Source organism: Neofelis nebulosa, chromosome 1 (assembly GCF_028018385.1).
Source record: "Neofelis nebulosa isolate mNeoNeb1 chromosome 1, mNeoNeb1.pri, whole genome shotgun sequence".
In the NCBI taxonomy this organism is placed as follows: Eukaryota; Metazoa; Chordata; class Mammalia; order Carnivora; family Felidae; genus Neofelis; species Neofelis nebulosa.
The window spans coordinates 33,481,160-33,619,959 of record NC_080782.1 but is presented as its reverse complement, the minus strand read 5'-3'; the positions used below and the strand labels follow the sequence as shown (position 1 = coordinate 33,619,959).

The following is a 138,800-nucleotide window of genomic DNA, read 5'->3' as shown; positions in this document are numbered from 1 at the left end:
TAATAAACAGATGCATCAAAAAACAAATTAGTTCTTCCTCTGAGGTTTAGGTTTTCAGCTGGGGGTGATTTGCTTCCAGAGAACATTTGGAAATGTGTGGAGGAGGTTTTTGATTGTCATAATGACTGGGACAGCCCCAGGCATTTAGTGAGTACAAGGCCAGAGATGCCAAATAACCCTCAATGCATACAAGACATTCTGACTCAATGAAGAACTCTCACATCATAATGCCAACAGCACCCCTGATGGTGTCCCTATTGTTAATAGGTTTGACATATGGAAAATATTAGAAACTGGACTGGATAATCTTTTTCTTCTTCTTCTTCTTCTTCTTCTTCTTCTTCTTCTTCTTCTTCTTCTTTTGTGTGTGTGTGTGTGTGTGTGTGTGTGTGCCAATATAGACTCAGGCCAATGAAATGGACTAATTAGTAAACAGAAATTTCTTTTTCCTAAAATTGTAGCTAACACCCACTGTAAGCAATTAGTAATTTAGATTCTCAATGTTTGTGCCAAGGGGTTTGATGGTTTTATGTAAGGTGGTAACATACTGGAAACAGTTTAAATTTTACTGTAGCAAAATAGTGCTAGTATCTCAGAAAGCAAAAGATTTCTTGTAATTTCAAGTGCTCAAAATTGGGACAGCTGGAGATTTAATAGCTTTGGACTTGAAAATAGGATTTAAAACTAAAGTTGAACCTGTTAACAGCCTAGACATCATTGTTTACACTGATGATGGAATAAACATAAGAAACTCTGGAAATCTATATAAATACCAAGGAACAGGATAAAATAAGCTAGGTATTTAGTTCAGCCTTGGACAATTAAACCTTTTTATCCTTTGTTTTTTTCCATCAAGAAGAGCTATGGTGGGATTCACATCTTTTTTTAAAATTTCATCAAATGTTTAACTTAATTTTTAAGTTGAGTAAGTTAATTTTTTCAAGTCCATTAGAGCAATATCCCCTAAAGGCAACACCAACTTATTACATTCTTTTTTTCAAGTTTTTAGGATGTAATTTCTCAGCTGTGATAATGACCCAGAGTCCAGTTCTTTATTACAGAACTAAAACCCATGAACATCTTGGTTAATCTCCTCGTATATGTGTAGATGTGGTTACTTTCATGCAACAAGTCTCTAGCTTTAAAACCTGTTTAATATGAAAAGATCCCTTGTGAGCTTTCCAAAAATTTTTATAATCTTCTGTGATATGGCTGGGTTTTAGTTGTGTATTTCTGTTTTCAACTTTTTGAGTTATTGCTGGAAATCAAAGTAGATAATAGTTTTTAAAAATTACAGTTTACCCTTGAACAACATGGAGTTAGATGCCAAACCCCCATGCAGTCAAAAATCTGTATATAACTTTTGATTCCCCAAAAACTTAACGACTCGTGGCCTACTGTTGACCTTTGACTGGAAGCCCTACTAATAACATCAATAGTCAATTAACATGTATGTTGCATGTTATATATATTATATGTTATATTCTTGCAACAAAGTAAACTAGAGAAAAGAAAATTATATTAAGAAAATTGTAAGAGAAAAATCTCCAAAAAACTTGACAATATATTTATTGAAAAAAATGTGTGTATAAGTGGCCCATGCAGTTCAAACCCATGTTGTTCAAGGTCAACTGCATTTGAGTTTTGACTAACTTCAGGCTATTACATTACAATTGGTTGAACTGCACTTTAGTTCTGTTAGGAAACTCTTTGACATTATCTTAAATAATTTTCACAAAAACCATCTAGGCTCAGTGCTATTATTCCCAAACTACAGCAACAGCCATTTAAATAATTGGGCCCCAAGGTCTAACGTTTGGAAAAGAGCCTTGTAGTCTGAAGCTCTTCCTGTGATAGTATATAAGCTTGCTATTTTCATTTAAATGTGACTGCCTCATATTTTAGCTAATAAACACATTAAATAAAACCATGAAACTACTGGGGCACCTGGGTGGGTCAATTGATTGAGCATCCAGCTTGGGCTCAGGTCATGATCTTGAGTTCAAGCCCCATGACAAGACTGTGCTGACAACTTGAAGCCTGGAGCCTGCTTCAGATTCTGTGTCTTCCCCTCTCTCTGTACCTTTCTCTCTCTCTCTCTCTCTCTCTCTCTGTCTCTGTCAAAAATAAATAAACATAAAAAAAACCTAAAAGACAAATAAACAAAAAATCACGAAAGTACTACAATGCCGAAATTTGAATCTAAAAAAAAAATTTGAATAAGGGTTAGAATCCTTTCTCATTCCATATAGAATAAATAAATTTATAAAATTTGACTTTATGGTTCTCCTTTGGGTCCTGAGGCTCTGCAAGACAATGTAAAAATGATCGTTTTCAAATTTGTTTTCTTTCTTTTCATCCTTCTTTCATTTCTTTTCATAATACATTAATAAGAATTTAAATCAAGATTTGAATGATACTATAAATATGTTATAAAGTGATCAGGAGAATTAAAGTAATTTAATTTTTTGCTTGTGAGAATCATCCCTGGTGTTGTTCTTCACTTTTTAGAAGTCATATCAAGTTTTGTGATTTGGTAGAAACACAGTGATTTACAGAAAAATATGTTAACATCTATGGTAAAATATTTTCAGTTTTAAATCTGGTTAAAAAGTTTCTAGACTTTTTTTAGACACAGTTTTTGTGCTTGTTTATTTTTTTTAAGTCATTGTATCTGTCAAAAACCAGAAAAGATTAAATGATAAAAAAAAAAAAAAAGAAAAACTGGCATAAAAATAGGGGACTTTCAGTTTTGCTGAAAAAATAAGCAGAGTAATGCAGGGTAGTTGGAGGTTGAAATGAGGGTAATTGTTTTATTTTGGTTTGTTTTTGAAATTGGAGAAATGGGAGCATGGATATATGTCTATGGGAACCATTAACAAAGAGAAGGGAGATCTGTCAGAGGAAAATTCCTGATTCAGTCAGGAGCAGACAGGATCTGGGACACTTAATTCCACTATAGAGTTCGAAGAGACAATATGGAACACATCTCAGACTTATTCCATCTGAGGAGAGAGAACGTGTGAAAGTGTGAGCATCTTTCTACCAAATCCCCAACTGTCCAAGGCTGAGGGCTACTCCAGCAGCATTAACTCCCTGGCATTTCTGGCTTGACTTTTGCATAGGCTGAAACTTCCCAGGGTCATTAACGAGCCTCAGGTGGGGAGTAGCAGAGATTTCATTAAGCAGGCTTCAGTGTGTAGGGGTGAGCTAAGGGGATATGGCAGGTCACCCATTGCTATTGCTACCCTCACACTCCAGACATCAGACACACTAAATACTAACAGTCATGTCTAGTTCAGTAACCAGTTGCATTGTTCCCAGAAGAGCTTTATAAATCAGGAACTTAAAATACATCAGCCAGATTCAAGACCTTCTATTTTAAAAGCCTAATGCGTTATTATGAAGCCCTCTACAAGCTTACAAAGGCCAAGAACAAAAAATTTCTTTAACATAAGTGAATAGTTATTTGTAATATCTGTAATGTCACAAACTAAGAGAAAAACAAGGCACCAGTAAATCATAAGATGGGAGTGTCAACATGAAAATTATTCAATCCATTTATTTTTTCAAATGACACTAAGTTTGGTTAATTGTTTGCCTGAAGACTGACCCATTTCCTGCTCCATTACTCTTTGATACATTATAGTCAAAGATCCATCCTTATGTTGGTGAAATAAGTTGCACTTGAAACAAGCCCAGTTGTGGCCTTAACACTTTCTTTATCTGTTGTCCTTAATAAAACCAGGCTCTCTTTTAATCTTTCACCAGTGGTAGCTGCTGCTTACCAAGTGTACCAGAAGGTCAAGAAATAGAAGTTGGTGTTCTTTCCTGCACTCCCACCCCATCTCTTCTTCTAGACGGTAAGTCTTGCCTTTCTTCTAAAATTCTATCTTCTTCTGTGGATTAGTTCAACCTCCAATCCCACCATTTAGTTTTTAGACCACTCTCTTTCTCACCTCCCAAGGGAAACCTTCCTGATTCCAGACTCTGCCCCTGCACTGCCAACCTGTATCTTGCCTTCATTACACTGTTAATATTTGTGATTATAATAAAATTACAAATTTATCTATACATACTTACTATTAGTACTTTAGATGGCCCTCTAAATTCTAATAATTTACATTAAGTTTTTAAATTTGATTCTTGTGATGACTACATTTATTCCACGTTTACAAATGAAGACAGTGAGTCTTGGTAAGGTTAAGAAATTTGTCAATATCACACAGTTAGAAGGCTGTGAGCCCATCCATGGTCCACTCAAGCTGACCAACTTCAGAACTTGCTCTTCTACCCACACTGCTTCACTGCCTCCATAGTATTTTAACTTGTTTTTTCATTATTGTTTATTGTTTATCTTCTTAAAAGACTCTAAGCTTTTGAAAGAAGGGGTCATATGTACATTGCCACCTACCTAGGTCCTAGACTCATGCCTAACACAAAACAAGTGTCTGATTCACATTTGCCAAATAAATGAATAAATAAACCAGTTACTACCCAATCCTGCATTGCTAAATAACTAAAGGGATGGTTGATAGGTGGTGATGGGTCAGTGGTTTTATTTTTCTATGATAAAATCAAGTATATTGACTAAAACAGACTCACAAAAAATAAACTACTTCATACTAATTCATAGCACATACATGTAGATTATGTTTAAAAATTGCCATAGGCAAGTAAACATCTCGGTTTAGATGGATTGGAAAAAGGCTAGTTTCAATTAATGAAGTATCCTTAAAGGAATGGAATTTTATTCCCCAAATGTATATTGCAATAAACCAAGGAAATAAGATTTGCTTAATGGATATAAATAAATAAATGGCTTTTCAAAAAAAAAAATTTAAGTATCAACACACAAGCCCAATATTATGCTAAGTGTTATGAAGAATATACAAGGAGAAGATCTAAACTGTTCTTAAGTACTTTACAATCTGGTTTGATACATGAGACATAATGAGCAGACCAAGAAAATGTCTAATCAATGGCATTTTCTGTGATGCAGATTATAGCCTTATAGATACTCTAATCTGGAACTTGGCCTAGGGGCTGGAGAGGTGAGGAAAGTTTAGAGTACGAAATGGGATTTGGCTGAGAGCATATAGGTTTTTCATGAGTGGGTTGAAGAGATTTTAGGACAAGGGCAGGGGAGGATAGAGAAATGAGCAGACAAGTGGAAAGTTGACGAGTATAACAGAAAGGCAAGTTGCTTGCCGTGAGAACAGTTTGTGGTAGGAAAGAATTACAACACTCTGTTAAAAACCAGCTGGCTGATGGAAAAGGGTGATTATCAAGCTGAGCATTTAGACTCAACATAAGAGAGTTATTGTGGATTAAGAGCAAGAGTGTGGATATGATAAACAGAGGGTACTAGGAAACAACGCCAACATAACTTTTAGAAGGGGCTGAAAGTAGAGAGATCAGCTAGGAGACTATCATAGTTACTTAAACATGAGGCGGAAGGAGCCTGGATTCTAGATAAGACAGGAGGAATCAGAAGGAATAAAGAGATATAAGAAAGCCCATGAAGGCAGAGTTGAAAGGGCCTGTTGACTGGGCATATAGGTCTGGGGAAAGGAAGAAATAAATGGTGACCTCAAGGCTGTAAATCAGGAGAACTGAAAGCTCAGATTTAGAAACACTGCTCTGGGAATGCCTGAAACCATAAACATGAGATTTCTGAAGGCTTTTGTAAACACGAGAAAGAAACTTAATGTAAAAACCTTAGCTAGAAATGTATTTGGGAGTGAAACACAATTTACAAGTTATTTTAAGAAATAGATTATGGAAAGATTTTTAAGATTATAGAGAGGTTTTTGAAAATTTTCTTAAAATAAGAAACGGTCTCCTTACAAGGGTGTACTGACTATAGTGGAATTCGTATTTTTACCTGCTAGAACTCAGATGTACCTCAAAAATGTAACTTTGTTTTCTGTGAGTTTTTCTTGCCTTCCTGACCCTAACTCAATGACTGAAGAAAAATATTTTGAACTTTCAAATTAATATTATTATTCAAGGTAAATATTCAGTCAGCTCAAAATTTAAATTCCTATCAGTTTTATCTTTTGGTCTGTCATAGGGTTTCTTTTCTACCTTCTCTGTTTTCAGATTCATCCAAACACTCATAGAGGTGGTGGGATGGGGCCTCGAATCCACAGACTGTCATTTCACACCACGTTGGCTGCCACGGTAATGGGCTTTGTCCTAATGACTTGCTCAGCATCTACAACTGGCATTCATTTTGAACGAGTCTTTCTATTTGGTCTTTAGAGGCTTTACGCTGACACCCACCATGAAACATGTGTTCCTTGCCATAGCATCTAATCAAGGCCTTTCCTGTTCTATCAGAGTTTTCTCAATAGGCACACAAGAGCTGAGGATATGACAAATAGGCTTCCCACAATTAGGAAAATTATCCCTGGTCCATTTCCTTCCTGCAATATTCCTGCTTTCTTGTTGGCCTGCCATATTGTTTGTGACACCATTCTGAATTCAGGGCTTCTCTGAAAGCTTTATAATCGTTTCCATCTATGTCCAAGGTATCATAGTTCAAAGTCCAATATTTATTTGGACTCACAATTTGTTTGGATATATTTTGCTGCACCTTAGGTTTCAACTCTGGGAGACAGAGTGTGTTACCAAGATGTAATGGTATACTAGAGCCAACTTATATATACCAGCTCATGAAAGTTTAGGAATGCTGCCAGCTAGTTGTTAAAACCAGACTTTATTTTAAATTAAATTATATGAATTTAGGTTTAAATTAATTAAAAACAAAAGCAATAAATACTCCAAATCATCACATCCTTATCATCTTAATACACTTTTACTAACTTTATCAGCATTTTAGTAGTAAAATAGACTTTAATAATACCTATGCCCTTGAGGTTATTTATGTATATTTTCTCTTTCTACCTCTGTACTCAATAATATCCGGTTGGTAGCTTGAAATTGTCCATAACGTGAGTATTTACACCACAGAAATTGGAAGATGCTACAATTATTAAACATTTACCAGCACACCACTCATGAGTGTAGCTCATGACTCATCTCTTGCCCATTATTTCCTTAAATTTTTCATCTCCTCTTCTTCTTTTCAGTGGTCTACAGGCTTTATTACTATGTTTTCATGTGTGACAAAGCTTGCCTTTGCATCCTCCTCTTTTACTAGGTCAAAAAATGCAACAATGGCATTTATTATTTATTAATAAAGAAGGGCAGCAGAGAGCCTGGACTTTAAAAAATATATATTGTCCTTATTGCTTGACTACTAACTTGCTTTCCAAATGTCTTTCTAATAAATAAAAGGACAGATCTCAGCCAAGGCTCCAAATCATCCCAAACTCCTAATTAATAGGGTTCCATTAGTGAGGATTTATTATAGCAACAAGTAGTAATAAATTGTCTGTCTTGAGTTCTGAATAATTCACAGTTGCAAATGTACTTCCATATTTTACTACCTTGACATTTCTCATAACTTTCTTAGTTTCTGATGGTAGTAAAGCTGATTTAACTAGTAATTAATGAACAGGAGTAATTGTGTGCCCTTGGCATCTTTAACAAATGGAGTCACCTTAGCATGGCAGTGTAAAGGCAGAGGATTTTCTGTGCTTCTGTTTCCACAAATGGTACAGAGGAGGTAGAGGATTGCTTCATTAGTCACCAATAATCATTTATAAAATTGGAGAAACCACAGACTAATGAATGTTTCAGCTTCTTCTAGCTCCTACATTCAGCTAGAAGAAGGAGCTAGAAGAAGCTGAAACATTCATTAGTTGCTAGCCCAATTAAGCTATAGATTAAATCTCTATTTTTCTCACTCTGTTGATTAAATGGCCACTTTGCCAGGTAGAATTTAAACGAACAAGCATTTGGGAAGTATATTTATTTCTAAATTCTCTGATGAAGTGATTCTAGTTCCCGAGTAATGCAACATTTTCCAAACAAAAGAAACTTAGAATAACAAAGTTTCACTTATTGGGAGAATGCTAGAATTTTCCCTGCACATTAAGGGAAAGTGGCATTTCTATTATTGAGACAAGGAATCTATGTACTCTGGGGGTGTTTCTATATTGATGCCTTGCAATTATATAGTGCTTTTTACTTTTATCCTTCAAAAGAAATAATGCAAAGTTCATCTGGGAAGATCATTCTTGAGATAGAGCATTACGTAGGTAGTACTGTTCACCTCGTTTTGCAAATTCTGAGTTCTAAAGCCTTCACTCAAATGGTTAGTAGGGTCTACCCATCCAGGTATCACATATAGCAATACTTGAAGGTGTTAATTTAATCTCAAGAATTTATCAAGAAAGCAAATATTTGTGGAAATGATTGAAGCAATATTCAGTAGTGATAATGTTGCCATATGTATATTATACCAAAAAGAGAAAAACAAATAAATTTAATGAAAGAATTAACTAACCTGGAAAAACATACATTGATAAGATTCTCATAAGGCCTGCTGATAACCCAGGATAGTTAGAAAAAATGATATCATGTCATCTGGGTTTGTCTCATGGTGATTTTCTTTCCAATCTTCTAAGATGGGAGAGATTGTTTTCTTCTCATCCCTTATTAATAACTGCAATTATTTCTTTTTGCTCATGCACTTACTTAGAAGCAACTGAGTGTTTATTACATTTCTGCAGATGTTTGCCACCCGCTAAAGTGCTCTACAAAAAGCTAATTGCCTACTTTTCTGTAATGGAAATAGCTGCATCTTGTTTTAGCTCTATGTTGTTTTCTTACCTAATTGCTCTATGATACTTATCCCTCTGCCATGATGTAAACATTCTATGTGTGAAGAGCTTCTCCATTTATGTGGTCAATAGAAGTGTTACATCTTCCCTAGAGATATGAGGTAAACATGGCTCTTTCATATCACTTATGGTCCCAATGGTCTTTTTGTAGACAATCCATCAAGCAACAATGGTAGCAACAGTTTAATGCATCCTTGTTTAACTATTTCATGTTCTGTATCTTTTATGCCACAATTTCCTTGCATAACAGTGGGGCTCATTTACTTTTGACAATTCTCCAAATGAGTAGTTAAGGCAATTATCATTTCCTTATTTTACAGATGAGGAAACTGAGCCCTATAAATATTAACTGATATGTCCAAGGTCAAATAGTTGGTGACTGAGCTAGTATTAGAAGACAGTCTTCCTATGGAGAAATGTATATGATATGTCATCAAACGAATTTTTAAAATACAGAAAATGGGAAAATACACATAGAGATTACATGCAGAATAGAATATTAATTGAAAACATACGCATATATGCACACAGAAAGGAAATACTGCTCAAAAAGCATATTTCATACATATCAAATAGTCCATAATAGATAATATGTTTACAGAGAGAAGTAGATGTGGTCCTTGCAGCACTAGAACTAATAATCTAGTGAAAGAGACAAGTGCCAATCAAATAAATACAGAAATAAATCTATACTAACACATTGTGAAAAGTGTAAACAACAACAACAACAACAAATACAAGGTGCTATGAATAGCATCTAATTTAATATAAATATAAATTTAATATAAATGGTTAATATAAATGGGTTTAATATAACTGAAAAAGTTAAATGAGGTAGAAAACAGAAAGATGACTAGGAATTAGCCAGGGGAAGATGGTGGAAGATTTTTTAATTTTTTTTTTTTTTTTACTTTTCTGACTTTCCAAATTTCTACAAAACAGAGGTATTACTTTACCAATCAGAAACTATGCATATGTGAGTTTTGATTCTCTCTCTCTGGCAGAGTATTTCCTATCAAAACAAACCTCCTAGAAAAGCAACTCTAAATGTTGAAATTAAAAAGAGAATAGGGGCACCTGGGTGGCTCAGTCTGTCAAGCGTCAGACTCTTGACTTTGGCTCAGGTCAAGATCTCATGGTTCATGAGTTTGAGCCCCACATCAGGCTCTACGTTGGCAGAGGGAAGTCTGCTTGGGATTCTGTATCCCTCTCTCTCTGCCCCTCCCTCGATTGTTCTCTCTCTGTCAAAACTAAGCAAAACTTAATTTTAAAAGAAAAAAAAAGAATAATCAGGGCAAGAAATACTTTAGCAACGAAGAAACCTGAGAAAAGGAAAATCCGCTGCAGTAAGAGAAATTCTCTACTACTTTTCCTTCTAAGGAATTTTCTGATATATAAGTGCTGCAGGCCAGAGTCCTAATGAAAAGCAGCAGATCAGAGCTTTTTTCTACTTCACAGTGCTCGGGAGACAAAAGTTAGTAGGATGTTGAAGAGAGCCAGAACTCAAGAGATGGGTAAAGGTGTTGGGAGGTTTTAAAGCACTTCTCAATAGTAACCGATAGAACAGGCAACTCAGTAAAGATATCGAAGATTTAAAGGTTGCTTTTAATAAATTTGATCTAATTAAAATAGATAAAAGATTACAAAACTTCTTTATACACACTTTTCAAGTACATGTGAAACATTTACCATATACTGGTAAATGATCATATGTTGAGTCATAATGCAAGTCTCAATGGTTTAAAGGGATGGAGATATATGAATATAATCCCAAACAGTAGTGGAATTTAGCTATGCATATGTATTCTGAAATATTTGGAAGCAGTGTGCCTGGGTGGCTCAATTGGTTAGGTGAGTGACTCTTGATTTTGGCTGTGGTTGTGAACCTAGGGTCGTGGGATCAAGGTCTGCCTCTCTCTCCCACTCCCCCACCTTCTTTTTCTCTAAAATTAAAACATACATATATTTTTTAAACTATATATATATCTATATCTATATATATATATCTATATATATATCTATATCTATATATATATCTATATCACAGTTACATAGTATGTATAACTATACACACACACACACACACACACGTATCTCACAGTAAAATCTTGGATTGCAAGTAATTTGTTCTGCGAGTATTCCACAAGACAAGCGAACATTTCTAATAAATGTTAATAAACAAGTGATGTCTTGCAATACGAGTAGCATGTGATGCCAAATGTCACATGATCACACCTGAGCCAATGGTTCTTCTCTCTCTCTCTCTCTCCCTGAGGGATTGTGGGTGACTGTCTCCTATGCTCAGATGCTGGGCCTCAGGCCGTGGTGTTTGACAGAAATCAGTGATATTTCAGAACGTTGGAAGGTGCCCACAACTGGCATTAGTGTATTTTTTGTCACTTGAAAGCACCTATGAACAGTCCTTTGCTTTTCCATACAAGAGTAAGCTTAGGAATGCTTTGCTTCATTCTAGGTCAAGCTGCCTGCAGACACAGACCCTTTCCTCTGCTGCTTTATTGCCAGGTACATTAAATACACTATATAGCAAGATTTTATTAATTCTGCACTGTAGTCAACATGCATGCGAGCATATACAATAGCCGCCATGCAGGAAAATATTGAAAAAGAAAGGTGGTAAGAAGGAGATGATTACTGTGGAAGTTAAGAAAGAAATCATCGATAAGTACGAACAAGGTATGTGAGTGGCCAAAATTGCAAGATTTTATAAGAAGTCTATGTCTTCATCTCATCTGCAGAGGAGGAGGAGAAAAAGGCAGGGGAATACCTCACTTCAAATGAGATTAGGGAGATATGTAATATGGGAAACGGTGCAAAATGTTGTAGAAAAGCACCATCCAAATAAGGCTATAATAATGCAAGCGATGAATCTGGTAAATAATAATGCAATGTCTCATTTCCATGACATCCTCAAAAGGAGGCAAAAGTAAGTGTCAGTGGATAGGTTTCTTGTTTAAAGTTGCACAAAAAGAAAAAGATTCTATTGAACCGATAGCAGTGATTCCATTAGTGAAGTCGTCCTACCAAATGACCCTCCTCTCTCTTGTCTCCCCCACACTGGTCGTGAAGGGTTTCAAACATAAGTGCAGGTTAATTTGTTTATTTTTCTCTATATTTTGTATTTTTTTATGATTTTGTATTATATTAGAGTATTGTAAATCATTTTTATATGAATATTTTTGGGTTGTGAAACGACTCATCTGAGTTTTCCATTATTTCTTATGGGGAAATTTACTTTGATATACAAGTGCTTTGGATTACAAGCATGTTTCTGGAACAAATTATGATGGCAAACCAAGGTTTTATTGTATATATATTTGGAAGCAGAGGGCATGCATAGGCAATGGTTGGGGAGGAGCAAGAACTTGGCAGCAAGCTGGGAGACTAGGAGCCAGGGACCTGGGAACCCCTGGGGCACCTGATGTGAGCACCATGGGGAGAAACCTGGCACCAGGGTTTCCAAGAACTTGAGCCCTAACTGCAAGCTCAGCATGTACTTAGGCAAGTGGGACTTTGCAGACCACCCTGGACAAAGTGATGATGTGGTGCTTATGGACCCTGACTACTTGAAGGACCAAAAAATGTTTGTGACCCTCACCGATGCCTTCTGCTATGACTGTGAGGACCTGGATATAATACCCCAGAATCTGCCCTGCTTTGTCACACTGTAGCCAGACCCAGAGGACACAAGGAAGGCTTGTGGGGAAGACTTTGAGATTCGAGCCTCTGTGCTAAGTCACTAGAAAAGGAAAAGCCACAGAAGGAACTTTGTGTGTCTGGTGATCCAAAAGATGCAATTTCCACCAAAGAAACCAGGCACTCAGATTTCAGTAGAAACCACACTTCACTTTATGTCTGACCTATCCTTGCGCCTGAGGCTTCCCTGGACGAAGAGCTATACAACCAAGGGGAGCCCCTCAACATCAACGTCCCTGTCACCAACTCCACCAAGACCGTCAAGAAGACCAAAGTCTCTGTGAAACAGCACGCCAACATCTGCCTCTCAGCACTGCCCAGTACAAGTGTCCTGTGGCTCAGATTGAGCAAGATGACCAGGTGTCACCCGGTTCCACCTTCGGAAGGTGTATATCACACTACTGCTCAGCAACAACTGGAAGAAGCGCGGTCTTGGCCTGGATGGGAAGCTCAAGCACAAGGACACCAAACTGGATTCCAGCACCATCGTGAAGGAGGGTGCCAAAGAGGAGGTGCTGGGAATCCTGGGGTTCTACAGGGTCAGGGTGAAGCTAGTGGTGTCTCGTGGTGGGGATGTCTCCATTGATGTGCCTTTTGTTCTTATGCACCCTAAGCCCCATGAGCACATCACCCTCCCTGGGCCCCAGACAGCCGCGCCTGAAGCTGATGCCCCTGTGGACACCAACCTCATTGAATTTGAAACCAACTATGCCACAGACGATGACATCGTGTTTGAGGACTTTGCCCAGCAGCCACGGAAGGGGATGAAAGACGAGGACCAGTTCTGCTAGAAGGGAGCTGCAAGGAGGAGGCAGCTGGTGCAGGGAGAAGGAGGGTCCCAGGCTCTCTGCCCTCCCTCCACTCAGCAGCTTCCTCAGCTATCCTTCTCCCCACCTCCCTCCCTTACCGGTTTCAGCCAGACACTCTCTGAACCCATTTTTTTGTTGAGAATGTGTATTACTTTTTTGACTCTGGCTATGTTTCCCCAACCCCACCATGGGTGGCAAGTCATGTTCAAATCTATATTTTTTTGGAGGGGGATGCTGAAAAGGGGAGTGACCGTAGGCAAAGTGGGGAGAAAGAACTCTCACATTCAACACCCCCCAACACCCCTGCCATCACTCTTCCTCCCTTTTCCTTCAACAGGAAAGGCTGAGGTGGGATGTGGGGGGAGAGGGTGAGGTCAGTTCTTTGTTTCTAAGCATAAAGAAGAAAATAAACCCTTTAATAGGAAAAAAATTATAAAATATTTGGAACAAGTAATACACTTCTAGATTACCTATGGTTCAAAGACATAATATTAATGGAAGTTAGAAAAGGGGAGAAGCCAAGATGGCGGAAGAGCATGGAAGCTTTTTGTGTGTCTAGTGTCCATGAAGTACAGCCAGACCAACACTAAACCATCCTACACACCTAGAAAACTTATTGGAAGATTAACACAACAGTCTGCACAACCTGAACCACAGAATTCAGCAGGTACACAACACTAAGAGCTGAACTTGGGGAGCAAGAAGCCCTGAAAGGTAGGGAACTGCCTTTGCGGGTGGAGAGAGGATGGAGACTGGGGACGGGAGGAGCATATGGGAAAAGCACCCTTGCCCAAAAGCAGCTGGAGAGAAAGTGGAAAATTCTAAACAGCTGCAGGGACTAAACTAAAAAGGGAGAAAGCAGAAAGAAGAGGGTTTAAATTCCATTAAGACTGTAAACAAGGGGAGCGCAAAGGCTGCAACTCCGCAGCTCCATACCTGGCGGTGCTCTGGTGGGAAAGGTGAATCCCCAGGAACAGAGTGGGGTCCAGGAGGTTCTCAGGCCACACAGGTAAAAGCGCTTCCACTGCTGGAAGGACATTTGGTAGAGACTGTTGAAGCCACCTGGTCCCAGCAGACCCCGGAAGGCAGCCACATTCGCTGGTGCTGGGGCAAGGTTGTTGAGGGTGAAGCCTGGTGCCAGATGTGTGTTGCGATTTTCCATGGTCCCTGAAATGCTGAGGCTACACTGTCGCGCGATTTTTTGGGGGGTGGGCTGGCATCTGGCCGCCATCTCAGGGCACTGGCAACAGCAGGGTCCAGCGGGCGTCCTGGGTGCAGCTGACATTCGGCCATTGCTCATTCGGCCATTGTTCGGTGAGACCCTCCTGCAGAGGGGCAGAGTGGGTCAAAGCCGCAGTCCTTCGGAAGTAAGGGGCTGGGGAAAACAGCTGCATCTGAGACAAAGCTCGGGAGAGAGGTACTGCCTGGGGTCTGGTCACGGAGAGTGAAAAAGCAGAGAGTGGAAGAGAGCTGAAGATGGAGGATCAGTGTGCAATTGCTGATCTGGAAGAACAGACTGGGTGGCTGAGTGGTGCCATTTTTCACCGCTCCCGCATATGTGCATGTGCACCGATGAGCACCACAGCAATCCACCCCAGTAGGCTACCAGCGCCATCTAGTGGAGAGCAGAGCTGTTACACCGAGCCCCGCCCAACTGGGCCAACTTCACTCTTCAAGAACACAAACCTCACCGCAGGCTTAATCTATGACTATAAACAGCTACATGGACTGACCTCTAGGGGAAAACGAAGCGATTTCAGTCCGACATCAATCTGTTAGCAGGTTCATCTATTCCATTTTTTTCTCTCTCTCTTTTTCCTTTTTCTCTTTTATAATTATTTTCTTTTTCTTGAATACAGAAAGAGAAAAAACTCATTTTTATTTTCAATTTTTATTAAAAATATCTGTCTTTAATTTTTATTACTATATTTTTTACGTTGTGTAAATTTTTTCAAATTCTACTTTATTTGAAAAAATACTTTATTTGATCTATTTCCATCATTTTATTTTAGTCTACTTCAGTGTACTCACTTTTTCAAATTTTCAAACAATTTCCTTTTTTCTTTCTTTTTCTTTTTTTTCTCTTTTTCATTTCTTTTCTTTTTCTTGAATGCAGAAAGAGAAAAACTTCATTTTTACTTTTTCTTTTAAAAATATTTTTATTGAATTTTTATTACTATATTTTTTGCTTTTATGTAAATTTTTTCAAATTCTATCTTACTCCCATCATTTTATTTCAGTCTACTACAGTGTATTCACTTTTTCAAATTTTCAAACGATTTCCTTTTTTTGTCTTTTCTTTATTCTTTTTTTATCTTTTTTCTCTTTTTCATTTCTTTTCTTTTTTTCTTAAATACAGAAAACAAAAAAAATCATATTTCTTTTTAATTTTTATTAAAAATATTTTTCTATAATTTTTTCTACTATGTTCTCTACTTTTGTGTATTTTAGTCTACTTTAGTGTATTCATTTTTTCAAAATCTCAAGCGATTTCCTTTTTTTTTCTCTCCCCTCCCTTTTTTTCTGTTCATTTGTTTCTCTAATCTGTCAAACCACTTTCTACACCCAGAGCAAAACACACCTAGGATCTAGCATCATCGATTCGATTTTTCTGTGTGTGTGTTTTTAATTTTTAGTTTTCCTGTTTTTAATTTTAATTTTTTTAATTTCAATTTTTCTAACTCATTAATTCCTTTTCTCCCTTCAAAATGACAGAAGATATTCACACCAAAAGAAAGAGGACGAAGAAACGACAGCCAGGGATTTAACCAACTCACAGACACAAGCAAGATGTCTGAACCAGAATTTAGAATCACGATAATAAGAATACTAGCTGGAGTCGAAAATAGATTAGAATCCCTTTCTGCAGAGATGAAAGAAGTAAAAAATAGCGAGAATGAAATTAAAAATGCTACAACTGAGCTACAATCACAGATGGATGCAGTGGCGGCAAGGATGGACCAGGCAGAACAGAGAATCAGCGACATAGAGGACACACTTATAGAGAATAATGAAGCAGAAAAAAAGAGGGAGATTAAGGCAAAAGAGCATGATTTAAGAATTAGAGAAATCAGTGACTCATTAAAAAGGAACAACATCAGAATCATAGGGGTCCCAGAGGAGGAAGAGAGAAATAGGGCTAGAAGGGTTATGTGAGCAAATCATAGGGGAAAACTTTCCTAACCTGGGGAAAGAGACAGACATCAAAATCCAGGAAGCACGAAGGACTCCCATTAGATTCAACAAAAACCGACCATCAACAAGGCATATCATAGTCAAATTGACAGATACTCAAGCAAGGAGAAAATCATGAAAGCAGCAAGGGAAAAAAAGTCCCTAACCTACAAGGGAAGAAAGATAAGGTTTGCAGCAGACCTATCCACAGAAACTTGGTTGGCCAGAAAGGAGTGGCGGGATCTATTCAATGTGCTGAATCAGAAAAATATTCAGCCAAGAATTCTTTATCCAGCAAGGCTGCCATTCAAAATAGAAGGAGAGATAAAAAGTTTCCCAGACAAACAAAAATTAAAGGAGTTTGTGACCACTAAAGAAATTTTAAGGGGAGAAAAAACTCTCTGAGGGGAGAAAAGAGGAAAATATATATACATATATATATATATATATATATATATATATATTTGTATGTGTATGTATATATGTGTATATATATGTATATATTTGTATATGTTTGTATATATGTGTATATATGTATATATTTGTATATGTATGTATATATGTATATATGTGTATATATATGTATATATATGTATCAAAAGCAACAAAATATTAGAAAGGACCAGAGAACACCACCAGAAACTCCACCTCTACAAGCATCAGAATGGCAATAAATTCATATCTTTCAGTACTCACTCTAAACATCAATGGACTCAATGCTCCAATCAAAAGACATAGGGTAACAGAATGGGTAAGAAAACAAGACCCATCTATATGCTGTTTACAAGAGGCCCACTTTAGACCTAAAGACACCTACAGATTGAAAATAAGGGGATAGAGAACCAGCTATCACGCTAATGGTCAACAAAAGAAAGCCAGAGTAGCCATACTTATATCAGACAATCCAGACTTTAAAATAAAGACTGTATCAAGAGATGCAGAAGGGCATTATATCATAATCAAGGGGTCTATAGACCAAGAAGACCTAACAACTGCAAACATTTATGCGCCAAATGTGGCGGTACCCAAATATATAAATCGGTTAATCACAAACATAAAGAAATCATCGATAGTAATACGATAATAGCAGGAGATTTCAACACCCCACTTACAGCAATGGACAGATCATATAATCAAAAAATCAATAAGGAAACAATGGCTTTGAATGACACACTGGACTAGATGGACTTAACAAATACATTCAGAACATTTCATCCTAAAGCAGCAGAATATACATTCTTCTCCAGTGCACATGGAACATTCTCTAGAATAGACCATATACTGGGACACAAATCAGCCCTAAGTAAATACAAAAAGATCGACATCATACTGTGCATATTTTCAGACCACAACGCTATGAAACTCAAAATCAACCACAAGAAAAAATTTGGAAAGGTAACAAACACTTGGAGACTGAAGAACATCCTACTAAAGAATGAATGGGCTAACCAAGCAGTTAAAGAAGAAATTAAAAAGTATATGGAAGTCAATGAAAATGATAACACCACAACCCAAAACCTCTGGGATACAGCAAAGCCGGTCATAAGAGGAAAGTATATAGAAATCCAGGCCTTCCTAAAGAAGGAAGAAAGATCCCAGATACACAACCTAACCTTACACCTTAAGGAGCTGGAAAAAGAACAGCAAATAAAACCCAAAACCAGCAGAAGACAGGAAATAATAAAGATTAGAGCAGAAATTAATGCTATAAAAACCAAAAAAACAGTGGAACAGATCAATGCAACCAGAAGCTTGTTATTTGAAAGAATCAACAAAATTGATAAACCACTAGCCAGTTTGATCAAAAAGAAAAAGGAAAGGACCCAAATAAGTAAAATCAAGAATGAAAGAGGAGAAATCACAACCAACACAACAGAAATAAGAATAATAACAAGAGAATATTATGAGCAATTATATGCCAATTAAATGAGCAATCTGGAAGAAATGGACAAATCCCTAGAAACACATACACTACCAAAACTGAAACAGGAAGAAATAGAAAATTTGAACAGACCCAGAACCAGTAAGGATATCAAATTAGTAATAAAAAATCTGCCGAAAAACCAAAAAGCCAGGGCTAGATGGCTTTCCAGGGGAATTCTACCAAACATTTAAGGAAGAGTTAACACCTATTCTCTTGAAGCTGTTCCAAAAAATATAAATGGAAGGAAAACTTCCAAACTCTTTCTATGAAGCCAGCATTACCCTGATTCCAAAACCAGACAGAGACCCCACTAAAAAGGAGAACTATAAACCAATTTCCCTGATGAATATGAATGCAAAAATCCTCAACAAGATATTAGCCAACCGGATCCAACAATACATTAAAAAAATTATTCACCACGACCAAGTGGGATTTATTCCTGGGATGCAGGGCTGGTTCAATATACGAATAACAATTAACATGATTCATCACATCAATAAAAGAAAGGACAAGAACCATACAATCCTCTCAATAGATGCAGAGAAAGCATTTGACAAAACAGCATCTTTTCTTGTAAAAAACCCTCAAGAAAGTAGGGATAGAAGGATCATACCTCAAGATGATAGAAGCCATATATGAGTGACCCAACGCTAATATCATCCTCAATGGGGAAAAACTGAGAGCTTTCCCCCTAAGGTCAGGAACAAGACAGGGATGTCCACTCTTGCCACTGTTATTTAACTTAGTATTGGAAGTCTTAGCCTCTGCAATCAGACAACACAAAGAAATAAAAGGCAACCGAATCGGCCAGGAGGAGGTCAAACTTTCACTCTTCGCAGATGACATGATACTCTATATGGAAAACCCAAAAGATTCCACCAAAAAACTGCTAGAATTGATCCATGAATTCAGCAAAGTTGCAGGATATAAAATCAATGCACAGAAATCAGTTGCATTCCTATACACCAACAATGAAGTGACAGAAAGAGAAATCAAGGAATCGATCCCATTTACAGTTGCACAAAAAACCGTAAAATACCTAGGAATAAATCTAACCAAAGAGGTGAAAAATCTATGCACTGAAAACTATAGAAAGCTTATGAAAGAAATGGAAAAAACACAAAGAAATGGAAAAAGAATCCATGCTCCTGGATAGGAAGAACAAATATTGTTAAAATGTTGATACTACCCAAAGCAAACTACATATTCAATGCAATCCCTATCAAAGTAACACCAGCATTCTTCACAGAGCTAGAACAAATAATCCTAAAATTTGTATGGAACCAGTTAAGACCCTGAATAGTCAAAGCAATCTTGAAAAAGAAAACCAAAGTAGGAGGCATCACAACCCCAGACTTCAAGCTATACTACAAAGCTGTAATCATCAAGACAGTATGGTACTGACACAAGAACAGACACTCAGATAAATGGAACAGAATAGAGAACCCAGAAATGGACCCACAAACGTATGGCCAACTCATCTTTGCAAAGCAGGAACGAATATTCAATGGAATAAAGACAGTCTCTTCAGCAAGTGGTGCTGGGAAAACTGGACAGCAACATGCAGAAGAATGAACCTGGACCACTTTCTTACACCATACATAAAAATAAACTCAAAACGATGAAAGACCTCAATGTAAGACAGGAAGCCATCAAAATCCTCGAGGTTAAAGCAGGCAAAAACCTCTTTGCCACAGCAACTTCTTACTTTGATCTTGGCCACAGCAACTTCTTACTTAACACATCTCTGGATGCAAGGGAAACAAAAGCAAAAATGAACTACTGGGAACTCATCAAAATAAAAAGCTTCTGCACAGCGAAGGAAACAGTTAGCAAAACTAAAAGGCAACTGACAGAATGGGAGAAGATATTTGCAAATGACGTGTCAGCTAAAGGGTTAGTATCCAAAATCTATAAAGAGCTTATCAAACTCAACACCCAAAAACCAAATAATCCAGTGAAGAAACAGGCAAAAGACATGAATAGACATTTCTCCAAGGAAGATATCCAGATTGGCCAACTGACACATGAAAAATGCTCATCATCACTCATGATCAGGGAAATACAAATGAAAACCACAATGAGATACCACCTTACACCTGTCAGAATGGCTAACATTAACAACTCAGGCAACAACAGATGTTGGCGAGGATGCAGAGAAAGAGGATCTCTTTTGCATTGTTGGTGGTCGTGCAAGCTGGTGCAGCCACTCTGGAAAACAGTATGGAGGTTTCTCAAAAAACTAAAAATAGAACTATCCTACAGACCCAGCAATTGCACTATTAGGCATTTATCCAAAGGATACAGGTGTGCTGTTTTGAAGGAACACATGCACCCCCATGTTTATAGCAGCACTATCAACAATAGCCGAACTATGGAAAGAGCCCAAATGTCCATCAATGGATCAATGGATAAAGAAAATGTGGTATATGTATACAATGGAGTATTACTTGGCAATCAAAAAGAATGAAATCTTGCCATTTGCAACTGCATGGATGGAACTGGAGGGTATGATGCTAAGTGAAATTAGTCAGAGAAAGACAAAAATCATATGACTTCATTCATATGAGGACTTTAAGCAACAAAACAGATGAACATAAGGGAAGGGAAACAAAAATAATGTAAAAACAGGGAGGGGAACAAAACAAAAGAGTCTCATAAATATGGAGAACAAACTTACGGTTGCTGGAGGGGTTGTGGGAGGGGGCATGGGCTAAATGGGTAAGGGGCATTAAGGAATCTACTGAAATTATTGCTTCACTATATAGTAACCAATTTGGATGTAAATTTTGAAAAATAAAAAATAAAGTTAAAAAAAGGAATTAGAAAATATTTAATTTGAAAATGAAATGCAACACACAAATCTTATAGAATAAAGTGAATTCAGTTTTCAAAGGGAAATTTAAAAACCTTAAAATGTGTGTTAAGAGGGAAAAGGCTGAAGACAAATGATATGTTTACTAAATATTTAAAAAACTAAACCTACATGAAAAGAAAGTGATAAAGTTAGGAGTAGAAATTAATAAAACAGAAAACAAACATGACTAAAGAGAAAATCAATAGACCAAAAATTAGATCTTTGAAAAGACTAATAAAATTGAGAAACCTTAAGACACAGAGAGAATAATTATTAGTAATAACAATTTTAATATGAAGAATAATAAAAAAGACATCACTAAAGAGGCTACAGAATCTAAAAATACCTTAGAAGCATACTTTGAGAAACTTTATGCCCAAAAAAAAGAAGAAAAAAAAGAAATGGACAAATTCCTAGAGAAAGAAGCTTAGCAAAAATGACATAATTAAAGACATAGATAACCTATAAGTCTTATTTCTGTTAGATTAATTGTACATGGTATTAAATCCTTTACTCCTCAAACACTCAGATCCATATTGGACTTACCGGTAAATATTTTAAAATCATATCAATCTTAAACAAACTCTTCCACAATATAGGAAAAGAGCTAACAACTTGTTTAATCTGGCCAACCCAATCTTAACACTAAACTTTGACAAATATGTTTCAAGAATATTAGTACAGGCTAATATTTCTCATGAAAATAGAGACAAAAACCCTAAATATATACTAGCCAATCAAATCCAGGTATTCCCCAAATGCACCAATTCTCAAAATGCAATGGTGACTTGAGATTCAAAAATCAATTGATGTTATCTCCAGATGTGATCCTGTCAGACAAACCCCAAATGATGAATATTCTAAAAGTAGGTGGTCTTTATTCTTCAAAATTGTCAATGCCACTAATGACAATGAAAATTTAGCAATCTGTTCTTGTATAAAGAGAGACAGTTGAGGGTGCCTGGTTGGCTCAGTTGGCTAAGCATCTGACTCTTGGTTTCAGCTCACATCATGATCTCTCAGTTTGTGGGATCAAGCCCTGTGTCTGGCTCCATGCTGACAGTGTGGAGCGTTCCCAGGATTCTCTGTCACTCCCTCTTTCTCTGTCCCTCCCCCACTCGCTCTCTCTCTCAAAATAAGCTTAAAAAAAAACAGAGAGAAAGAGAGACAATGATGGCTAAAGGAAACATGTGATCCTGGGCTGGACTCTGTAATAGAGAGGAAAATAAAAAAATCATGCTTCAAAACTTGGTTTAAAGAAAGAGCAGATTGGATAAACTGTGAAATTCTTCTACTGGGATTTATCTTTGTTTTCTTTCGTATATCTAAGCCTGAAACAACACTGTTTTTATTCAAATAGACTGCTTTACACTCTCCTATTAGAAACGATAGGGCCAATGCAATCACTCAGGAAGTCAATTAGGCATATTCCATGGTGTCAGTAAAAGGTATTTCGAGATCTCTTTTCCTATGATACCTATCATTTTCCTATGATACCTATAAAGGTATCATGTCCACAGCATTTTGAGGGTCTTGCTTAGTGATCTAGCCCTGGGATTGCTCACCCACCAGCCTATTTTGTAATTGTTGCCCCCCACCGATTTCCTCTATTATTGCTGGAAAGCAGAGCAGAAACAGTACTTTTATTCAAGCACAGTTTCATTCAACCATCTAGCCCTTGTAGAATAATGAAATCATCACAGTTTTGTAACTAATTCTCTGCTCCTCTCTTTGTTTTCCTGCCTCCTCTGACATATATCTCCCCAGTGCCCAGTTGGGTAACAACACCTATTCATCCCTAAATGTCAGCTATAGGAGAAACCATAAAACCAAAGCATTTGTGTATTATAATAGTACCCGAGGTAATTTCAGCTTCAGGCTGAATACAAATCTTTTCCTCACATCCTCTTGAATTGTATTCTTTATATCTGTGATCAAAACAGATTGGGAAGCTTAATTGACAGTAGAAATTCAAATGGATTGATGGATGTTAAAAAATTTTACGATGGGGGAGGAGGATAGGGAAAGTGTTTGATTAAATGAATATGGCTAAAAGATTATATTTATTCCCATCTAGGAAACTCCAAGAATTTCTATTGAACATAGCAATTGGCCATATAAACTTATTTCATCAATCTCCTGTTATGACAGGAAAGAAATAAAATGTTGTAAATCCAAAAGGACAAGAAGAACAGAGGAGATGTCAGTAGATGTAATATTTCAATAATTTTTGGAAACAAAGCAAATGGAAGAATGGTAGCTGACTCAGAATGGAGCAAGCTTACGTGCTAAAAGGCACACAGAGTGAGTACCAAAGAGGAGTCCCTTTTTAACCTGCAGAACCCTGTGGAGGCAAAGGACTTGGAGGCATCAGGTTACCTCGCTCAAGACAAGCAAGTACCTCCCCATCTTCTTCCAGCAGAAGACACTACGCTTGGAAAATCAAACCTTACACAAAGATCAAGGATAAGAAATGATAAAATTGTCGATGTACATAAACAAGCAATTATTTTCCTTGTAATTTATTTACAATACATGTTGGTTTAAATCAGTTTCACCACTTTTTTTTTCATTATCATTCCCTAAGAAACTTCTTCCACTTCTTTTTCCCTAATTGCTCATCCCCCAATGAGATTTTGACACCCATGATATATTGTATACCTGCTTATATATTGTATGCATATATGCACTTTAAACATAAAAACAAAAAATACAAAGTTTACTTTTTGCTCAATGCAGATTTTAGAATGACTACTTTTAAAAGTTAAAAGCTGAAATATTAAAAAGCTATTGTCATGTAACAGCTTCATGATTATTGCTCAGTAAATTTTAATGTAACTTATTTAGTTCTAAAATTGTAATCTATAAAATGAATATGCAAATTGGCAACATAATACACAGTTATAAGAGATTTTTAAACTATTCTTGTGTTTTTTTTTAGGTAATTTACAATTGACCCTTGAACAATGCAAGGGTTAAGAGTGTCGATTCCCTGCACTGTAAAAAATTGACATGTAACTTTTGATTCCCTTAAAATTAACTAATAGCCCACCATTGACCAGAAACTCTACCAACAACATAAACATTTGATTAACAGATATTTTGTATATGTATCATATGCTATATTCTTACAGTAAAGTAAGCTAGAGAAAGGAAAATGTTATTAAGATCATAAGGAAGAGAAAATACATGTATAGTATTGTACTATACTTGTCAAAAGAAAATTTGCGTGTAAGTGGACTCATGTAGTTCAAACCTATGTTGTTCAAGAGTTAGCTGTAATTTAAAAATTAAATTGCTTAAGGGGCGCTTGGGTAGCTCAGTTGGTTGAGTGTCTGACTTCGGTTCAGGTCATGATCGTACAGTTTGTGAGCTCGAGCCCCACCTCAAGCTCACTGCTGTCAGCGCAGAGCCCGCTTTGAATCCTCTGTCACCCCTCCCCTCTTGTGCTCTCTCAAAAATAAACATTTTTTAAATTAAATTACTTAAAAATTATATTAGTGGACTAAACTCTTAATTTTTGCTTGATATGGGTAAATAACTCTTAAATAGCTGCCAGATATTCATTTGGATATTGTCAACATTTTCTTTCTTTTCAGCACTTGATGTGACATTGAATAACTTGTAGAATTCAATATTAAAATATAAATTATTTTTATTTCATTCTCAAAGCTTAATTCACACATAAAAACGCTGAGGTCAAACATAAATAACATCTAATAAATATGCCTCCTCTTGCAATATGCATCAAGACAGACGAAGCAATCGAAGAAAAGAAGTCATCTGCTCATCATGGATTTAGCACTAATCTTGTAAACATTCTGTGTATCTTCCATAAACTTAATGTCAGTGGTGCTTGCAAGATACCCAAGAAACCCAATAAAAGAAGTTAAATTCTAAGGAATAATGTTCTATTGGTAAGGCTAACTTTTACAAGGCCACAGACAATTATAATATCTAAGAATTTTTCACCACCCCCCAACAATCAATTTTCATCCTCTTGAGGGCAATGTTACCCCTCTTGTGAATGCATAGTTTACAGCACAAACTATAACAGCAGTGTATTATGGAGTTTACATGAAAGCCATAGCAAAGAGATCTGGAAGGGGGATAAATGGAGTTATATGGGTACCAGTAGTAAGAAATACAAAGATAAAAAACAAAGCACACAAAACAAAAAAGAGAAGAAAGAAAAGAAAAACAATCCAGCTCTAATTTGAAAGTGACTGGTCCTGGAGAGAAGATGAGAAAGTAGGAAAGGGTAAAGTAGTGATGATGTTTTGTTGCCTTAAAACTTTGAGTTCTGTTTTTTTAAACAATATAAATAGATGTCCTTAATAAAATAAAGGAAATACTTTAATTAAATGTTAAATTAAACTGCCAAGATTATTTATTAGATCCTTGCTCTTGCTTTTAGATCTAGTTTATAAAAAGGTTTTTCTGATTACATTCAAAATATTACAAGTCTATTAAAGGAAAATAAGCATAACAGAATGGTTTGGGGGTGGATATGGGAATGCTAATAGCTAATCGCTAATGTACCCAGAGACTGAGATTCTTCTTATTAATAATAGTCTGCCTGCATTAAAAATGAGGGCTGTACAGATCAGACACATGAAAATGTGCTCAGCATCACCCATCATCAGGGAAATGCAAATCAAAACCACAATGAGATATCAACTCACACCTGTCAGAATGGCTAAAATCAACAACACAAGAAACAAAGGTGCTGGTGAGGAGGTGGAGAAAGGGGAACACTCTTGCACTGTCAGTGGGAATGCAAACTGGTGCAGCCGCTCTGGAAAACAGTATGGAGGCTCTTCAAAAAATTGAAAAGGGAAATACCCTATGATCCAGCAATTCCACTACTGGTTATAAATCTAAAGGAAGCAAAAACAGAATCGTGAAGAGACATTTCCCCCACGTTCTTTGCAGCATCATTCACAATAACCAACCTATGGAAACAACTGGTGTCCATCAACAGATAAGTGGATAAAGAAGTGGTGTGTGTGTGTGTGTGTGTGTGTGTGTGTGTGTGTGTGTAATGAAATATTAGCCACTAGAGAAAAGGAAATCCTGTCATTTGTGATAATGTGGATGAGACTTGCTGGCATTATGCTAAATGAAATAAGCCAAATAAAGACAAATATGGCATAATATCACTTATATGTGGAGTAGGAAAAAAAAATCAACCCCTTAGAGAGTAGAAAAATGCTTGCCAGGTGTTATTGAAAGGGAACAGGTGTACCTTATGGAATGCAAGGGCAGAAAGTATAGCTGAGCCTCATGACGGACAACATTTATACTCTGTAGGCATATTTCTTCAACTCCCCACTTCATTCTTCTTTGTCTCTGCAGAGAGGTATTTTCTGCCTCTCTTTGCATATGGCTTAAATAAGGTTCCAATTCCTGGAGTTCCAATTCCTAACCTTGGCACATAAAATCCCATTGACTCATGCCTCATGCTGGCCCATCAACCCTGCCCAAGAGGCAGACTCATGAGACCTACAGCAGGATTAGATTTTCCTGCTGACAAGGAAAATCTTTCCTGAGGCAAGGCTGGACAGATTTTCTCTAATAAAGCATAGGGACAAGAGAAAATAGAGGCAGAGAGAATGACCCACAATATTTTTTAGAAGAAATGGTATTTTACAAATATTAAAGAAATGCTGCTAAAAAGCTATATAATTTGCTCATTTGGTTTGTTTTCTCTCTCTTATGCCCAGTAGATGATAAACTCTATGAAAGCAGGACTTTTTTTCCTTGTCTTAGTCACTGTCCAATGCCTAGAACAGTGCCTTACGGTAAATTTTTGGTGAATGAGTGAACAAAAGGCTTTAAATAATGATAACAGTGATGATTATAATAAATGTGAACTGAAGAAAAGAGTGCATGCACAAGAGAGGCTATAATTTCTGAGATAAATTTCTTATAATTTTCAGTATTTTCCAGAATTCATTTTTTCCAGCCAACTATTTGTATCTTTTAACTAAAGTTCTTGAAATTAACAAACATTCATTTTTTGCTCTTTAAGTCTCAACATAATGTCTGGTGTATAACAGGTGCTCAGTGAATATGTATTGATCAGAATGGGTGAGTAGATACTGTTGCTCTTATGGCACTAAGAAAAGTGCTTTGCAAGCCATGAGATGCCACCCAAATATCAAATTGTTATTGTCAGCAGAGTGGACCTTTAGACTGAATGTTTACATGACCCTGAATTCATATTTGAAACCTAATCCCCAACGTGATGCTATTTGGAGGTGGGGATTTGGGTGGTGATGAGGTTGTAAGAGTGGAGCCCAATGAATGGGATGAGTGCCTTAAAAAGATAAAAAAGATTCTAGACAGTTCTTTTGCACCTTCTACCATATGAAACTGTAACATGAAACAGCCAGGAAGTGGGTCCTCACCAGATACCAAATCTGCCGGCACCTTGACCTTGGACTTCCAAGCCTCCATAACTGTGAGGAATAAATCTCTGTTGTTGATAAGCCACTCACTCCATGGCATTTTGTTTCAGCAGCCAGAACGGATTAAGACAAGAAAACTTGGTAATAGTGTTCAAGATGCATGGTATAGCTGTATGTCATGGAACCAACTAGGAAACTAATTCAAGAGTTTGGACAAGACCTATTTGACCTCAGTCAAATCTTGAGAAAAATATGTAAATATCTATCGTAAGATGTCCCAGAAGCCAACAGTAAATTGAAAGACGGTCATTCAGTTTGACAATAGTTCTTGTAGGCCCATTGTATTTGTAACCCATGTTGCAAAGAGTGACATTAATGAAGAATAGCACTTAAGTAATTAAATATAGTCCTTTTAGACTACCCCGGAAATAATTTTAGTAGGAAAGGAAAAGAAAAGAGCATGGTAGCCTGAGGTGCAAGGCACACTTCTACTTCCTCCACTTGAAAGTTTTGATCTTTGATTCTCCGGGTGAAATAATTCAATTTGTAATTTTACTTTCCTCACACACTGACTGACAAAGTACACTCTGAAGGGCCTGTGAAATAGATGGGGTCATTAGCCTTAACTCTAATAAGAAATTATAGTATTTTTCCTGTAATGATAAGTTGGCATGTGAATGCTTAGCATATGAAAAAGCCTTCAGATAGTCAGCAGCCTCCACTGTTCATTATCTTATGTGTGGGGTTATTTTCTTGGCAGAAAACACCATTTGGCTGTGAATCCGTCATCATTAAGAGAGGAATAAAGATTTTTAAAAGAATACATATTCTCCTTCTGGAAAAATTATAATTGCTCCATTTTAACATTCCACGTCCTGGCTCTAATTTCCTTCAACACCCTTCTGTTCCTTTACAAGTAAAGGCTTTCTCTCCTGGTCAGTCTACACATTTAAGCTCACCAGCAACTTTCTGCATTATACAGATACAGAGCATTTTATTGAAAAATGTATTCCATGTCACCAGCCAACACTTTAGAAGGCCTGCAGTTGCTGAAACAGTTCGGCTGGCGGATTTCACAGCATGCTTTGTTTCTCAGCAGCATGTGTCCAGATACTGTTTAGAGAGCACTCATATTCATGCCAGAGGCGTACCTGAGCGTAATTGCACACATTCAATTCCTAGCTCTGGAACAATCACCTGATCGTCTTACATAGAAGACTATTTCTACTTCTACTTCTCAAAGCCAACTGGACACTGTGGTTCTATTGATCAGACCAGAAATCTCTCCCTCTGGGTTTCAGGGTTCAGAACACTTTTTCTGTAAAGGGACAGACTCATTTCTCTGCCCTTCTCGTAGCCCATATTACTTAACAACCCTACTTCGGCTGGTCCTTTTGGCTTCTGACTTTCTAGGTTGTGACTGCTAGCATTTGCCGTTTGCTCCAAATACCATGACCATGGGAAAAACATATTTCATTTTAGGGCCTCATAGAACCAACTAGAGAAAGAAGTGTACATAAATGGTGTATTATTACCATATATTTTTTTCTCCTATTTATCTTATCAGATACTCAAGGGTGAAACTCCTACCACCCCCAAAGTGACTTCAATGGTGGTCTATTGTTTTCCTTCTTAGCCTGAAATTTCAATCTTTAAAATCTCAAAATGGTACAAGAAAAAGACAACAGACTGTGAATCTGAGACCTGTACTCTGGTTCTGACTTACTCTGGTCTTGGGTAAGTTACTACCATGCATGTTAAAACATGTTACTTTGGAGCAGTTGTCTCCTGCTTTACTTCAAAGAGTCTTTAGACCTGCTCAGATAATCATTTCCCACTACATGGTGAAAATATAAGTTGTTTGAGGAGTATTTGTTTTAGCTGTTTTCCATATTTGGGATATAATTCATATTTTTTAAAGTTTTCCACTGTTTTGAAAAAGTTTGAAAAATACTTAGTTTCAAAAGAAGAAAGAATTTCAATGAAGTCATGTGATTTGCTCAAGATCACATAGTTGTTGCAGAATCAAGAGCGAAACGTAAGTCTCCACATTCTCAATCCCCACAGTTTTCTTTTTCCATTGCACTACTTTGCTGTGCTTCACCTTAGCATAATATCCCTATTAGCCAATCTCAAGCTATATTGTGAACCTCTCTGGAAGCATAATCATCATTAGATGGAAAGAGCACACTTGTCATTGCTATTTTAAATCTTCCCGGATTAAATTTGTATTTGCTTTTGCTGGTTGACGGAGATGCTTTTTCTATCATAAACATTTCTATAATAAACTGTATCCAGCAATCTCACTAAATTCATTTATTAATTTTAATGTGTCTGTAGATTCTTTGGGATTTTTCTACCTACACAAGTAATACCAGAGGATCTCCAGTACAGTATTGAGAAGCGGTGATAGCAGGCATCCTTCTCTCTTTTCTGAACAAAGGAAGAAACTCTGCAATATTTTTCCATCAACTATGATGTTAGCTACAAGTTTTTTGTAGACACCTTTGTCAGAATAAGAAATTTATTTTCTGTTTCTAATTTGATGAAAGTTTTAATCAAGCATAATTGTTGAGGTTTTTTTAACTTTGAATTGTAGTGTAGTTGACATATAAGATGTTAATTTCAGATGTACAACATAGCAGTTCAACAATTACACGCATGAAATCCTCATCACGATAAGTTTAGTTATCATCTGTCACCATACAAAGTCGTTAAGTTTTAATAAATTCTTTTCTTCATTTATCAAATGGTTATAAGATTCTCGGGTTCTGTTTTGTTTACTTTACTCTGTCTCACACCATTTATAAAAATACAGTATAACTACAGAGGATTAAAAGACTACTCACAAAATCTAAAACTGCAAGAGTGACGAAAATTTAGGAATGTATCTGTGACTTCAGATTTCTTAAACCAAATAATTTCTGTAGCAAAAGAAAAATTATCCAAAACAAAAGCTATGAGGACAGAATCACCAAATTAGATTACCTTAAAATTAAGATTTTTTTCTCTTCCAACACACGATCAATAAAACTAACACATACGTGACAAACTGAGAAGAGATCCTTAACATTTTTTAAATCATCAGTATATAGGAAATCAAGCAACAAAAGAAAAGAAGCACAATAGAAAAATAATCAGGGGAATATTAATTGTTAATTCACAGATAGGAAACCAGAAGGTGCAGTGAGAACACAGGGATGCTGAAATTCACTATTGAAATTCACTGCTTAACCAACCACAAGACATCACATTACACATGTCAGATGTAACATCAAATGCTAGGTAGACCCTGCTAGTGAGAAACCCTCCTAAGCTGCTGCTAAGAGTGTAAATGTGTAGAGTTTTTCCAAAGAGCAACCTGGGTGCTTTTAGGAATTTTCTCACTAATTCACAATGAAAATTACCTTGTGCTTATAGTTGAAGGGAGTCAAAGTGAACAAAAGTAGGCGCTGAGAGAATGGATAAGTAAAATGTGGTTGATACAATGAATGTCAAAGTGAACAAAAGTAGGCACTGAGAGAGTGTATAAGAAAAATGTGGTTGATATAATGAATGTCTATGCTCCAACAGATTTACCTTGAATAAGGCTCAGAAGCATAATGGTGAATGAAGAAAGTAAGAAACCAAATAAAACATTTAGCAAAGCACCATTTCTGTAAATTACAAAAATATACGTGGAAAAATGAGACTGTATTTTTGAAGGATACACATATATCTAAATAATCCTATGTAAGAACAGGCATCAAATACATTAACACATGTAACTAATCTAGGAAAAGAAATGAAACAAGATCCTTGGGAGAAAATAGTGAAATAAATAAAAGAAGATCTTGCACAGACCAGTAATGATATGGCTCTATAAACTGTGGAATGTGATCTATTCTGTGCATTTGAATCTTTAAAAAATATGTGATGTCACTTACAAAATTATAAAGTTATATATGTACACATATTCCTGTGCATGTGTATACTTACAAAGAGAGAGGCACACACACATATACATATAATATGACTGGAGTATTTACTCCAATACTTGGAGTAAATACTGGTTATTAAAAATGATTTTGTCTGGTTATTAAAAATGATTTTAATTTTCCTCTTCACATTTTTCCATATTTTCTAAATCTTCCTCAATAAATATTCTATAATCAGAAAAAAATAAGAATCAATACATATTTTAATTAACTGGACACATTCCTAAAGGGAAGACAATTTTAAGCAATGTATTCTAAAGGGGTTTTCAAAAGTGGAGTCAGAGATTTTTTTTCTGTTACAATATCCCTTGAGTGGGAAAATCATTGAAAATTCAGGACCCTGTGTAATATCTCACACAGAGTTTCAGTATTACTGCTGAAGTAATCATTTGCAAAGTCCAGAGTTTCCACAGTGTGTTTATTTTAACAACACGTTGGATCTCTGGGTTAGGACCTTATGTTAGCTAGCAATAGGAGGGAGGAAGCTTGTTTGGATTATCATATAAACCCTTTTTGTTTTGAGAAAGTCCCTATTATTTTTTCAACCATTTGCAAATAAGCTCTCTGGACACCACAGACTCTATTTACAGGTGAGTGATATAATGATTTCATTTGTAATCTTAATATTTCAGAGTTATGGATCATGTTTCCAACAAATGTACCCTTTCATGCGTGAAAATACATAACTCAGATTATAGCCACTTATTTGCCTTTCTACTTAGTTTAAATCTCAAAAGAACTAAAAGACCATGTCTCTTAAAGAACTTCCAGAGAACTACCTTGTTGAGATCAAGTTTTTTCTATGAGTTACACTAGAGTTAAAAGTAAAGCAAACATACCCTTTAGTCAAAAGATGAGTCATACTCCTGGACACCCCAGCCTATCCTAGCAATGGTACATATCATTTTTTGAGCCCCTGGGGAATGCACAGAAGAACAAAATATGAAATAAAGAGATTCAAGAAATTTACAAGGAGATGGAAAGGAAGAACCTGCAGCTGGGGACAAACTAGAACATCCTTTGAACTGTCGGGTAAGATATGCTGAACCGCCTTACAGATAGATCGTTCATGTGAGGCGTGTACATCAGAAGGTGACAGGTCAGAATAAGATGGACTTCACTCTACACTAGAATTCTCTAAATGCTCACAAAGCTGTCTTCAATGGTTCAGTGGGATCACTGACTTTTAGAGTACAAGGGAGGTGGCAATTATAAGAAACTAGAGAATTGGTACTCTCCCACCATGGCACCACAGAAGATTTTTTCTATTTTCCTCTATTCACTGAACATTCTTTTGTTCCATGTCTCTATGAAAATGGTATGGTAATGGGTAAAATGCCCACATATAATTTTAGATGTTTCAAAATGCCCAGAGATGTTGGAAATTCATAAATAAGGAAACATTTGATATTTTATGCTGGGTCATGGTAATAACAAAATTAGAGAAATAATTATCTTTATTTGAATGAAAATTAATCCTTTTAACATGAAACAGTTTTTCCTCATAACAATAAAATGTTATCAAATGAGAAGATACCAGTTAGTTCTTTTATTAGCATCTCCTCAAATCAGATGCTTTGATGTTACCGTCTTAATTTATAGCATTTTCCAAATTGCCTCAGAACAGTTATACCCAGAGAAGAGATCAGAATAATTTTATAAGGATTCTGTTCTTGCGATTTTTGATATTAGTTGGAATAAGGTCCATCTTTGCTTTTCAAGCTTTTGGAAGTTGAAACAAATACTTTCTGCTGAGAACTGAGAACTGGTAGTCTCTTTTAATTCAACTTCCCCCAATCATCTACATGTTAATTCAACAAAATGCTTTAAAATTTTGTTTTCTCTGCAATTGAAGGAACTATTTTGGAAGAAAACCATTTCTACAAAATGTATGAGAGAAGTAAATAAATAAGCAACAACAATAAAACCCTCTTCTGTTTAGGCTTCCTTGTTGATCCAGTTCCTATATGAGAAGATCCCAGTTTGGCTATGAGAGGGTAGAGTGGTGGTCAGTCTAGTGGTTGGTTAACAGGGAAACCTCACATTCTTTAGGAGTCTAAGCTCTCAAGGATCCTGAAGCCAGTGAAAAAATACCCAATCTGGAGTTTGGGTCTGATGTTTAAGACTCATTCTATTCTGTCTAATCATAAGCTAAATTCTGTCTGGACACTCTTTGTCCCAATGTCCTATGGTTCCGGGCTGCCCAGGAAAAATAAGAAAGATAGGTTTCTAATCAGGGAACCAAAATCAGCAGGCAAGTGTAGCAACCTTTAATTTTTGCAATTCAAATAGCCTAGGGAAGTAGTAGCTTATAGATAAGTAGCAGCTTATCTATGAGTTACATTTAAAAAGCTTGGATGAAAAGCATAGGAAGAATGTTCAGTTTCTGTCTACCTTCCCCAGACAGTGATAATGTATTCTGTTCTTTGTGTCTCACTCAATGCTGAGCAGTACACAATGGATACTCAAATGTATGTCAATTCCATTTTAAATTGAAGGACATTCTGTCACGTGTCAATAGTTTTGGTTGCTTTTATGGTAGCTTTTTTCTCTGAGCTTGTAGGGGAGTTCAAAAATCTCACTGGTTTATTAAGAAGTGCTCTAATATTTGAGCATATTGAAGAAATAATTATTACATCTGATCCTAAACTCTTAGTTTGAATGAAGATTTACAAAATGATGAACCCATTTTTTTTTGGCCGAAGTATCCTCTTATCACAACTAAGAAATGTAAGATATTAAAATACATTAAAAAATACATTAAAAATACATTAAAAATACATAAAAAATACATTAAAATATAATCAGAAACTTACCCTCTGAAACATTTGAGGTGGCCATATTTCAGTAGGGCAATTTGGCAATACTTATTAATATTTTAAATTTCACATGATTTGACTAAGTCACCTACTGCTAGGAACACACCCATTGGTCCCATGCATATACTACAAAAGTATATATACTAAGATACAATATGAAGGTGTTTATGGCAGTGTAGGTGTAAACTAAATGCCTAAAATTAGGATAATAGTTAAATCCAATGTAATACACCCATATTGGTATAAAACTATGCAACCGTTAAAAAGATGAAGTAGATATGCATCTATCAATATAGAAAGATAGTCAAAGTGTATTATGAAGTGAAAACAGCAAAGTACAGAGTAATATACATCACATGTCCTATTTATGTGCATATATTTAAAGAACATGCATATGTATACGTGTAAGGTAATGTACAGAAGAATTTTCCTTCCATTGGATACCTATAAAAAGATAAAACAGTGATTATGTGTGGGGACTGATTCTGGCAACAGGTAAAAGAGAAATCTGGCCTTGTATTTTTCTTTCTTGCCTGTTTAAAAATTTCAAATATAAGCATGTGTTGTTTTTATTTTTTGAAAGTCAGCAGAAATTTTCTGGTTGATTATATTGTAAACCATCTTAATTTTCTTCTTCATACATTTTGATACAATTTAATTTTTTTTAATATTTCTTTATATCAGAGACAGACAGAGAGAGAGAGAGAGAGAGAGAGAATGAGTGGGGGAGGAGCAGAGAGTGGGAGACACAGAATCTGAAGCAGGCTTCAGGCTCCGAGCTGTCAGCATAGAGCCCGACATGGGGCTTGAACTCGCAAACTGAGAGATCATGACCTGAGCTGAAGTCAGACGCTCAACCGACTGAGCCACCCAGGTGCCCCACATTTTGATACAATTCAGAACTTAATAAATGTTATCAGATAAATAAGAGGTGGACTAACCAAATAAATTACAAGTGCTTTAAAAGAAATCCGAATCTCAAAAGGTGTAATTTTTTATTTCAGTGAACTGTTATAACAAACTAGAGGTAAAGCAGTTATGCTACAAACCATCACTCGTGAAAACAATGGAAGACAATTAGACAAGCTCATTTCTAAAATCTATGAAATATCCTTAATTTGACAGAAAATTTAAGAACAGTTATTACAAAATGGCTGTAATTATGGACTCACATTATTATATTCCTATTTCATAAAAACCAATTTCTAAACTGTTTCCCAGACTCCATTCAAAAATATTTACTCATTATATGCTATGCTTGCTCTCATTCTTCTTAATGCTGAAATGAATAAAACAGACAAAAGAGATCAACCACCATGCTGTTTGCATTCTAAGGAAGAAGGAAAGGGGCACCTGGGTGGCTCAGTTGGTTAAGCAGCCAAGTGTTGATTTTGCCTCAGGTCATGATCTCACAGTTCATGAGTTCGAGCCCTACATCGGGCACTGACAGAACTGAGCCTGCTTGGGATTCTCTCTCCCTCTCTTTCAGCCCCTCCTCTGTTCACTCACCCTCTTTTTCTCTCAAAATAAATAAGTAAACATTTTAAAAAAGAAGAAGGAAAAGGGGAAGAGGAGATATTTATTTAAACTTCAGTAATTTATGTATCAGGAGGGGATGTATAACAAAGAAAAACAAAGCAGTGAAGGAGGGTAAGAAACACTGGTGGAAAATTGCAATTTCAAATAAAATGTTCAGAGATCTGGTTTTATTTGTAGGATGAAAAGTAAAAGTAAAGTCATATTTTTAATTTTTTTTTAATATGAATAGCCTTATATAATATCAAAACATATTTTTGGTCTTCACATGATCCTCGCTTCTACTTAAGAGCCCCTAATTTTGAAAAATGCATAAACAATAGCTATAATTAAATTTGTTGCACTCTTAAATGTTATTACTAACTTGAAAAGCTAATTTTTATTGAGTGATGATTCCATGCCAAGGATTGTCCTAAGCATTTTACATAAATTTTCTTACTGAATTCTAGCAAAAACCTTATGAACAAGGGAGAGTATTATTGCTATTTTACAGATAACGAAACTGAGACACAGAGAAATTAGATGAATGCCATTTTACCTCTTTAAATGAAAGTTACAGCAGCATTTTCTATATATACTTAATCATGTTGCATGTTTTGTGAGAGATACTAAGATCAACATAGCTAGGGGCGCCTGGGTGATTCAGTCAGTTGGACGTCCAACTTCAGCTCAGGTCATGATCTCCCAGTTCACGGGTTCGAGCCCCGCATCAGGCTCTGTGCCAAGAGCTCAGAGCCCGGAGCCTGCTTGGGATTCTGTGTCTCCCTCTCTCTGCCCCTCCCTCACTCGTGCTCTCTCTCTCTCTCAAAAATAAATAAACTTTTTTTTTTTCAAAAGAAAAAAAGATCAAAATAACAACACTGGGAGCAGAAGTGATTTTGCAAATTCCTTTCAACAGCTCACAGATCGTCAAGGCTCCACAGCACACAGAGGGGAACCACTGGTCAAAGTTTTCTCTGGCATTCAGTTACATCTGGAAAAACCCTCTTGTGGCCTGGGTGGTAGAGTTCAAAGCAACTAGATGTTCCAGTTACACAATCATTAATGTGATTAGAAGTTCAGTGAAAGGGTGCACCTCATCCAAGAATGAGGAGTCTTCGGCTCTTAGTTGCCATGTAGTCTCAACATTATTGTACCTCCTTAAGCCCCAGTTCATTATCCAGAAAATGAGGGGGTTTAACCTGGAGATTTCAAAGATCCATTTCAGCTCTAACTTCTGTGACTCCATAGGTAGAGACAGTTAAACATTGAACTCTCTTTAGCAGGTTTCTAGGATACCAAGAAATTAGAGCTTCCAGAAAAATGCTCCAAACTCCTCCACCAGTCCAGAAAAGCATGAAAACTTGCCACGTAATTGAGGGTACTGCCCACACAAAATTCCATTTGGGAATGAAGTGTAATACAAATGTATATACTGCAACACTTTGTCTTATAGCCTTTCACTAACAGCTCAGAGAAACTTACTAGTACTGGGAGTTGCAACTATGGGAATATCCACTCTAAAAATAGAAGTAGGATCTTAAAAAAGAAAGTAGGATTGAAGTCATGAGCATGGGAATTTATAGGTGTAAACTTGCGCTAAGGGGGGCGGGGAGGCGCAAATAATTTCTAAGATCATAGCTGAGTCTGTAACTGAGAGTGACTTGTAAAGTTTTACCCCCAACAACTGTTTGATATGTATTTTATCATTCCCCTTCAGGGCTTAGAGGTTTCAAGGCATGGCCAGACACTCTATCTTGTATTTCATCCTCCTGAGTGCTCTGATTGACAAGTGCCAACCCTGTTTCTGTGATCATTACCCATGGAGTCAGTGGTCCAGCTGCTCAAAAACCTGCAATTCTGGAACCCAGAGCAGACAGAGGTGGGTGCGAGCTATGAAGATTGACTTTGTGCCATGGGAAACCTCACAGACAGACTTAGCAATATCAAAAGTGCCACACCAAGCAATGAGGAAGAAAAAAGCATATCTCAAAGTAAGAAATCATGGGATTCGATTTGGATGGAATTTGAGGTCTTTTCCACATACGGTTGAAAGGAAGTCTACATTTGTTCTCTCCATAAAATCAAGGAGCTTTGAAGAAATTTAATTAAGAATGTGTGCAATATTTTCTGTTGACTATTTAACTTGCTAAGAATCTCTACTCAAGCCTTTTTTCAATCAGTGTATAGCTCCACTTGCCTACAGTTAGTGAGTTAATTATAGAGAATTTTCTACTCATTAAACTGAGTCTAACAGGACCTCAATTGAGAAGCGCTATTAGCTATTAGCTTGATTGTCAGCAAGTAGAAGAAGGCAGGAAAACCGTGTTTAATTGAAAACATTTAATAATTCAGTGTTCTCACCGATTCAGACTACTTAGCCCCCACAGTTTCTTTAAAACTGTTCAATGCTTCTGTTCCATGAAGATGCTCACATGACTAGGGAAGAAAGGTATATATTTAATGTGCTTTAATCATTATAGGTTTTTAGAGACCTATTTTACAAAACTATTTTTACATGCGCAGTGTGAGTCTCATTAAAATCACCAACTGACTCCCCCAATAAACCATCCATTAAGTAGGTTAAAGCTTTAATAGTCCTTCACTCAAGAGTCCCTCAGTAGCTCTCCACTGGCTACCAAATAAAGCACAACAATACACCCAGCTCTTCTCCACCAGCACCACCAGGGCCCATCCACTAACTCGTCCATGGATGCTTCCTGTTCTTCCACCTGTAATCTTGGCATGTGCCTTTCCCCCCCGCATTCCCTGCCCTTTGATGCCTGGAGGCGTCACATGAATTTTTCAAGATTTATCTCTCCTATTATTTTTCTCTTTGGGTCTTTGGCCTCATAGCACTCTGACTCTATCTCAATCATTATACTTATTACACTGTGTTGTCATAATGTAAGGAATTTGCAGCAACTTTCTTCTTTCTTTTCTTTCCTATCCAGTCCCTTCAGAGACTTCCATGAGGGCCAGCTTCATGGATGTGTTTCCTATGCAGTCACACAGGACCACACTTAGAAGGGCTCCATGCTTGGCTTAATGCGCTGCCGTCGCTGTCTCAAAATTCCTAATAATGTTTTAACAAGAGGCCCCTCATTTTCATTTTGCACTGGGCCCCAAAAATTATGTATCCAGTCCTGAATGCCGTTAAGTGGTAAGAACTGCACGGATGCCAACCTGCCTGACTTTACAAAACAATTTCTTTCCTTTTATTCATCGTGGTCAATGCTCAGTGGTATTTTTCTTATGGGGATGGAACCACAGTGAATATACTCATTCTAAGCAGATCTTTTCTCACTATTACAGAAAAATCGTAGTTGATCAGTACTATCTGGATAACTTTTGTGACCAGCTTTGCACTAAGCTGGAGACTAGAGAATGTAACCTGCAACGTTGTCCCATCAACTGCCTCCTGGGAGATTATGGACCATGGTCAGCCTGTGACCCTTGTGTCGAAAAACAGGTAGGTGAGCCATGGGCATCTTCAGGAAATCTGAATCACAATAAAAGATTTGGATGACCTGACAGGATCAACAATCACAGAAATGCTCAATTTCCTCAGTTTCTGAAAATACACCATTCCAGCTTCCATTGAGGGAAAATTCCATTTAGCAATCTTTCAAAGGAAATTCTGCCCCCAGTATTGATATTGTTCTTATTGAGCTCTGGATTCCACTGCCTGTTCCCTCTGAGAGCTCAGAAAGCAAAAGCAGGTGCTAGAAAATGGGGATTTCAGTCCAAAATTTAAAATCAGACAAATGAGGGACATTAGATACACCCACGTGGCTCCATCAGTTAAGCATCTGACTCTTGATTTCAGTTCAGGTCATGATCCCAGGGTCATGGGATCAAGCCCCAAGTCAGGCTCTATGCTGAGCATGGAGACTGGAGCCTACTTAAGATTCTCTCTCTCTCTCTCTCTCTCTCTCTCTTTCCCTGTCTTGCACATGAATTCTCTCTCTCTCTCTTAAAAAAAATGAGAGACATTAATCAAAAGACTGACTCCTGGCCCTGCTTCTAATTTCCCTCTCCCCATGGGAAAGTCCCTCAATTTGTTTATTGTTTCCAGCTGCAGTATTTACTCACTTCAGCTCATTCCTGTAAGGGCATTGGCCCACAGAAACCCCAATCAGAGTGGGTGCTCAGCAGTCACACATTTGGGAAGAAAAAGGAACTCATTTGTGGAGCACCCACTGTCTGAGGGAAACTGTTCTAGGCCCTTATATCACCTTGTTCACACATGAGAGTGTGCTTTCCTACCCATTTTACAGATGAGGAAGTTAGAGCTCATCAGGAAATAAGTAATTTTCCCAAGAATATGCCTCTGATGAGTAGAGGCACTATATTTTGAAGCTGAATTTTTCTGACTTCAAAGTCAGTACTTTTTGATCTTGTCATGTGTCTATCCTTCCCTGACTCCCTGTTCTATTACTCACCATTTAAAATCCTTTAAAATGTGGAGAATATGTCAACCTTGTTTTCCATGTTGACTTCCTTATGCAAAAAACAAAAACAAAGACAAAAACCCCAAATCCCTTCACATTGATCACTTCACACTACCTTTGAGATATAAAGATGCTATTGTTACTCCCTGGAAGATTTACTGCATGTGAGACACTCAGTAAATATCTGTGCATTTGATTTTGATATAATTTATTCCCATATGGTTTCAGAGTTAGAAGTCTTAGAAATCTTTGGTCCTGCTTTCCCATTTTACAGTTTGGAAAACTGAGGCCCAGAGAGGTGATGACTTTCCTAAGGGCATGCAATAATGGAACTGGAAAATTCATTACTTAATTTAGGAAACATCACTAGAGGAAGAATATATATAGGCTTTGACCCTGACTCAGAGTTCCTCACCTTTCTCTCCTTTCCTTTCAGTTTAGGGTTAGATCCATCTTGCGCCCCAGTCAGTTTGGAGGACAACCGTGTACTGAGCCCCTGGTGACTTTCCAACCATGCATTCCATCTAAGCTCTGCAAAATTGAAGAGGTTGACTGCAAGAATAAATTCCGCTGTGACAGTGGTAATGTACTATAAAAAAGGTTCAGTCTCCACTAAAAATGACTTGACTAAATAGTCATTCCAATTGACTACCAGTAAAAGCCATGATAGAGAAGTCTAACCATATTTTAAGTATGGCAAGACAGGGGAGTTATGGTACCAATTGCCAAGCTATTCATGTATGAAATTATAGCTTTCAAGTTATAATCACTTTGACCATGTACATGATCCATTTACTCTTCAAGTACTGATGCCCAGGTCCCTACACTGTGATAAAGCAGGATGAAGAGAGGAGGAGGAAAAGGAAGAGAAAGTAGATACTTGTAAAACTCAGCTATTAATAAGCACAAATCCATAATCAGAATAAGCAGCTGAAAAGAATTACAGATATAAAAGATCTTCAATATAGTTTATTAAGATAAGAATATTAAGATATATCAGGGGGATGACTACAGATGATGTGACAGATTTTCTTGGGTGGTCCATTGAAAGGCTCCAAAGGTAATTCCAAAAGGAAGATTGAAAATGATTTAAATGGTGGCAACACTCCCATCAAGTCCATTACTCATTCAGATATTTCAGTTTCATTAGATTAGATTTCAAATCTTGAATATATTACTTAATCATATGTATCCTCAATAATTAACAGCTCTTCAACACCACCATTTTGAACACTTTAAATCTGATTTCTGTGAACTTTTTCAGTTAAGGTCCAGACAGTAAATATTTTAAGCTTTTTGGCCATACATTTTTTGTTGCAACTACTCAACTCTGACATTGTAGCATAAAGCTGCCATAGACCATATATAAACAAATGGTCATGGCTGTGTTCCAATCAAATTTTATTTACAAAAACAGGCAGCAGGTGAGTTTTAGCCCATCAGCCATAGTTCACTCACCTCTTACCTAAATAGTCAATTTGACATAAAAATTGGAATTCAGATGAATAAAACCCATATAATTTTTGTGTACTCTGGTACACAATGACAAGTAAAGTATTTATAACTTAAATAGCAGATTTCAATTCCATACGAAATTGACCCAGACCTTAGATCTAACATTTTCCTCCTCTTGCTCCTTGCTTACTGCCTTCAGCTTTGCTGGCCTCTTCAAAAGTTGGACAAGAATGCTGGCATCAGGATTTTTCTTCTGTGCCATCCCCCGCCCCCCGACACCCGCCAAAACCTGGGATATGAGGATGGCACATGGGTAGGAAGACACACTTCACGGCTACATGCATAAGGTCATGTCACTAGTTGACAAAAGAGGGACTATGGAAAAAATCTTGATGGCAATGACTGAGCAGAATACGGACTTAGGTATTAAATCCAGAATATTAAGATAAAGATTTAGAACTGAGGTGCAACTATTAGAAGCTTGAAGGGTAGTTTTGGAACAAATTACCGGAAAGAACTCCTTTCTTCCATGGATGTTAAATCTATGAAATTTACTACAAAAGGGCTTTGTTTAGGTCAAAATATTCACAAGTTTGAGAAGGCTTTAGATACATCCATGAGCCACCTATTCATAATAAGTGATTTCAGGAAAGCTAGTGGGGTAAGGACAGGTGATCAACAGTACACCCACAGCAAATGATAAAAATGGACTATTAACATGCATGTGCCATGTTTGGTAAGCTGCTCCTACCCTGAGCTCTCTTAGTAACCCCTGAGCTGCTGTCCAGATGCCTTCACCAGGAATCCCTAGATCTTCCCATGATCCAGCCACTAAGTGGCTAATCCCTGGCACAGATGTGGTTGGCATCCATTTTGATTGGGTGGTACCATGGCCTATTGGTTGTTAAATATTCCACCGAAGATTATATACTACTTTGCTCTTCTAAAACCATATGCTAATGCCACTCTCAAAGAGAATAAAAGATTAGATGGACCATTATTTGACTCAATAGGATGTTTGGCCTTCAATTAACAAAGAACTGTTTATTCTAAAGAGAGTTTCCCCATAAGAGGCTCCTAAAAACTGAGAACAAACTGAGGGTTTATGGGGGGAGGGAGGGAGGAGTGGGTGGGCGATGGATACTGAGGAGGGCACCTGTTGGGATGAGCACTGGGTGTTGTATGGAAACCAGTTTGACAATAGATTTCATAATAAAAAAATGAAAATAAAAAAGAATAGCCAAATTAAAAAAATAATAAAAAATAAAAAATACTTTTAATAAAAAAATAAACATTTAAATAAAAATAAATTAATTAAAAAAAATAGAGTTTCCCTCTTCCCTTTCTTCTCTCATGATTGCTGTTCAGAGTTCTCCAAGACTAAATATATGATTTCAATGCATACATGGATCTTTGAGAATTACCCATGAGGCTAATAATCCCCAGGCACTATGCCAACTCCTCTGTCAAAATCCTAATTTTAAGCATAAACACTAGAGAGTTTATAGCTCATTATGCATATAACATACCACTGCAGTAACACAAATCAGTTCAAGTAAATAGGAAAAATATGTACGGTTTCTAAATGATGCACAGCTCTAGGTGCAAGTTTATATACGCATGCATTGGCTAAAGCACGCTGACTTCTGCAAATCCTGCACTATATCAAACTGCCCTTCGCCGTTCCCATTCCTTTCCTGGTATGAGATATATTTATGGCTCACAGTATCTCTCCCATTGTGCTTCCTATCCCATTGAGTCTCTGTGGCCTGGAACCATTCTCAGCTGTGTACTATCAGATCTATATCGCTCACACCACCCACCCCTAAATATCGCTCAAAAGATGTCCTCTTGCTTTCATCCCTACCCTTGCTAATAGCTCCTCTTCAGTATCCTCAGAAGAACCAAATGGCTAGGTTTTCTTATATTCAAACAGATCTAGTACCCTACTCACAAAGCTAGGCTAATGAGAACTATATCCTGCAGGTATATCCCTACCTCTACCTGATAAAATGGGATTTCCTTCTCCTTTTACTGTAACCAAATCGAAAATTAGCTTTTGCTCAATTTCACTCAATTACAAGTGCGAAGCTCAAAACTTTTTAAAAATGTAATATTTGGGTTTTGTTTCCTTTGGACAAAGCATCTATATTTCAAACTAAATTATACATTCTGTTCTGCCCTGAAAAAAGCAAACAAACAAAACACCAGAGATGTGCTATTTTAAAAACAGAGTATCTTTCGGGTTATATCTTGGGATTCACAGAAATTCAATTTTCTCAAAGTATTCAGTCTTGTGTGACTATGGTGCTCATAACAATAATTGTTTCTAATCATAGTCCAGATACAATGTAAAATGTTGAATAATCAAAGAACGAGACTTAATTACTTTCATTTTTCTCTACCTTCTTAGTGAAGATTATTTACCGACAGAGTTGAAACTAAGTGCTTTCTGGGTAACTCTCTAGTAATAAAAAAATTAAATTCAACAGAATATCCAATTTCCCCAAAGCATTTCAGTTAGTCAAAATAGTCATGCATAGCTGCAGGAAGATGCTCATCACAACTTAAAGTAATTAACCGGATCATCTTGAGTAAAACATTTAATTTAATCTTGTTATCAGTGAGACCTGTACATAATTGTACAGACGCCAGAATCCCCGATTCTATGCCAAAGGCTACGGGACAGGAGAGGGGCTGTCATTGTACATAAGGCATTTCAATTTCTGTAATATATACATATACATGGAGTCCAAGGATCCTTATGATATTCGGCAAATTTTAAAAGGAAGATAACTATCTAAGTACATGGGGTTTGTACTATTTTGTAAATTCACTCACTTAATCTGCTACCTAACACTGTAGTACCTAGGCATTTAACTTATTCAAAAACTGAGATATAATAAATTTTATGTTCTTGAACATAAGATTTTAAAAAAATCACGCAGCATGACTCTAATGCGTCTGGCTTCTCTCACTCAACGTAAAAATGTAGAGATACAGTGATATTATCGTGTGTATATATTAAATTATAGGGTTTTTTAAAAATAAAAACAGTGACCTTGATTTTGTTCTGAATCAAAACAGAAGTCTGAACTTACTGTTGATTTTCTCCTACAGAACATGATCTCTACAGCAAGTTCACTGTAATGAGAATGGGATCCAGCACTACCTCCCTTATTTAAGACAATTAGCCCAATGGTGACTAAGTAATTCTAGGGTGACCCTGTAACCCTAAAAAAAAATAAGGGAAAATAGCAGCTTAGCATCTATTTCCATATTTCCTAAATCTATATCAAAAATAATGAAAACTATCCCTCACAACTCTCCCTTGAAACTTAAAGCACTCACTCATTTAAGATCAATGGATATTTTCTCAAATAATCGTTTGTTGTTAATGTTGTTTGCTTTTCCTGACTAGGCCGCTGCATTGCCAACAGGTTACAGTGCAATGGAGAAAATGACTGTGGAGACAATTCGGATGAAAGGGATTGTGGAAGAGTAAAATCACGGTGCCCACACAAGCAACCCATCCCCAGCGTACAGTTGATGGGCACTGGGTATGTAATGTCTTTTTATCATTTAAGGGAGTAAAGTCATCTCTGAATGAATGCTCTGGAAGTAGCAATGAAAACAATGAGAAACGAGAAACATGATTGTCCACCTTCTTCATCAACCTCTCATGACTCCTACCAGCCCTGTCTCCAATGCTTGGCTTCTGGCTCAGGCAGTATGTGGACATGGTCCTCACTCCCAGGGAGCAAAAGAATTTAACATTTTCACAATTAGTCTGTACCAGGCAATGCCACAGGCTCTTCATCAACATTGTTTCCATTCTCATATATCCTTCAGACAGGTCTGGAGTGAATCAGGCAAACTGGTAGGATGCCAGCCATTCTGGAAAATACTAAGGTAGATTCCTGGGGCTAGGTCTTGAATGGGTGAGTAACCAATCAGAAATGCACAGTTTCCTCATCTGTATGTTGGATGACTACAAGCTGATTTGAAGTTCTGTCTAAGAAGTACTAATTAGATGGGACACCTGGGTGGCTCAGTCAAGCGTCCAACTTCGGCTCAGGTCATGATCTCACATGTGAGTTCAAGACCCAAATCACATGTGAGTTCAAGACCCAAATCAGGCTCTGTGCTAACAGCTCAGAGTCTGGAGCCTGCTTCAGATTCTGTGTCTCATTCTCTCTCTGCCCCTCCCCTACTTGTGCTCTGTCTCTCTCTGTCTCTCAAAAATAAATAAAACAAAAGAAAAAAAAAAAGAAGAAGTCCTAATTAGAGTTGATTTAAGTGAGAGTGTGTCAATACCATCTTATCGATGTGCAGAAATGGTTTTCTTCTTTTCCTATCCTTGGAAGAAAACCTTAGCCAAAAACTCCCACTGATAATGGAGAAAGAGGGTATCAGAAAAGTATGCTTGTGACTGTCTTGAAATTCAAAACACTCAGGAAGGAAAACCAGTCCGCAAGCATGAGAGGCAAGCCCCGAGTCAATAATGGGAGACAAAGTCAGAAGGAAAAGAGTGAGGCAAACATAAAAAAAGAAAGGTGATTTATAAACACAAACAAACAAACAAACAAACAAACAATGGTAAGAAAAGAGGGTAAGAGGTGAACCGAACATGGCTAAGGCACCCAAACTTCCTCTCACATGAACTATGTGATGCACTGATAGGTCAGGACAGTTTAAAGGTGGAATCAAACCTGCATAGTCACCTGTCCTACTCGCTCACCTTACAAACTAGGAAACTGAGACTCAGGAAGGTGAGATAAAATGCCCAAGTCTACCAGCTAGTAAATGCTGACACAAGAACTAAAATCCAGATTTCAAAACCCAGGTTATTCCCACCCTTACATTCTGATTTAGGACGATATCCACCTTAGAAATGAGAACATACTGGAAGAAATGTCAGTAGACCGGGCAAACCTCCTTCCAGTCTTTGAAGAGTACTCAGCAATTCTAACATTCCTATTTTAGGTCATGAGGACATTGGAGGCTTGGCAAGGAATTCTAAATCCATTGGACCGAGCCAATGTCTCAGAATACTTTGGGAAATATAAGACAATGAAAACAGAACTAAACCTTAGTTGGAAGTATAAGGAAAATCAGTAAAGATAATCTCCTGTACTCTCTTTTTCCCATCAATTTTGGGCCAGAAAGCAAATAGATTGCTATAGGCTTTTATTGCTTTGTATTAGACTCTTAAGTCTTCAGTTATGCAGCCAGACTTGTATAATATGAAACCTGGAGGCACCAAAGACAAACAGCAGTAGTTGCAAATACAACCTTATTTGAGTAGAATGAAAACCAGAAGCCAAATTCAAGGATAGAAGTAAAATGGGGAGCAACTACTAGCCTGGAAGTAAAGGGATCCAGGTTCTAGAACTAGTTCTGCATTAACTCATTACATTGTAACGAACTTATTGAATGTTTCTGGGTTGTTGTGTGCATTGGATGACTACAAACTGGTTTGAGCTTCTGTCCTTAGAATTCCTAATTAGAGTTAATTTCAGTGAGAGTGTTTCAATAGCATTTTCTTATCAATGTATAAAAATGGTTTCCTTCTTTTCCTTTCCCTGGAAGAAAGCCTCAGCCAAAAACTCCCACTGATAATCACATTTTTTAATGTTCTGATTGATGAGGGGTGACATTACAAATTCACCTCTTGCTCAGTTGGTCTAGACTCTAGAGTTACAGATGGGAGGACCACATGCTATGTGTACTTTGGCAAAAGGACCATGCGGCCCTCTGCCAACCAGAGCTGTTGTCCCAAGGTTTCTCAGAAATGAGCAAAACCTGCTGCTCGGGGACAGCCAGTCCTCTCCTCGCCTCTCCAGGGACTGAGAATTTTGAGAGCTGCTTACTGGAATCTCTTTCCAATCTGCTGGCCTTAGAATCTCTGCCCCCTCTCTAACACATTCCCACCCCAAAACAGTAGCCTCCTAGGTAGCCATACCTCTTCTTTTTATGTTTGTTTGTTTGTTTGTTTGTTTATTTGAGAGAGACAGACAGACAGAGTGTGAGTGGGGGAGGGACAGAGAGAGAGGAGGACACAGAATTCAAGCTCTGAGCTGTCAACACAGAGCCTGATGTGGGGCTCAAACCCATGAACCACAAGATCATGACCTGAACCAAAGTTGAACGCTTAACTTACTGAGCCACCCAGGCACCCCAGCCATACTTCTTTTGAAGTAGCATCTCCCCAAGAAAGAATTTAACAAGACATATCAACATTCCTACATTGCCAGCAGCAGTCACCAGGTATTAAACCTGAAGCAAGAATCAGGCAATAACAGCATACTATTTGTTTTTTCTTAGCCTCTGTCTAGGTACAAATGCATACACACACACACACACACACACACACACACAGGTACACACATGCATATTTACATTATGTGTGTATATATAATTTTTAATTAAATTTTAAAAGTTACAAAATATGACACATAACGCCAAACTAGATAAAAACACTTTAAAAACTTAAAATATGAAAGAATATGGTGTATTTGAAACACCAAAATATTTAAAGCCAAGTCAAATACCGCAGAAGGAGGAGAATGAATGAAAGTGAAAATTGCTACATAGTTGAATTAACTCCTAAAAGATTCCTCAGGATGGCCCTCATAGAACCACCTTCATCAAACTATCTTTGGGCTCTCTGCTGCCTTTATAGATTCCTCATGACCTGGAGCCATTTTTCTCAAGCCCTTTCTTGTTTGTGACAAATTCTTAAGTACATTGTATGAAACAGTATAAGGTCTGATACCATCTGCCTAAAGATAGTGTCAAATCCCACAGGTTAATGGCTTGGTCCCACAAGACCACCCCCCTCAGATGCTAATCATAAGTTCTAATTGTCACCTATGATTCTGACACCTAGGAGGTTTTCGGGACTCCCTCCTCTTTGATTAATTTGCTAGAATGGCTCATGGAACTCAGTAAAACAATTTACTTACTATTGTTAAAAAACAAAATTCAACTGAGTAAGTGAAGATCTAATTGGCTTCATTCAATGATTCATGAATCAGACAGCATCCCATCCAGCAGATAGAAAGGAGCTCTGAGGAGCTATACAAAATGGAAGACTTTTATGGGCAGAAGGAGATGGAGCAAGGAAGTTTTTGCAAAGAGTGGATCATTTCAGGCAAGGTCACTTTCCTATGAGGGAAGGCAGGGGTCAATCAGGCAGATTAGTTCACTAGTGCTGACCAGGTAATTCCACATTGCTGGTTTAAGGCCACATTCCTAGGAAGGTAATTGAGAACTGCAATAAGATTAGGCATTCAGTCTTGGTTTGCTGACATGAAGCTTAGCCCAAGTGACTCCATTTTGTTGTTTCTTTTTTTTTTTAACACTGTTTACAAGTTTATGATAAAAATGATATGAAAAACAACACAGATGAACCTCCAGTTGGAAGAGATGAGTAAGGCAAGGTATATGGGAAGAGGCATGGAGCTTCCATGCCCCCACCAGAGAGGCCACTCTCACAGCACTTCCATGTGTACCAACTGAGAAGCAATCTGAACCCCATACTTGTGAGATTTTTATGTAGGCATGATCCATCATTGACTCCATTTCCAGCCCCTCTCCCCTCTCAAGAGGTGGGAGATAAGGCTGGATATTCCAAGCTTCTAAAATGGCTTGGTCTTTCTGGTGACCAGCCCCTACTCAGGAGCCTACCAAAAGTCACCTCATTACAACAAAGACACTCTTATCATCCAGGAAATTCTAGGGGATTTAGGAGCCCTGTGTCAGAAACTAGGATCAAAGACCAAATATTAGGGGGTGCCTGGGTGGCTCAGTTGGTTAAGCGTCCAACTTTGGCTCAAGTCATGATCTCACGGTCTGTGAGTTCAAGCCCTGCACCGGCTCTGTGCTGACAGCCCAGAGCCCGGGGCCTGCTTCAGATTCTGCATCTCTCTCTCTCTCTCTGTCCTTCCTCTGCTTGCACTCTGTCTCTCTCTCAAAAATAAACATTTAAAAAAAAACCCAAAAACCAAATATTAGAACAAAAGATGCTCTCAGTGCTCTTATCACTTAGGAAGCCCCAGGAGCTAGGGGCACAGATCATTACATATATTTTTCTATTATCTCATCATATGTAATCCAGCATTATCAAACTTTTTGACACAAAACTTATTTTCACAGAATACACATTAATATCTATAAGAATTTATAAATATATTAGCATCTTCTTTTGGTAGTTCTATTTAATTTTTTTTTAACTCAAGTTAATTAACATACAGTGTGGCATTGGTTTCAGGAGTAGAACCCAGTGATGCATCTTTTACATATGACACCCAGTGCTCATCCCAACAGGTGCCCTAATTAATGCCCATCACCCATTCCCCCTGCCCCATAAACCCTCAGTTTATTCTCTGTATTTAAGAGTCTCTTCCAGTTTGCCTCCTCTGTTTTTATCTTATTTTTCCTTCCCTTCTTCTATGTTCATCTGTTTTGTTTCTTAAATTCCACGTATGAGTGAAATAATACATTTGTCTTTCTCTGACTGACTTATATTGATTAGCATAATACACTCTAGTTCCATCCACATTGTTGCAAATGGCAGGATTTCATTCTTTTTGATCGCCAACTAACACTCCATTGTATATATATATATATATATATATATATATATATATATATATACCACATCTGCTTTATCCATTCATCAGTCGATGGACATTTCGGCTCTTTCCATAATTTGGCCATTGTTGATAGTGCTGCTAGAAATATTAGAGTTCATGTGCCCCTTTGAATCAGCATTTTTGTATCCTTTGGGTAAACACCTAGTAGTGCAATTGCTGGGTTGTAGGGAAGTTCTATTTTTAGTGTTTTGAGGACACTCCATACTGTTTTCCACAGTGCCTACATGCATTTGTATTCTCACTAACAGTGCAAAAGGGTTCTCCTTTCTCCCCATCCTCACCAACATCTGTTGTTTCCTCAGTTGTTAATTTTAGCCACTCTGACAGGTGTGAAGTGTTATCTCATTGTGGTTTTGATTTGTATTTCTCTGATAATAAGTGATGTTGAGCATCTTTTCATGTGTCTGTTAACCATCTGGATGTCTTCTTTGGCAAAGTGTCTATTCATGTCTTCTACCCATTTCTTCACCAAATTATTTGCTTTTTTAATGTTGAGTTTGAAAAGTTCTTTATAGATTTTGGATACTAACACTTTATCTGATATATCATTTGCAAATATCTTCTCCCATTCTGTCGGTTGCCTTTAGTTTTATTGATTGTTTCCTTCACTGTGCAGAACTTTTTTATCTTGATGAGGTCTGAATAGTTAATTTTTGTTTTTAGGAAATCCAGTGGCATCTTAGAGAAGTTTTTCATCTACCACAAAACAATTTCTTAAATTTCTATAATTTACTAAATACTTGATTTGTGCTAATATCCTTGAGTTCCCTCATTTGTAAAATAGGGGAAATAATTATATCTATATCTATATCTACATCACATGATTACCACAACTATTAAATAAATATAATAGTGACATTAAATATAGATCAAATAGTGCATGACATGTCTACTATATACATACAGATATACATGCATACATATAATAAATATATATGTATATTTACATATACTATATATATTTACATATACTATATATATGTATATATATGTAAGTATACATATATAGTAAATACATGTGTAAAATATACATATAGTAAATACATACATGGGAATAAATAAATGTAAGCATTTGTTGAATAAATTTTAAATATTATTACAGGTATTAAAAAACAATATTACAATTTTATTAAAATATTGTCATTAATGTTTAATTACTAGCTCTCTGTAAGAATTCCTTTACTGTATCATACTGAAGGAAGTGAACTGAGAATGGCATTAATTATGTAATAATTTATTTTATAATCTGCTTCCAAAGTTTGCACCGGTTTTATAAGTCATAAAATAAAATAAACCTATTTTTTTTTTTTCATGCTAAAAGCCCAGAATAATTAAGTGAGTGGAATAGGGAGGAATCTAACTGAGCCAGAGAGGCTGAGTTTTGGCTTCCAGCAATTTCTGGATGCCTCACCATAAATGAAAAAAAAAAAAAAAAGGCTGGGGGGGGGGCTTTTCTTCAAGTCATTTGTCATGAGTCAAAAATGTCTAAGAAAGGAATTTCTTTCATATAAGCACAGTAAATTTTAAAGATTGCTCTACATGTATTGAATTCTTGAAAATTACTTTGTTTCCAGGTTTCATTTTCTAGCAGGAGAGCCCAGAGGAGAAGTCCTTGATAACTCTTTCACTGGAGGAATATGTAAAGCTGTCAAAAGCAGTAGAGCAAGTAATCCATACCGTGTTCCAGCCAATTTGGAAAATGTCAACTTTGAGGTATGACAGCCTATCATGGCGGCACCCCAGTGCCGATGGTGATGATAAGCAAAATTTCCAATGAAAAATTACTGATGAATGAAGGGACAGAATACAAAGGTAATGAACATTTTAAATCACCTATTCCGGTTGATGTTTAATCCTTCCACAAGTCAGTGAGGTCAGTGTTATTATCATCAATTTACGGATGAGAAAACTAATGTAACTAATTTGCCCATAGGCAAACAGCCGGTAAGTAGTGGATTAGAGATTCAAGCCCAGGCTTCCCAAACTGCAGAGTCCATGCTTTCTCCAGTAAACATTTAGATGTACCATATGCCACACAGATAAATGGTTTGCTTTATTCAGAATTTCCTCCCACCAAAGCTACTTCTCTCAGGTAACCACAACACTCAGACATGTAAGAGTGCCTGTCTTCTTAAAATATCAAGATGAAGCTAAGTGTAACAGGGGTAGTTCGTATCTTTCTTCCTATTTTACTAGTTGATTTGTTTTTCTGTTTTCCTAAGTGTAATGAGTGATATGCTACATACTCGCAGAATCTAGCCCAGTGCCTTATACATAGGCCCTCTACATTTGTTGAACTAAACAGTCTATTTCTTAAAAAAAGAAAAAAGTGTAGGGGTGCCTGGGTGGTTCAGTTGGTTAAGTGTCCGACTCTTGGTTTTGGCTCAGGTAATGATCTCATGGCTTCATGAGTTCCAGACCCACATTGGACTCTGTGCTGGCAGTGTGCAGCCTGCTTAGGATTCTCTCTCTCTCTCTCTCTCTCTCTCTCTCTGCCCCTCCCCTACTTGTGTTCTCTCTGTCTCTCTCAAAATAAATAAATAAATAAATAAACTTTTAAAAAAGGAGAAAAATTTTTTCAATTCATTTATTTTGAGAGAGAGAGCGAGCATGCACATGCGTGTGAGAGCAGAAGTGGGGGGAGAGAGAGAGGGAGATTGGGAGTCTCAAGCAGGCTCCACACTGTCAGTACAGAATCCGATCAGGGGCTTGATCTCACAAACCATTAGATTATGACCTGAGCCGAAATCAACAGCCAGATGCTTAACCAACTGAACCATCCAGGTAACCCATCAATAACCTATTTCTTTTAATTTATAATAAGAGCAGAGGAAAGATGTGATTTTAATGGTAACATCCATGCATACAAATTTGACATGTTTGAGAGAATTTCAGGGAGTCTAATGATTTCTGAGACTACTTTATGGATAGTGTGATTTCAGCAAAAGTCATTCAATTCTTCCTTTAGAAAACCTTTTACATATAACAAATACCAGTAGTTTTCCAATTCGATCAGCTTAATTTAAAGCCATCTAATATATATTAGTGGGCATAGGAAATGTCCTTGGGGACTAACTGCCAAATTCAAATACCTTTTGGGAGACTGACCCCAAAAAGTCCAATCTCTGCCTGCAGATAGAAGTGACATGGGTAACAAGTGACATGTGACCAGGTAAAGAAACTCCCCATTATCTCCCCACAGATCCAGAAGATGCTAATTCCAGGGGGTCCACCACCACCAAGGGAGGTGGAAAAGGTCTTGCTGGTATGATAAATAGGAAGTCACACTAGATACTGTTCCAAAGAAATAGTAATTTGGTCAATAATAACATTACTCTTAAGATGTATTGTATTGAGGGATGCTTGGGTGGCTCAGTCGGTTAAGCATCTGACTCTTGGATTTGGCTCAGGTCATGATCTCACAGTTTTGTGAGTTCAGAGGTACAGGCTCTGTACCTCTGTCCCTCTCCTCTCTGCACCTACCCTACTTGCGCTGTCTCTATCTCTCCTCAAAATAAATAAACTTTAAAAAAAATGTATTGTACTGAATAGGCTTTAGAGACAGAGCTAAAACCCAACTACCATTTAAACTACCATTTAAAAGGTATCACCTGTGAGGTTCTTTTAAGCTCTTCCAGCTTAAAAGAGCCAATCCTTAAATTGTTGGGAACTTCGGAAGCCACTTGGTAAACATAGCCATGACTGAATATTAGATATATAATCTTACAATTAAATAAAAATATTAAAAACATAGGTGATAATTACCCAAAATTTATCAATTCTCCATTATTTTGTTACATTTTACCATCGATGCTCTTGAGGTTACTTACATCTATTGAATCTATGTTACAAAAATGCTATATAATAATTTGCTGCTGTGCATCTCTTTCTGAGTTTGAGTTAAGGGGCATCACACAGGCAGCTGGGATCAACTATGATAGGAAAACAAAAGGCAAGTGCTGTAGTAAATCACAGGTTTTCCCCTTGCCAGAGAGCTGGTTTTTAAACATTCACCAGCAGACCACTGGATCCACCCACATAACTTGGTAACCCAAGTCTGGATGGCTAGTTACATCGGGTAATACAGCCTGAAAATCCTCATCCAGAATAAAATAGACTCATTTCATTGTCAGTGTAGATCTAAAACTTGTCGAACTTCAAGAAGCTGCCTGAGTTGATCTCTAACTATATGTTGTTGAGTCTTAGGTACTATTCAACTGCTGACGAAGGCCATTGGTGATATTTCTTCAAACAAAAGTTTGGGAATAACCAGAGTCAAGGTCACAAGAGAGTGGTGGACTTTTCACTGGTCCCTGTATTACTTCGTTCATGCTGTTAGCAGATAGCTGTGCAAATGTAAGCTGTATCTTATTGAGAACAACAGAGGAGGAGAAATTCAGCAGGCATCTGACTTCCCTTCTCCCATAGTATTGGAGTTCATGAAGACAGGTGAAACAACAGGTCGGCTGGTACACAAAGAGGCTCGTGAAAGGAAGGGAAGGGAAAGCTTTGGCTAGGAAGTCAGAATAGAAGTCCATAGGAAGAATTCTTCCCCTCAGGATCTCCCAGCTGCCAAGTGCAGAGCTCTGTCACCATAACATCGCTGCATCAGTCCGCAGAGTTGCACCACTTACTCAGGAATCCTACTCTCTTTTTCTAGGCGGTGCTGTGTGCTAAGCATTTGCTGTCAACAGCAAACTGCAGAGTATGGTTACCGCTAGACTTTGATTCTTAACAATACACTGGCCTACCTAGACAGGCCCCTTGCTGCATCCCAAAGCCTAAAAATTTTCATAGCTCTGCAGTCCCTCAAATCCTCCCTAAATCCCATGTGAAATTCACAACTTCAGGTTCTGTCTCTGACCCTCATAGCACAGGAAGTCAGTTGCCACTGGTCTCCATTCCTCCAGTCCCTCTTATCTCCTTCTGCTCCTCCTTACAAACCCATCTCCTTTCTTCAAACACAAACCTAAGTGTCAACACACATAAATTCCTAGGTCATCAGCCCACTGGATCCACAGTGAGGATGGATGGGCTCAGCGATGTATGTAATTATATGTAAATGAGGGGGTACCTGGGTGGCTCAGTCGGTTAAGCATTCGACTTCAGCTCAGGTCACGACCTCACGGTTTGTGAGTTTGAGCCCCGCATCAGGCTTTCTGCTATCAGCACAGAGCTTTCGATCCTCTGTCTCCCTCTCTCTCTGCCCCTCCTTCACTTGTTCTCTCTCTCTCTCTTTCTCTCAAAAATAAATAAATAAACTTTAAAAAATATCTTTAAAAAATAATAATGTGTAAATGAAGATTAAAACCTTGTTGCCAGAGTTTGGTTAACATCTCTTCCTGGGAAAATCTATCCTTTCAAAAGTTGCCTTGGCTTTGCAAGTTCCCTTTCATGGAAGAGCATCCCCATCCTCTCTCCCTCTCTCCCCCTGTCACCCCCACATCTACTTGGTCAACAATTTCTGTGAACTTCCTAAATATCTTTCAAATGCCCTACTTTCTTTCCACCCAACCGCCACCCCATGGACCTGGCCATTATCCTGTCTCACTTGACTTCCTCTAACAGTTTTTTACAACTGTTCTCCTTGCCTCCACTTAAGTTAACTATAGTTAACCTGATCTCTGCAAAAACACAGATGTCACAGTAACACTCCCAATTTTTCATTCATTCCATTAATAGTTTTAAAGAACCTATTATATGCAAAATCTTGCCTTTACAAGTCAATTCAATTTCAATTCAATTCAATTCAATTCAATTCATTACAATTGAACTGTAATTTCAGTTCAATTACAATTCAATTCAATTTCTCAGGGCATTCAAGGCCCAGTCCCAGGTTTCCAGTTCAGTCTAATTTTTCAGCCCTGCTCACCCATGGGTAGATTTTCTCTGAGCTGCTGCCCAGGATATCTGAGCCCCCTTCCTTACATGCAAATATCTTTTCCTTTAAGCAGATACATCTTTTTGTGTATAAGAGCTAATTCAGTTGACAATAAATTTCATATTTAAAAAAAAAGAGCTAATTCATAAAACAAAATATTTGTAGTCTGAGTTTTTTTAGAGAAATGGTAAAGAAATGTCAGCAGCTATATTTAAATAGAATTGTATCGCTTCATTGCTAACTGAAGGGCTTCATTTTGGGGCCCTTTAAAGGCTAACTTGCATGCCCTGTAGTATCTGAAAGTCACATTGAACTTTTGTGTGTATCTTACTATTGAGCAAGATTCTTTTGCAACTGGGTTATTTTGTCTTTCCTCCACTAATTGTACAAGCTCTTTGATTGTGACATGTGGTTTGCCTCACAGTGCATTTTAATTTTGAATATTTTAAAACAAGAAATTTTTCCATTGCAAACCAGACAGGCATCTTTAACATAAAGTACTCTTCAATCAATTTATTTTGCAACTTCTTTTTTTTTTTTTTAATTCATCCATCGTCCCTTTTTGCCAGCATAATCATAACAGGGATTTAACTTGTACTGGGAAAATACCCTGTTCCACTCCTACTTCAAGTCAAGTCCCACTGGCTTTTTTTTTCCTCCTCTTTCCAGACCCAGTCAGTGAAGGATTATAACCCTCCACCATGCAGAACCAATCAAGTATTTGTCCTCTGTCCCACAGACATAGCCAGTAGAGTGCTGATGCCCAACATCTAAATAAGTCTAAGTGGGTGGGGATGCAACCAGAGCAAGGAAGGACAGGATCTGTGCTCCCATCTGCTAGGCCTCAATTTTCTGGAAGATACCTTCAGTTAGATTGCAAAGAGGCTGAAAGTCACAGGTAGACCAGAAATAGCCCTCGTTTTTTTTTTATCATGCTGCTAAATATCATTTTAGGAGTTGTTTCCTTGATGAAGACTTTCCTGGTGTGGCCCCTCTGGGTTCAATGATTATTTAGGACAACCTCTTTTGGAGCACATCACTTCCCACACTGGATTAAGTGTCTGTGCTTGTTTGTCTTTCTAACTAAACTATTGACTCATGGAGGGCAGGAACTAATTTTTCTTTTATTTCTAGCAAAATGGCTTCTCAACAAATATTTATTGAATGCATAAAGGAATGAAGCATCATTGCCTGAGATCTTAACAAGTAGTTCTAATATTTCCTAAGTTTCATCCCATTTCATATGGATTTTTCTCCAGGTGCAAACTGAAGAAGATGATTTAGAAACCGATTTCTACAAGGACTTAGTTCCTCTTACAAAAAATGAAAATAAACAAGCTGCATTCCGGGGCAAAGAGAAAAAAAGCTTTCATGTACCAATTTTTTATTCCTCAAAGAAAACTCAAAGCACCACCCATAATTCTGCCTTCAAACAAGCCATTCAAGCCTCCCACAAAAAGGTAATAAAAATGGTTCCCAATCTTTTTATTCTTTTCTGAAAGTTAACACTAAGTCCAGCAATCATGCAATGAGAAGGGGAGAGTTTTTGATATCAAATTGGCAAGATTTCGAACACAAATTTAAATAGATTTAGTTTGTTGATAAATCCCATTTCAAAAGTTATAGAAGTGATATGTATAATGTTGCATACATTTGGCTGTGTTTATGGTTGTGTTCTGTTTAAGTTTTCTTTGTCTTACTGTTTTAGGTGTATTTTTTATAAGCTACATGTAACAGAACTTTACTTTTTTAACATAATCTGACAATTAGAACTTTGCTAGGGAAATTCTGCCTTCTTTGATTTAACAAACTCACTGAAATACTTGATCATGTTTCTTCCATCTTTAATTTTTCATACTCATTTTACTTTGTTGCTGTTTCCTATTTCTCTACTATGGCTGTCTTTGTCACATTTCTGGTTACCCCTTTTGGTCATTTTGGAAGTTCTACTAGAACATTTGGAAGTTCTCTCTTTTTTAGAGAGAGTGCAAATGAGGGAGGGACATAGAGAGGGGAACAGAGGATCCAAGGTGGGCTCTCCGCTAACAGCAGAGAGCCCGATGCAGGGCTCAAACCCACGAACTGTGAGATCATGACCTGAACTGAAGTTGGATGCTTAACCAACTGAGCCACCCAGGTGCCCCTAAACTTTTTAAATTCTGCTTGTGATGACCTTTGTCTAGTTAACAAGCATAATTAAGCCTATGTGTTTTCTTTCATCACATGAAGTAATATCTACAGCCCCCAAAAGGTATTTTACTTCCCCACACCCCATTCCCACTATCTCCTTGAGAATGGGTCTATGTTCTGCTCCCCTACCAATATCATTACAGGCCTCCAAAACCTCAATTTTACTGAGGTAGTTCAAACCCTTTGTGTTCCAAGCTATTTGCTAGGATTGTTTTGTGTTCAGTTTTATATTACATATGTTCATTTGTATTTTATCCTGACTCTTGTTTAGTCTATTTTAAAGATTCCTCACATAACACTTATAAATTCCAAGTTCATAGTCTGTATTTTATATCTGTGTAATATTTTATATACGTACGTGTGTGTGTGTGTGTGTGTGTGTGTGTGTGTGTCTATACATTTACTCCCTAAGTCCTTATATATCTAAAAAGCCTACATTTTCCCTGAGCAATAAAGATAAGGAATATCTTGGCCAAATATAGGAATCTTGAATCATAGTCTTCTTTTCTTGGTAGTTAGTGGATGTTATTCCACTATCTTCTACTTTTTGTTGTTGCATAGGAAAAATCACATGCATAACTTGTTGTCTTTCTTTTATTTTCTTTGTCTGGAAATTTATAATTTTTATTGTTGTTGTTTATAATTTAGGTTGTATCTGAGTATTAGACTTCTTCCATTAATCTTGCCAGGAACTAACAAAGTTCTTTCAATATGTAAAGATATATCTTCATCCAGTAATCTTTCTTCATCCCTTCCTTTTTCTTTTATTATTTGTATATTAAAACTCCTGGACATGTTTTCCAGCTCTTAAGCGATTTAGGAGATAGATTTCTATTAGACATTTTTAAACATTTACAAAGTTCTTTTAAAATAGTATCTGTTCCTGGGGTGCCTGGGGTGGCCAAGTTGGTTAAATGTCTGACTCTTGATTTCAGCTTAGGTTGTGATCTCACCGTTCTTGAGTTCAAGCCCTGTGTCTGACTCTGCACTGACAATGCTGAGCCTGTTTGGGATTCTCTCTGCCCCTCCCCAACATGCTTGCTCTCTCTCTCTCTCTCTCTCTTTCTCAAAATAAATAAATGAACTTAAAAAAAAATAAAATAGTCTCTGTTCCTCCCAAAACCACCATTCAGTGGTATTTGCTCCTTCCAAAGAGATGAATGGGAAGACTGAGCCCTGAATCATAGAGTGTGAAGGGGCGGTGAAAAGAGGAACCACAACTGGAACAAAGGGGAACAGCAGCTGGAGGGCATCATTTTATGGCTCCTCCTGCCCTTACCATAGTGCCTCTCACACATTTATTTATTCATCTATCTATCTATCTCTCTCTCTCTATATATATATATAAAATAGCCCCATTTATAGATAATTTTCCTAGGCTAATTTCATTTATCTTGAAAAGAACCCTAAGGGGGAATCAGATTAGATATTTTCAAGAACATTTTACAGATGAGTACATGAAGTCCATATATTTATTCTGAAGTCAAGAAATATTTATCAAATATCTACCATGTGCCAAGTACTACACTAAAACTCAAGAAGCTGAGTGGCTCCTGTGATGTCACAGTGAGTAAATGCCAGAGTCGGGCATTGAAATCAGCTTGTCTGATTTTTGCCCACTGTTTATATCCACTACATTATACCTCAAGCTATCTGCTTATTCATTCATTCTGTTATTCATAATTTCAACAAACTATGAAAAGAGTAGAGTTCTGGTGATATGAACACATAAAAGAAAAAAAGAGGGAATAAAATGATTCCTTTTATAACATATTGTTTGTTCATTTTATTTTTTTTTAATTTTTTTTAACGTTTACTTATTTTTGAGACAGAGAGAGACAGAGCATGAATGGGGGAGGGTCAGAGAGAGAGGGAGACACAGAATCCAAAACAGGCTCCAGGCTCTGAGCTGTCAGCACAGAGCCTGACGCAGGGCTCAAACTCACAGACTGCAAGATCATGACCTGAGCCGAAGTCGGACGCTTAACCGACTGAGCCACCCAGGCGCCCCTTGTTAGTTCACTTTAGAATGGGCTATAGGTAGCATAGTGTCTCTCAAACTTACCAAATTATATTCTTTTTTCTTTTGAATTTTTATTTTAATTCCAGTTAACACAGTGTTATATTAGTTTTAGGTGTACAATATAGAGATTGAACAATTCCATACAACACCCGGTGCTCATCAGACAAGTGCACTCCTTAATCCCCATCCCTTTTAACCCATCCCCCCACTCACTTCCCCTCTGGTACCATCAGTTTGTTCTGTATAACTAAACGTCTGTTTTTTTATTTGTCTCTCTCTTTTTCCCCTCTAGTTCATTTGTTTCGTTTCTTAAATTCCACATATGAGTGAAATCATCTGGTATTTGTCTTTCTCTGACTTACTTCACTTAGCATAATACTCTGGCTGTATCCGTGTGATTGTAAATGGCAAGATTTCATTCTTTCTTATGGCTGACTAATGCAAATTATATTCTTAAGACAAGTTAGTATTGGGGCGCCTGGGTGGCTCAGTCAGTTGAGCGTCCGACTTCGGCTCAGGTCATGATCTCACAGTTCGTGAGTTCAGGCCCTGCATCGGGCTCTGTGCTGACAGCTAGGAGCCTGGAGCCTGCTTCCGATTCTGTGTCTCCCTCTCTCTCTGACCCTCCCCCACTCATGCTCTGTCTCTCTCTGTCTCAAAAATAAATAAACGTTAAAAAAGAAAGAAAACGCTACTGCAATGTCTCTTAGTCTTCAAATAGTGAAAACAAGGTACCACAAATTTGAAAAATCAATCCACTCCCTCCAGTGGAGCTTAATGCTTTATTTATTCATTTCATCAATCACAGATCTAACTAAACATTTGTTAGGCAGGTAATCTGTTTCAAAGTCAAAATACCTGGTGTCTCAGTAAGATTCAGTGCTTTTCTGAATTACTTTATGAAGTTGAACCCACAAAAAGATGGCAAAAATAAAGGAAGATCTCACAGAATGTTGAGACAGATCATACATTTTTTATTTTTTAAATATTTTTTAAAGTTTATTTATTTATTTTGAAAGAGATAGAAAGAGAGGCAGAGAGAGAAGGAGAAAGAGAATCCTAAACAGGCTCCATGTTGTCAGCACAGAGCCCAACACAGGGCTCGAACCCACGATCTGTGAGATCATGACCTGAGCCAAAACCAAGGGTTGGGACACTTAATGACTGAGCCATCCAGGCATCCCGATCATACATAGTTAATAACCTACTGTCATGTAATGGGTTAGCCTAAAATAGCCCCATTTTAACCATGCTGCATTTGATAAATGCTTGGCTTGTGCTGAGTTGAGTTACCAAAGTTTCACTTGTATGTTTATAATTTAGTTGGTAGAGCAACCTGGAAATTTTGAACCACCCATTCCAATGTCCATGTCTGAATAGGTATTTCAGATACTCTGGAAGTGAGTGCGCTTCTTACTAAAAGCATAAGGTCCCTCCAACTTTCTAAAGGCATGGTTCTGTGACAAAATTCAAGTATTAAACTTAAAAATAGAATTGATGGACAATGAAAATGTAAGCCCCTCAAAGGGATGAACTTTGTCTACCTTGCCCATTTCTGTGTCCACAGCATCTGAGGTAGCTGAGCAATAAATGTGTTAAAAGGCAAAAAGGGAGGGTGAGGGGTGGAAAGGGGTAGGAGAGAAGCAAAGGGAAAGACAGAGGGAGGGGGAGTGAATGGTGACTCTTCTTCAATACTTGTGATTATTTCTTTTCTTTTGTGTTAGCAGACATTTTATGCCATAATTATAGCACACAGGAAAACAGCGATTTAATAATTTACAGCTACGATAAAGTTCTTTTGCTGAAATATGCTCCTCTCTCTGCTCCTATTACTCAAATACTACAATTTGCTAAAATTGAGAAATAGATAAATTATATAATTTTTTTAAGAACAGCATACATGGATACACTCATAAAACCCAGGGGATATGTAGAACAATAATTTAATAGAATGAGATTTGGGTATAATACACCACCAAATCATAAATTAACCCAACATAAAAAGAAATGAATAAAAAAACTCTCAAACAAATATTTCTGTTGATGGGTGGAAGAGAGAGAATATAAATAATTTTGTTTAATCTTAACCCTGAGTAATTTTGAATCACAGCGTCTTAGAGTTGAAAGGGGTGTGGTATGTCATCTGGTGGATAACTGTCATTTATATACCAGGTGACATTTCACAGACAACTGGGGCCTAGAAAATGCAAATGCCAGTTAGTGACAAAGTTGTGACTTGAATCTCAATTGCGTAACTTCCAATTAAAAATATATGCAATCCTTTTTTGATGTGTTGCATCAGCAAGTCTTTCTAAATAAAAACTCAGTAGGGACACAGCTACGATTGACAAGCAAGAGTGAAAGATTTACTTTTCTGATAATTGATCTCTTTTTGGTATGCCTTTGGTATGCCTATTGATCTCTTTTGATAAGCCTACCAAACCTATGCCTCAGTCACAGTTTACATGACTGAGATCATCTTATCTGTTCAGCCCTTTGGACGTTGCAGGAAAAAGTTGTGGAAAATTAAATGAAAATTATGTTTTTGTGTGTGAGATCATGCCATAGAGAGTTAAAGTTATCATGTTATGGTTGGAAGGCAGCTAGTGATAAATAGATGACATTTAAAGGCTTGACACTTCAAGCTTTTATTACGTTTAATCATCTTGTTTTCTTTCTTGTTTTTCCTCTTTTCTCCTCTTCCTTTTAGGATTCTAGTTTTACTAGGGTCCATAAGGTGATAAAAGTCTCAAATTTCACAATGAAAACTAAAGATCTGCAGCTTTCTGATGTCTTTTTGAAAGCACTTAACCACCTGCCTCTAGAATACAACTTTGCTTTGTATAGTCGGATATTTGATGACTTCGGGACTCACTATTTCACCTCTGGCTCCCTGGGCGGCGTGTATGACCTCCTCTACCAGTTTAGCGTCGAGGAACTGAAGAACTCAGGTAGACCTTCTGCCGGCCTCCCTTTTTTTTTAAACCTGATTCGAATGCGTGCAATTCATTTTCCTCTTATTCTATTAATTCTTCTTTATTAACTTTTAGACTCCACTGTACTTCCAAAATCATAGGAAGAACAACCAAAAGGTACACACTCAAATAAATAAAAATATAAAATTAGGACCCCCCCCAAAAAAAGAAAAAATATACTTAACCTCTCTCATTGGGCATTAGATTTGTCTCTGAGTTTCCTGACATGTGGGAACATCATAAGCTACACAGTAGTAGTAACCTAAAAGAGAGATACATGCTATTACCTCAAGAAAAATGAGATTTGTCCTGAAACTAAGCTCCAAAAGATAATTTACTTACAGCAATTTTATAGGAGATAATAATTTTATAGAATAATAATTATAGCAAATTTTCTAACAGTCTTTTTCTTTTAATAATGTTTTAAGTAAAAGCCAAGGGCATTAAGATAAAAGAACAATTAAGAACTTGACAAGGGACTAAATTAATGTGGGCTAGATATGCACCTACCAGTGATAAAATTGAAACCAGATGAGAAGCACTTATTTTGAAGAAAGTTGGCCAATTTTTATTTTGGGATATAATCAGGGATATTTTTCTGCTTATATGTAAAATAACAATAAAAATCTTGGTTTATAGATAAGCCTTGGTTTCTTAAGTGTTAGCTTAAATTGCCACTATTAATTATTATTATAGCTTAAACACCATTGGATAAATTCATTTTCAGACTCCTTCATGAAATGACACAGGGCCTTTGTGATGATTCTATCATGTGTCTCTTGAGAACATGGTTAGGAAACTGTAACCAGAACTCAACTGACCAATTACCCCATGTAAATAAGAATTCTTGATCATGTAACTTTTATATAGAAGAAATCAGGAATTCATTTAAAGAGACATCAGGCCAACTCTGGGGCCAACAGAGTGTCAATCCCTTTGTTCTTACATCTCATGATGGCAAATACTAATGTTTAATGTGGCTGCCCTGAGTTATTCCAAACTTTGAGTGACCAGATATCCCTCATGATCTGCTTCCTAAGAGAGAAGAGGGCATAAATGTCTTTGAGAAGGACTTTCAGTAAGAGGATCTAAAAAAATTACTATCTGACAGAGTTACTGAAATCCAAAAGATTTATGCTGTGATGGGCTTTTCACATTGCCTGACCCTTATGTTTCATTTCAGTTATCCTTTCCACAGGAGTGATGTTTGTATGATGAATTTGATATCTTCTCCCATGAGAACACCAGCAACATTAATGCTGAGCAAAAGTGCTTGGGGAAAATCTCTAGCCCTTGATTGGTTTCATCTCACCCCTGGGATGAAATTATTCTGGTCACTTGCTGCTATAGCCCAGAAAATAATTTCTCATTTGATCAGCTGTACTTATCATGCATTCAAAGCAAAGCCTCTAAAGGCTCAGAGATCAGGTCAGTTAAAGAACTATGTGAATCTTTAATCAACCATCCAGCATTTTAATAGTTGAAGACCCCTGACCAAAATGAAGTGATGAGCTACACTTTCCTACTGAAACATTCTCACCTTCTGTGTCTTTCTCTATAAATAGAGGTAGAGGCTAACAAACAGGAACACATAATAAGGGAAAGAAAGGAAGTTTGAGATGTAATAGGAAACTGGAGATATATGACCGTAAATACCTATGTACTCATATACAAACTATATATATATATACATATACATATGTATACATATGTATATATATGTATATATATGTATACATATATATATGTATTACACACACACACGCATATATATATACACACACGCACACACATATATATGACATATATAGTACTTAAAGGGTATATATATGTATATTTGATTAAACATATTTCTATATTCTTATATGTAATATATATTCTTATATTCAATGAGTATATATTTCTCTGAGTCACAAAAATAATACCGATGCACAGCTTTAATTATGGCTAAGATGAAGCACGCCCAGACAGAAACAAATCTCAATAAAATGGAATTCCTTGGTGGGTATGCTCACCTGTTTTTGCCTGCTCTCTAAATGAATATATATTCTGGCCTCCTCCTCTCTTTTTCCATTTCTTTTCCCTTTGCGTAGCCATAACATGAAACTAGAGTATAGGCTTGGTTTTTATTTGCTTTATTCAGTAAGAATTGTATCCCTTGTCATTAATTTCAAAAGTATGACCTGAATATTTCATAGTACCTTCTCTCCCTCAAGAGGAGTAAAGCAAAATTAAATTGCTTTTTATTTGCATCCTTCATATATTCCTCTATTGTTCAATGTCCCATAGTCAATTTAAAACCTGAAGAAAAGTTGACATTGCTTCAGTGTGCTAGGTGAAAAAAAATTCAGAAATACAGTAAGAACATTAAAGAATTAAAATATCATAATACGCAAGATGGTAATTTAAACTCCTTTTGTTGAGAAGTCATTTCCTACTCTGAACTGGGAGGAAAACAATTACTGGCCCCACCATTTACCCGTATGACATTTTCAAGTAACACTGTTGACCTTTGCCCAGAATAGCTGAGGACATTTCTGAAATGCTTGTCCCTTCGCAACATCAGAGGGACGCTTGGGTTTGAGAGGTCAAGTGCTACAGCATCCAGCAATTGGATAGAGGTCAGGCAGCAAGCTACAGGTTATACAGGGGAAGACAGGCTTATCCAGAAATTCACTGATAAAGCCTTCATATTTTAATCGCTGCATGACCAATGAATGCCATGGCTCATAAGAAGGATTCACCATTCAAATCTTCAAAGATTCTCCATTAGCCCTCAGAAAATCAAATTAACTAAGTTGATAGTTAATTAATTATGTTGTAGTTAATGAATTGGACACAGAAAATTTAATTTTCATTTCTAAATAATAAAAACTTAATGAAAAAATTCAAAAAGGATAGGAGCTCTACAACATAAATGCATTAAATTCCTAACATGGTCTAACCATTATACTGATCTACTTGTTAGAACAATACTACCAGGAGAAAATGACTCATATTTATTCAGCTTGACCAAAAAAGAAAAACAGACTTTTTGTTTGTTTGTTTATTAGAGTTAAAGATGCAAGGTAAACATAAAGACTTCAAACTAAGAATTTTTCACTGCCAACTTATAACGCATCCCTTCAAATGTGTCAAACTATTGAAAAAACTATAAAGTGGGCAGACCCCATCCCCTTCCACCCCATCCCCGTCTACCTGGCCTCATTTCTCAGTCATCTGTGCCTTTAGGATTCAATTTCAGCATCACACCTAAACTGTGCCTTAAGCTCTAAAAATATTCCTCTGCCGATTATGATCTACAACCCTGAACATCAGTATTTGATGAACTACTTTGCTTTAAGGTGCTTAAGAGCTGATCCTAACAGTAGTATCTCTTGTGTGTTCATGTTTTGTGAGGCAATTTTTAACTAAACATCAAAAACCTGAATTCTTGTGTCAGCTATACTTTAGTTGAAATAAACTATGTTAAAAACAAAAACCAAAATCTGGAATCTAATTTTGGTATTTCAGGTAGCAGGTCAGGAGGCTTAGGAAGCTCTTCAGAAAGAGGAGATGTTGATTCTTTTCAAATTACCCCAGATGGGCAGCACCAACTCAGTCTACAAATAACCAGACCTATTTCCCTGCACTGTGTCCCACTTGATCCCTGACACAGCATAGATTTTGAAGCCATTGAGAACATAGACAGGGATTGTGGTGGGAAAGTGTGACTCAGATGCCAAAATCTTCAACAAATGATGCTTGCAAGTTTGGTAAAAAACAAGAACAAAGGGGACTGAAGGTATGAGAACTGAACAACCTGAGCTTCCAGGCATCAGGGTTTTGACAAGACTTTTAAACCTGGAGACTCATCCTATGGAGGCGCTGGGAAGCTAGGAAGATATCAACCCCCACTTCCCAAGGCTGGGGATGAGGCAGCATTCATCTCCCTTGGAGACATCAGGAGAAACGTTGAGTACAGGCTGGAATGATGATGAGGAGAGAGAGAGAATAGTCAGTGAGGACACTGAGAAGAATTCATAGGTCAGGAAGTCAGAATTTCTGAGTTTTGGAGGTACAGGTGGAGTGAGCAGCTGACCCAGGGAGACAGGCATGAGAACGAGTGTTCAGCGAAGGAGAGATGACAAAAAAGATTTCCATTTTAGGTGACAATGGGGCAAAAAGTGAGGTGGACTCAGGCCTCACAGAAACAGTTGTGGCCCAGAAAGAAGGCGTGACAGGGGCAACGCACAGAACGTGTGTTCATCTCTTGATCTGCAGGACTATACAGTGGCCGTGGCCAGTGGGACAGGTGATCTTTGAGGCTCACTGTGTGTAGGCAACAGGGAGAAGCCAACATGATCCCCATGGGATGGGCCACAGTCACCTTATATGTACTTCTTAGGGCCAGGGTTGAAGGGAGAGACAGCAGGGACTCATAAACACTTCCTGTGTTCAGGATCATCCCAGGGCCTAAAGAGGATTGAATCTGTAGGTGAAGGTGTGAATTATTCGAGTTTATAGGAACTGGGGAAGGATTCGCAATGGTGCATCCTCGTGATGTTTTGTTTGCACTCCATTTCCTAGGTTTAACAGAGGAAGAAATCCGAAACTGTGTCCGGATTGAAACAAAGAAACGCAGGTTTGGTTTTAAGAAAAAAAAAGTGGAACATCGGTGCACCACGAACAAGATGTCAGAGAAATATGAAGGTAAGAGCTCTCTCTCTCAGCAGTTTACCCCATGTGTCCTGCAGCTGCCCTGATGGGAGTACCATGCTATACTTTGAGGGCGCTATGTTTTTAAGTCTATTTATTGAAAGGGAGAGAGAAAGAGAGAGAGAGAGAATGAAAAAGGGAGAGGCAGAGAGACAGAGAGAGAGAATCCCAAGCAGGCTCCACACTGTCAGTGCAGAGCCCAATGTAGGGCTCGATCCCAAAAACTGTGAGATCATGGCCTGAGCTGAGATCAAGAGTCCCACGCTTAACCCACTGAACCACCCAGGTGCCCCTTGCTTGTGCAAATGTTTTTAACTTTCATTTATTTCATATATCTACCTCAAAGCCCTCTGTGTGGTAGGGGGAGGGTGCAAACAAAATATCATTAGCACTACTTAAAAGGGAAATAAAGTTTTCTTGATCTTTTTTTAAAATTTTTTTAATGTTTATTTTTGACAGAGGGAGAGACAGAGCATGAGTGGGGGAGGGGCAGAGATAGAGGGAGACACAGAATCTGAAGCAGGCTCCAGGCTCCGAGCTGTAAGCACAGAGCCTGACGCAGGGCTTGAACTCACGGACTGCGAGATTGAGACCCGAGCCGAAGTCATGACCTGAGCTGAAGTCAACGCTCAACCGACTGAGCCACCCAGGCACCCCAAGTGTTCTTGATCTTATACTTAGGTTGTTTACTTTAACGTTTATTGGTTCTTCCCATGGGCTGAACTCAGTATTAGGCATTGTGACGTAGAAATAATTCAGCCATTCCTATAAAGGAGCTTACAAAGTAACTATACATATAAACAACCATTAAAAATACAGAATGATAAGCGTCTAAGAGAGGTATGTAAATAAGCCTCCAGAAACCAAGCCAGAAACCTGACTGTTGCTTTAATTTCTCCCTCTTTCTGGCCTTCACATCCAATAAGTAATCACTCTACATCCTTAATATTTTTACCATTCACACCCATCCGTTCATTATTTCCAACCTGGATTTCCACAGAAGCCTCCTGACTGGGCCCCCTGCCTCTACTGTGGCCTTTCGCCAATGTATTCTACACATTTCTTGTGACAAGAAATTCTTCCAAGGCAAATCTTATCATGAAACTCTCATGCCTTAATCATGGTTTCATATAGCCTTAAAGATAAATTCCAGTCTCTCTCTCTCTGCCTAGCTGAACTATATAGTCTCCTAAATAAGTCATGCTCTCTCTTGTGCCTTGCCGTTATTTAGAGCTCCTTCCTCTGCGTAAAGTTCTCTTGTTCCCTGACTTGGCCTAACTGATTGCTATTCATTCTGCTAAGAACAAAGGGAAGCAAAATCACAGAAACTCCCAAAATATGAAGCTTATATTCTCTTGGGGAGACAAAGAACAAATAAAAATAAAATATTTACTGTAATAATAAATAGGCAACTTTGAATATCAGATTATATAGATGGTCTACATGTACATGCCCATGTTAAGCATAAGCAGAATGAGAAGGATTTGTTTGACAACTAGGCATTCATATTATAGCAAAAAAAAAAGGGGGGGGGGGAAGAGAGCATGCAAAACAGACAAATAACCTAGAAATATAAACCAAAGAATGGATATAGAGTCTATACCAGTTTTTCATGCAATAAAATAATTTAATGAGATTGTGAATTCAGTAAATCAAGTGCTCAGAGACAAAAAGATTATAAGAATTAATTGAAAAGGCAGATCTCAAAGCTAAGGTACAAAGACAAACAAACATTGAGAAACATTACCATGATAGTTATAAATAAATTAGATACTGCAAGGACAAAATATAATTGTCTGAAAATAAAATCAGGAAAGTTAATCACATGTAGGAAAGATTTAAAATAATTCATAATAAATACAGAGGAAAAATAGACATTAATAGTTATTAAGAAAAATCTAATGGAAATGGAAGGACAAATATAATTTAATCAGTGGGAATTTATGTTCCTGAAATAGAGATCCCAAGAAATTAAACAGGAAAGCTGTTAAAAAAAAAAAAAACAAAAAAACTATAAACAAACATATCCCTGAAATAAAGGAAGAAATTTGTTTTGATTATATGAATCAGAAATACTGTTTAAATACACAACTTCAAGACAAATTCTAGTTAATTTGCTAATTACCAAGATTTTAAAAATGAATTTTTCAAGTACCTTGGCCAAAAGAGCAAATCCCCCACAGATCAACAAAACAACACAATCTGTCTGGCCTCAGACTTCACCATAACTAAATTCAATGCTGTAAGACAATAATGTCCACAAATTTCTGAGAGAGGAAAAAATAATAATTTCATAGATAAGGGTAACAGGAAGACATCTCAAAATGTGAGAGAATGCTGAGAATATGCATTCTTAAGTACTTGCTAAAACAAACAAACAAACAAACAAAAACAAAAACAAAAAGGGAAAAAAATGCTTAATTTAAAAATCCATCCAACAAAGAGATGAGAAAATGTCAAAGATGGACCCACGGTTTTCAGCTTGTAAGAATAAGGTGAGGACACTGCCAAATCAGAGACTATTCCAATGGGCTCCAAACTGGCTTATCAATTATCCATCACTGTCCACATGACACATTGCTAATACTCCTGAATTGTGCCAACTCCCCAACTCAAAATTAAAAGCATTACATCCAGATCCTCTGTTTTGCTGCTCTTCCCCTACCTGAACCTTCAACTTGAACTCAAGTGGATGTCCATATGAACTGTCTCCAGAACATGGCACATCCACCCCTCATTCCAGGTCTGTGCCCATGCTGGGAGCACATTGCCCCCTACTGTGTCTTAGCTTTGCCTCAAAGTCCTTTCACCATACCCCACTCCCTGATTGCCTAAGATCACAGAATTCTTTCACTTCCCTGAAAACAGGAATCATTCATTGTTGGACCACTCAGTGACACTTAGCCAAACTGTTTTATTGGTCTTTTTGTTTACCTTTCTTTCCCTTTCCTCCCCTCCCTTCTTAACTTCTTTCCTTCCTTCTTTCCTTCCTTCCATTTCTCCTTTCCTTCCTTCCTTTTTTAATTTCTCTATAGTTCTGCTAGTATTTTTATGTACCTATTTTGTCTCCTCATAGACAGTCTAAGTCCTTCAAATACAAAAGGCATATTGTGCATTTCTCTCAGTCTTTAGTGCCTGGTATATAGCAGATTCTCCACAAATATGTGTTGATCATGATGACAATTTGCCGAAAATCAAAGCACATTTGAGAGTTAAGTACACACAGTGCCTGGGTGGCTCAGATGTTAAGCATCTGACTTCAGCTCAGGTCATGATCGATCTCATGGTTTGCGAGCTCAAGCCCTGCTTCGGGTAGACACAAGCCCTGCTTTGGGTGAGTCCCACTTCTCTCTCTCTCTCTCTCTCTCTTTCTCTTTGACCCTCACTCACTTGTGCTCTCTCTCTCTCTCAAAAAAAAAAAAAAAGAGTAAAGCACACACGAAAACATAATTTGTCTATTCCAAAACCTGAGCTCATCTGATTAAATCACTGGACTCCAAACTTTTTAAATCTGTAATCATCTCATTAATTTTTTTACTATATATCCCTAATATACTTACAAAAAGAATACTAACAAATTTTATATATTTATCTAAAAATATATTAGGCACACAAAATATATACAAATGTAGAAAAGAGAAAATGTTAAAAGATAGCCTATATGAAATAAACAGAATGTATTTCATTGTCTCGCTCACATTGAGCGATGAATGAATGTAATGATGAATCAATGTTTCATTAAAAACTCCTTGATGGGGCGCCTGGGTGGCTCAGTCGGTTAAGCGTCCGACTTCAGCTCAGGTCACGATCTCGCGGTCGTGGGTTTGAGCCCCGTGTCGGGCTCTGGGCTGATGGCTCGGAGCCTGGAGCCTGCTCAAATTCTGTGTCTCCCTCTCTCTCTGCCCCTCCCCCATTCATGCTCTGTCTCTCTCTGTCTCAAAAATAAATAAAGGTTAAAAAAAATTAAAAAAAAAAAAACTCCTTGAAATTTTTGATATGTTTTGGGCAGCTTTGGTGTCACTCTCATATTGTAGCTTATGAGAAGCTTGTATAAGAAATATCTGTTCTTCCATGGAGTGCCTGGGTGGCTCAGTCTGTTAAGCATCTGACTTCAGCTCATGTCATGATTTCACAGTTTGTGAGTTTGAGCCCCGCGTTGGGCTCTGTGCTGACAGCTCAGAGCCTGGAGCCTTCTTCAGATTCTGTGTCTGCCCCTCTCTCTGCCCCTCCTCCACTCATGCTCTGTCTCCATCTCTCAAAAATGAATAAATGTTAAAAAAAAAAAAGTTTTTTTAAAGAAATATCTGTTCTTCCTTCTACTAGTTGTTTTGTTTATGTTTGGAAGATTGGTATCATCTTCAATCTGCATTTTCCTCCTGGAATCTTTTTAAAAATTGTTTAATGTTCATTTATTTTTGGAGAGGAAGACAGAGTGTGAGCAGGGGAGGGACAGGGAGGGGGGGAGGCACAGAATCCAAAGCAGGCTCCAGGCTTTTAGTTGTCAGCACAGAGCACAACACGGGGCTCAAACTCACAAACCACGAGATCATGACTTGAGCCTAAGTCAGAGACTTAACCGACTGAGTCACCCAGGTGCCCCTCTTCCTGGAATCTGTTTAAATCACTTGTTCACTTATAACAGTTAGTTCTATTCAGACTAATAGTAAACGGACTTAATGTTCACTCCTTCTTCAGGATGCTATGTTTATCATATTTAACACTTAACTGATGTCAATCCATTCAAGAAATACATAGTACCAATCCAAATGTGAACTAGCTTGTCAGAGCTACTGTCAATCCGTATATAATATATTGGCAGATGCTAATTTCTCTCTATATTTATATGAAAAATAAATACAAAAATCTCTAAAATGTTCTTCTCATGTCCCTGTGTTATCTTATGCAACCTTTGAAAAGGATCATATTATTTTCTTCACAGAAAGAGTATTTCACCCATTGTTCTGATCATTCTAGACTCTTTTTTTATTTATTTATTTTGAGAAAGACAGAGACAGTGCAAGTGGGGGAGGGGCAGAGAGAGAGGAGAGAGAGAATCCCAAGCAGGCTCCTGATGTGGGGCTTGAAACTAAGAAGCCGAAAGATCATGACCTGAGCCAAAACCAAGAGTCAGACGCTTAGCTGACTGCCCCACCCAGGCACCCCTAGAATTTCTCAACAGTGGAAGCATAGCTAATCCTTACTGGTACTTCACAATAAACACCAAATTAATGCTATTAACTGTCACCCATATCACCGGCCTCCTTTTCATTTGCTTTTATTTCTCCCTACACCTTCCTATTCCTCAGATCCTACCCTTATTAAAGACCCCATTAGTTCACAGGACTTGTTTTTGAAAATTTGTGTAAAAGATCTGTGTTGTGTACATTAAATATCATTGCTTCTAAAGAAACACTGTGCCAGCTCTTAATTTGAGGTTTAACTTTTTATTTCTCATTGGTTAGTTGTGCTTTTGCACCTGTCTCTAAGTAAAAGCATTCTATCAACTTTAAATGTAATTGGAAGTCTCCTGATTGGATATCAGAAACCATGTGACTTATGTTATTCTGAAGGCCCAAGACATATGCTAATATAAGTCAAACGTGGGAGGTTTGGCATCAAAGGGCAGGGAGCAGAGTAGTCTGCACCTGGGCAGGTTAGTACGTCAGCTTCCCACCCCTACCCCACTCCCAGTAACTCTACGTGTGTTCCAGGCTAAATTACTTCTAGCTTCAATGTCTGTGTTTATAACAATACCTACTTCTCAACATTGTTGTGAGAATTACTTAAGACAATATGTGCACAGTGCCTGCAATATACAAGTTGCTTCATAAATGGTAACGGCTAACATTGTTATCCTTTCTATTATTAAACTCCCCGTAGGGCTGAGGAGTGTTCTCTTGCTTTTCACCAGCTTTTTTTTTTTTAAAGTTTATTTATTTACTTGTGGGGGGGCGGGGGGAACGAGAGAGACAGAGAGAGAGAGAGACAGAGAGAGAGAGAGACAGAGAGAGAGACAGAGAACAAGCAGGGGAGGGGCAGATTTCAAAAGGAAGAGAGAGAATCCCAAGCAGACTCTGCCTGGAGCCCAACGCAGGGCTCAAACTTACGAACGTGAGACCATGACCTGAGCCCAAACCAAGAGTCAGATGCTTAACTGACTGAACCACCCAGGTGCCCTTTCACCAGCTTATTTAGTGGAGCCGCATGACTATCATCTACTTCTGCTCCTGTGCAAATAGACTTTTCTTTAAAGTTTGAATCTGCAGTAAAATTAAATGAGTAATTTTCTCGAAACACCTTGCAGGCTCAGTTTTGCAGGGAGCAGAGAAATGCATCTCCCTGATTCGAGGTGGGAGAAGTGAGTACGCAGCCAAGTTGGTGTGGGAGAGAGGGAACTCCAGTCCTGACGAGAAGGTATTTGCTGAGTGGTTAGAATCTGTGAAGGAAAATCCTGCTGTGATTGACTTTGAGGTAAGAGTAAAAAATATTATGGGTGAGAAAGCTAAAGTAGTCCTCTAGCAAATCGTGCACCACACAATTCCTTTTCCATTTTCCTCACAGATGATAAAGGAAATGTCTTTCTTTCGTATACGTGCACAATGTACTTTTTAAAAAACGTTAGATTACACGTCGATTGCTTTTGCTTTTGAAACGAGCATCCTCCAGTATGGTATTTAGAATTCCTAGCACATATAAAATACCAGGAAGGGGAATTTGGTGAATACAATTGTTCAAACTTGCCTTAAGTAGTGCCTTCAGCTCCCCGAGTATACAATCAATCTGCTTTGTGTACTTTTCTTGCAGCTTTTTATTGAATGAGCACTCCTAAGTCTTCATTTATAGCTCTGTGGGATAAATGGGATCTTAGATCCACTTGGCTTTCTGTTTCTATCACCGTGGATTACAATGACCTCTCCTATATTTGCTGTGATTACGTGAAAAGGTGACTTTTATTATGTAGGGAATACTTTGCCCACATATCAGTCATATGCCATTTAGAACCAGTTTTGACTAAAACACAAGCACAGTTTTTAAAGCCCTCAAAAAAGCTGTTCTGCTCATTTCATTTAAATGGGGATAAAGGAGCTCAATCGTTATGAAAGTAAGATAATTTACCTGCAACGTGAAGATACTTTGAGCTCTATAGGCTATGGTGGGAAAGTGAGATCTGGCCGCCAGGCTGGGCAGCTGTGAGTTATCCGCTGCACAAGATAGTCATTCCTTTGAGGTTTTAAAATGTTAATAAAATGAGCTCTGATTTTGTGTAAGCTCCATTATTTGTTACTGTAATTCTTCCATTCATCCCATGGCCGAGTTCATTTCTCCTGCTCCATATTTTGTCATGGGGTTCTGCCAAACGCCAATCCTGTCCCTGGCAAACAAGAACACAGAAAGCCTCTCCTCACCCTCTCTGGATTTTTCTGCTTGAATCAAACCTAATGAGGCTTCAACAGAGCATTCATGAGCTGCCCAACTCTCGGTCACCTCTCTCAGAGCCTTGATGCATGCAATTGGTGCTTCCTAAATAATGTGACGTAATGTGACAACACTGCCTGTGAGGCTTCCTTCATAATAGGATTCCAGGGAAAGTGAGCTCCAGAGACATTGCATCAGGGACAAGAGAAGCCAGAGAGCTTCTGGCTTCTAACCCTGCGGAGAGCTGCTCTACCCACTAGAGAAGGGAAAGAAAAGGATCCCCTACCCTCACAGAGAGGGTTTTTCTCCGCTGGTTCAACAGGCAGATGTGCTATATTCTACAATAATCCCTTGAAGTGTAGGATTTTCCAGACCTTTCCTCTCAGTCCGTGAGAGCTGAGCAGGGATGGCAACATGTGCCACAGGGATGTGATGAACTGGACCTCCTCTCTACCTTCTGCCCTTAGCTTGCTCCCATCACCGACTTGGTGAGAAACATCCCCTGTGCGGTGACAAGACGGAACAACCTCAGGAAAGCTTTTCGAGAATACGCAGCCAAGTTTGACCCTTGCCGGTGTGCTCCATGCCCTAATAATGGCCGCCCCACACTCTCAGGGACCGAATGTCTGTGTGTGTGCCAGAGCGGCACATACGGAGAGAACTGTGAGAGACGCTCCCCGGATTATAAATCCAGTAAGTATCACATAACATACTGGGGGGTAGGCCCCTTTTCTCCTCCGAAAGGTATTCTAGGTTGGTCAAATAAAACCAAATGTCAATTAACAGCTTCCACCTTATCCAAACTCGCAAGGAAGGTAAGTTTGTAAAAAGTTAGAGTTTGACTTTAGTCAAACAGCCCTGGTATGACAAAGTCTTGGCTGTAACCTACCAGCTGTGTAACTTTGGGAAAGCCCCCTAACCCCTCAATGCCCCAATCCATTCATCCATAAAATGGGGGCAATGCCAGCATGTACCTGAAGATTTTATACATGTACATACACATATATTGATATTTATATATTTATATTTATATTGCAGCACAATGCCTATAACATAAAATAAAATAATAAACTATACTATAAAATAAAATATGTGATACTGCTGTTATAACAGTAGAATGTTGTAAGGTAGAGTGACAATGGCTTTGTAACAAGAGGTAAATTAAGCCAACAACCAAAGTTTTCATTCAGGACTAAGTTTGGCTATCTCTAATGCTCCTTAGCAAGGGGATGTGTCATCGGGGTGAGAATATATTCTATGACCTTTAAAAAAGTAATCTGATACATATTCTGTTCAGAAGAAGTTCATATGTATACGTATCTGTATGCATATACACATGTGTGTGATACGGTGCTGATAGTTGAAAATGATTCATAATTGTTGCCATTTCATTCAGGCTGTGGGAACAGGAAAGGGAAATCAGGCAAGGTGTCAGGCCCTCTCATAGGTAGTTTCCTTTCATCCTCATGATAACCCTGTGATATTCCTCAAAGAATCACACAGCTAAAAAGTGAGGAGACCGAGTTGGCCTGGCCTCACAGCCCCGGTTCTCTCAGCCTCGCCTGGATGGATGGATGGGTTTCCTGTGTTCCAGATGCAGTGGATGGGAATTGGAGCTGCTGGTCTCCCTGGAGCACGTGCGATGCTACTTATAAGAGATCGAGAACCCGGCAGTGCAACAACCCTGCCCCCCAGCAAGGAGGGAAACCCTGTGAAGGGGAAAGACGGCAAGAGGAACACTGCACATTTTCCATCATGGAGAACACGTAAGGCTGGGTGCCGGGGAAGGTGTATTTTCCTACTGCTAAGTAAAGAAATAAGCAGTGTTTTACCTATTCCAACACAGTGTATTAGCAAGGTATTCGTGGATCTGGCGTACCCATTTCTCTCCAATGCTTTCTTTACAAATATGCGTGCACCTTCACATATACATATGCACACGTGTTTATTTTTCCCTTTTAGTGGACAGCCATGTATCAGCGATGACGAAGAAGTGAAAGAAGTAGACCTCCCTGAGACAGAATCAGATTCTGGGTGTCCTCAGCCAGTGCCTCCGGAAAATGGATTTATCCGGGTAAGCATCCTGACCTCCACCTCAAGTTTGGAGTTCAAAAAATAGAACTTATGGGGCTCCTGCGTGGTTCAGTTGGTTAAGCATCTGACTCTTGATTTCGTCACGGGTCACGATCTCACGGTTTGTGAGTTTGAGCCTCGCATTGGGCTCTCCACTCTCAGTGCAGAGCCCTTTTTGGATCCTCTGTCTCCCTCTCTCTCTGCCCGCCCCCCCCCCCCCAACCCCGGCTTGCACTCTCTCTCACTCTCTCAAAAATGAATCATTTTTTGGCTTCCAATGATCCCCACTTTCTGGTATTTGTGCCCTTGTGTAATCCTCTCCCCTTGAGTGTGAGCTGGACCTAATGATTTATTTCTAATGAAAAGTTTATGGGGAAAGTGATGGAATGTCACTTCTAAGAGTCTGCTACAAAAGCCTGTGACTTCCTTCTTGTTTGTAGCCTTTCTTTGAATTTTTCTTTCATTCTTCCTCTGATGAAGCAGGCTGCTCTGTTGTAAGCTACCCTATTGAGAAGCCCATGTGGCCTGAGGTTGGCCTCTGGCTAATAACCAGCAAGGAAATAAGACTTTCTCAACAACCCTTGAGAAACTGAATCCTGCCAACAACCATATGAGTGAGCTTGAAAGTGAACCCTTACCCAGATGGTCCTTCAGATGAGACCATAGCCACATTGACAGCTTGATTACATACTTATGAGAGACTCTGAAGCAGAAGGCCTAGCTAAATCATGCTCAGATTCCTGACCCACAAAAGTTACAATGTATATTGTTTTAAGTCACTAAGATTGGAGGTAATTTTTACATAACAGTAAATAATTAATACAGTAAAAAAAAAATGAATCATTTTTAAAAATTCCAAAAAATAGAACTTAAAAAGTATGTGTTTTCTTTTATGTAGGGTTATTGTTCTCAGTTTAATCATCTTCTGTTGACTTAAAAATGAATACTTAGAAACGCTCTACCACTCCTCCATCTTGAATTCCCTGGACAGGTCTCCATACTTGGTTGTTAGACCAAAGGACAGCAGTTTCCCTGCACCACTAATTCCTAAACTCATGGTCCACTTATGTGAATGGAAAGTGGAACGTGACCACAATATATAGGTTCGGATGACCTGTAAGAAATGTACAAATAAGATCTGTTTATTCCTGAATCTGAGGAGAGTAATTCTCTACCTAACACACGTTTTCAGAGAGACAAACTAGTCACAGGAGATGTGGAGTCTATAATGCTTTAGGTTAGAAACCTGTAGAATTCTTAAGCAGTCAATACAGTTTTAATGCCTTTTAATTTTATCTTTATTACTGAGCTACAATGTTTGTATGATTAAAAATAACTAAATATATTTTTCAGAAAGGTCTGTGGCTTTAGATATAAATTAGAAACATGTAATATTTAAAATTGATCACAGAAGGCATGTTCCCTAATTAATTTTGACTTAAAAAAAAATTGTTTTAGCTTTCTTCAACTCAGTAAAGCCTTTAAATTAATCTTTTTCCAACTGTATCATATTTATGATCAAAGATCAATAATCCTCAATTCTCCAATGCCAGCAAACAAATATCCATGGAGTACAGTCTGGGCTAATATGCCTTCCGCGTTCATTTGTCTTCTGTTGATTTTAAGTGGAGGAAATATTTGGGAGTGAGGCAATGTCAATTAGTCTTTAGAAAAAGTGCACTGGAGGGCTTGTTAAAACACAGGTTGCTGGGTGTCGCGCCTAGAGTTTCTTTTTTTTTTTTTTAATTTTTTTTTTTTTCAACGTTTTTTATTTATTTTTGGGACAGAGAGAGACAGAACATGAACGGGGGAGGGGCAGAGAGAGAGGGAGACACAGAATCGGAAACAGGCTCCAGGCTCCGAGCCATCAGCCCAGAGCCTGACGCGGGGCTCGAACTCACGGACCGCGAGATCGTGACCTGGCTGAAGTCGGGCGCTCAACCGACTGCGCCACCCAGGCGCCCCTAGAGTTTCTTGATTCAATAGGTCTGGGGCAGGGCCCAAAACTGCCATATCTAACGAGTTCCCAGGAAATGCTGATGCTGCTAGTTCCAGAACCACACTTTGGGAATGAATCTTTTAAAACAGGAGTCAGCAAACTAAGGCCCACAGCCGCAATTTGGCCTGCCATCTGTTTCCTGTTCTGTTTTTTTTCTCTTTTCTTTTTTTAAACAAAGTTTCATTGGAATACAACCACACTTGTTTATTTACATAGGTCTATAGTGGCAACAATGTCAGAGGTGAGTAGTTGCAACAAACAAAACAGGCTGCAATTGACTTTGGAGGCCCTTTATAGACAAAATTTGCTATTCCCTGGCCTAGAACATAATCCTCAAAATTCCATTTTGTCAGATCCAGATACCCACATACTTTTTGACTTATTTTTTCTAGCTGCTTACAAAAACTGTTAAAATGATCAACATTCTAATTTTAAAAATCACACAAAGGCTTTAAACAGTGATTCATTGTTCTAATGAACTCTTTTTATAAAATTAGATTGTATGTTTCCATTCCCAGGAATAAATTCACCTTTTGTTCTGTTTTGCTCTTTATTACAGACCTCGTCTCTACTGTCAGTAGTTTTTACTCAAAAGTAATACAATGCAATGGAAAGGAGAAAACTTTGAGGGATGTCTAGAAGCAGAAATTGAGAGGACTCTGTCTCTGAGCAGATACAGGAGTTAAGGAATGGAAAGAATCCAGGATGACCCTGAGGTGTTGAAAGGTATCATCCCTGGCATTGATAATGGGCTTGTTTCTATTTTAATTCTAGAATGAAAAGAAACTGTATGCAGTTGGGGAAGAAGTTGAAATTTCATGCTTTTCTGGCTTCATGGCTGTTGGATATCAGTACTTCAGATGCTTACCAGACAGGACCTGGAGGCAGGGAGATGTGGAATGCCGCCGTGAGTACTGGCCAAACTTTTTGTGCGACTGCTCTGAAGAATAAACGTGCCCCATGTAGCTAGTATATCATACTATTTTTTTTTTTTTTTTAGTAGCTCTGGTGAAAAGGTTTAGTGAGCAGAAAATAGGATTCATCTGCTCACATTCTGTTCCAAAATATCTTCATATTTCACTTCTCATGCCCCTGTGTATTGGCCTCATAGACCCAGGACTACAAAGCATGCACTTGCAAAGAAATCCAGGAAGTCCTCTAACTACATCTAACCACAGGCATCTGCCTTGCCTGATGTACAAATTAATGCAAATGAATGAGTCCCAGGAAGATGATACTCCTCCTATTCTTTGTGCATCAGAAATGCGATTTTATGTGAAATGCAGTTTTCTCTTTGGAGCCCATCCACATCCTTTCCTGAGGAAGAGGGGAGGAGTTTGTAAGCTCCACACATACCCATTTGTAAGCTACAGTAAAGTCAAAACAAAATTCACATAAGGCTCAAAAAGGGACCCCCAAAGAGTTATTAGGGAGAGTTGAAACCAGTCTCAATCAGAACGTCTGCCTCTGTGCCATCCACAATGTGGTGACTTCCTCTTGGGAGGACATGCTAGGGAGAAGAGGGGGGGAAATACTTTTTGAAAGGAAAAAGTCCCAATAATGCAATGAGAGTTGGAAGTGTCTGGAGCCACTTCCTTAGCAAGGGCACCTCAGATAATTGAATGAACGGGAGCATCTCGGCGGAGGACTCTCTCGGGAAGCCTGGATCCTCCACCCACCCCAACCCCCAGTTTTCTGATTGAAACATGGCATTAAAGCAGCACCAATGCAGTAAATCCCACTAAAATCACCTCTTGCTTACATTTGTTGAGTGTTCTGCTCCACTAAGCACATCTGACATGTTTCTCTGCCTGCAGGGACACAGTGCCTCAAGCCAGTTGTGCAGGAAGTTCTGACCATCTCGCCATTTCAGAGATTATATGCAATCGGTGAATCCATTGAGCTAACCTGTCCCAAAGGCTTTGTCGTTGCTGGGCCTTCACAGTACACATGCAGTGGGGATTCCTGGACACCACCCATTTCAAACTCGCTCACCTGTGAAAAAAGTGAGTGTCACTAGGGTCTGCTGAGATGGTGCCCCCCAAAACTGGTAGTAGCATAGCACCCACAGGGGTGCTATTTCTTGAGGATGTGTTGGGAGAAGAAAGCAGAAGTTTCCACTCACAGGCTAGGTTTTCTATTTCAACCTGTGTCATGATGAGATCAGGCAGCAGATAACAAGTTATTGGTCAAGCAGATATCTTCAAATTTTAGAAAGCAAGGTCGATTTTCTTTTCCAATACAATGTTTCAATATTTTGAGGGAGTGCAAGCTCGGCCATCCAACAAAATCAGAATTAATGGTAAACTGAAAATTTGGCTAAAGTGGAGGGCCATAAAAAAGTAGTGCACACTACTTTTTAATTATTTTATTTTATTTTATTTTATTTTGAGAGCATTTTATTTTAACTTAAAACACAGAAATGCATGATTATCCACCCATTTTCTGACATAGGACCAAGCTCTTATTTTCTTTTTATTTCTTTTTTATTTTTTTAATGTTTATTTATTCTTGAGAGAGCAAGAACAGAGCACAAGCACGGGAGGGGCAGGAGAGAGAGGGAGACACAGAATCTGAAGCAGGCTCCAGGCTCTGAGCTGTCAGCACAGAGCCCGACGCGGGGCTTGAACTCACCAACTGCAAGATCATGACCTAAGCCGAAGATGGACGCTTAACCAACTGAGCCACCCAGGCGCCCCCCCAGGCTCTTATTTTCTAGTCTTCTGATTTCAGCTCCAAGACTTCTTCCTCAAATAAAGCAAATACATGACTCACCACCTATGTTATTCCCTATCAGTTCCTCTAAAATCATGTTTAATTGCAGGTGGGGCGCTTCTTTAAAAAACACCTCCAGTTAGGTTCCTTCCCCCAATTCTGATGTCACTGAGCTGGGGAGGGCCTAGTATTTGGCGTTTGTTTAAGATTTCTTCTAGCTAACCCAAATGCATGCAGAGTTGAGAACTGTTGTTTTGAAGAGAGGTAAAACGTTAAAGTCACTTTTGAAACAAATTGACTAGAGAATGATTTTAAATTTATGTATATACATAAATTTTATATATGAAATATATGTATTTCGTAATCTTTTACAGTAGTCACATCCCCAGTGAACTCAAAGCAAAATTTTTGCAAATCATTTTTAATTGTTCAAAATTCCCAACTTTTTATTTAAAAAAGTTTATCACTTGATACAGTTCATTAACTTACACAATCACAATAACAATTGGCCTAAATGGATTTGGAAACAAACAACACTGATAAGCCTGTAGCTGCAGAAGTGTCATGCTATGGAAGACAGTGTTGCCAAAAGAGATTGCAAGAGGCCCTAGGTCTCTTGGTCTCTGGGCCAGAAGGAATCGGAGAATAGAACAGACACCGCGGATAGGTGGTGCAAGCAGGAAAGTTTATTAAAGCAAAAGGATACTCGTAGAGGAAGACCAGGTAGGCTCCAGGGAGCAAATGCCCCAAATTTCTTCTGTTTACAAGCTTTTATTATATTTTGAGTAATTAGGGGAGGAATATTCACTGAGGTAAGCAGCATGCTTTTTTCAGGAATCCAGGTTCCACCCCTTTCCTTTCCTTTTTTGGATTGATCACAACTGTCATGGTGATTTTAGGGGCAGAGACCTTTCAGAACTGCAATGCAAATGATATTATAATGAGGGAAATGTCCGGGTGGCTGGGTGGCTCAGTCCGGTTAAGTGTGGACTTTCGGCTCAGGTCATGATTTCGCCTTCCAGGAGTTCTGAGCTGTCAGCACAGAGCCTGGAGCCTGCTTTGGATTCTTTGTCCACCCCCCTCCCCCCCACCTCTTTGCCCCTCGTGTTCTTTCTTGCTCTGTCTCTCAAAAATAAATAAATGTTAAAAAAAATTTTTTTAATATAATGAGGGAAATGTCTTCTGAGGATGGAACAAAGCCTCACCTAGCTGTTGGTGGGGGATTTTCCTATTGCAACGAGTGGCCTCCCAACCCCCCCCCCTTTAATGCAACTAAGGGGTGCCTTTCTGCTTTGTCCCTCCTCATTACTAACTGCCTCCTCTAACAAGAGGAACCCATAAACTTGGAAGTCAGGCAATTACCATGGAGGGACTGGGGAACCTAGCCTGGCAAGTCAGTTATTTGGAAGACAGTTGAGGGCATCTACTAATTCATATCTTCCAAATTTTTCAATTGTTCAAATAATGTCTCATTTTTATTCAGAGGGTCCTTGAAGATATATGTGAAATCAGCTATGATTAGGCCCATTTTGCTTACATAAAAGCAGAAGGTAGTGAGGGACTAAATTAAACCCTAGGTAGGCAGTTTGAGTCAACAGGAATTGAGCTACAGTTGAACTCATTCCCCAAGCTCTTTGCCATGTGGCCTTCTTTATCCTCTTCTAGGCTATTATAATGCATGAAGAAAAGGGGGAAAGCTAACTTATTAAGTAAACTTAAAATTACTGATAAAGAGGTATCATGGGCGGCACCTAAGTGGCTCAGTCGGTGGAACCTCTGACTCTTGATTTCGGCTCAGGTCATGGTCTCACAGTTGTGAGATCAAGCCGCACTTTGGCCTCTGGGCTCACAGCACAGATCCTACTTGGGATTCTCTCTCTCTGCTCCTCCTCTGTTTGGTCTCTCTCCCTCTCTCTCAAAATAAATAAGTAAACTTAAAAAAAAAAAGAGAGAGATCATGGAAATTTGTGAGAACTTGAGGTTGATATTGTGGCTTGATTTCACTCAACTCCTGATCATATATATCAGAGGGAACTACAGGCTTCAGAAGGTTAAGATCTCCGGGTATCTTCAGAAGCATCTTCTCTATACAGCACTGTCCACACACACACACATACATGCCCATGACTCTGTGTTTGGAAAAGAAATTGAGATTATAATCTAATCTGAGAAAGAATGAAATGTTCTACATCTAGATTAAGTAAATAAATATCCTATCTTGTGTATTTTCTCTCCAACAACATTGGCAAAAAGATCAATGAGGGAAGTCAGAAAGAGAGAGAAAATCATCAATAAAACTGGGCACTCTTTCCTCTCAATGTGTGGAGAGCTGTGAGATAAAGAGGCTTTCAGGCCATCCCTGGTTAGGAAAAGGGTTTTAATTCTTTCAGTGTGAAAAAGGATTTTTGCTTCCTGAGGAATTGACATGGTAGGTGCCTCTACAGTTACTTTTTCCTCCTCGGAGAAATTGACACCTCCAGAAGTTCCCCTTGACCCCAGCACTCCAAAGATCACCAGCGTTCTCATTTCCTTGTCATTCACAAACTGTTCCAGGCGGTGTGGGCAGCTGAGAGCCAGTTCTGACTTCAACCTGACATGCTGAGGGAGCAAGGACTCCTTGCCTGAGATCAGTGGCAACTTCAAATCAGTAATGACAAATACTAGGAAGCTGATTCTCTTTGGAAACAATGTATAGCTAGGGGTCCTTCCCTGACCTAAGTGTGGATTTATTTACAAAGGGCAAAGAGGTATAGCTCTACAACAAAGCAAAGAAAAACAATCCCGTGTCAATGGAATGCTTAGTATCTGAGGCCTTACCAGCCACTATACATCTCCATGTTCATGAAGGTTAAGGGCCAAATTTCATCAGAGGTTCCTCTGAGAGAATGATCATAGGAAACAGAAATAGCAGCAAAAACGGAAAACCTACCAATTTTTATAATCTTTGTTTTTGCCTCTAACATAAACCTCCTTCCTTTACCAAACCTTCTGCCTTGTAGGCTAAAAGGAGTAACCATGAAGGGACACCTGGGTGGCTTAGTCGGTTAAGCATCCTACTCTTGATGCTGGATCAGGTTGCGATCTCCACAATGGACCTGGACCCTGCTTGGGATTCTCTCTCTCTCTCTCTCTCCTCTCTCTCTCTCTCTCTCTCCTCTCTCTCTCTCTCTCTCTGCATCTCCCTGCTCACACACACACACACTCTCTCTCTCTCTCTCTCTTTCTCTCTCTCTCTCTCTCAAAATAAATAAATATTAAAAAAAAAGGAAAGCACCCTTGAGCTTGGTCTCCTGTTCTGCCATCTAATGTGGCAGGATATCTAGATATAGCTGCCTACTGCCATCCTTTGACAATCATTTGCTTCCAGAAGCCATTGTGGTTCTGTGGATGCTCGATCAGGTTCAGTCCTGGGAAGTCTGTTTCACACAACAGCTCACCTGTGGTTTCAATGATTCCGGGTAGAATAATAACAAATTTAAATCATTAGCACAGACTTCCCCACTGAATTAAACCCAAATAGTCACATTTGTATGTATTTATTTTGATCTAGTTTGTTTGAGTGACTTAAAGACACCATAAATTTAACATATGCAGAGAGAAACTCTTGAGTCATTACCCCCCTCCCTAAAACTAAACGTCTTATAATATTTTCTATTACAGTTAAGGCACCAATGTCTATTATCTAATGCAAACTAAAAACCTAGAAACCGTACTTTGCAGCTCTCATAACTTACCCACAATAGGCAATTTTATCTGTCTATTCTGATAAATATGTCACAAGTTTACCTACTTGTCTCCATTTCCAACTCAACATTTTGATCCAAATTACCATCCTCTTTCACCTGCTCTACTATAATAACCTCATAGACTGTCTACCCATAGCCTTCTTGGCCACCATATCTCTTCAAATCCATTCTCCGCATACAGAGGCCACAATTCATTTCTTTTTCAGAATCCGGGCCTGAGTTTGTCATATGACCCCTGACTTACACCACCAAAGACTTTTCATTGTTTATAAAATAAAGGCAAACGTCTTTCAAAAACTCTATAAGACCCTGCACAGCCTGGTACACACTCACCTCTCTGGCCTCATCTTGTTCCATGCTCTTGTTTTTTTGCATTTCAACCACATTGGCCTTCTTTCAGTTCCAGGAAAATCACATCCTGTCTCTCTTTGTAGAACTTCCATGCCTGATGTTTCCTTTGCTGTGAACACATTCCCTTTCTTCTTTCCATTTTGCCATTCTGAACCTTCCTCACTACGTCAGTTTTCCTGATTATGTGCTTTCTCTTTAATAATGCTAATAATATGAGCAATTCTATTTGTATTGGTGTGTTTGATTAATGTCACTCTGCCCTCACAAAACTATAAGCTCTGTGAGCATAGAATCTGGGTGAAATTTTAGTCAGTCCACTATTTCCAGAACATAACACAGTGCTGAAAATATTGTAGTTGCCCAGTCAGTATTTGAAGAACAAACGAACAGAAATTTCACAAATTCCATTTTCTTCAGTTCTCTGTACTTAACAGCAATTTTAGGTTGGAAAATGACAGCTCATGAGAGCTAGAAAAGACCTTTAGATGGAATATTTCATGACAACATATTTAGAAAAGGCAAAATGAGTGCTCTAACTACAGATAAATGAGAACTTTTCGCCACTGCTTTCTACTAAATCCAAATGTATCGCTTGGAAGTCATGCTGTGCACTGTCCTTTACCTCTTTTCTTTTGTTTCAGATGTTTTGACAAAATTAAAGGGTCATTGCCAACCAGGACAAAAACAGTTGGGATCTGAATGCATTTGCATGTCTCCAGAAGAAGACTGTAGGTGAGAGATACTCTATGGACTGTATTTGGAAATTGGGAAAACCAGTCTCGTGTAACCAGTTTGATAGAGGAGCTGAGCTTCTTGAAGCACAAACACGAAACATATTAATTTTTCACATAACTGATACCCCCTGTGCTCTGTTGATTTCTTCCCCACTGGGTAGCAAGCTTTCTTAATTATCTCTCAGCCCCGTTCCCTAAGTTTGCATGGCATTTGTTTATCAAGACAGTTTTAGTTTTGTTTATGAAGACTTATTCCTGTCCATAACTGGTTTCAGACTCAATTATCTCAAAGCCTTCCTCTTCCCCCTAACCACAGGGCAAGGTTGTGACTCCAAAAACTTAGAATAGAGAAAGTGGTATAAACATGGACTTCATGCATATATACTCCCCTTTGTCAGTTTATTTTTCATGCTGGGGTAGAGAGCATGAAGAAAAAAAAATGAAAAATCCTGGACTGCCATGACTAGATAGCTATCTCCTCTTTGTTGTTATAACTGCCTTTTCTTTCCCTTTCTTTTCTCTTCTTTTCTTTTCTTTTCTTTTCAACGTTTTTTTTTTTTTTTTGGGACAGAGAGAGACAAAGCATGAACGGGGCAGGGGCAGAGAGAGAGGGAGACACAGAATCGGAAACAGGCTCCAGGCTCCGAGCCATCAGCCCAGAGCCTGACGCGGGGCTCGAACTCACAGACCGCGAGATCGTGACCTGGCTGAAGTCGGACGCTTAACCGACTGCGCCACCCAGGCGCCCCTCTTTTCTTTTCTTTAAAGTAATCTCTACTTCAATGTGGAGCTCTAACTCACAATCCCAAGATCAAGAGTTGCATTCTCCACTGACTTAGCCAGCCAGGTGCCCCTAACTGCCTTTCCTTTAAATGAATACACTGAGGAGAGTTGAGGGTGCTTCTTTTTTTTTTTTTTTTTAATGTTTATTTATTTTGAGAGAGTGTCTGTGAAAGGGAGAAGGGCAGAGAGAGAGAGAGAGAGAAATTGAGGATCCAAAGCAGGCTCTGTGCTGACAGCAGAGAGCTGGATATGGGGCTTGAACCCACAAATTGTCAGATCATAACCTGAGCCAAAGTCAGATGCTTAGCTGACCGAGCCACACAAGTGCCCCAAGCATCCTTCTATTTTTAAAAAATTTTTTTAACGTTTTATTTATTTTTGAGACAGAGAGAGACAGAGCATGAATGGGGGAGGGTCAGAGAGAGAGGGAGACACAGAATCTGAAGCAGGCTCCAGGCTCTGAGCCGTCAGCCCAGAGCCCAACGCGGGGCTCGAACTCACGGACCGTGAGATCGTGACCTGAGCTGAAGTCGGACGCTTAACCGACTGAGCCACCCAGGTGCCCCAACATCCTTCTTAATTTAATGGCTTTCAGTCAGATTTAATCCAAAACAGTGTTAGATAAAAATAAAATTTTGTTTCTCCATCTCACAAAGTAAATGCAGAGGTTGCCAACCTAGGGCTCGTATGGTAACTCTCATTGCAGATAGGACCGAGGCTCCTTCCTGCTCTTGTTCCACCATCCTTAAATTGTGTCATGGTCCAAGATTGCTGTGCAGGAGTAGGAAGGGAGAAGACCAAAAATGGACATTTTCTCTATTTTTAAGGAGAATTCTCAGAAGACCCATCACTCACTTTCATCTCATTAACCTTTTCTTATTCGTATGGCCACACACACCTTTGGATGCATAGACATTTTAATAAAATTAGGGTTATATTACTGAGGAGAAGAAAGACTGAATGTTGGGAAGGGAAGCCAACAGACTGTGCCCAGTTGTTATCCTTCACCTTTAACACCAGTTAGCTCTCATGTTCCTCTGTGCTGCAGGTGAACAAACACTTATAGGGACTGATTGATTGATTGATTGATTGATTAACACTATAGGGTCTTTTCCTGTATAATTCCACAAACATAATTCAACCCAGGGGTGGTCCTATCTACCCCCTCCCCCCCCCCCCCACCTCAATCCTCACCAGGGTGATCCATCATGTAGCTTCTTGCTGCTGGAGTCCCCTCATCCAACAGACGGCCTTCCGGGGAGTACCTGCAGCATTCATATTGCCCATTTAATGCAGAAGAAACTTCCTTCTTTGTCTTTCCAATACCAAGTCATGAGAATGCAGACTGTCCTCTGGAACTCTCTGAATTTTAGCTCTCCCCTACTTCTCTAGACTCTTTCTGTAGTCCTCTGTTCTCTTCTATACAGCATCGAAGGTGTTTGTGGGACTGGCTAGCCCCACAGTTTAAGTTCTCTGAACACAGGGAGTGGCCTTTTTCTTCTCAGCTCTAGCACCTGGAGATAATTTTGCACACTGATGCCCTGATTGCTAACTCGAAGATTGACATCAGAGAAGAAACTCAAATTTAGAGTAAACCAGCCCTTGTCCTCTCAACAAAAGAAGGACTGTAGCTGCTGATTACCTCCTAGCAGCAAGACCTAGCATCTACTTAGGGAGATTAAGCAAGTTACCCAAGGAATGATATCAAAACTGATGTACTTAATCAAAGTATACAAACACACTTGCAAAGCTATGTAATGATAGAAGACTCTAGTGCTGCAAATTAATGAATGTTAGAGAATTCTGAGGAGGTCCAGACTACATGGGCTAGGTTGATCAGGGCTACCTTCAAAGTGTGGTCAGGAATTAAACTGGACACAGACAGGCATAGAAGAGAGACAATACAATGCTGACTGAGCAGGGCATCGGATGCCAGCAAAGGAAAGGTAATCTTATAATTTTAGAAAATGATCAATGTAACTGCCAGGTAATACGGATTAAGAAGGAAAGGAAAATAATTCTAGAAAGGAAAGTTAGTTGGAGTCAAATTATGGAGGATCTTGATTACCAGAATTTAAGAATTCAGACTTTGATTTGAAGACAATTGGGAGTAACACCAAGATTAAGATGAAATTCTAGTGGCTTAGTTGGCTAAGCATCCAACTTTGGCTCAGGTCATGATCTCATGGTTCGTGAGTTTGAGCTCTGTGTCGGGCTCTGTGCTGACAGCTCAGAGCCTGGAGCCTGCTTCAAATTCTGTGTCTCCCTCACTCTCTGCCATTCTCTTGTTCATGCTCTGTCTCTCTCAAAAATAAATAAACATTAAAAGAAAAAAAGATGAAATTCTAGAAAGATGAATCCCAGAGCACACAAGATGAAAGAAGAGAAGCTGGGGGCATGGGGCAGATGGGGAGGCGGGTCGTCAGAAAACTGGCTGGAAAGATTACATATTATATTGGCTACATGCCATCTCCTTTTTTCTAATCTTCATATATAAATGCGCTCTTTCCTCTCTTGGGCAGCCATTATTCTGAAGATCTCTGTGTGTTTGATACAGACACCAACCATTACTTTACTTCACCTGCTTGTACGTTTTTGGCTCAGAAATGTTTAAATAATCAGCAACTCCATTTTCTACATATTGGTTCCTGCCAAGAAGGTCCACAGTTAGAATGGGGTCTTGAAAGAGCAAAACTCTCATCCAACAGCACAAAGAAAGAATCCTGTGGCTATGACACCTGCTACGACTGGGAAAAGTGTTCGGGTAAGCCCTGGTGGTGACCACGCACTGGAAATGCTCTCTCTTAGCCTTCATCTCAACTAGTTAATCTTATTTGCATTTATATACTCTCTCTCTCTCTCTCTCTCTCTCTCTCTCTCTCTCTCACACACACACACACACACACACACACAAAACCTTTCCTTAATCAAAAATAATTCCTTTACACTGTTTTATAAAAACATTTTATAAAATTTTTTTATTTATATACAAAAATATAACCCACTCACTATTAGAAATAACTACCTTAGTAGTTTTAGTGTGAATCTTCCCAATTATTGTTCTATGCATATACAATCATATATGCATATATGCATATACAATCATATATGCATACAATCATATATACATATATGCATGCAAAAAGTTTATGTATTTTGAGAGAGATGGAGAGCAAGCAGGGGAAGGACAGAGAGAGAGGGAGACAGAATCCCAAGCAGGCTCTGCACTGTCAGCAGAGTCTGCTTGGGATTCTGTCTCCCTCTCTCTCAAAATTGTCTAAATTTTCCTCTGGCATTTGAGACTGGCTAGGGCAACATAGCTAGAGCCTAGAGCCTAGACTGAGTTCCTCATGGATAATAATTGCCAGAAACATCTTCTTCAAATTTTTTTAAGTCCTCCTGCAGTGCCAGCCTCCAAGGCTGGCAGTGTTAATCAGACAGGGCTCTCTGAGCCCAGTCAGGGTTTCTCATGGGTTTGGGCACTGTTTCTCCCAGGTGGAACATTCTCCAACCTTCTACTGCTTCCCTCTCACCATGCATGGGGTCAACCAGATGTTCCGAGGTGCTCTGGGACTCATGCCTGCAGTCATCCATGGCTCCAAGCTAGACTCTCATTCCCAGAAAGCAGGGTATTTGCCAGGACTGCTTGAGATTTGCCTGCTAGTATGGTGCTAACACTCTAAGTCAGAGTTACTGTAATTGTTTATATAGAGAAGCATCCCATAAAAAAAAATTCCCCAGGGCCTTATACACAAGGGTGGCCCTGATTATATTACTTTTTTTTTTTTTAGGTATCATACTTCACTTCTTATTTTCTATATTGCTGTTTTTCAATTAATATATCATGAAACTATTTTCATGTCATCATATATTATTCTGCTACATAATTTTCAATCTCTGCAAAAGTCCATGTGGACATTCTATAACTTACTTAACTAATCTTCTGTTAAGTGTTTAGATTTTTCCCAATATTTTCCTATTATAAGCAGTGCTATAATAGACAAATTGATCAGAGATAAATCTATAATCTTAGATTCTTTCCTCAGGATATACCTTAGAAAATGAAATGTATTGGTAAACATTATTTTCACATACAAAGTCTTTGTTGGCACAGTGTATCAACTTGCTTTCCAGAAATGTTTCTACCATATTATATTCCTGTCTACAATGTATAAGAAAGACTACCACCCATACCTTCACCGAAACTTTGAGTTATTACTTCTTTATCTTTCTGCCAACTTGATACTTAAGAAGGGGCATTACATTTCTATTTTCTGTAAGCGAATTGGCTATGGGCACTTTTGTTTGTGAATTGGAAGCGGAAACTTCACAGCAGTGAGTACATTTTCTCTAAGATGAAGTTTGACCCTGAAACAGTTCAGCTAAGCTTTATATAATACATAGATATGGGCCAAAGATTAGGATTTAGCAGAACTCAAGTATGCAGCTAGATTTCCTTTGTGACACATCCTCAAAGAACTATCTTAGATTGAGACATAAAGTATATAATGGAAACTTGTTGAATTGTTACATTAAATTTTTGCTAAAACACTTTACCTTTGCAAAAATAAACACAAAAACTTCAATGTTCCCCTTGGCTCTTCAATTCAGTCCTGGAAAAGGAGAGAGGTCTTATTACCCAAATCCACTTCCTTCCTGATCCACTTAACTCTGATTATCAAGATCCAGCTCCCCTGGGAGGTGGCAGTATTGAATTCATGACAGAGGGTAGACACAGGTGGCATAGTCCATAGGCCACCTGAGGGTGGCCACTCGGGAGGTCAATGTCTGAGACTTCTGACCTTCGTGCCATATCTGAACAAGGTAAGTCCACATAACAGACAGCATGCCAGGGTCTGATATATATATTGCCCAATTCTGATCAGTATTAAATCACCTTGTGGCTAAAAGCTACCACTCATTTTTAACTGCCAGACCAACACCATTACCCAGCTGACATCTCAGAAATAATGAGGTATTAGTGGATGTGATTAGTGTTAGCGTCCGTCCTTCCATTTTTATCATGGAGAAAAGATCTTCATGGAACTCCGTATTGCAATGATTTTTTTTTTTTGCTCTTTTTCCACAAATTATTCTTTTTAAATGTGTCTGAGTAACAAATAATCTCTGGCTTGCAATTTCATCAAAATCTGTCTTTACTATTGGCTCTCTGCTGTACAGATATCTAAATCCACAGCCACCAGGAGTCTACATTTGTCTAAAACAAGAACACTAAAAAGTTTGAATACTTAACCAATATTGCTCAAGTGACCAGAATGTCTTGGGGCAGTCAGACTAATCCATGAACACTTTATAATAAGATATTTCAGTCATTTAAAATATTCTTTGATCCTACACACAATCAGAATACTGAAAACATTCCCCACCCCCTAAAGATAAGGTCTGCCTGTGCCAGTCTTCTCTAATTGGTGAGCAAAAGTCAACATCATAGAGAATTCTGTTCAGTAGCACTATAGAACAGAATCAATGTACAAACCTCAGCATTTATGAATAAAGAGAAAGCTAAAAATGTATTTTATACCCAACCCACATATGGCAAGTTGGGATATTAATTTTCAGTTGCATTGAATGTCACCTCGGTTAAACTGTTACTGACGACATTGTGTACTTTGCTACTCTTTTCCTTCTCTGTCTAAAATGAGAGAAAAAGTTTAAAAATGGAACTTCAAAATAACATCAAGTTCCCATTTGAAAAGTTAGAACACAAATGGCTTCATAAGGAGTCTATTTCTATGCATATTGAATGTTTCGCCTAAATTTCAAAAATATCCACCATCAACTAATAGAGGGGGAAATTTATTCAGCACACATCCATTTAGTGTCCAAGATGCACAAGTCACTGTATATAATATGAGGAGGACTCTAAAGACAAACGAGCTTTGTACCCTCCAATTGTTCACAGTACTTGGAGGAGTAACTTTTCATGATAATTGGATGAATAACTTTGATGAGAGCCAGCATGATATAAGAACACGTAAGAGAGAGAGAGAAATCTTCTGGCCTGGAAGGGTTTCATAAATATGGTAGCATGAGAATTGAGTGATGCAGGATGCACTAGTGTAGGTGGTGGGAAGGGCTTTATGGTGCTGGCAGTCTAAAAATGATCTTGCTAAGATCATTTGAGCCACACCATACTAAAAGAATAATGACCATGGCTTTTCCACAAGCCTGGGGAACTGACATCCTTTCCAAAGGTGGAGCAGTCTCCTGTCCTTCACTAAACCCTATTGTTTACAACAATCGGCAAGGCCCTCCACAATAAGACTCTTTTCTAACTGGTTGACACAGGGCTTACAAAGGAATGCATGCTTTTTCATGAAATGTTTTCTACCAAAGATAGGCTATCTATGTGCCTCTGCGTATCTCCCCACTCCCTTTCCCTATTTTCTCCCATTGGTTGAGACACAGGGGAAAGAACTGATACCCACCTAAAAGAAGCTACTTCTGAATGACATCATTGCTGATTCTCAGCCTAACTCAGATATTTTGGCAGCATGAGTTACCCCAGATCTATCAAAATACTTCTTTTTTATTGCTTATACCTACACCCCAAATTCAGAATTGAAATCAATTGATGAAGCAGAATGAATTGAGCACCTCGTTAAGAGCTAAGTGAGACATCTAGATGAACAAGCGCTCAAACAAAGCACTTAAAACTGTCTTGGGAGAAAGACATATATGAAAAGCTAACTAACAAGAAAGTGTAAAAATACCAGATAGAGTACTAACAAACTTACACTATTGAAGTCTAGTTAAAACTTTAAAGTTCAGTTGTTGTGGGGGTAAGTGGGTATGAAATACTTCATGGAGGAGGTGAGCCTGTAGAAACTGGGCATGTGGGAGAAAGTAAAAAAGACCACGTCACTGTAGCAAAAGAAGGGGATAGCATGGGCAAGAGGGCAAAAACTGGAACACTGTTAAAGTCTCATTTGGGAAGCAGAAAGAGAGTTACTCTAAGTGGAATTGAAAAAGCATAAAAGACAATGTTGCAAAAGGATTTTGAGGGCAAACTGCAGAGGATCTTGAACTTTAATTAAAACATGCATGTATGGAAATGAGCCTATATCCCCCCCTCTACTCAAAATTTATTTAATATTCTTGACTTTGGTAAGTTTATCCCAAGTGATCATTTTAAAACAATTTCATGAATGAAAGATCTACATGAATTATGAAGTGACTGGGTGATTTTGAAACCAGGCCTCCTAAAAGAATCACCAACCTGGAAATATTCTAGAAAGAAGTCAATAGCTGTGGTACAGAGTTATGTTAAAGAATTAAGGCCTAGGGGCGCCTGGGTGGCTCAGTCGATTAAGCGGCCGACTTCGGCTCAGGTCACGATCTCACGGTCCGTGAGTTCGAGCCCCGCGTCAGGCTCTGTGCTGACAGCTCAGAGCCTGGAGCCTGTTTCAGAATCTGTGTCTCCCTCTCTCTCTCTCTCTCTCTGACCCTCCCCCATTCATGCTCTGTCTCTCTCTGTCTCAAAAATAAACGTTAAAAAAAAAATTAAAAAAAAAAAAGAATTAAGGCCTATTCGTGATTGAAAACCTGCCTTTACCACTTACTAATTGTGGAACCATGGGCTGATCAATTAAGCTCTCTGGGATTACTAACAAGCTCATTTGTAGAATTAGTTTGATAACATATAGTTCATATGTTTGAGAATTAAATGAAATAAAACATGCAAAACACTTGGCTTCTTATGTGGTTTCATAGTACATTCTCAATAGAAGGTGGTACCAATGAGAAAATAACAGAGAAGACCGTCTGTAGATGTTGTAGAAATAGATTTGACAGGATATAGTGACTGATTAGATGTGGTCAGTGAGTGAGAGCAAGGTTTCAGAGGTAGTCCAGCTCCTGAATCTTACTGGCTGACTCGTGGATTCTGTTCTCTCACATCCAGATCACTCCATTTGACCACAGTTGGGTCTTTTGGGCCATTGCCTTTGTTCTAGCTTTCCAATACATTGCCACCAAAGTGCCTGCTCCTCTGGGACAAATTAGGTAAAATCAAACCCTGAAGTCCTGTGGTGAGTCACACTGTCTCCCTCTCATTTCAGCCGCCACTTCCGAATGTGTCTGCCTGTTGCCTCCCCAGTGCTTCAAGGGTGGAAACCAACTCTACTGCATCAGAATGGGATCATCGATGAGTGAGAAAACAGTGAACATCTGTGACATAGGAGCTATAAGATGTGCCAACAGGAAAGTGGAAATACTGTATCCTGGGAGGTGTTCAACCTAAAACAATCACTGAATAACAGATTTACTGTCCCAAAATAATCCCTACAAGAGGGCATTCTCCTACAAACAGCAGACTGGTGTGCCCAGAAGTTACTGACATAAATTCTTTTGTGTTACTTTCATATAATTCTTCTGCATGACTCTCCTGCCTTAGTCTTTCCTATCCAACCTCAGCCTATGATGTTTTCTGTAGCATACACCTCAGTAGTAACTTTCACATTGATCCAGTGAATTCTGTTCACACTGCACTAAAACGATGGGACTTCTGAGGACCTTATGAAGCCTGTAGTATTAAGCATCCTCACAAGTACATTTAAGAACAAAAACCATAATTGTCTTCAATTATTCAATAAACATAAACCTACAACAACTTGGAAAACACATTCTTAAAACCCAACTTTCCTTCATGCATTCATTCAACAAATAATTCTGAATGTCTCCAATGTGCCACGGACTGTTTAGGACGCTGGGGAATCGGCAGTGAATAAAAGAGACAAAATCCCTTGCCTTCATGAAGCTTACATTCATGTGGAGACAGGCAAACAAAAAACAAAATAAACATATAAAATATATAGTGTGTTTGATGGTGATGGTGGTAATTGCTATGGAAAAAATAATGTAAGGAAAGGTGAGTCCCATCATCTCATGCAAGGAGACACTCCATAGTAATAAGCATCACAGTAGGGATGATTGGGAACAAGTGGAAATTGCCTTGTTTAAAGTAGTTGAAAAACTCCTGGAGTTCCATACTCTTAGGAAAAAAGATTCTTCTTGCCTCAGCTAAAGTGCATTCCAAAGCTTTTAAATTGAAGTATGTGATGGATGGAAAATCATCAGAGAATTTTGAAGGAATAATTTTTAAGTTAAATTATATCCAAGTAGACGTCCATTTCTCAGAGAAGATAGACTGTCATTTTATTGGGGAAGAGGAGTGTCTTTGGAACAGCAATTCTCAAATATTGGTCTCAGAATCACCTGGAGTACTTGTTAATACACAGGCTTGCAACCCACCCCCAGTTTCTGGTTCAGTAGGTCTGGGGTGGGGCCAGAGAATTTCTAACAACTTTCCAGGTAGTACCACTAATGATCATTGGGAAGGTCACGTTTTGAAAACAGTTTAGAAATGGAGTCATCCAACAGTTCATTCTGTTTGATTTACTAACTGATCTCCAAACCTTAGCCAGCCAATCTCCAAGCCCCTGAGTGGAAGAATATTTCCTTCCTCTAAAACTCAATGGGGTTCCCACCTAGTGGAAGGGGGCCGTGAGCCACAGCCACCTGCAGCACCCTCATTAGACCTTATACATTAAATGTCACTCTTCTTCCATCTCATTCGTCATAAGATGTTGGCAACATCTAAAACATCTTGCAATATCAAACAGAGGTATGAGGAAGGAACGACCCAGCAATTGCACTACTAGGTATTTATCCAAGGGATACAGGTATGCTCTTTCAAAGGGGCACCCAGATGTTTATAGCAGCACTATCGACAATAGCCAAAGTATGGAAAGAGCCTGAATGTCCATCGATGGATGAATGGATAAAGAAGATGTGGTATATATGGAGTATTACTCGGCAATCAAAAAGGATGAAATCTTGCCATTTGCAACTACGAGGATGGAACTAGAGGGTATTGCTAAGTGAAATTAGTCAGAGAATGACAAATATCATACGACTTCACTCATATGAGTACTTTAAGACACAGAACAGATGAACATAAGGGAAGAGAAGCAAAAATAATATAAAAACAGGGAGGGGGGCAAAAAAGAGACTCTTAAATATGGAGAACAAACAGAGGGTTGCTGGAGGGATTGTGGGAGGGGGGATGGGCTAAATGGGTAAGGGGCATTAAGGAATCTACTCCTGAAATCATTGTTGCACTATATGCTAACTAGCTTAGATGTAAATTTAAAAAGTTAACTTAAATTTAATTTAATTACAAAAAAGAAGTATGAGGAAGGAAAAAAAAAACTAGGACAGAAAAAATTTTCCTAGTGTAACAGCAATTGAGTGGGAATTTTTCTCTTCCCACAATCAGTAACCTATCTTCCCCAGTCACGCCACCCCCTCCCATCTCACAAAATTGGTGCAGGCCATCTCGTCAGCATCATGCCTTCAGAGCTCCCAAGAGTCCAAACTGAAGGCAAAGAGGTATTAAATACTCCCATGTTCCAAGGAGAGTCACTACTGAATCAAGAGCATTTCCTCAGGAATGAGTTGGAGCTGCTCTCCCCAGCTCTCACACCTGTCCCACACCGTTCTGAGGGGAGAGGAGGACCTGGGACCAGGGGACCAAGGGAGGAGGGAGGGAGGCGATGGGAATCGGCAGCCTAGTGAATACAGTTTTCATAGAGAGAGTCCTACTCCTCCCCTGAGACCTTTTAGAACTTTTCCCCTCCTGAATGAGGAGGTGGAGGATGCAGAAAGTATCCACTGAAGCCAGGCATCTGAAGCCCTGCGAGAATCATTTGTAGGGTGTGGGGCACCAGCAGCAAGGACAGAGAGCTGCCCAGTGGGATACTGTGAGTCTTAGAACTGAAGCCTGTGAGCAGGTTGCAGGAGGACTCCCGGGCAGGTGTGGATCCCGATGAGGGCAGGTGTGGAGGGGATTCTCCCTTCCTGTGCATGAAACCACCTCCTGCCTAGAGAGTGCTAAAGGCAGGATGCTGATGAGAGTGGCCCTCACCATTTCGGGTGAGGGGGTGTTCTTTAGTGTTGTTTAGTGTTCCTTGGCTAGTGCGTTTCCACCTCTATCAGGACATGGCTGTCTTCATTGTCTTCCTTCGGTGCATGTCTGTCTGCCCAAATGTGTATTGTCTTATGAGCACAGCAGTCATGTTAGATTAGGCCCACTCTAATGATCTCATCTTAATTGGATTACAGCCGCAAAGACCCCATTTCTAAATATGGTCACATTTGCAGTGACCAGAGGTTCGGACTTCAACGTATCTTTTTTTGTGGAAACAATTTAACCCATAGCACTGTGACTGGGGAAAACAAAGTTTCCTGTTTACACCCTATAATATAATCAAGTGTTTATACCAGATATTATATTCATATTGCTTGATTAAAATCAGTCATGTTTGCTTTGAAGTATGTTACTCTTTTACTTGTAACAATCTTCCCTTTTAAGGGTGATTAGTTGTTCTTTTTACCACTTTAGTTACCTTTGTTTCAAAGGATTTTTTGAGTGCAATAAAGTTTGCATTAGGCTAATTTGCATACCATTTACCAGTAGAATTTTTCACACACATATTAATATTAATATAGCAATTTAGTAGAAAAAGTGTTAAGAGCTAGAGATTAAATTGTCATCATGAAGCAGAGAACAAAACTGAAACATATTAAATACCTGGAATTTGGATCTAGAATGTTCAACAGTGTCCTAGAAGATTAAATAAACTCATGATCAAAGGTAAAGGCTTATCCTCTTAGGCTATTAGAGATGAATACTAAGCATTCATGCTTGTAGTTTCAGTAACTGGAAACAGTTCAGGTCCTTTTCTATATATATGGATTTTAATTTTTGTTGGTTCTGCAAGAAATTGACAAAATAAATTGGACCCCAGTTTAAAGAACTTTGTAAATTAACATGCTATCTCTCTCAGATGTCCTGAAAGCAAAATTCTAAGACTGTTATTTTTAAAACTCCATTCCTCTGGTGAGGTGACATTCAAGCTTAACTAAAGATTTCCTTTTTTTGACAGTCCTCAGTAAAGTTCACTAAATTTAAGAATATGTTACTGTTTTTTTCTCTTTCTATAAAAGCCTCCCACAATGAAAATTCCTTAGTTTTAAAGATTGAGCTCTTCTGTTCTTTCCAGAAGAACGCACCCACCAGCTAGACCTCATCTACATACCCTTGCTAAATTCTAATTCTGGATAAGAAGAATCTGACAGATAATGATGCCTCTGGTTGGTGTTGGGCACCAAATACCCTGAAGTTTGGTTTAACTGGATTCTAAATGGCTAGCTGTCTCTAAGGTCACCTTCATTCTTTTGGAATATGTTGTGTGCGGAATCAATGAGGCGTCGAGCTTCTAACCCCACAAATGGCCTGCAAAATTATAGTTGTACCCATGTCATTTTATGAAAGTGAGACGGGTCACTGCTACCTTATTAGTCTTCCTGACAACTTGTGGCCATACAGCTTCAGTGGCACTTGTCAAATGTCAGTTGGTACAGGTATGTGTCACTGATCAAAGGACTCCCATGGACAGATGCACTGAAAGTCATGCTTACAAAGCTTTATATAGAAAGATCTTCATAACAACATTATTGGTAATAGCAAAAAATGACAGAGCCTAAATGTCAAATAATAAATTATGCCTTTTCCCCCCATATGATGGAACAGTAAGAGACCACAGAAAAGTATGTTTTCTAAAAGACTTTAAAGGACATAATAAAAAGTGAGAAACCAGGCTACAGTGCTACACATGATTCCAGCTATGTAAATTGTGTATGTATAAATGTCTTTAAAAACAATCATTAGGAGAACAAACCTCTGGAATTTGCAGTTATTTTTATTGTCTTGTTTATATTTTTCTGAATTTTCTGGATTTTTTTATAATCAGCATGCATTTTCTTTTATAATTGGGTATGAACGTCATTCTAAAAATTTTCTCTTCTACTTAGGTGAAAAGATAGTTAATTCCATTTGGATGGACATATTGGTGGCAAATCGGCTTTGGAGTTTAAGCCGGTCCCACTGGTCTGGACTTGCCCACGTGAGACGGGTGAGTTTCAGCCAGACGTGTGAGCCTCACGTGCATGCATTCATTCATTCACAAGCATTTTCTCAGTACCTGCTAAGTCACAGGAGTTAGGTCCATAATCATGAAGAGATTTTGGAGGTACTCACAGTAGACTGGGAAGATTTTAAAGGTATATTTAAACCAGTATTATACAAAAGAGAAAGCAATGAGTTAGTTCTAAAAAACTACAGGTGTAGAAAACATCTTTAGGGAATAAAAAAAAAACTGGACAGTTAATAAAATAAAGTCAAGTCTCACTTCTCACAGTTGGAGTCACTGAGTGCCTACTTGAACTTGGGCAAACCTCTGAGACTCAGTTTCCATGGGAAAATGGGGACAATACCAGTCAACTCACTCTAGTTTATACACATATATACACGCACACACACACATAAAGCAACTACCAAAGAGCCTAGAATGAAATGTGTATTCAACTACTTGGGTGATATAATAGTTGTTATTATTATTAGTTAATAATTATTATTAATAATAATAAAATATTATTATTAAACACCAATGGAAAAGAGTGGCTGGACTTCACCTTTTATTTCCTATCCCATGAGGCATATTGCCAGTCTTGCCATGAAGCCTGATTTATTAAAGAGCCATGGACTTACTTAGAGCACTCAGAAAGGAGAAACAGCTGTCTGACTAGGCTGATGACAAGTGCATGTTCACAGTGCTCATGGGGGCATGACTCCCATAATCAGCACCAGAAATAAAGGTTTTAAGTTCTCTTCAGAATGAATCATGCTTCATGCCAAATCAATGGAGATGGCCTGCTGTTTGCAGCTGAAAACCTAACAATCTATGATATCAAAGCAATGTGAACAGAAGACCCAGGAATAGAAAGTGAAGAGGAAATTAGACTGGGTAGCTGGAAGTACACTCCAAGGATTACTTAGCTTGATCCACCCTCCTAGTATGCAGTGACATGGTAGATTTGGGAAAAGGTTACATTTTACCTAAAATGTGACCCTCACCATGATGGTAAAGCCATATCACAGTTCAAGGCCCTAAGACCAGAATTTGTTGGCTTTCATGAAGCTGTATTTGTAATACCACCAGAATATAGAGTAGCACCCTAACTGAAGCATTTCTGTTTTGTTTATAACAACTGAAAACTGTTGCTTTGGTGCATGTCTCCCCTTCTACTGAAAGGAGCTCTAACACTGGTACATCTCTGCAGTTGTCAAAATTACCGCTCACCAGTGTTGCTGGCTCTCCATTTCTCGAGGACCTGGTAGGATCGTGGCATTGGGGTACCATGTAATTGATTCTGACCAGTGAAATGTGACCAGAAGTACTTGTATCGCTTTTGGACAAAACATGTAATTGCTGGCATCCCCCCAGAACTCCCCTTTCCCTGTGACACATTTGAAATGGTGGCTGCTCCATCAGCCTGAGTCCCTGAGTCATTAACATGAGCAAAGTCTTCTATACTTCATCAAACTTCAATGGGTATGTGGCATGAGCAAAATATAAACCTATGTGAGGTTGAGGGAGGGGGGTATTTGTTACATCATTACCTAACCTACTTGTCTGACATTAACTGTGACAAATGACATGATGATATTAGAAGCTGATCTCTTTTTGTTTTCACTCCTATGTGGATCCTGAGAAACTTAACAGAAGACCATGGGGGAGGGGAAGGAAAGAAAAAAATGGTTAGAGAGGGAGGGAGCCAAAACATAAGAGACTCCTAAAAACTGAAAACAAACTGAGGATTTATGGGGGGTGGGAGGGAGGGGAGGGTGGGTGATGGGTATTGAGGAGGGCACCTGTTGGGATGAGCACTGGGTGTTGTATGGAAACCAGTTTGACCATAAATTTCATAATAAAAAAAAAAAAGAAGCTGATCTCTTTCACTGCCCCCCTGCCCCCAAACTGCATTCCAGAACACTCAGTTTTCTATGGGGCCATAGATGGTAAATAGGAATTGCTATGGTTTCGACATGGCCTATGATTACTATTGTGCTTGGGGAAAAATACAGAAACAAACTAAAATTTGGAAAGGGGAGTGACTATATTTAGTTCTTAAATACATTCTTCATTGCATCCATCATTTTATAGAGAAATGTGTTAGTAGAAAAAGTTGCAAAGAAAATCTATTCTTACATAGAGAGTTTACTTGCTAGGACTAAGAAGAAATGTAAGGAAATATAAAAATGGTGAACACTCTTATAGAAAATTTCTTAATATATTTGGGAAAATTTTTAGAATCTTAAAAATGTTAATTAGTTTTTTGAAATATTTACTATTTTAAAGTGCTTTTCAAAGTTAATTAAATCCACTTTATATTTCTTGATTACCAAATCATTCCTATTTTATTTCACATCAATTGCTTATCAAAACTGCATTCTAAATAATTTCAAGCATTTACTAAAGATGCAGATAAACAAAAAAAGGATCCTTCATTCCAATTTCCAAAGCTTGGATGTAACTTAAAATCTAACTAGTAGAGTGTAGCAGGTATTTATTGTCCCTCCCCTCCCCCCCAAAAAATCTATTCAGTCCCCTGCCAATGGCCAGTATTTCAGAAAAGGCTGGTTTCAGTCTCAACACCAGAACCAAAAAGTATACGACAATTTGTTTAAGTCAGTCAGTGGGGTTCCATTTCCCAACCTGTGTGGTTTAGACATGTGCAGGTATTGCAAGGCTGATGAATGAGAGGTGAGGAGCATCTTATGCAGGGTTTCACAGAAGGAATTTCTCATTCTTCAGGAGTTCACAGGAAGAGATGGTCTCTTCTGAATGTTGCCAGGCCTGAACATGATGTCCGGAACTACTGTAGCCATCTTGCCACCATGAGTGGATTTCCATTTGTGGTCTAGGCCAACGTGTGGAAGAGTTTCTAGTAGAGACCTACAAAGAACCATTTGTGGACCCTTTGCGACATCACTGAGCCACTGAATTACCTAACTCAGGAGTGTCCATGCTTTTGGTCTTCTTGTTATAAAATAATACATTTTATTTACTGTTTAAGCTATTTTGTGATTTGGGTTCTCTGCTCCTTATAGCCAAACATATCCTGATCCAGAAATTAATCATGTTCTTGAGGTTTGTACTTTTGTGATATCGATAGATTGATAGCATAGGTTTTTATTTCAAAATGATTAATACCCGTTTGTTTGTTTGTTTATTTGTTTGTTTGTTTGTTTGTTTTTAAAGGGAGAGTTTCCTCTCTTGGTTGAATATACTTATTGTGCATCTAACAAAGGAAAGATGAATGTTCAGAAATGGAACCTAGTAAGGCAACAATTTAAGTTCATAATGAATCTATTCATTATTTCTTGGAAAGCCAAAGTCATCTCTGAAGTTTCCCAAGTAACCAACAATTAATTGTAGACTCAGTGTCATGTTTAATTGTCTGAAGGGAAAGGGAGACCTAAAGCTTTCTAAGCCACTAGTAGGTGCCAGACTCATCACATAACTATTTTTACTTAGTCCTCACAGAAACTCTTAAGAGACATAGGTGCTGTTGGCCTCATTGAGAGATGAAGAAATTAAGGGGCATCTGGGTGGCTCAGTCGGTTGAATGTCCGACATCAGCTCAGGTCATGGTCTCACAGTTCGTGAGTTCGAGCCCCGTGTCGGGCTCTGTGCTGACAGCTCAGTGCCTGGAGCCTGCTTCAGATTCTGTGTCTCCTTCTCTTTCTGCTCCTCCCTTGCTCACACTCTGTCTCTCTCTCAAAAATAAATAAAGATTAAAAAAAAAATAGAGATCAAGAAATTAAGGATCAGAAACCAGAGTTACTTGCCAAATTTCATACACCTCGTAAAAGGCAGGCAGAAGTCAAACCTGGCCAGACTAACTTAAGAACTCAGGAGCAGACTGAACTATATCAAGGCCAGATTTATTTATTTTTTAATTATACAGTGGTTACTGTTGTGATTATAAAGAAGGCTGCCTGGGTGCCTGGGTGGTTCAGTCGGTTAAACAGCCCACTTTGGCTCAGGCCACGATCTCACTGTTCATGAGTTCGAGCCCCACGTAGGGCTCTGTGCTGACAGCTCAGAGCCTGGAGCCAGCTTTGGATTCTGTGTCTCTTGCTCTCTCTGCCGCTCCACCACTCATGTTCTGCCTCTCGATACTGAATAAAAGTTAAAAAATTTAAAAATAAATAAATAAATAAATAATAAATAAAGATGGCTGCAAGTCATCTGACATTCTTCCATTGAGATGTCAGTTCTAATTTCATACCCTTGAATTCTGGCAGGCTTCCGACCGCTGCCACTAACAAAGTAGAGCAAAAGCATGATGTGACTTCTGAGACTGTCCAAAAACAGGTCTTTATTCACAGAAACACTTGCTCTTAGTGCCCTGACCTGCTATGGTAGAAGTCAATGATGCTCTGGCCACTCCACTGTGAGGAAACCCAAGACACATGAAGAGTCCATGTGTAGGGACCCTGGGCAACAGAACAACTTAGCCCAGATGTTGAGACATCCCAGTCCAGACACCAGACATGTGAATGACGAATGTTGAACCTTCCCACTTGAGGCTTCAGACAGCATGAAACAGACGGAAACCATCTCCCACTACAAATTCCTGATCCACAGAAGCCATAAGTAATACACCATGTTACACTATGAAGTTGGGACTAGTTTGTTATACAGCAATAGACAACTGAAATAGTTTTGCAAGAGAATGTCTTTTATTCTCAGGAAATATACACTGAAGCATGTAGGAATAAAGTAATGACACTTCCTTCAGATAGTGGAGATGTCGTTGAAATAATAAAGGATCCCCTGGTAGTGAGTCCCAAATCTGGGAGTCATCAAAATCATTTGGAAAGATTTTTTAAAATATTGACTCTCAGATATTGTAATAACATTGTATGGTGACCTAGGTATACTTGTGGTGAGCACGACATAATGTATAGAGGTGTTAAATTACTACGTTGTGAACCTAAAACTAACATAACATTGTATGTCAACTGTTCTCAAATGTTTAAAAATTTTAATAAAATATTGATTCCCAAGTCCCATCCAGACCTACTAAACTAGAATCTTCAGAACTTAGATAATAGCACACACTCAATAAAAACCCAATCAGGAAAATTGTTTCAGACCTGAGCTGAGGCAAGCAATTGAAATCAGGAATCATATACTGCCCACTCTGAGTCCTTGAACACAGGCCATAGTCCTGACCCCATCCCTCACCCCTTTCCTTCTACCCACTTGAAGGCCTCTGTTCCCAGGCTTGTGCCCGTATGATCAGACCATATGGCTACCCATACCTTTTTCGAAAGGTTTGCTCCTTGAGACACCATGCCCAAGTCCTCCAGCTTGGTTGACTGTGCTTTAGCCATAAACTCAGGAATTGCAGAAATCCACACCCACTTGTTCAGTGAAGTGTTTCATTCCTACCCATTATCTCTAGACTGTTCCCTGTCTAAAATAGTGAGAAATGGAGGATAAACAAGGACAGAAAATGGCAGAAAGAAAAACGAGGGTACTGTGACAGACTGGGGTGAAAGAGCAAAGAATATGCCATGTTAAAGGGTAGGCGATTGATCCTACAATCCCAGAGATGGTGCCACGGTCACCTGTCACCAAAGTCACCTCAGGTAGTATCACTCAGAGTGTCTGAATTATTCACTGTGGTTTCCAAGGAGATAAGGAGCTTGCACCAGAGTGTAAATCAACAAATTGCCTCCTTCATCCATAAAGTCTCGCCACAACAACAAAAAAAGTAGGCTGAACTAAGCAGGGTAATTAGTGATAAAGTTCATACACATTCTGTCATAGGCTCCTTGTCCATCTGGAAAACAGTTCCCAGAAGGCATTTTAAGTATTCCTGACATAGGGTGCTTGTCTAAATAACAACCACAGAAGCAGCAGTAATAATATACTTAACATTCACTAAGCATTTACTGTATGCTTAAGCATTGTGTCTAAAGGCTATGATAAGCTTTACTAATTATGTCTACTAAAATTGATCACAATATACATGAAGAAAGGAGCTATGTTCAAAATTTTCTTGGTATACCTCAAAGTAACTGGCACAGAGCTATTTACACAAGTGATCAAAATATATTTAATTGTTTAAAGTAAAAGCATAAGAGAAATAAAGAAAATACTGGATTAGAAATATAAATATGGGAGTCATCTACCAAGGACACAAAATCTATGTAAGTAAATAAGTTCCCTAAGAGAATAAAGCCGATTTTCTTTTTTGAATTATTCATTCACTAATTCATTTCAGTATTTATTTATTCATTCAATTGAGAGCTTACTAAAAGCACTATTAGGGACAAACATGATTCTGATTCTCATGGAGCATAAATTATTATGGAAGAGACAAAAAATAAATTATTAATTACTAATAAATAAGTTATTACAGACTGCAATGAAAACTAACTAAAGAGCTGGAAGAAGCTGGAGGACATGTGAAGTCTCAGGGAGAAAGTAGCAGGGAAGGCGCCTGGGTGGCTCCGTCGGTTGACTATTCGACTCTTGATTTTGGCCCAGGTCATGATCCCAGGGTCGTGGGGTCAAGCCCCGTGTCAGGCTCTACACTGAGCTTGGAGCCTAGTTGGGATTCTCACTCTCTCTGCTCCTCCCCCACTCGTGCGTGTGCGCATGTGTGTGTTTGTGTGTGTGTGTGTTCTCTTAAAGAAAGAAAGAAAGAAAGAAAGAAAGAAAGAGAGAGAAAAAGAAAGGAAGAAAGAAGAAAGAAAGAAAGAAAGAAAGAAAGAAAGAAAGAAAGAAAGAAAGAAAGAAAGAAAGAAAAGCATTTAAAAAAGAAAGTAGCAGACAGTGCGAATAGCCCATGTAAAGACCCTGAGGTGAGAGTCTGGAACTTCTCTGAAAAATAAAGCTAGTTTGCCTTTAGGCAGGTGGGAGGCCAATGTGCTGCTGAAAACAAAAGGAAAACCAAACAGATTTAAAAATCATATATTGAGGCATAATAGGGCTGTAGCAGCAACAAGGACTAAGGGGGATTACATTTCAGAGAAGGAAACTTACAGAGGTGAGCTGAGGTTCTGCCTCTGCCCCTGGCGGCACCTGATCCTGGCCATCAGCTGGATAGAAGCCAAGAATCAGGGCTAGGCCCAGGCAGGGGCCACTGCTGGGGGAAGGAGAAACCAGCGGGCTCTTTAGGTTGTGCAGGACGCTGCTGATAAAACTAGAGAAGTGATTGGACTCAAGCACTTAGCCATTGACTTTGCTCCTTAGCAAAGCATTGACTGGGCTGGTGGTAGAAAACAGAGACAGAAGTAGTGAGATTCAAGATATATTTTGGAGGTAGAATCATCAGGACTTGCTGATATTTTGAATGGAATTGAGCAGAGAAAGATACAAAAGATGACCCTCAGGTTCTGATGAGCAAAACTGGGTAGAACGATAGGAGAATAGGTTAGGGAGTCAGGGCAAGTGTCACTGAAGTTAGAAGGTTTTCCTGAGATTACCAACTCATTAGGAGCAAAATGAGGACTAGAATGCAAGTCTCCTGATTCTTATCCCGCTATTCCCTACCATACCAAGTTAACTTTTCCTTTAGGAATTTCTGTCAATAGTATTACTTCTGTCTGTATTACACACACTTTGCACAGACATATTTTGTGTTTAGAAGCTCAGTTTTCAGGAGTAGTCAAGTATTAATTTTGAGGCTTTAAACACGGGTGACAAAATGCAGATGCCTTCAAAGCCAGCAAACAAAAGAGGGGTGAAGAGCAAGTTTTATGATCACACAGAATGGGAGGGAGGGCTCTTTTGATGTACCCACAGGGCTCATCACCCCTAAAGGAATTCAAATTTGTTTTTAAAAATATTTTAATCACCTGCCAATTAGAACACATTTATATGCAGTGTTCCAACTCCTGCTAATTAGATGCAAATATGTTTGCTAATACCCATTAAAAAGAAACACCCCGCCCAAAATGGAGTCACTTCTCTTATGCTAATAACTTCCTTGTTCTATACCACTTCTGTCTACAAAGCCTCCCATTTTGTACAATGCTTTTATCTGTTAGATGGGATGCTGCCTGATTCATGAATCTTTGAACAAAGCCAATTAGATCTTTAAATTTACTTGTTGAATTTTTGTTCTTTAACACACCTTATTTTGCCTTTGAGTATAATCAAAAGATAAGTAAATCCTGTTCAAGGACTCTACTCTTGTTCAGCCACTTAGTAGAAATGGCAACATGTTTCTCATTGTACAAATATTTGTATGTAAAATAGAAGTCAAAATTTTATTCCATAAACAAGGGAAAAAAAGGCTAACAGAAGGCTATTCCTAAACCACTGGTGACAATATATTGTGATCCAGGGATTATGGTTAATCTAACATTTTACAACTAAAATCCAAATAAATTAATTGGATTATCTTGGCTGATACGTTTATTGTTCCCTTGAGATACGTGCCTCAACCTCATCACCTAAGAAACAGGTAACAGAAAGAGGAAGAAAAGGATGATCACAAAATAGAAGCTGCCAGTGATGTACAAACATATGGGTATTCAACAAAAAACCAATGGGAAAAAAATGTGACATAAAAAGAACTATTCCGTACCTGTTTCCTAAAATTGCTTAATGCTTAAAGAAAATATTTATTTTGCTTATGTTTCAGTTGGGAAGCCATTCAACTTAAATGTTTCTTGCCAGTTTTGGAATTTATAAATGTATTAATATAGAAGCAAATTTGGCAGGATATCAGTATAGTGTGCTTTTGATAAAATGCCTGAATGTGTTTTATATGCTTAATTTTTGAAAATGTACTTAATGAAAGGATAAAAACCCAATCCATTATGTAACCCACAAAACAAAAAATTAAGTAACAATGAAATCTCTTGAAAGCATATGACCCACAAGACAATCAAGGGTAACATCTCAGAATTTTTACTATCACTTTTTTATTTGTGGTTTTCATAATATTTTATTTGTTTGTTTGTTTGTTTATGGCTCTCAAGATATCTGTTGTGACTTAGTTAATTTATTTACTTCCCTACTTCTTAATAAAAGTGGACAATTTGGTTGATCTATTTTTTCTCCCATTTTGTTATAAACAATAGCTTTAATGAGACTGTGAATATGGCTGTTTCCTTCCATCCACTTACAAAAATATATGAATGAAAATCAAAAATATTCTTGTGCATGTAGAAAATCAATTATTGACTTTGCAACAGTTCATATGAAAATATCTGAGGGTTTTAGATGATGACAAGCTTAATGTCAGCAGACACTGTAATAATTACTCCATTTCTACCGTTACTATTGCTACCCTTGATAATAATAGTTCATTGTAATCAAGGTAGTATTTATAAGATTACCCATTAAATTAAAAACTTTGTTGTAGCTCATAGTAATGATAAATTATTTGCATATATTTTTAAAGTTATGTTTGTGCTTAAAATGGTCTTATCTGGCTATTCATGAACCAGAAAGAGAACCAAGTCTGGGTTAGGACCACAGACCTATATCGAGCTTCAGGATGGAACCAGAACAAACATCTAGATCAATTTTTAGGTGGCTGATTAGAAACATCTGCCACATACATTTTAGACAAATAGGGTCTAAATGAATTCAGAGATGAGCAGGGATTTCTTGCCATGAACAAAATCTTTCTTTAAAAAGCTCATCCCATGTAGAGAGACCAGCTGCATTTGAGATCCCAAACTTAGGTTGAGCTAACCTGGTTTAGGAAGTAAACCTTTGATATTCTCCCAGCATAATAGGCCCATGTTACCAAAATAATGTCTCATTCCACAGTGAGGATTCCAATATACTGGGTAAAGCCAACTGTTAAATACTAACACAGAGATATGTACGTGGCAAAAGACAAAGAGAAAACACATACAAATGCAAGCACCCATACACATAAAACCTACACAAGAGAAATTTTCAAATAAAAATTTCAAAGCACATGAGAAAAATAAATATCATAAAGCTCAAGAAATAGGAGGCATTACTCTAAAATAATGCCAAATATGAAAACATTCTTTTTTTTTTTTTTTCAACATTTTTTTATTCATTTTTGGGACAGAGAGAGACAGAGCATGAACGGGGGAGGGGCAGAGAGAGAGGGAGACACAGAATCGGAAACAGGCTCCGAGCCATCAGCCCAGAGCCTGACGCGGGGCTCGAACTCACGGACCGCGAGATCGTGACCTGGCTGAAGTCGGACGCTTAACCGACTGCGCCACCCAGGCGCCCTGAAAACATTCTTCTAAGGACTTTAAAATATCCATAAAGATGAGGAGGAAGGGGAAGCAGAGAAGAAGGAAAAGGAGGTGGAAGAGGAAGAGGAGGGTAGTAATATTAGTAACAATGTCAACAACAAAATAATAGCTGCTAAGATTGAGTACTTCTGTCACTATTTTAAAGTGGACAGATTCATTTACAACATATCAATGAGGAAAATAAAGGGGAAAATTCCCATTTTTACCTGGACCCCATTAATCCACTAAAAGTTCTGCTCAACTTCTCAACCTCTTGATTTTAGAATCATCAAATATCTCAGGAGGAAAAAAACAAAACCAAAACCAAAACCAAAACCAATGGTGCCAAATGCTGAACATTCTTCTGTGAACTTCCACTCTCTTCCCTGAGGCTTGCTCTCATGTCTATAAGGCAAAATCAATAAATAATTAGGTAGCAAAGACAGGAAGATGTGAATCAAGAGTAAATAGGGCCACAGGAAAACGTATAAAATGAAAAATACAACACTGAAACAAAAAAAGATAGAATGAGCATCTAACTGAGGACAGAATCGGCAAATTGGAGGACAGTAGTTAAGAATTTACCTAGAACAACATGTAGAACATAACAAAAGATAAGAACTTAGAAAATATTATGTGAGGAGAATAGATGAGAAGCTCCAACATATACCTAATAATTGTTCCAAAATTAAAGAATAGAGAACACGGCTAATAATTTTCCTGAAATAAAGGAAGACAGGAATTATCAGAAAGGAAACTCACGGTACACAGCAGAACAAATCAAGAAAATAAGCCCACACCTATGAGTTTTACTGTGATAAGAGTGATATTTCCAGAGTGGCACACTGCTCTGAATGTCTCATGTGGGAACTCTGCTCTTGGCAATGACAATGGGGTTTTATCAGACTAAACCTCCAACTGAGAACAGCTAGTACATCTGGATAATTTGTTAATAAAATGTGCATAAAAGCATCAGAGAACTACCAAATGGAATGAGGATCTATGGTGCCCAGATCCAGGCAGAGGAGACAGGCACCGAGAAGTGAGCTCCTCCTTTTGGGGTAATGGACAACTCTGAAAATGGCAGCTGAAAGGTTGAGAAACTGTGCAAAACTTTACACCAATTAGTGAAGTTACCACAAGTTGAGTTTCAGGACCACACAAAAAGAGGAGCCCTGAAAAGTACCCCAGGCTTGTGATTGAGCCTTTAAAGAGCTACATCCTTGGGGCGCCTGGGTGGTGCAGTCGGTTAAGCGTCCGACTTCAGCCAGGTCACGATCTCGCGGTCCGTGAGTTCGAGCCCCGTGTCAGGCTCTGGGCTGATGGCTCGGAGCCTGGAGCCTGTTTCCGATTCTGTGTCTCCCTCTCTCTCTGCCCCTCCCCCGTTCATGCTCTGTCTCTCTCTGTCCCAAAAATAAATAAAAAACGTTGAAAAAAAAAATTTAAAAAAAAAAAAAAAGAGCTACATCCTAAGAATAATGCTGAATTAGACTGCATTATTTAGTCACTGCACAGTCAAGTGACTAAAGAGCAAAGGCAGAAAAAAATCTTGAATGTTGTTAAGAAAAAGAAAAAAAAGCCTTCAAAGGAGCAACAAGTAATCTTAGAGTTGACTCCTAAACAGAAATTATGGGAGCCAGTGATCTGACAATCATATTTTCAAAGGACAGAAAGAAAACATCTGCTTATATAGATTTCTACAGCAAAAATACCTTTTGAAAATGAAGGTGATATAAAAATATTTTCCAAGAAACACAAACTGACAGGATTCAGCATTAGCAGATCTGAATTAAAAGAAAAAACAAAAGTTGTTCTTTAGCTACAAAGAACATGATTGAGGTGGGAAGGCTAATGTGTGGGCAAATGAATATGGACTCTGTAATCATTTGTGTGAGGATTTAAATAAAATATGGAGAAAACTTGGAAGAAAAAGACATGAAAACACCATTACATAATTTGAGAGGAGGATAAATGAAGTTAAAATGTTCTAAAGCCCTTGCAGGGTCTAAAGAGAGGTAAAAGCATTAATATATATTATACTATAATAACTTAAGGATACAGATTGTAATCTCTAAATCGATACTGACTAAATAATAGTAAATATATATATATATATATATATATATATATATATATAACTAACAAAGTAATGGGGGTGCAATGATTAAAACGATAATGTGAGAAGTTAAAAGGAACAAAAAAATCAAGAATAAAGACAACTAAACTAAAGACAACAAGATCAATTTTAAAGCCTATCATTAATTACATTAGATAAAAAATAACTATGTTGTGTCAGTTTGGGTCCTCCAGGAAGCAGGCACCAAGAAGAAATGAGAGGTACTGAAGATTTAGTGGCAAAAATAAAAGGGGAGAGGAAATTAGAGGATGCAGAGAGAATCTGCTCACAGTACTGATCTGACACCTGTGAAAAAATAACAGGAAGGAAGGAGAATGCAGAGGAAGATCTGCCGAGGAAGTCTCAGCCAAGCTGATATGGGCCCAGAGCAGACTGCCCATTCCATGAGTCACGTATCGGACAGAACAGGCATGGCTCTTGTACCCCTGTCACACTTACCCGTGGCTGGGAGCAGCCCAGGTAAAGGATGATCTTAGGCTAAATGCAGTGACCGAACCCAAAGTAGTTGGGGGCTGTCTGCTAACTACATTCCTTCCAGCAGTTTCTAAAGACAGATTTGAGCAACGTACCCCTGAGATGCCGCAGTCCACCTTTCGTGGACTATATAGATCCACATTACCATACATGGTCAAAGAGCAGCTTCTATGGGCCTCTTTTCCTGAGGTAAACATGGAAGGGGGACCAAGTGCAGCCTCTGTCATTACTGTGAATCTGGGACCACGCCCGGTGCTAACTGCCTCCCTCCTTCACCATCCATTTCAATTCCCCTCCCCCTCAGCCATCATCTGAAGGCTTTAGTGCTTACCTCCTAATATCACCCATTCCTGAGAGGCCTGAGGCCCTGGCGATCAGACACTCCTCAACAGGTAAATGTATTAATGGATATTGTACTTCAATGACTTACGGATGGAGTCACTGTGTTTGTCCACTCACAAATATAATGGGGTAAGGGAGTAAAAAATGGACCCACTTGGATCACTTGCATCCTACACATATTTCTCCTGCCCCCATCATATGAGACCAGTCCCACCTAATCTATCTTGGATGCATCATTTTGAGATCTACAGTCTCAGTTCCGGATGTGCCATTTCCATCTTATGACTGACTTCCACTGGGCCCCTCTGGCTTTACACACTGCAGATCTCACAGAACCCAGACCATAGTAGGAAATGAGGGATGTTCAGTCCCTTGGTACCCATGGTCAAGTCTTCTATCAGGACTCAGTAACTCTACAGGAGCTGTTTCTCAAAAAGTGTATAATTCTCACCAAAGGCCTGAATTATAATTCTTCCACTGGGGCTTGCAAATTCCATAATGAACACTTTTTTCACCCCAGACATTTCAAGGACATAGTGTTGGCTGGATCATATGGCCTGAGGGGCAAGAATGTCCGTGTCAAAATTGGTAGGTTTCCATGTTACTGTATATGGGCTGAAGCACAATTCCTAGGTATCGAATACGCTGCCTCCAGGAGGCAGGAAGACCGTCAGGCATTGCACAGCAATTTGTCTTTTACGTTGGATACTCTAACATATCCCTGACTACATCACCTACAAATTTTACTGAGGTGTCAGAACCCTGAATCCATATATTTCTCTCTCACCCTCTGGAGTACCAAGGTCTCTCGCATGCCAGGTACCTCTCACTAATCTTGGCCAAGCGGCATCACATCATCAGTGTAATGGATTAGTGTGGTGTTCTACCAAAATCCAGATGGTCCAGGTGGTCAAGATCTCTGAAGTTTGTTATGGCCGAAGATGGGAGAGTCAACATAGCTCTGAGGAAAACTTGGAATGAATTGTTGTCTACATGGATGCAAATTTTTTTATTTTATTGAGAATGGAAGAGAACACATACCAAATGAAGGGCCACACAGTATATACCAGCAACATTATTACTCTTCTTTCCCAGAGGTACCATGTCTGGTTGGCAGCTACAATTAGGACAGCTACTTGAATGAGAGTGAAGAAGTCTACATTCACAAGCATCCATCAGGTTTCTACAAGGGCCAGGCTGGCTAATTAGAGGGATATAAAAGGAACCACTACCCATGGATTTTTTTAGATCTTTAAGTTTGACACTAATATCCACACCCCATTCCCCAGGATTGTTTTATATTTAATATCTTATCTGGGATTTAACATAGTTTCAGAGTCTCACATTTGTCCTTCCCCACCATTGTAGCTCTTAACCCACAGGCCAAAATCTCAATGTGAAGATTACTCCAGCTGCCAAGTGAGTCAACTCCAATTATACACTCAGTGACAAGGAAAAGACCTATTGTAGGGAGGGCTTTGGCTAGGACTCCAGTTATTACCCAGCACTTGTGTGTCTCCACTGTAACAGAGGACTCCAGTGAGGCTCCATGTTAACTCAGACCCTGTGTCCTATAATACTCAAAATATTTTGATATTCTTATTTCCCCAGAATACAGTAATTCAAGTAAATTGCTGTCAGTACCATTGGGGAAGGACTAGAGGTTTTTTGTCTTTTTAAGTTTATTTATTTTTTATTTTTATTTTTTTTAATTTTTTTTAACATTTATTTATTTTTGAGACAGAGAGAGACAGAGCATGAACGGGGGAGGGGCAGAGAGAGAGGGAGACACAGAATCGGAAGCAGGCTCCAGGCTCTGAGCCATCAGCCCAGAGCCTGACGCGGGGCTCAAACTCACGGACCGCGAGATCGTGACCTGAGCTGAAGTCGGACGCTCAACCACTGAGCCACCCAGGCACCCCTAAAGTTTATTTATTTATTTTTGAGAGAGAGAAAGAGCACAAGCAGGGAAGGGGCAGAGAGAGAGGAAAACAGAGAATCCAGAGCAAGCTCCAGGCTCTGAGCTCTCAGCACAGAGCCCAACACGGCGCTGAAACCCACGAACCATGAATTGCAAGATCATGACCTGAGCCAAAGTCAGACGCTTAACCAACTGAGCCACCCAAGTGCCCCTAGAGGTATTTTTACAGTATATATTTGCTTTGACATTATAAGGTCCTTCCTTTCACCACCATCCTGTGAATTTGGATCTGAAAATTGGCACAGCAATGAAAAATCAGCTGAGCAAGGGATAATGATGACATTTTATTGGCCAACTGTCCCCAACCTCTTGTTCCTATATTCTTGTCCTCCTCTGAAGTTGGATGTAAAAAGCACTCTCATTGGCTGCCCTTCTCTGCCATAATTGGTGGTGTTAATGAATGGAGTGTCCCAGGTAATACAGTGGGTCTGCTGACCTCGTATAACATATCCACTCCGAGACACTCACGTCCCTCAGCCTTTTCGTTTTCTTTACAAACCGCCTCAGCAACTCAAGCATCTCCATTTCATTCAGCGTGGGCTACTACTTTCTCCAGGCTTCTAACAACCACCCCAGCAGTTAAATTGCCCCATTCCCTGGGATCCTTGCCAGGGTGTTAAATTCTACGTTTGAGAAAGCGCCCCTAAATCACTCAGTTCTTACTTCTGCCATCTTAACATTCCAACCACTAGATCAAATACCTTAAGGAATAACCCTTTAAAACTTAAAAAAAAAAAATAAAAAATAAAATAACAGATACCAACTAAAATATTTACAACTAAAATGGTATGCTGTGATTTTCCTTAAATACTCAAACAAAAAAAATGAGATAAAATGTGTGTGTGGAGAGTGCTAGATACAATTAGAATGCCAGAATGTTGATAAGAACTGAAGCTGGGGTTGCCTGGCTGGCTCAGTCAGTGGAATATGTGACTCTCGATCTCGGGGTTGCAAGTTCGAGCCCCACACTGAGTGTAGAGACTGCTTAAAAATAAAATCTTTAAAAAAATAAATAAAAGGAAGAACTGAAGCTGGTTGATAGACTCACAAGGGTATGTGTGTGGTCCCTATTAAATTTCTCTTCTTTGTGTGTACATTTGAAAATTTCAATTAAAAGGTAAACAACAAAAAGAAATCAGAGAGCTTCAGATCTTTTATTTTCTTCTGGACTTTCAAGGTGACAACGGTTTTGGATTTTTTATGGAAGGTAGAGAGGAATGTTTAAATGTAATGGGGTTGGACAATGTGAGAGAAAGAGAAAGCAAAAGAAGAGAAGAGGAGGAGGCAGAGAAAGAGGGGGCAAGAAGGAAAGAGGGAGTCTTACGTCTGATATGGCTGGTGGAGATCCAGACCTTAACTGTCACCTAAACACCATCCATCCAACATTTCCTTTTGGACACAGCTGCAGTGTCTGGAAATCACGGGGCTTGGCCAGGCGCTGTGTGAGAGATCTCTTCTAAATCCCTTCGGTGGCTACATGGCCTTCGATAGATGAGAGACTGGTGTTCTGAAATGCCCAACAGCCTCAAGCCTATTGCCTTCGAGGTACTGTGCCCCTGTTGAAGGTGTGGAATAACTCCCTCGCATAAGGGATTCCAATACACTTCAGGGTTGAGAACCACTGATAAAGGTGTATGTAGGCCCTGCCCTTCACAGGGAGGCTGCATTGAATCATGATTAGGAGCAGGTTTCTCTCTTTTTTTTTTTTAAGTCAGACAGGCTTGTGTTTGGATGCAGTCCTGCTGTTCTGGTCATGTAACTGCTCTGGGTCTCACTCTTCTTAGTTGTGAAATGGAAACAGCTATACCTACCTCATAAAGGTGTGAGGAGTGAATATAATACAATTCACTATTGTTTGGGAAGCATCTAGTATGCTGCTTCCCAGACAAGTGTCCTTGGAGGTAGATACTACTTTATAAAAGGTTTTTGAAGCCAAGAAAGCCTTCACATCCCAGAGAAATAAATCTCTAATTGTGAAACAGCATCACAGATGAGTAGGGGAGATCTTTTGGGATTTTCCTAGGAAGTCTCAGCTTATACAGGAGGAGACTCTCATTCACATGGTTGTGAGTCTGACAACCCCCTCTTACCACATCTGCCTGTATAAGATTACAGAAAGGGGCATTCATATATGTATGAGAAAATGCAAATCAAGATCACAATGAAAAACAAACAGACCTCATATTGTTAGGAAAAATTAAATCTGGCAATACTGATTATAAGGGAATAGCTGTCATTGGATCATCTATATGTTGCTGATGGGGTATAATTATGACACCAAGGGAAACACTGTGGAATCATATCGTATAGTTGGGTAGCCAGATACCCTTCTATCTAGCAATCCCACTTCTAAGTGTGTAACCAGGAGAAACTCTTGCACATTTAACCTGAGGACACGGGAAAGCTCATGTCATCTCTAAACTGCAATAGCAAAAAAAATTAGAAACATCCAGAATGCCAAAAAAAAACAAAAACAAAAACCCATCTTATTGCATTGTAGAAAATTTGGATAATATGAGCAAAACTAAAGAAGAAAATACAATTACATCATCTACAGTATTTTTGCTATATATATATACACAACTTAATAGAATAATACTATACATATACTTTTATATTCTATCCATTTGAGTTCACATATGGGCTGATACTAAGCTGGGATGTTTACTCTAATGATTTCACTTACTAAATTATGGAAATATTTCCATAGTAGTTAGAAATGGTTGCTGCCCCAAGCCTTCTATATACGCCTCCTGAATTTGCCTTGGCTTCCACATCTGGGGCCATTAGACTCCCTCACATTTCAGAAACTGGAGGAATATGTCTGACACTGCCAGAAGCTTCCAGAACTCTATACCAGCTTAGTGGTCTGTATCCAATTGTACATATTAGCACTTGTGTCATACCAGTTAAATTATTCTATTGTGCCACGACATTCATTTTTAAAATTATTATAATATCTATGTTGTAAATATGCCATAATTTATTCAAATATCTCCTTCTTATTGAAAAATTGTGGTTTAAAAATTTTTTTTTTTATTTTGTAAGTGCCACTGTGATGAGAACTTTGTTTTATTGCTTATTTATGAAATTATAACTAGGTCACACAAAGATGAATACCACTAAAGCCCTTGGTATATGCTGCCTAATCTTGGTAACTTTTTAAATATGGCATTGGGTTGACTTGAAATAAATACACAAGAACCTCAAAGACCAAAAGGTCCTGAAGATGTAAAAGCACTCTAGAATAAGGGTTTTCATGACAGCTTAAAGACAGAGGTACGGCGCTGAAATTAAAAGAAATTTCTCATGTATTGTTTCATTTGATACTCAAAACAACTCTGCAGAAGAGGTAGGACAGATTAGTAACTTGTCCAAAACCAGTCATTAATTTATATACATACATATATGCCTGTGAACCCACATGCACTCCCCTTATCCATAGCTTTCAATTTTATATAATATTGTATATGCACATTAATTAATAAAAATCCTTTTTAAGTGGATGTTGCTGAAATTTTACTCTCATCTTTGTGCTTAACTTTGATATTACAAAAAGAGCCGCTAGAGCTCATTCTGACTTTCACCAGATAATGGCTATATACTCCTTAAAATCTATTCCATATTCATAAACATACTCTAATGGCTGGTGAGTTTAAACAAATTGTCATGGATAATTTTCATCTCTAATATAATAATAAAAGTGATTGTATCTCTCCTACTCAGCTTATAGGAATTAAAAATTTCAGTGCCTTAAGAAAGGAAAATATGATAAATATGCTTAATGATCTTAGTAGAGTGGATATACATCCTCAGTTATTTTTTTTCACTTTGAGTAGAACTTTCATTTGAGATCATCCTTCCATTCTGCCTCAAAAACACAAACTGACATCCTTTCCTAGACAAAGCCTATATTAACACTAAAAGTATTCCCTCTAGAAAATGGTATTTATTTGTTGTTTGAGGGGAATTTGATGCAGCCCTTGACAATTCTGCCATGACAACAAATTTGTTTCCATCCAGTTCTGTAGTGTCAATTTGCTTTCAAACATATCACCTCATGCACTCTCAGCATGTAGCATCTCTCTGTTATTTTAGACTTCAATCTGCTTCAGGCTCAGAGAACACCGTGGTGTGTCTGTAATTCATGTTTATTTTTAGAGTTATGCGACTTTCATTAGAAATCACAAATCTATCTTAACCCAGTTTGTCTTGTTCTGACAAAAAAAAAATGATCATGCCAGGACAGTTTCAATGAGCAGACTTTGAAAAATAATTGAAGGAACTTTCCTGGGGAGGTATGATGATGGTGGACTATATCTCTCTCTGTATCTCTGTATCTGTATCTGTATCTCTCATGCAAGATTAAAAGAACCCTTCAAGGTATTTGATTTATGCCACCAAACAATATCAAGTAAGCGTTTCTTTAAAGATAGAGATTATAAAATGCTTCTGATAAATAAACCACAGCTCCATAAAGCAAAATGAAAAGATATTTGAAAGAAAGCCTGTTTGAAAAGAAAGGGATTAACATTCATTAAGTGCCCACCAGATTCCAAGTACTTTCTGCAACATTAAGTAGGTATTGTTACTATCCCCCATTTTAGAGTTGACAAAATTGACCAAATAAAGAGCAGAGCCAAGATGTGAATCCAAGTCTGTTTAAATTTCAAAACCATTGATTTTTGTAGTGCATGTTTTGAATGAGCGTATGATCAAGCTTTTAGTGGTAGGTTGCATTAGTGTTCCCAGTTCTTCACTGCTTCCTGCATACCCTTTGCCATGTAACTTTCTAAGGCCCTCTCACTGAAGGCAGAGTATCCCCCACATCCCAAGTCTAGTCTCAACCATGTGACTGGCTTTAGCCAATGGGATATTAATAGACATAATACAAGCAGGGGGTTGAAAGCATTTGCTTGATTGGGCTTGGCCTCTTTCACTCCACCAGCACCATGAGAAAGACTCACTGACCCAGGTAGGGGATGAGAAACCCCCAAAACAAATCTACCCAGCCTGGATCAGCTGAACCCAGCAAGCTGCAGGCACATGAGGAGTATAGCCAAAAATAGCAGAACTGCCCATTCACGCCCTGCCTAATTCAGCTACCCTTAGCCAATCCACAGATCTGTGCAAGTAAGTCCTGTTGCTTTAAACCACTGAGCTGTGGGATGATTTGTTACGCAACAGTTTTGTGGCAATAGCTGACCAATCTACCCCCCATAACCTGCCCCAGAATGGAGCAGAGACGGTTGTGTTTTTCTTTTTAATCCTACAGGTTGCAAAATGTACAAAGGATTGAATATTGCTTCCGCACACAATGAAGGAAAAGCTTTTGGTCAATTAATCCTAGAAATATTCTGTAAGAGCTCTTGAAATATTAAAACGTCAGCCACAGTACACATTTAAGCAACACTTAAGTCCCAAGATCACCAGCTGGTTGACTTCACAGAATGTAATCACATTCCAGGAACAAAGGGGACATGCTTTTAAGAGACACAGGCAAGCCATAATTCTGCAAGAAGAGGACATATAAAAATTTCAATCTATAAAAATTACACTTTAAAATAACTGATAGAGGGGCACCTGGGTGGCTCCGTCAGTTGGCTGAGCTTCTGACTTTGGCTCAGATCGTGATCTCACAGTTCATGGGTTCAAGCCCCACAGCAGGCTCTGTCCTGACAGCTCAGAGCCTGGAGCCTGCTTTGGATTCTGTCTCCCTCTCCTCTGCCCATCCCCCACTCATGCTCTGTCCCTCTCTCTCTCAAAAATAAATAAACATTAAAAATTTTTTTAAATAAAATAACTGATAGATGTGAAAAAAACTGATAAAGTTTGATTAGTTTTTATCTTTTATTCCTACAATTTCATAGTCTCTCTCTTCCCCCAAAGCACTTACTTAATTGTCATTTACAGAAGAGAAAAAAAATGACAACATGAAAATAAACAGATCAGTTATAAGTGCATCTTCCCATTTTGCTTGTTATTGATCTTGTTCTAACACTCAGGACATGATTCTCTTTCACATATTCTTTACTATCTGCAGTCCACTCATTAGAATAAGACTTTTTTACTATATAACAAACTTATACCCTTGCTTTGAGACTCAGCTCCAATTCTGGTTCTTCAATAAAAAGTTCCATAAACTATTCTCTCTTTCTATCCTAATGACTTGCCACTAGACAAATGATCTCTGTCCCACGGTTCTCTCCTGGCAATTTACCTGCACTTTAAAAAAATAGCCCCTTGGGGTGCCTGGGTGGCTCAGTCAGTTGAACATCCGATTCTTGGTTTCAGTTCAGGTCATGGGCTCGGGTCATAATCTCATGGCTTCCTGGGTTCAAGCCCCACATCAAGCTCTGCGTTGGTGGCACAGAGCCTGCTTGGGATTCTCTCTCTCTCCTCTCTCTCTGCCCCTCCCCACTCATGCTGTCTCTGTCTCTCTCAAAATAGATAAATAAACTTATTTATAGGTTAAATAAATAAGTAATAAGTAACCCCTTAACACCGTCCAGTTGGATTTTGAGGTATTTTTGTGCATCTTGATCCATCTGCTAAGCAACAGGTCATCAACTGAACTGCATCCTAAGGTCAGAGGGGTAAGGATCAGTAAAGAGGGCTGACAAATGGCCACTCTGGGGAGTGGAGATTCTAGCCAGCTGAAGAGCATCTGAAGAAAGAAAGCTGTACTCAGGTCCACCGACATTTTTCCAATAGGGGAACATACACTCAGAGGTGATAGTCCAGTTTTTAAGATTCTTATATAAAATTTCCCAACCTTGTATGAAATCCTCCTTTTTAAATCCTGCTATGACAGAGATTTCATTATTGTTCGCAATTACATACCTGCTGCACAGAAGCAGAATATAATCCTTCGCCCCACCGAGGAAGGGCTTGGCTACGTGACTTGCGTCAATCAGCAACGGTTGCGCTCCATGTCTGACCAGAGCTTTCAATGCGTCACCGTAGCCTCTGACCCCAAAATGACAGATACATGGAGCAGACCCCAACCCTGACCTGCAACCTGAGGCAGAGCCACCCCAGCCGACCTGCAGATCCATAAGCAGGAAACATAGATGTTTGTTGTTGCATGCCCCTGAGATTTCTGGGCTTGAATTTCATACAGCATTATTGTATCTGAAATTTGGATACAGCATTTGCCCACACATCTAAGGAAAAAATTAAAGCACAAAGCACTCTGATAACTAAGTTGGGCTCAGAGGCCTGTAGGTTTCAACCGTCATTACTGGGCGTTTTTTGAGGAACATTTGTAGGGAGTGTATTTCCATTTAAATTTCCTGTCCCCTATCAGGACAATATCTAGTATTGTCCATCATAGAATAAAAACAAACAAACAAACAAAAAACTAATTTCTTACTTGATAATAATCTCTTTTACATCAAAGCTCTTCTTTTTATTTATTTTTTAATGTTTATTTTTGAGAGACAAAGACAGAGCACAAGCAGGGGAGGGGCAGACAGAGAGGGAGACACAGAATCCAAAGTAGGCTCCAGGCTCCGAGCTGTCAGCACAGAGCCCAACGTGGGGCTGGAGCTCATGAACCGTGAGAACATGACCTGAGCCCAAGTCGGGTGCATAACCAACTGAGTCACCCAGGTGCCCCAAATCTCTTCTTTTTAAAAATAGAAACCTCTTGTCCAGATTATGGGGAGGTCAAGCTATAAAGCATGCTGAGTCATCACTAAAATACACTAACTCACATTTCCACATCCTGTTCCATATATAAACCTTACAAAAGTAGACAGGACCCTTAAGAGGAAATTTGAAAACACTACTCCTGGCACTGACAACTCTTGAGTATTCTGCAACAGACGAGAGCAGTCTCACATAGCAACAAGTGGATAGTTCAAAATTAGGTGCATCCTTAAATATGGATAATTAAAGATGTTATGCACAGAGTTTATTTCTCTCAATATAGGTTTTGTTTGGCCATCCTGGTTGGTGCAACGGTTCACCGATATCTGTGACAAGCTCTTCTTACAATGCTCTTTTGTCATCCCTAGGTGATACTGTTGGCCTCAAGACAAACATAAGTCACCACCATACCCACGTTCCAGCTCCCTGGGAGGAGAAAGAAAACAAAAGTCAGCCTCCTTTCCTTCTAAGGCATGACCAAGAAATGGTACGTAGCACTGCTGATGCAAAATGAAAACCTTTCAGAATTTCCAAAAAAAAGAAAAAAAAAAGGAAGAGTTTTATTCAAGCCCATGTGAGAGCAGCTGTCCAGGATATACAATCTGGAGGAAGGAAAGAATACTACAGGGGCACCTGGGTGGCTCAGCTGGTTAAGCATCCAACTTCAGCTCAGGTCATGATCTTACAGTTCATGAGTTCAAGCCCCACATCGGGCTCCGGCTCTGTGCTGACAGCTCAGAGTCTGGAGCCTGCTTCATATTCTGTGTGTGTGTGTGTGTGTGTGTGTGTGTGTGTGTGTGTGTCTGCTCCTCCCCCACTCGTGCTCTGTCTCTGTCTCTCAAAAATAAATAAATGTTAAAAAAAATTTAAAAATACCTCAGAGAAGTAAAGTTTAATACATGGTTGTGTATGTTTTTTTGTTACATCAAGAGTTACAAATCATCGTGATAAAGGACATTTCATAAAATTACAAACTTGATCTTATGCTTTTAGTGTGGTCAAGGTTGTAGGCTTCAGAGTTGTGAGAACAGAATTTAGGGAGACTTTTACTCTTATCTTTAGTTTGAAATGTTCCTTTTAGGTTATTTGCTAATGAAGCAGAAAGTTTCGAATACTATAGAAGAGAATAGGTACTTAAGAGACAACTAAGAATGTCTGTAACACGAAGATAAAGACGAAACATTTTGACAAGTTTGTAAACCCTGATCCACTTTAGTCATTGCATGTGAGTTTACAAGTAAATCAGTGTCTATGCACTCTTCTTTAATAAAAACTACTTTGGGGTCACCTGGGTGGCTCAGCCGGTTGAGCATCTGATTCTTGACGTGGGCTCAGGTTATGATCTCATGGTTCATGGGTTTGAGCCCTGCGTCGGACTCTGCACTGATAGTGGGCAACCTACTTGGGATTCTCTGTCTCTCCCTCTCTCTCTTTCTGTCTCTCTCTCTCTCTCTCTCTCTCTCAAATAAATAAATACACATCTCAGAAAAATACCACTTTGCCCCCTTAATTCCATCAAGTAAATATTGAAGAAAGATATTTAAAGAAATAAATTTAAAACAAGACCATAATTTTAGACTGCCTGAAATGACCAAAGGATTTGATCTAGCCTTTTCCTTGCTTAGCATATGATTAATATTGGGTTAACTTCATTTTGAAATGAAAGGGTGTGAACTTCACAAATGATACTCAAGCAGATGATCTGTGTTTATTCACTAGGTGGTTAGTGGTTACCTATTTATTGAGGTGCCATGGCGAGGCACTCCGCTAAGCACGGAAGACACGCGTGGATAGCAAAGCACACATGTTCCTCATCTTCATGGAGAGAAGACAGACATCAATCACACCATCACACAAATAGAAGCATGGTTACAAATGGATGAGAGTGTGATTAAAATTGATACAGAGTACCGGGCAGTACATTGGCCATGGGATATGGAGATAAACAAGTCCTTGGAGAACACAAAAAGCTTCTCCTTTCACACTCAAGCACCAGTTCTATTTCTCTTTGTGTATCTTTTGCTTTGAGGAGAGACCAAAGAGATTCCCCAAGAATATGCTACCCAGAAAGGTAGCGTATTAGCTTCCGGGCACCACAGTTATGCCTCTTAGGAGTACTGTGTTGATACAGCAATTGATTTTTACTGTAGTCTAGTTTTCTACCAAAAAATCTGTGTAGCCTATGTGAATAATAGAAAACAGCTCAGGGATGTGCTTGTCTCAAACCATACTCTCTACTTCTCCCACAGAAGTCTTATTGAGTTGCCAACATGATAATTGATCTCATTAGAAGCATCCCAACAGTCAGTGCTCAGCAGAAATTGAGGAGGATGCTGGGAAATTGCCATTGCTGCACCAAAGCTGGGTCTAAATTAAAAGGAGCAGGTTTTCCCTGACAGGAGACTAAGGTACAAGATAAAGTTAACACCTCTGGATTATCTATTATTCAGGAGTTTTTAGAGAACTGTGATTTCTATTTTCATTATACACACAATTTCTTAAATTTTTGTTATTAATATGTTATGACTATGGCTTTTCCAAAACCCCTGCCTCCCGGGCTAATTGCCCCCTTCGTGCACTGCTGCGTCCTCCACAACATCCAGATGCTCCAGAAAAGCATTCGCTCAACTCTCATCTCTGCCTTTAAGCCCCCAGAAGCACCCTGAGCCTGTTCTACTCCTCAGTGTTCAGCAAAATAACACAATTTTTGAACACCCAATAATTCCACTCTCTAATACACAAGCATCTGCTGATTTTAATAAGGAAAATAGCAAAGGGGATTATTCCTGAAGTCAGGCGATGTAAGCTGCTAAGTCTGTGGGAGACATGGTCTCTTCAACAGTAAAGTGTAGTTAAGAATAGCTGGCCTCCTTTACCTTGTGGAGCTTTGATGAGATGAAGGATATGAAAACATTCTGAAGATGACAACAAACATGCTGTAAGCCAAAGGCGACAGAATCGGAATGTCCCCTGAACACACAGGATGTAGGATGTTTTGAAGACCCTGAAAATCTTGCTGTCTTCCTAACTTTACTCCTCCTTCACATCTCAATATAACTGTGTTTATCATGATACCAGAAATTTGCACTTCCACTGTTGTCCTTTTACAGTGAGTCTTGGGTCTCCGGAAGTCCCTCTGACAATGCATAGATCTACCTGGTGTTGGTAACAAATGAACCTCAAGGGCAAAGAGAGAAGGGTATCAGATTATTCCATTTTGGTCTTGCCAAATGGATGGGATATCCTAGAGGATGAAATGCAACATGAGTACATTTGGACTGACTAGAGAAAATTCAAGTTTGAACTGAAACAGAACTATTTATGGACTTGGGTGGAACACAGGAGGATAGAAATTAAAACTGGCTCCAAAAAGGAAATGTGGAGACAAGTACTATAGATGAATTTCATCTGCTGAACTGCATGACTTAAATCTAGACAATAAAAACCAAGTGTGGCTCTAAAAACTAATTATCTTTCTTTCTGCATCCCTTTCATTGCATCTTCTATGAGCCTCAGTTTCCTTATTTGTGAAATGAGAGTAGTAATGCTCACCTTACAGCTTTGTTGAAGGATTGGATACTAAAATAATGAAAAGCAATATGATGCAGTGTCTGGAATATAATAGGTGCTCAGTAAATATTTTCCTCCCCTGTACTACCTGTGAAAATTTACAATATAACGTTTTTATTAGGGGTGCAGAAGGAATAATTAGCATAAAGGAGAGAAAACAACATTTAAATTCTCCTTTTGGTGGGATTTTTCCTCCCTTCTTTGGGAATGAAAGGGCCTAGAAACTAGTTCATGTACATAGTTCATGTAACAAAGGAAAAAAAAAGAAAGAAGAGAAGACACAAGAGACACTAAAAGTTGCATAGAAATATTCAAAGTTAGAAGGTGATGAGGCATGCATCCATGAAAGAATAAGAACTTTCAGGGCTATGCAGGAAGGAAGGAAGTGGATACAGGAAATCCATCCAACTGCTAGTGGAAGATTCCAGGGTATCAGACAAAAGGGATAAAGTGGTGTGTCCCATTTCAGTGTACTAGGAGAAATTGCAGCTCTTGTCCTGAACCCACCCTCAATATTTAGGAATTTTGAAAGGGCAAGAGAAATGCAAAACAAAACAAATACTGCAGAGAGAAAAAGTCCTAATTTTTCAAATAGGGGAGGAAAGTGGAACCTGAGAACTATAATTTAATACCCCCCCAAAATGTTTCAGACAGATTAGTAAATATATAATTAATAAGCTGTTGGAAAAGAAAGATATGATTGCCAGGAATCTGAACACCCTTCTGAAGCTCTCTGAGTAGCCTTGATTGATATGATTCTCAGACTCATTAAGAGTACCATAAAGGGTATGTTTTCATTTTAACTGAGGACTTAGCAAAAACCTTCTCAATAGTGTAGTCAAGAGAGAGCCCTGTGTGATAGATAAATGGAAAAATCCCTAGAATTAAAAAAGAAAAAGAAAAAAAGAAAAATCTCTAGACTTATGGAGGATCAGTGTTCAAATAGCTGGTTTCTCAGTGTCAATAAGGACAGAATAATCTAGGGTCAGCTACAGATTTCAATCCCTGCTTGATCTTTCCTTCCCTGATATGTACCATCTCTAGAAACTGAGTCCCCAAATTCTCTCAATATTTAGGCTTGAACCAATTCCCTTTCCCAAGCCAATCTTGACAAAGCAAAATATACATCAAAAACCTCCCTAATCCAGAATAGGAGACATTGGAATTAAGTAAGAATTCTAGTGCTACTCCCCAGAGCTCAGTTCCTTGGTCACAATCTCTGGGGGAAAAAAATTATTTTACTCATTGTCTTAGTTCGCACTGTTATAAAAAAGTACAAAAGACTGGGTGGCTTATAGACAGAAGAAATTTATTTCTCACAACTCTGGAAGCTGAGAAGTCCAACATCAAGGTGCCAGCATAGTCAGTTTCTGGTAAGGACCTTCCTCCAGGTTGCAGACTGCCAACTTCTTGTTGTGTCCTCCTGCAACAGAAATAGGCAGACAGAGCTCTCTCCGAGTCTCTTTGATAAGGGCGCTAATCCCATCCATAAGGGCTCCACCCTTGTGACCTAATTATCTCCCAAAGACAACACTTCCTAATACCATCACATTGGGGATTAGGATTTCAACAAATACATTTCGGGAAGACACAAATATTCAGTTCATAACACTGGCATTCCCATCCCTCAAGGTCTTCTTCAAAGCCATTTAGACCCAGATCTGATGAACCAGGAGCAAATCTTGGGCGCCTGGGAAGTAATCCTCAAATTTTAGTTCTAGGCCCATCCCCTCCATACAGATTACACTATAGATTTGTGTGATCCTAAGTGTGCATTAACTGTTATTTGACTTCGTTCCTTCTAGTAGCTGGGTTTTGCACATTTAATTGAAGTTGTAAAGTTCCTGAGTTCCTAATGTGCTCCTTTTGGGGAAGGACACACTCATTTGTCCTACCTAATGACAAGGATCTCTCTCCCCATATTATCATAGTGATGACTTGATCTATAATTGTCTGCTATGTGAAATCCCTAGATCTAGAACCCTGCTCACCTTCCTGAGCAAGTGAAAGCTTATTTTATTCGTTTCTTTAAAAAGATTTATCCTTCATCTCAGTAAATATGCCAATAAACATGCCTCTGGTCCTCTGATATTCTCTCTCTATTGGCTGGCTGGCCCTGTGTTACCAATTCTAAATATTTCTATGGCTGAGACCATCTAATTTACAGCCTCTGAACTAGTCAAAAACATATATCTTTAAAATTTATTTATTTAACAAATATTTATTGAGCACCTAGTATATTCCTAGCACTATTCTAGAAACTAGAAGCAGAGAAATACAAACAAGTAAAAATCCCCTGCCCTCACTGAAAATAAGTATGTTTTATTTGAACTTTTTCTAAAATCTAGGAGGTAAAATCAATAAGTTAGAATACAAAGCAACCCAAATAAACTAGAACGATAAGCCAAAGCAAGTAAGACTAACTTTAGCAGAGTGATACAATTTTCAATTGGCTTTAAAGACTCCTTTGCTCAAATATAAGTTGGGGAAGATCTGGTGTGCCGGCAATTCAAGTGAAAAGATATGTGCATTAATCTGTGAGTTAATTAGAGCATAGAAACCCAATATGGTAGAGCTATCTTTAAAAAAATCTGAATCTTAGGCCGAAGTAAGCACAGTTCAATGCACGCATTAGTATGGAATACTGTGATCAGTTATCGACAATATAGATGGCTTTTATTTTATTTTTTAATGTTTATTTCTTTGTTGAAAGAGAGAGAGAGAGAGAGAGAGAGAATCCCAACAGGCTCCCCACTGTCTTCGCAGAGCCCGATACAGGGCTTGATCCCACGAACTGTGAGATCATGATCTGAGCTGAAATCAAGAGTCAGATGCTCAAATGACTGAGCCACCCAGGCGCCCCAATATAGAGGGCTTTTAAACACTAGAAAGTATTCATAGGAATGTGAGAAAGATGGCAAGAGACCTGGAAGTCGAATTATTGGAAGAACTATTAAGAGATCATTTAAAGACTTTTTTCTAGAAAAGAGAAAAGCTGTGAGGTATAGAATGGGTCTGGAAATCTTTCCAAATATTTGAAGTACTATCATATGGATGTGAGAATAGAATTTTCCTACTACAAAAGACAGAACTGCACTCAAACATAGACTTTCCAAAACCAAAGAAATTGGCACATAAGGCTGGCCTTTTTAACAATTTGAGCTGTGTCGAAATAGAATAGTCTGTGTAAAAGTGGTAGAGTCTCTGTCACTGAAAGTTTTCCAGCAAAGGCCAAGTTGGCACCTGCTAAGAACTGGAAGTGGGGTGAGGGGGAGGGCAGGGGCGTCTATAGTAGAGAACATATTGCCCTGTAGCACTATCTAACATCTCCTCCAATTTTAAGGTTCTGTCATCCATCCATTTTACCCCACCATGTACCAAAGGAAAGAGAGATATTCTAAGGCATTAAAAAATAGACAAGCCTGATACCCCTCCTGCAGTGGAAAAAGCTGTACCTAAAACAGTGCAGTCAGTACAAATTGAGACAAAATTGTCCTTGTGAAAATTGTTAATTCAATCGCTAAAATAAAACTGTCTAAGTGTGCATATGGTACTCATTTAATAAATCTTAAAAGTGACACTTCCTGACAGGCAAGGGAAATATTTAAGTGCCAACTTCAGAACCACAAATCTGTCTAAGTACTATAACTTGTAAATGAGATATTTTGCCAATATATAATGTAAATTAGATATACACACATGCACTTTTTAAAATATTCTTTCATGGGGCGCCTGGGTGGCTCAGTCAGTTAAGTGTCTGACTCTTGATCTTGGCTCAAGTCGTGATCTCCTGGCTTGTGAGATCAACCCCACACAGTAGGCTCTGCATTGGCGGTACGGACCCTGCACGGGATTCTCTCTCCCTCTCTCTCTGCCCCTCCCCAACTTGCCCTCTCTCCCCCCTCTCAATAAATAAATAAATAAATAAATAAATAAATAAATAAATAAATAAAATTTTTTCTTACAGTAAGTTTGCCTTTATAAGGCAACTGCTCATAGCTGACATTGTATGGTATTGTTGTTTTTAAGCATATTTCCTTTTCCTTAATACCATTGTTTTCCCCCACATCCATATTTTGTAAATAGGGGTAAATTTAATTAGTCTAATACAGCCCACATGTTGTTAAGTTGTGGTAGGTAATAGCAGCTTTTGCTTCATGCTAACCTTAAAACCATATGCGATATAGTGATTGCTTGACCATTCAGATGACCAAAATATATTTGTCCTATATATCTGGTCTTCATCCAGGGTTCTTGGTTCATAGTTCCCAAAGTTCTCGGAATTTCCTAGGTGTTAAGAGTCATAAAGGTAACCTTTGCTATGTTAATGAGGTAACTTTTGAGAAGGCAGTTTGCCTGTAGAGCCAACCATGTGATTAGAGGGTTGGAACTCTCAGTCCCACCTCCAAAACCTCCAGGGAGGGAAGAGGGGCTAGAGATTGAGTTCAATCACCAGTGAGCAACCATGACTGTGTAATGAAACATTTAGAGGGTTTGGAGAGCTTCTGGGTTGATGAACATATGGAGAGGCTGGGAGGATGGTGCGCCTGAAGAAGGCAAGGAAGCTCTGTGCTATTTTCCCATGCCTTGCCCTATGCATCTCTTCCTCTGGCTGCCCCCGAGCCAAGTCCTTTTATAGAAACCAGTGATCTAATAAGTAAATTGCTTCTCTGACTTCTGTGAGCCACTCTAGGAAACTGATGAAACCTGAGGAGTTTGTGGAAACTTCTGGTCTATAGCCGATCTGTAGCCAAATGGTTGGAAGCACAGGTGATAACCTGGGCTTGCCACTGACATCTGAAGTTGGGGGTTGGGGGGAAGGTAGTGAGGTTTTGTGGGACTGAGCTCCTTACTTGTGAAATCTGATGCTATGTTTGGGTAGACAGTGTTAGAACTGAGTTGAATTCTTTGACTCTGCTAGTGTCTGAGAACTGCCTGCTGGTGTGAGGAAGCTCCCCACCCTCCCACACAAACCCCCACATCAGAACAAGAGACCATATTTAGTATTTATTTCATTCCACCAAAAGCAAATATGTTCTAAATAGTACAAGTAAACTATGCAGATTTTATTGACTGTTCAGTTAGGATATGGAAAAGATTTACATCATTCTTCATACAGATCAAATTTTTGAAATCCCAATTAAAATGTAGAGATTAAAAGAAACTTAAGAGGCATATCAACTAATTGCAATGGATATATCATAATTGGTTCATACTAAAACAGATGAACTCAAAAAAACTCAAAACTCCTCAGAAAAAAAAGAGGAAATTGAACTCTGAATATTTGACAATATCAGGAAATTATTGTTAATTTTTAAGTATAATAGTGGTATTGTGCTAACTTTTTCTTCAAAGACTCTTGAACCCTTAGTTTTCACAAAAACATTCTAAAATATTTGTGAATGAAATCATACACTGGGATTTGCTTCTAAACAATCTACAAATGGGGAAACAGAAGAGGATATAGAAGAAAGAGGTAATTCTGACTTGATAATTATTTAATCAGGTGACGAAAACACATGAGTATTAATTATACAATCATCTCTATTTTTACAAATATCTGATATTTTCCATATTTTTTAAATAAAAACAAATCTTATTTAGACTTTTATTTTCTCTCTGCAAAGTCCTTTTTCAACCACCACCAGCCAATTTTTCCTGTTTTCCTACATTTTCTAACTCCTGTATTTTCTCAAGCAATTCAACTCTCAAACAGAAAAACAAAAGCCTTGAAACTAACCACGCCCAGCCCTTTAAAGAACACATTAAAGATTGTTAATTATGCTCAGAGTCTATCCCTTGAGATCTTGGGTTCATGCCAAAACATCTGTTTAATTATCTAGTCTAATTGCAGTTCTTCTTGTATATCATTACACTGGAATTTTTTAAAGAAAGAAAATGTATTACCATAAGTTTCATCATCTTAACAGCATTAAAATTCATGAGCGTGTGCGTGCACATGTGCATGCATGTGCGCACAGGTTTATCTCTGCCTTTGTGTGTGCTCAAGAGGCACAAAAGCATAAATAATTGAAGGTGGAAATTAATGATTTTGAGAACTTCTAAAATAAATTAAATAATGAACAAATAATAATGGAGTAAACCTAACAGATTAGGACAATGATATGAGGTATCATCTCCATTTGAACTTATCTTTTATACCCTAATTTTACCATTTTGACTCTATTTTTATACGCTATTCATGATTTACATAAAACCAACTGACAAACACAGATGGAAAATGTTATCTAACAAAGGAAATAAATGGCTATATCTGGCTCCCTCACAGACCTCTAGTCATATTTAGGTTTACCATGTACCCTTAAATGTTTGGAACATAATGGGATTTTTGTTCTGGCAGACACTCTGGACTATCTATCTAAAAGATCCTCATAACTCCTTTCTTCCCTGTGTTCCTCTATTGAGAGACATAGAAGCTAAAATAACATGATTTCCCAGGCTCTGTTGCAGTGAAAAATGGCCATGTGACCAAACTGTTACCAAGAAAATGTGAATGGAATTCACTGTGAATGTCTTCTCTTCCCAAATTTAAAATATAAAGTCTTAAATGGAGAAAGGTTTGTACTTTTCTACCTTCTTCATTTCTGGAATGCCAACATGAGGTGCAGAAGTATAGCAAGGCCATCTTGCAACTAAGAGGTCAAAAACACATGCTAAAGATAGTAAAGCAGTAAAAGAAAGAGCCTCGATCCAGAACAACACTGCTAAACTGCTGTTTTATCTCTGGCTTCCTTTCTTCAGATGGATTTTTATATAAGAACAACAAAACATTGTATATTTAAGCCACTGTCAAGAGTGTTTTCCAGGTTTCTGTTTTGTTTGTTTGTTTGTTTGTTTGTTTTGCAAGGAAACATATTCCTAATTTACACACTAGTGTTCCTAGGAGCAAAACAGGTGGCAGCTGTTCACAATACAGAAACGACACAAATATATGTAAGAATGTGGGCAGACTTCTGCTTCTGGCAAAGATGATGAAGTGACAGGGACTGGATTTACCTTTCCACCTAAAACAAGTAAAAGAACAGACATAAGAAACAGTTTTCAGACCTGAGCACCTGTTAGTGCAGGACATTGATCTCTGAGAGAGGAGGAAAATCTGGAGTTAGTCCCAGTGATTGTCCAACGTTACTTCTGGAAAAAGTTTCTAAGCTCCAAAACAAGGTAGAGGAAACCAGGGAGAGCCTGGAGGTCTGTCTGATGGAAGATATGGAGCTAAGAGTCCAGGCAGGGCAAAGTGGATAGAGTGAGTATGGCACCAGGAAGGAAGGAGCTGCAATGGAGAAAGCTCCGGAGAGCTGCAGAGCGTTCACCTCTGGTCTGCAGCCGAGGAGTGAATAAGGGTTACACGTGGGGAGAACTAAGACTGGGGAACAAACCATGCAAAAGGAACGGAAGTAATGACCCCAAAGCTCACACAGGCCTAGGAATAGCTTATATTTTCAGCCAGCCAGAGTGCGAAGCTTCATAACTCACAAGACAACAGAAGAATATCACCTGAGTGGTAGGGCCAAATTTGCCCTTCATTAAGGTTGTCTGGTCCTTATACCTTACAAGACATAAAAGAAACCGTGGAAAGGGTCAAACTGTTCCCCTGTAACTTAGCTGTGTCACAGAACAAAGCTTAAAAATATTCGACACCCAACAAAAAATAATTTACAATGTCTCACATCCAATGAAAAATATTCAAAGAAGCAGGAAAATATAACCAATAAGAGGAATAAAAAGAATCAATGAATAGAAACAGACTTAGAAGTTACATGCTTTAGGTGGTAAACCACAAAGAAAAGTTTATTTGCTTTTGTAAAATAATATACCACCAAGGCACAGTGAAGATATAAGGAATACTATTTTATGAGATATAATACAGAACAGAAAAATGCTTAAGAGGTAATTAACATGTAGGTAATTAACAATTGAGTAATTAATAATTAGATTGATTATATCATCAGCATGATTATTTCATAGAGTTCAGGAAGAACACTTTCTCTTAAATTCAGAAACCATGCTCTTAAGACCACAATAAACTTAATGCTGCTGGAATGATTTGGTCTGGTTAGTCTATTTTTTAGTTAGGTCATAAAAACAACAAAAGCGAGAACAACCCAAAACAAAATAACAGATAGTAATAACTTAATGAAAACTCAGTGCAACATCTTCCCCTTGCATTTCCTTTTTCAACTAACCATTGTACAGAAGATAGAAACTTAGAGATTGCAACTTCATTGCTAAACATCTCCAATATTTATACCTACTTTTCTGGTTTAGTAATTACAAAATGCTGACATGGGCTCTGGATTCATCTTCTTGGACTTCTCTGTGCACTATGGAAGCAGATGGAGAATTATATAACACTAGGACCAGCCAGGAAGGTCAAGTTTTGTTTTTCAATTCTTGATCCAGTTTATGATCTTATGATTTGCCTCCTTTCCAACAAAAATCCCAGTTCATATCTGAGTACTACTGGTAACCAGAAATTGTATTATTTGAAACTTACCTAATTTTTTACCACCACTTCTTGACTAAAATGTTTTTGAATAGTTTCATTTAATAAGTTTTTTAAAACTTATTGAACGTCCACCAACTAATGAAAGGTTAAAGAAGATGTGGGGTGTGTGGGTGCGTGTGTGTGTGTGTGTGTGGGTGGGTGTGTGTGTGTGTGGGTGGGTGTGGGTGTGTGGGTGTGTGTAATGGAATATTACTCAGCACTCAAAAATAATGAAATCTTGCCATTTGCAATAATGTGGATGGAACTAGAGTGTATTATGCTAAGTGAAATAAGTCAGAGAAAAACAAATATTATATGATTTCACTCATATGTGGAATTTAAGAAACAGAACAGATGAACATAGGGGAAGGGAAAGAAAAATAAGATAAAAACATAGAGGGAGGCAAACCAAAAGAGACAAATACAGAGAACAAACTTAGGGCTGCTGGAGGGGAGGTTGGTGAGGGGATGGGCTAAATGGGTGATGGGCATTAAGGAGAGCACTTGTTGGGATGAGCACTGGGTATTATATGTAATTGATGAATCGCTAAATTCTACTCCTGAAACCAATACTATATTATATGTTAACTAACTTGAATTTAAATAAAATCTTGGAGAAAAAAAAAAAAGAAAACAAAAGAAACCCAACTCCAATGCAGCTATGAAGGTCAGGGTCAGGAGGAACAGTTTTGATAGCACTACTTTATTTTTTTTAATTTTGAATATTAATTTTTAATAATGTATGATAGTTAACCAGTTTATAAAAGTTGATTTGTGATGATTGATTTGATTTTCAATATGAAAATAGGTTGGATAAAAATTGCATAGAGAAAAGGCTAGGACCACTGGCCTATGTACTTTTTTTTTTAATATGAAATTTATTGTCAAATTTGTTTCCATACAACACCCAGTGCTCGTCCCAACAGGTGCCCTCCTCAATGCCCATCAACCACTTTCCCCTCTCCCCCACCCCCCATCAACCCTCAGTTTGTTCTCAGTATTTAAGAGTCTCTTATGGTTTGGCTCCCTCCCTCTCTAACTTTTTTTTTTTCCTTCCCCTCCCACATGGTCTTCTGTTAAGTTTCTCAGGATCCACATATGAGTAAAAATATATGGCATCTGTCTTTCTCTGCCTGACTTATTTCACTTAGCATAATACTCACCAGTTCCATCCATGTTGCTACAAATGGCCAGATTTCATTCTTTCTCATTGCCAAGTGGTATTCCATTGTATATATAATGGAATATATATATATTCTTTATATATAATGTATATACAATATATATACAATATATCCATTGTATATATAATGGAATATATATATATTCTTTATCCATTTGTCAGTTGATGGACAGTTAGGCTCTTTCCATAATTTGGCTATTGTTGAAAGTGCTGCTATAAACATTGGGGTACCAGTGCCCCTATGTATCAGCACTCCTGTATCCCTTGGGTAAATTCCTAGCAGTGCTACTGCTGGGTCATAGGGTAGGTCTATTTTTAATGTTTTGAGGAACCTCCACACTGTTTTCCAGAGCGGCTGCACCAGTTTGCATTCCCACCAACAGTGCAAGAGGGTTCCCATTTCTCCACATCCTCTCCAGCATCTATAGTCTCCTGATTTGTTCATTTTAGCCAGCCACTCTGACTGGTGTGAGGTGATATCTCAGTGTGGTTTTGATTTGTATTTCCCTGATGAGGAGTGATGTTGAGCATCTTTTCATGTTGATAGCATTACTTTAAAGAAAAAAACAAAACTTTTATTGTTAAATAAAAGAATTAGTAAACAAACAAAAACCTCATTGAACATGGGGGATTCTGAAAATCTCTAAGTGTAACACGAAAATATTCACATTTTTAAGGCACATCTAGAATCCGTTGAAATCACCAAAATCATGAGTTAGAAATGCATTGTTAATCTTATAAAAGTAATCAAAACAGAGATGTGTTTCTTTCTTTAAAAAAAAAAACAGTAAAAGATTTTTCTTTCTAAATGTGAGACATTCAGCTGGAGGTAATAAAATTGTCTTTTAATCCTTAAAAATATAATACCGATGGCTGTTTCTTCTAAGAGTTGTTACTTTAGGCAGTTATGTGGCCCAAGTAACTTACTATGAAAAGCTGAGAGAATGAAAGTATCCTACTTTCAATTATCTAGCAGCCATTAAAACTGAATTCTTCATTCAAAAAGATGTTCTCATAACATGACCTGAGCATACAAGAGGTAACTGACCGTTAAAACCTAGACCTTCTAAAAGCTCTGGGAAAGGCTGAATGAACTCTAGGTCACAGAAAGCAAATTCCCTCAGATGCCAGGCTGCTAAGCAAGGTCTTCCAGAGGTAAAGGACCCCCATTGATTCTCTCACTACTCAATTTATGAAGTCAGTCTATGTTCCTCTCCTGGCACCTGTTGGTAACAAAGCTAGAAATGCCTAATAAGAGAGGTATTTGCGAAACAATTTGCTAGAAAATTACTCGCCTGCAAGACCTTCAGTTATGTATCACTTAAGAATGAAACCATTTTATAAATCCATTTGACAATTTCCTTCCCTATCTTCAATTCTTAACTCCTTCTGAATTCCTGAAAGGATGACTATAAAACCATATTTTCAGTTTAAAAATGCATCATGCATAGTAAAGCACAGAAAAGCAGCTGCTGTTTAAACATGCTTCAGATTAGCAATTCATGGCTAATATCTCTTAAGGATTATTAATCAAGAAGCATTAAATGAGGCTCAGTCATTATATTAGGCTGTGAGGTATAGTCACATGTCTGACCATGCTGTCCCCAGTGATGGCTGGCTTGCATTCAGTCCCTGGAAACTTCTCTGACCTCCTCCCT

At 38.4% G+C, this 138,800-nt stretch overlaps 1 protein-coding gene and 1 pseudogene across 3 annotated transcripts; both read left to right on the top strand.

Annotated features, from left to right (window-relative positions):
• The first annotated feature begins 6,135 nt into the window (after positions 1–6,135).
• On the top strand, positions 6,136–13,455 carry LOC131515182 (beta-arrestin-2-like; annotated as a pseudogene).
• An 18,629-nt stretch (positions 13,456–32,084) lies between these two features.
• C6 (complement C6) lies at positions 32,085–96,945 on the top strand. 3 transcript variants are annotated; one of them, XM_058718492.1, is made up of 18 exons: positions 32,085–32,214; positions 37,679–37,840; positions 39,274–39,430; positions 40,849–40,993; positions 45,289–45,427; positions 52,102–52,240; positions 57,668–57,868; positions 63,332–63,572; positions 68,166–68,288; positions 74,599–74,765; positions 76,178–76,403; positions 77,305–77,476; positions 77,673–77,784; positions 80,557–80,689; positions 81,600–81,788; positions 87,236–87,326; positions 90,634–90,875; positions 96,193–96,945. In XM_058718492.1, the coding sequence occupies exons 2-18, from the start codon at positions 37,698–37,700 to the stop codon at positions 96,372–96,374; spliced, it is 2,802 nt and encodes a 933-aa protein (XP_058574475.1). In that variant the 5' UTR covers positions 32,085–32,214; positions 37,679–37,697; the 3' UTR covers positions 96,375–96,945. The 3 variants fall into 3 exon arrangements, with proteins under 3 accessions (XP_058574475.1, XP_058574468.1, XP_058574483.1); XM_058718485.1 differs by lacking the exon at positions 32,085–32,214 and adding an exon at positions 32,494–32,656; XM_058718500.1 differs by lacking the exons at positions 32,085–32,214; positions 87,236–87,326; positions 90,634–90,875; positions 96,193–96,945 and adding exons at positions 32,494–32,656; positions 82,301–82,559.
• The last annotated feature ends 41,855 nt before the right edge of the window (positions 96,946–138,800 follow it).

Excerpts from the sequence above, each read along its gene's own strand:
- C6 (XM_058718492.1), top strand. The coding sequence starts at position 37,698 with ATGGCCAGACACTCTATCTTGTATTTCATCCTCCTGAGTGCTCTGATT. Across the intron at positions 37,841-39,273 it reads GGAACCCAGAGCAGACAGAG|AAAAATCGTAGTTGATCAGT; the intron begins GTGGGTGCGAGC and ends TCACTATTACAG. Across the intron at positions 57,869-63,331 it reads TTCAAGCCTCCCACAAAAAG|GATTCTAGTTTTACTAGGGT; the intron begins GTAATAAAAATG and ends TCTTCCTTTTAG.